This window comes from Mixophyes fleayi, chromosome 9, assembly GCF_038048845.1.
Source record: "Mixophyes fleayi isolate aMixFle1 chromosome 9, aMixFle1.hap1, whole genome shotgun sequence".
In the NCBI taxonomy this organism is placed as follows: Eukaryota; Metazoa; Chordata; class Amphibia; order Anura; family Limnodynastidae; genus Mixophyes; species Mixophyes fleayi.
The window spans coordinates 125858099-126002277 of NC_134410.1; the positions used below are offsets into that span (position 1 = coordinate 125858099).

Consider the following 144179-nt stretch of genomic DNA (forward strand, 5'->3'; position numbering starts at 1 on the left):
TAGTGGTTAGGGGTGATGACCCTCTAATAATGACAGGGAGACTTTCTGGAATCCTGGGTTTGAATCCCAGGGTGAGACATCAGGGATAGAAGCCGGGAATCTGAAAATGTCATTGATGGAAGAACTATACAATGTTACAGCTGTTGTATTAAAAAATCTTTATTTGGTAAATATAAAAGTTATTTATTTTTTTATAATTTTTGCAGTCCTGAAAAACAACGGGACCTGGATGTCCGAGGCAGCTCAGATAAGTGAGATTTTTCCTAATCCTGTCCAGAAGTATATTTTTTAGCTTTGGTTGGAATGAGTCTTGCAAAAAAAAAAAGAATTATATGAATTCTATAAAAGTGACACACCCACTAAGCCACACCCACTTTCCCCTCATTAACCTATAAAAATGTTGCGGGGAAACACGGGGATATAATATTACAGAATATGGAGGACAAAAATGACGATCCTGACTACAATTTAAAGCAGAATTTTCTTCCCTCCACAGAATACCCCCCTTCTGACCTCAGACAAATCACTTTGTCTTCCTGTATCCCATCTACTCTATATACGCCTTGTAAACCGTTGTTTTATAAAATTAGACTAACTGGCACAAGAGGCCACTTAAAATACAAATTCATACAAAATGAATGAACATCATCATCATCATTTATTTCTATAGCGCCAGCAAATTCCGTAGCGCTTTACAGTTGGGAACAAACAGTAATAAAACAATACTGGGTAATACATACAGACAGAGAGGTAAGAGAACCCTGCTCGCAAGCTTACAATCTATGGGGCAGTGGGAGTTTGAAACACACAAGTGCACGTGCTACATCATATTGCACACTGGACCAGCTAGAATGCAAAGGTTATAAAGTACTGAGTGGGTTGTGTATGTACCAATGTTGGTCAGAGGGTTGTTGTCTTGTGTTAGCTGTGTAGAGGGTGGTAATAGGGTAACCTATGAAGATTAAGAGGGTTGTTGAGGAATATTATAAGCTTTCCTGAAGAGGTAGGTTTTCAGAGAACGCTTGAAGGTTTGAACACTAGAGGAAAGTCTTACTGTGCGAGGGAGGGAATTCCACAAAGTGGATGCAGCCCGAAAAAAGTCCTGTAACCGAGAATGGGAGGATGTGATGAGAGTGAAAGAGAGACGTAGATCTTGTGCAGAACGGAGGTGTCGAGTTGGGAGATATTTTGAGACAAGTGAGGAGATGTATGTTGGTTCAGTTTTGCTGACGGCCTTGTATGTTAGTAGAAGAATTTTTATATTGAATTACTTTGAAATACAGTCAACCAATGTAGAGACTGACAGAGTTGCTCAGCAGAGGAAGAACGGTTTGCAAGGAAAATCAATTTAGCTGTTGCGTGCAAAATAGATTGTAGGGGTTCAAGTCTGACTTTGGGAAGACCAGTAAGGAGGGAATTGCAATAGTCGATGCGGGAGATGATGAGTGCATGAATTAAAGTTTTTGCGGTGTCTTGCGTGAGATATGTGCGTATTCTGGAAATGTTCTTTAGATGTATGTAACATGATTTAGATATGCAGTTGATGTGGGGAATAAACGACAGTTGTGAATCAAGGATAACACCCAGGCAGCGAGCTTGCGGGGTGGGATTTCTGATCATGTTATCAACAGAAATAGAAATGTCAGGCAGGAAGCTTCTGTTTTTGGGTGGGAATATTATTAATTCAGTTTTTAAAAGATTGAGTTTGAGTTGGCGAGAGGACATCCAAGATGAAATGGCAGAAAGACAGTCGGTAACACGAGACAACACAGATGGTGAGAGATCAGGAGAGAATAGATAGATTTGTGTATCATCCGCATAGAGATGATACTGAAATCCAAAGGAGCTTATTAGTTTTCCAAGAGAAGTGGTGTAGATAGAGAACAGCAGAGGACCTGGGACTGAGCCTTGTGGTACTCCAACTATGAATATATATGTAAAAGACCCCATATCTTGTCGTATGTGATCTTGTGGTCTACCTGTTAGCTATAACCATCAGTTATCAGATATTTTAGGCTCTGAAAGGCTCTCACATCCTCCTGCAATTAGCCAGCTTTATGGTAGGAAGTCTAATGTGCATAGGAGAAAAATGCACCCCATCCTGATCTCCCCTGGCTGCTTAAGTTTCCTCCGGCTGCCCAAAAACATAAAAGAAGGGTGATTGGCTTCTTATGACCTTAGTATGTGTGTTTGTGTGGTAGGGAAATTAGATTGTAAACTCCACTGAGACAGGGACAGATATGAATGCAAATAATCTCTGTACGGCACACTATGCTGTATAAATAAATGGTAATATTAAGCTTTGAGCAATGTGTGTATATATATATATATATATATATATATAATGTCAATATTATTAGTCGCTCTTTTGTACATAGTAAACTGTATTTAATCAGAACAGAAGGAAATGGTTGTGTTGGGCTGAAGATGGTGGGGAGTCTGTAGAAATGATAATGTGGAGGCACAATGAGCCAAGACTGCTTATAAACAATATGTTTATTACTCATCAAATATTCTAGATGAGAGGAATGAGCCCAGCAGGATTTTCCGGATCAAAAATTCATAATCCAGGGCTACGTAGGACCGGAGTGTGTGCGCCATCTGCTGGTCGTACTTGGTGCTGCACTCTCCAGGGAGTGTCTATACATGTGGGCGGTTATTGTTGTATTCAGCATTTCTAAGCCACATTTTATTCCCACATTGGAAACTGGAATCCATTAAGAAGCAAGTAGTGGAAACTAGAGTCACGTTCTCGTTTTTGTTTTATATTCTTTGTGGGTATAGAAAATATTTCTGTAAATTTGATAACTACAGTGTTTTTTTATTTTTTTATTTTAACCGTGTATGCAAATGGTTTTATTATCTGGCAACGATAATTACAAATATAAATTAGGTTTTATATAAAATAAAGAGCAAGTTAACATTAATATAAATCTAACCTGTGTATTACCGAGTTGAACATGGGGTGGGGTGGCCAGGGGCTACCAGCGCGTTTCGCAAAGTGCTGCCCCTTCTCACCAGCACCGTCCCGATTAAGGACATTAACAAGTTGGGAGGTGTATGTTCACCGAGCCCTCATACACTTCACCTCAGGGAGAGAGGAGCTTTTCTAAAAGAGCAGAGTGACTGACAGCCCGGGAGACTTGCTTCTCAGAAATGCACTGTATGGATTGGTTGATGCACACACAGGGGTGGGGCCAACTGCAAAACCTGCATTTTGAGCCTTAAGATGTGGGAGGAGCTTCAGCCGTCTATAATGGAGCGAGGATGCGATACTTCACAATGAGGTGTCAGAGTCACACTGAACGGTGGAGTCTACCTTCTTGGTTCATATCTGAACATTTCAATTGTGAGGTTTTGTGGTCAATTAACAATCTACGGCCTGATGGTCGTTATCCTTTTATGTGTGAAACCTCAGGTGCTGTAAATGTTGATTTAAGTCTGATAGAGCGAGGTGAATTCAATGTCTCTGATCAATAATTTGGACTCGCACAGGAAACGTGACCTTAAGTGGCAGCCTGGATGGCAGGGTATGTTGGGACTTGTAGTTCTACAACAACTTACATTATAGCAGCTGCTGGGACAACCGGACGTATGCTTTTATTTTCTGAAACGACTAGGACAATTGCAGAACTCGGTTGCTATCGTTACAGCAGCTTTTTCATCCGCACCAGATTCATCGAGGTCCCTCTTCATGTTTATCAACACGAACCAGTCTGGAATACTGTACTAATGTTCCTTTATTATCAGTCAGTGCCAGCAATATTGTGATAAATACAATTGTTATTTTAAGTGTATTATGTAAACAAAAAGTCAAAAGTAGATACAAGCGTCCTTGATTCTGCCAACAGCTCACTCAACTGCAAATTCTTCTCTTATGGATATAAAGGAGAAATTCAGCAGCATAATGGCTAGACTTGATGCCACTGACGTTAGGTGCTTTCTGCCGTTACTATAGATCTATAGTTTGTAATTATCTTTTCATTACACCGTCCAAAACTACCGAGGAACAGGCCAAGTGCAGTTTTATATTACCGGAATGTGCGATCAATCTGTCTCCACCTTCAGTTGCGTAGAATGAAGTCAGCATTAGAGGGAGACGATTATAAAGAATTTCTCTAATATCCTTTACATTTTAATGGGAAATAATAATATATATTTTTTTAATGTAGGTAAATAAGAGACCATTATATAATTTTAGAGGAGATGGAGTCATGTTGTTTATTACTATTTATACAGTCGAATCTGGAAAACGCAAGTTTATAACGACAGCTGGGACAAGACAGAACACAGCAACCTTTATTCTGTGTCCGTACCACAGAAAAAAACAGGGATCATTATATATACATAATCACATAACCACATAAATGAACACAGGAGGGGGTTTTTTTTCGGACGCGGGCTGGAAAATATCAAGACGGGTCACTCGAATTCCGATCACCGGATCTGTAAAGAGAGAGATAGGAAGGTGAGAATCCAGATCTCGGTGCTCAATTCAGCGATTCCATAACTTAACGTGTATCTGGTACAGAGACTGCGCAGCGCGTTAGAAACAGACAATTAGTAGAGAGTTTACTGGAGTACAAATCGTGTTGGTATAATCAGATGTTTTCATCTCACCAGTCACTACACTTAGGAGTATGAAGAAGCAGCTAAACTGAAGCAGTAGAAGTAAATGTTGGGGAACACAGTGCTAGAGATGGGATTAGCACTGACGGAGCTGAAGATATCCTGCACTATGTAAACACCGCTGGGCACCAGACACCCAAGCCGCATCCAGTAGCGATTACTAAAGCTTCAGACCTCAGTATGCTCAGTGTACTTACTGTGTATTTATCCCACTTCTTCTCTGGATCGTACGGCTCCCACCGACTGGCTGGGAAAATGTGTTTGTTTTTCTCATACCAGCTGCGGAGAACCACTTTCCCGGCGTGAGACTGCAAGGAAGAAAGACAATGGATTCATCAAGAGGCACATGGGCGATGCCAGTCCCGGCGGGCAGCGCTGCAGGCGAGATGGTCCAACGTCACAAGGAGGAACACCCCGGAGGAAACCAGGTGCATAGAGAAGGGAGGAGGGGGGGGTATTCAGGGACAAACCACAGAAAATTAGATGGATCAGAGCAAACCATGTCTAAAGACAGCGTAGGGGTGAAGCGGGTCGGGCTAAACCATAGCAGCAGGTGGACACAGACACAGTAAACTAGAAAGCACAGACACAGTAAACTAGAAAGCATAGGTCCAACAATACAAGACCAAAGGTTAACTGGGCCACTCGGTTCCCACCTCATCCTTCTCCACGGTGGCGTCACTCAGCAGACGGACGTCTTCGTGAACATCAAAGTTAAACAGAGGCCCTAAGAAGAACAGATGGGTTGAAGGAGAAAGTTACAGACACAACGTCCTATCAGAGGAATATAATATGTTACTGGGGGCCACAGCCACCGGCAGTCGTTAAAAAAACATCAGTTAGACCCAGATGTTTCATCCTGATAACTGAACAACTGTCTAATATGGGCGTAAACCTGGATAGGTCCAATTACTTGGCACTTGGTGGAGGAAGAGACCGATCGCTGGATCTCACACACAGAGATGGGCAGAGATTCCCCAGCAGAACCCACGGGAATGTGATCGATCCTACTGGTCCATCAGACCCACACAGTGAGATCAGGGCAAGGAGGACTCGTCTGGTCAACTTTTAAACACATTTCTGAATTTGGCTCCTCTTAAAACTCGACTCCCATTTATAACGAGTATAATAATACAGATACGACAACACAAGAGATATAATAGTTATTTACTCACCACTTTTGCCTCTGGCCTTCGTAACAATAAAATCATAAAAACTGTGATGCTGAAAGGAAGAAGCGGGCAGTAGTTAGCACGGGGCCGTGCGTCATTATAAAGTACAGAGAGGGACTGGATATTGGTCAGACACATAATACTGTTCCAGCCCCTCGTGGTCTGGTACTTCCTTCCTCTAATGCCTTAAGTGGTATTTAAACTCATTGTTTGTATTTACACTGAAGATCCTGCAACACTAAACCCATGTGAGCGCCCAGAGCCAATCAGGAGCTGGAGGACCTCCTACAACTTGATGATGTCACAGGATGTTCCTGAGGAGCTCACTGAGCGCGCTCCCGCCAGCACATGGGCTGGTCTCTGCTCATTGGTACTCGGAAGGTGTCTGACCTCATGCAGACGTGTAACACACAGTAAGTAACTAATAATGTCCCATTACAGACCATATAAACCAACTACATGTCGCATAAACTGCCACAGTAGATGTCATCAATGTACCTGGCTGGGTTATATCACATTGCAGAGAAGGGAGCAGAGATAGACTCAGCATCGCTGTCCTGTACTTACATGTGGAATGATCAGATCTTCCTTAATGTACATAAGCTGCTCAACTCCTGCTGACCTGTGGGATTATAGAACGTTACACATTAATCTATACAATAATCACGTTATATAATAGTCTACAGACAGAGTCCTGGAGAGCACAATCTATCACATCCTCTGATTGGCTGCAATTTATCCACAATGCTCAGATGGCAAAAGTTTCCTCACTTACTGCAATAATTATGGTATGTACTAAGATTTAGAGACTGAACCTACGTCTGACCTCACCTGTTCCGTAACCTATGCGTATAATCCATTCTCACCCGTCCATAAATCTATTAATATAATCCATCCTCACCCGTCCATGAATCTATTAATATAATCCATCCTCACCCGTCCATAAATCTATTAATATAATCCATTCTCACCCGTCCATAAATCTCTCTGTATATTCTCACCTCAGCTCACTGAAGTCCTTGCGCAGGATCTCCAGAGCTTTCTGCAGGAATTGCTGCATCGTATTCCCTTTCTTCATCTAGAACAATAAAGTAAAGTTTAGTTGGCGCTCACAGCCTCCGAGCGCATCATCTGCAGAGGACGACTCTCACCTTCACTGTCCTGCGGTGTCCGGAGCCGTCCCAATAACTGAACGTTATCTCTATCTCCTCGCCTGTGAGGACAATGACACGTTATTCTCTGCACTGACAACCACTAAGTCCTCCCAACAATCCTCAGATTCCTCACTTACTCTTGATCTTTTCCTGCTTACGCTCCCACTCCTGTCTCAGCTCTTCCCGAAGACGGTTCTCTTCCTCCTGTGTGCGGGAGGTACAAGGTAATTCACATGGGGTATGGTGGCACCACAAGCGGGATGGGAGGGGCCCGACCCCTGCTGGCGGTGCTTAACCCCAGTGGTAGTCTCTGTTTTGCCTTAGATGGTGGAATAGGACAACTTTCCCACTTTTACAGACAAGGGTTTTCTCACGCAGGACGAAAGCAGGAAAATAGCTGGAGAAATAACAACGCATAGAGGAAACGTAATCTCCACATTGTGCCGCCTACGGCGCCCACATAAACCGCAATGGTGAAAGTGATAGAGATTCATCTGGACACAAACGCCGACACATGAAACATATGTGACCGTAGGACCTCGCGGAAAGTGGGGACACAACCCTTATGTACTAACTGAAGTTTCTCTACCTCCCGATCTCTGTCCGGAAGGAAGCTGGTGTCTACATCCGGATTCTTTCCCAGCTTCTTCTTCTTCTTCGGAAGTTCTGTGACAGAGGATAATATTTGGGTAAATGGGGTCAGAAAAGCAACACAAAACGGTGAAGGATTATAATGACTCCAATCACTGTAACAGACTAGTAATTATAGACACGTATCGGAGAAGACAAGAACACTCACACAGGAAATGAAACACACAGCTTCCCAACCACTCAACGGGTGAGAACAATGAATGTTTTCAGGGAGACCACACACCGGCCGACACACATTTAGGCAGAAGTTTCTTGTTGTACAGGTTGGTGCGCAGACAAGAGATTACACATGTCTGCCAGGTGAAACTAGGTATTACCTTCCTTCTCCATCTCTTCCTCCTCCTCCTCCTCTTCGTCATCATCATCATCAACCTCCTCCTCCTCTTCTTCTTCTTCATCTTCTTCCTCGTCTTCATCCAGGTTAAATGACAAGCTGGCAATCTTCCTCTTCTGCTCATTCTTCCTCTCTCGCTCCCTCTGCTTCTCCAGCTTCCTGCGGATACAGGACAGATAACCAGATATGAACAGGTCTGGAGACGCTGGGTCAGTCCTGTGATTGGGACACCGGTCTCTATATACAGTACAGAGACTCCGACAGGTCAGATATCAGCAATCCACTCACAGCTGGAGATCCTTAAACTGCTCCTTCTTTGCAAGTTGCTTCTCTCTCTCCTTCACCAGAGCCTCCTGCTTGGCCTTCATATCATTCAGGGTCACCAAACCTTGGGGAAGAGAGGACGTATTTATTGGAGCTCCACTGACTCATTGTTGGATGAACAGTTTTTTGTGTGTGTGGAGGGGTTGCGCCAACTCGAGTCAAATGTCCTTAGTTCAAGTTATTGCGACGCCGGTTTATTTCATAGCTAGAAATCGCACATCCGCGATCTGTAATTTCTTGTGCTCTTTGTCCATACAAAGAGCGCAAGAAATTACACAATCTTTATGGGTGAATGTACAAAGACAAATAAACTTCTCATTGTTGGCTCTGCTTAGTAGACCTTCTCCAACAGAGGCAACTAATATAAATACGTTGTATGTAATTTTATCACTTGCCTTAGAGCAAGATATTGTGATCAGCCCTCTTAGGCTATGAATGGTTCTCTATAATGTACTTCAATAGATGTCCGACGTACATAAGACATTAAAAAGAATCCCCTATGTCACCAGCTTCCCGGTCATATCTGTAGTCACCAGTAACTCATTGATATATTGTAAGTTTAGTGGCCATTTAACACAGAACAAAATGCCAGTAACACGGGTGACCTTGGGACGTAGACCGTAGGTGACCGGGGCAGAGCAGGTCAATGGTTTGAGACTTGCAGCCTGGGTAAGTAGAGGCCTTGGAGCCCTGGTAAGTCTCCCCGGGGGTATTAGGTTGTCGGTCGCTAGTTTAGAATAAACATCAATACTTACCCACCGTGCTGGACTTCAGCTCCGCTTCCACAGCATCGTAATGTGCAGAGAATTTCTTGTTGATATTTGCCTTAACCACATTCTCCTACAAGAAGATATAATACAGCAGATCCTTATTGTAGAGTACAGTTGTGTTACTAGTAGAGTAAGTTGTGTTAGTGGTTGTGCTAGTGGTACAGTGCTACAGATGTTGTGGTGAAGTAAGTCTCATCACAGGGCAGGGCAATGGGGTGTTGTGGAGTGCCACAGGGCGGCACAGAGGTGGGGGTGTTACAGTATACAGGTGGGATGTTATGTAGTGTTACACAGGGGGAGTGTTATGTAGTGATATAGGCTAGTACACAGATGGAGTGTTACTGTGCACATGCAGTGTGTTATGTAGTGTCACACAGCTGCAGTGTTATGTGGTGACACAGGACAGCACACAGGGGCAGTGTTACTGTACACAGGTGGGGTGTTATGTAGTGACGCACATGTGGGGGTGTTACTGTGTTGCACAGGTGGAGCAGCCTATAGTGTCACACTGGGGGAGCGCTGTGTAGTATTATAGGACAGTATACAGGTGGAGTGTTATGTAGTGACACAGGACAGCACACAGGGGCAGTTACTATACACAGATGGGGTGTTATGTAGTGATACACATGGGACAGTGTTACTATACACCAGTGGGGTGTTATGTAGTGATACAGGTGGAGTGTCCTGTAGTGTCACATGGGGGGGGGGGGTTATATAGTGACACGGGACAGCACACAGGGGCAGTTACTATACACAGGTTGGTGTTATGTTATTATACACAGGTGGAGTGTTATTATACACAGGTGGAGTGTTATTATACACGGGTGGAGTGTTATGTTATTATACACAGGTGGAGTGTTATGTTATTATACACAGGTGGAGTGTTATTATACACAGGTGGAGTGTTATTATACACAGGTGGAGTGTTATTATACACAGGTGGAGTGTTATTATACACAGGTGGAGTGTTATTATACACAGGTGGAGTGTTATGTTATTATACACAGGTGGAGTGTTATTATACACAGGTGGAGTGTTATGTTATTATACACAGGTGGAGTGTTATGTTATTATACACAGGTGGAGTGTTATGTTATTATACACAGGTGGAGTGTTATGTTACTATACACAGGTGGAGTGTTATGTTACTATACACAGGTGGAGTGTTATGTTATTATACACGGGTGGAGTGTTATGTTACTATACACGGGTGGAGTGTTATGTTATTATACACAGGTGGAGTGTTATTATACACAGGTGGAGTGTTATGTTACTATACACAGGTGGAGTGTTATGTTATTATACACAGGTGGAGTGTTATGTTATTATACACAGGTGGAGTGTTATGTTATTATACACAGGTGGAGTGTTATGTTACTATACACAGGTGGAGTGTTATTATACACAGGTGGAGTGTTATGTTATTATACACAGGTGGAGTGTTATGTTACTATACACAGGTGGAGTGTTATGTTATTATACACAGGTGGAGTGTTATGTTACTATACACAGGTGGAGTGTTATTATACACAGGTGGAGTGTTATTATACACAGGTGGAGTGTTATGTTATTATACACAGGTGGAGTGTTATTATACACAGGTGGAGTGTTATGTTATTATACACAGGTGGAGTGTTATGTTACTATACACAGGTGGAGTGTTATGTTATTATACACAGGTGGAGTGTTATGTTATTATACACAGGTGGAGTGTTATGTTATTATACACAGGTGGAGTGTTATGTTACTATACACAGGTGGAGTGTTATTATACACAGGTGGAGTGTTATGTTATTATACACAGGTGGAGTGTTATTATACACAGGTGGAGTGTTATGTTACTATACACAGGTGGAGTGTTATGTTACTATACACAGGTGGAGTGTTATGTTATTATACACAGGTGGAGTGTTATGTTACTATACACAGGTGGAGTGTTATTATACACAGGTGGAGTGTTATGTTATTATACACAGGTGGAGTGTTATTATACACAGGTGGAGTGTTATGTTACTATACACAGGTGGAGTGTTATGTTATTATACACAGGTGGAGTGTTATGTTACTATACACAGGTGGAGTGTTATGTTATTATACACAGGTGGAGTGTTATTATACACAGGTGGAGTGTTATACAGGTCACATCCCGCAGCGTCACCTCCGCTATCTTGAGCTTCATCTGCTCCAGCTGTTCCCGCTGCTTCTCCCTCTTCTTCATCAGCTGCATGGCTCTCCCGGCCTCGCTGGCCGCCCCCTTGTACTGCGCCATCTCCGCTCCGGACCCTGCACTCACCGGGGAGACTCCGACTGCGGCTACAGCCCCAAACCAATGTGCGCATGCGTCATCACCGCGCTCCGTCCTCCCGGCCGCTAGAGGGAGCACCATGTGTCCATCCCGTGTCCGCACTGCGTGGGCTCCGGCGCCATCTTGTGTTAGCCCAAACATATACCATACCATGCTCCTATAGCTGGTGTAGAACTACAAGTCTCAGCCAGGCTGAGCCACATCTATCTCTTCAGTGCAGAGACCAATCTGCATCTTGTTTTACTAATTATGTCACAGTGTGTGTCTATTGCTGATGATTACACCCCCCTTGTCCTGGCTGCTGGACACAGTTCCCATTATATGGGCCATAATTAGGGTTGAGTTATTTTGTGGTCCAGACATGCATGCAAAATGCGGGCCATGAAATGACACTCGTACGGGTTAGAGTTGCACGTATCATATAAGTGTATGTTGATGTGGGCACATACTAGATACGTCATTATCCCATACTTGCCAACTCTCCCGGAACGTCCGGGAGACTCCCGCATTTTGCGAGAGTCTCCCGGACTCCCGAGAGAGTGTGGCAATCTCCCTGATCTGCCCAGAAGTGGGCAGAATACGGTTCAAACGCCGCGATTCACCGGGAATCGCGGCATTGGGCTAAAATTACGCAATTTTCGGGGCCCCGCCCCCTACTAGCAGCTCCCGGAAAAAAAAAATGAAATGTTGGCAAGTATGCATTATCCTCAAATTGACCATAAATTTTAAATCATACCTGCCAACTCTCTCGGAATATCAGGGAGTCTCCCTAAATTCAGGTCGGTCTCACGGACTCCCGGGAGAGCAGGCAAGTCTCCCGCATCCCACCCAAAATGACGCGATTCGCGGCGACTCACATCATTTTGGCCCCACCCCCTGCGACTAAACGGCATCTCTGTCGCGGGGGCGGGGCCAAAAAGACGCGTTTGGCTGCGCCCAGCCCCTTCCCCTGGACTGCACTTGCCGAAAGTAGGCAAGTATGTTTTAAATGTGACGTTAAAAATTACCAAATAAATTAAAAAGCCCCCCTTAGCCCCATCACCAAATGTAACATGCACCGACAGTCAGAGCCTGGTGTGGTTGCAGTTTATGCTGGGGGCAAACACTGTGGGATCCACCTGTATTAAAAATGCTAGATCAGCGTTTCCCAAACCAAGTCCTCAGGTAACTGTAACAGTGCAGGTTTTCCACATCTCCTTTCTGGAGCACAGGTGTACTCATTACTGGCTGACACATTGTAACAGATCCACAGGTGGTGTAATTATAATGATTAATACACCTGGCATTTAAGAACTCTGGCGCTCCTGTCTCGGGTTACTGATGATTTGGAAAACTTAATCGGTTCCCCTCTTTTCGCAGTCTGCAAATACACTTTTATGATGTCACAAAATCCCTTGCGGGGCACTTGTACTACACTTTATAAGTGTATCAGTGCTTACATCAAGTTTGCTTCTTATGTATAAATATCTATTTAAGAGTTTTTATTCTTTAATTGCAGATTAAAGCTATAGGCCCAACTTAAGTCAGTGTGTCAGTGCTCACAGCAGATTTCAATTCCAAATGTGACTATAGACTATATTTAAACTGGGTTTTTTTCTCTGCAGTACTTTGAAGATAAATGGTATATACAGACAATCTCTTTAGCGCTCCATCTGTAGACTGTAAATCATGGAAAGTCTACATGAAGGGTGAACTAAAAGTAAAGTCAAAATTTAAATTCTGAAGTGAAAACTAATTTTTATTTTGTCCTGTTCCATGCACAAATTGTATATGTAGTTGTAATGGCAAAGTTTGGTGAACAAAATTGATAGATTTTGATGGGTGTAATGAATATTTCAGCCAAATCTCAAGAGGTTTCTGGTTAGCTGGTGTCTGGTCAGTCCCTCTTGGTATCTTTTTAGGATGTATAAGGATGCACGACTGAAAGTAATTCGTACATAAAAGTACTAGCCCACAATGATGTCACTGAGTGACAAAATAAAAAGTAAAAATTTGCACTGCTTTATACATGTACCAATACGGAGACTGTACAACCGTTGCCCAATATTTTTCCTAGTGCAACAGGTGCCTACACAAAATTTTCTGATGCTTATGACCATAACTGCATGAGGTACTCATTACTGTGCAGAAAACAGTTGTTTAGTCCAAGATCCAGATTTTGCCCGATGCTGGTGACTTAAAGCTTCACAACAGATGAACAGCCAGTATTGGAGAGTTGTAAGCTACACTCTAATAATAATATGCAAATAGGCAACTCCTATTCGGAAGAAGTGACTTCTGGGAATCACGGAAGTCGTTTCTCTAGCATAAGAGTTGCTCTTTGGTCTACAAGGTCATTGTAATACAGCAAGCGACTGAATGGCTAGACCAATTATTTTCCTGACTCTGAGAAGTACCATTGAAATATTTGTGTTGTGTTTTTTTTTCCATTTTATAACATATTCAGTATTATGTACAAACTTAAGAAGTGTTGTTTTTAAAGACGAAATCACTCTAATAGAAAACGGGACACAGATTTTCCACAACATTTTTACTTGATATTGTTTTTGTCAAACACAGTAAATTAATAATATATCTACTAGTAAGAAGATCTTTTTATAAGGGGCAGACAATGCAAAGAAGCTGATACATAGTTTGAGGGTAAAAAAAAAACCAAAAGGTTCAAAAAGAAATAATACAGACTGCAAAATGGAATTAGCTGTATCTGGAAGAAGCCCACCACACAAAACAGGATCCATAATCTATATGGTGACCACCACAAATGCTAAGGTCCATACTCTACAATGATCACTACCAGAGACGACATTCATACTCAACAGTGACCACAAGAGACAAAGTCCATAGTCTACGCTGACCATCACGAAAGACGAGAGCCGAACTCTAGAGTGAACACCATATGGGACAAGATCCATACTCTACGTCGAACCTCTGTGGGACACGATCCATGTGCTACATTGACCACCACAGGAGAGAAAAGATCCATAGACTGTGGTGCCCACCAAACGAAAAGAGATCCAGGCTGTCTGGCAGGGTTCCTCAACCTTTTTCTTATTAAGTACTCCTTACATTCTCCGAAGACACCCCTTTATTTTGTAAATGAATATCAAAAACACCATTATGGTGTTAAATGTTTACCGAAGAACCTTTTGTTTTTCATAGAATACAAAGTACCAAATGTCTAATCTGTTATTTTGAGCTATGTTAAACTGAAGTGCCCCCGAGACAGTATTTGAGGTACTCCTGGGGGTACGTGTTACACAGGCTGAGAAACCCTGACTACAATGGAGAAAAAAGTCCATATACAATGATGGCCAACACAGGATACATACGGTATGGCATCAGGCACCAGAGTAGACAATATGTATATATATATTTATATATGACCAAAGTGAAAGTATCCATCCTCTATATAGTAATCTCCTTTGGATCACCTGTAATAGGATCACAAATTCAAAGGAGCATTTTGTAGAGATATTTTAAGTACAGGAATAATCACTGAGCTGGATCTAATCTCTGTGGGATTAAACTAAAAGGCAATGTCTCATTCCTGGAACGGATCATTTCTCTGCATTGTCCCTACTTTTGAAAGGAAATACACATCAATAAAAAAAAAAAACCAACACAGCCTTCTCTTAAGTTCTATTTTCAATAGTGTTGAAGGTTTTCCCCAAAACTTGTCTCATGTAGTGTTGTAAGCAAAGCCACGATGGATGTACTGAGGCCGTTCCTGTAATTACAGAAGTAAATCAGAGTAGTATAGGCAGCCATTTTGTGGCTGAACCAATGATCACTGGGATCCAGTCAGTTTACTGAGGCACAGTGGAGGCCATTTTGTGTGTTTAGTGTTCATGAGACTGCAGCCTATCAATGTACTACAAACCAATGATATCACCGAGGCCCATTCTCAATGAGAACCGGTTCAGTCCATAAAATGGCCGTCTCTATGACGACAGTTTTGTTCGATAGGCTTCCAGGAACGTTCGCCCCATAATGCACCTATGGAGTAGAGTACAACTCCCATCCCATAGGATTAAGCTCTGGCTTCACTCCAGAATCAGTATACTGGCCTACTAGGAACCTAAAAGGCTATTTTTTTTATTTTAGTGTATTTGCCCGTAAAACCCATATTTTTTGAAGTTCATGGCTTAAGACCTGTTCACTAATAAGTTAAATAAATTAGATTAGGGAAATAATAAGTCTAAGGTAACTTTTTAAGCCACTTCTTAAGAGAAACACTTGAGATGGAGGCAACACAGTTGTGTTGTAGTAAAGGAGATGACTTCTCAAATCTCTAAACCAGTCGGGTAACGCTTGGATTAGTTGAAAAACTTTTGATATAAAACACTTGTACCTGTGTAAGCCCATGGGGACCTCCATGTGAAGTATGTGGAGCTAGCTAACCTTCAGAAGCTTAGAATACAAGCAACTTCTAACATGGGCTTTAATATGACATATAACAAACTATGATACCCTAGGACATCCTTAGGACCATAACTAATTAACTAAAGGCTTGGAGATGGGACCTTTCTTTGGAGGAGCTATAGGTACTAAACACAACCCTCTATAAAACTTTCTATAGGAGTTTCTGCTGAAGGCACTCTACATGAAATATAAACCCAGCTTTAGAGCCTTCAAATAATAAAAGTACTCTGGCAGCTGGACCTTTAAGAGGAACATGTCAACAGTAGGTCATGGGGAGATGGTGCCATGTTTTAAATGCATGGAGCTCCCATGTGTCCGAGTTTTCCAAGGGCAATCTCAGTTTTTGCTACTGGAATCCTTAAAATCAAAATGGTTATTTTCCTAAAAAATACATGTTGATTGAAAAAAAAACAAAAAACAAAAAAAAAAACAACATGTCTAGAGTATCTTTGTATTCGATCTCATAATTATGGAAGCCCTGCAAAGAGTGATTTCTCTGTAGGACTCGAGTGACATGGAGCGAGCTGGCATGGAACTTTAAAGCCAACTGCTTTTAAGACCTCAATAGAATATGGAACCAGCTAGCTATGGAGCCTTCAAAGCCAACTGGTTTTAAGACCTCGATAGAACATGGAACCAGCTAGCTATGGAGCCTTCAAAGCCAACTGGTTTTAAGACCTCGATAGAACATGGAACCAGCTAGCTATGGAACCTTCAAAGCCAACTGGGTCTAAGACCTCAACATAACATGGAACCAGCTAACTATGGAGCCTTCAAAGCCAACTGGGGTTAAGACCTCGCTCGATAGAACACAGAACCAGCTAGCTATGGAACCTTCAAAGCCAACTGGTTTTAAGACTTCAACATAACATGGAACCAGCTAGCTATGGAGCCTTCAAAGCCAACTGGGTTTAAGACCTTGATAGAACATGGAACCAGCTAGCTATGGAACCTTTAAAGCCAACTGGTTTTAAGACTTCAACATAACATGGAACCAGCTAGCTATGAAACCTTTAAAGCCAACTGGACCTCTGTATTACAAAGCTTAGTGTAAGAACATCATGTCACTTGGGAAAATGCCCAATTTCCATCTTTCGTTGACTTCTATGAAATTATGTATAAATTCTAATGAGCCTAACAGTGATTGTGGGTGCTAAACATTTAGAAGATAATTACATTCCTGACAAAGAAAACTATCATGATGGTTTCTGATTTAAGACCATGCCCATCACTAAAGAAGACATGTATCTATTTTCCAAAGCTCCCCTGAACAATAGTAGATGAATAGATAGAAGATTAAATGACAAAACAATCAGTAAATGCCTTATCAATACATGTTCCTGCTCGGTGTTGAGATGGGGAATGCCCGGGCAAACCGTACTAATAATGTAAACTTTTTATCAACAAATATTTGGCTGTTTTTACAGCTGAGATACTTTGAGAACTGGACTCCACAACATCTAGAGGTTGAAGCTCCACCACAGTGTTAGCCCAAGGCTTAAAAAGTTAACATGGAATCATGAAGGACAAAAGTAGAATGGAAGCTTTAGCTATTTGTTCCCACATCCTATCCTAGACAACCTCCATTCCCAACGTCATCACATGACATGATCCCACACGCATGCTCGCTCTAAACGTTTCAACTGCACCTCCTTTCAAAAGAAAAAACCCTAGTTGTATTTCAGTTGCACCTTACTGCTAGCCCCCTCCCCCCTCCACATCCAACACCCCCACATTCACTGGTCTTCTTCCCCATAAACGTCATTCTGCTTGCGCTTCATGTTCTCGAAGTCAAAGTCTGTTCCGGTCATTCTCTTGTAGATATCCTTGATGTCGTTGCACGTGGTCTCGAAGTGTGTGGTGGCATCGTAAGAGCATGAGCAGAACACCTGAAAGTGGAAGAGCAGATGGTCAGTTGCGTCAGACAACCAAGGACCTCTCTCTGGGCTTGTTCGGAAGAATGTGTTATACAAATGTTTACACCTTTCCTGCATGTCACTTTCTGACTTTTCCTCTGACTCTCGTTTAGCGCGGACCTTTGTGTGAACAGCTCTTGCGTTTCGATACGGAGAGCAATGCAGCATTTCGTCAGCGCTCTACTTTCGGAAAGTAAAATTTCCACCAGTCGTTACAAGGAAACGTTTAAAAATCTTTCCAACGCTATTTACTTAAGCGGCCGTTATACTTCGGTTATACAGTATTTTCCATTTACAAACTGGTTTTACTGGCTGTACAAGCAAGAACCTGTTTGTGTCTCTCTTCTGTCAATACTCTGTTACTGATAATGGTTGACACCATCGTATTACTGGTTCCTAACAGTATGATTGACTGCAACCCAGTTTTCTCCCTAGATCTTAGTGATGATGATGTCATTTGATATTTGTGATGATGATGATGTCACTAGATATTTGTGATGATGATGTCACTAGATATTTGTGATGATGATGTCACTAGATATTTGTGATGATGATGTCACTAGACATTAGTGAATGAAGAGGCTTCATCCTGGGAGTCTCAGTGATGGTGAAAGGGGGTTGCTTTGTTCAAAAGTATTATTCTGTAAAGCCGATCAAGTATTCTACCATCTTCCATGATAATTGTGAGGAATTGACCACTAGAGTTGCTGTTCCAATGAAGTCAATGGATGATAATTTACTCATAACTATATTTCACAAAATTTGTGTTTTAAAATGAAATGAAATCCTCCTAATGAATAATATCTGTGTGACTATTATTATTATTAGGCTGTTTCGGGGGCATCTGATTACCTGGCTTTCTGTGCCGTCCTCAGTTGGTTCGTACAGGTCACTGATCGCCACAAATCTGTAGAGAGAAAACGTTCATCATTGTCAGATTTCATTCCAGACAAGAGTAAAAGAGAGAATGGAAGAAACTATCTTCAGGAACAGAGTTTTGTTGAACTGTTATAGGGACACTATATTACACTATTGTAAGAACATAGGGCCTGATTCATTAGTGATCTTATCTTGTGCAAAAGTTAACATGCTTATTTTTAAGAAGAAACAGGGAGATAAGAGTGAAGTTAAGATGGATTTTCATCTTAACTTATGAAATTCTTCACTTACGCAGTGAATTTTGCTTATCTCTCTTTTCCGAGCATGCACAGAGTGGATTTGCTTAAGATAAGCAAAAAACGGCAGATAAGATCACTAATGAATCAGGCTCATTATCCCTACATACTGACACTCTACTTACTTTAAAGAACGAGGGGCTCACTCACCAACAGAGCAAAGTTGTAAGTTTGCAGTAAACCGCCTTATACAACCATTAATGAGCTTTGGCTGATCTAGTGCAAGAGCTCTGTGGTCTGTTCTGTGCACCGATCACTGGCTATTAAGATCATTATTCACGCTTACTTTTATGGTACATTACAGACCAATGTAAACATATTGGGCCCGATAATATTGGCGGGGGATGATGCTTCCACCTTATAGTATAAACGTGCTCCTTCTCTAACACCAGCTACAACTGTTATTCCGCTAACACCTCTCAGATTGTAAGCTCCTTTGGCCATCTTTACCTTCTCTGTCATATCATTGTATGTTATTTATTTCTATCAATATCCCCTCCGTAGACAGTGTTGAGTAATCATCACCACCATTATCCCCATCATCACCACACAGAGTCTCACTTCTGGTCTATAGGGTCCAGAAGCTCCAGCGCCGGCTCAATCTCTTTCTCAGGCTCGGACGTCTCCACCGTGGTGCTGACGATGGCGATATACTTTCCTTGTGCGGCAACGTTGTGCGCGTATGAAATCATGCAGACGTAGATATCTGAAACAGGGGATAAGGACAGGATTAACTTTTCAGAAGACCATTAACGGTTCCCCTTCCAGTTTTGGTCACAATCTTCAGCCTCTTCTGCAGACAAGCTATTAAAATCTCCTATAACCTTCCCATCCTTCTTCACTTACACCCTTTCCCCCCATCTCACCTGATTTCCTGTTGACCTGGTTCTGTGGAATGATAATTTGGCAAGAGTTGGCATCATTGGTGTTCTTGATGGGATGTGACAAGATGCAGATGAGACGGATCACCTGACCGGCCTTGTGCACTCGTTCGGGGATATAGCTGGGGTCACAGATGAGCTGCTTGCAACGCGCCACCTGATCAGGGTCAGACAATGAGGGTTAGGTCTTGGTTCGAAGCATCAGTAGTGGAGATGTTTAACAAAGAAATCAAGTCAGCATTCATTTGCTCAGTTCCACTATTCTGGTAATCAGAAGACATTGTGGCACTGCTCAGGGGTCCGCCGGGCATCCAGGCACTGCTCGGGGGCCCGCCGGGCGCCCAGACACTGTTCTGAAGCCAAAATTCAATATCCACCCACACCAACAAAACACTGCTTACAAACTTACCTCTCCCTCTGACTTTACTCCAACCACTTTTCCTTTCTCAATTACAATCTCATCTACACTCTTGTTTAACATGTATGTCCCACCGTAAATAGCGCTAAGCCTGTACAGAGGGAAGAGAAGAAAAGAAGACGCTTTCAAACATAGCTGTATCTATATAACATTGTGTGATACTGCATTTACAGTGAAGAACTCGGAAAATGTATTTGCTATTTAAATAGTTTAGTTGAGCTCTGTGTAACCCAGCATCAAATGTGTCAAGGTACAACTTAGACTAAATCGTTTATTTAGGAAAAGGTGCAAATTACGAGATTTTATTTTGACTATGAATGCCTGATTATTTAAGACTCACTGCTCTTACTGTAAAGAATCCTTTCTGAAGATAGCGATTACATTTCTCATCTCCCAACCACAAAAAGTGGCCTTGTTACTGAGTGTCTATAATTAGATAACCTATCCATTACCTATACATTAGTCTATGGGGACCTTGTCCTTTACGGATATACCATATGGACGTAGAAATCCCATAAAATATGGACAGTGGGTTTCTTCCACTATTAGCAGTAAATGTGAGATTCCTTCACCTGGCAAATCCTTGTGGCAGTTCCCCCAGGCCGTACAGAGGGTACAGGTACGGGCTCTTCCCGTATCTTGCCAGAGACTCGCTGTACAGCTTGATGCGATTGATGGTTTCCAGACATGGTTGATCCAGATACCTGAAATAACACAGTATAATATGTAATGATTTAAACTACAAGCATATCCCCCAAATCCAGCCACAGTCCCATATAGCCATAACCACACCTCCGGTCCGAAAAGTCGAGACGCACTCCTCTTTGATTATTGAACGATCCAAAAACCTATGAAGCCCTCAGCCACTCCTCACCGACCTACATCTCCAACCTCTTCTTTCGTCCTCTCCATTCAGCCAGTGATTGATTTCGACTTCCAATAACCACACCCCACTCCCACTTCCCATACTTCTCCTGTGCTGCACCACACCTATGGAATACACTTCCCAAGCACACTCTCTACCAGCTTCCACTATCCTTAAAAAGCCAATTGTCGGTCAAAGCCTGCCAGTCTCTCACTGCCTACATTCGCCCTCTTGTCTCAGCCTGGTCTTTCCCCTTAGATTGGGCCTCTTTCCGCCTGTCTTCTTGTCCGTTCCCACACACGTGCAACACCCCCTTTTTATTAAGCTTTCAACGTACAAAGTACTTGGTGTACTTTCCACTTACTCATCGGTTCTGTAAAGGGCCAAAGCATGACCGGTGAAGTCAATGACATCTTGCCCTAAGTCGAATTTCTTGTATACATCTCGCATGTTGGTGCTCTTGGGATCCACCCCTTCGAACGTCTTCGGGTCGTTCTCATCGAAATTGGCCACAAAGACCAGAAACTTGCGGAAACGTCGTTTCTCGAACATGCCCATGAGGTCTGCAGGGAAGAGGTAATGAGTTCAGGAAACGTGGAGAGACGGTGAAAGTCCATCAATTTAAAATGTGAACCCGTTACACAGAAAAACTGGTGCAAAAAGAAAATAGGTGATGTGGCCCAAAGCAAAGTGTTGTTAATATTTTTACTACAGCATATCATTTAGGAGTCCAGGAGGTTCACTTACTGGAGGCCAAAGCCTCTGTCTCGGTAGACGGCACTTTGTAGATCTTCCCTCCTTTGTAGACAAAGCTTCCTTCTACCACTTTGAAGTCCAGGTAGCGGGTGACCTCGGTGTACAGCAGCATTTTCACCAACTGGCCTAGAAATTACAAGGGAAGACAGGTCGGGGTTAGTATAGCAGGTAGAGGAACATACAGAGACACTGTATACAGGCGGAGCAGTGTTTAGTGCACATTCTGAACCACAATGCAAATATCGCCGTTACACCAATTTTAAAGGTATGACAAACTCCTTTCAATTTAGTGAGCAAACTGCTACAACAACGCCTGCTCCACCTGCACAGTCTGACTTACAGAATCGGCAACTGGTAAGGACATCACTCTTGTACTTACTTAGCAGTACAAAAGCCAAATTAAAAGCCTAAAGAATCGCAGCATCAAAAAAATGTTTTATCAACATTACTGGAACAAAGTTCAAGAAACCATCAGTATAAGGTGTCTATTACAGCTCAATGTACCTGCAAAGAGCTGTGTTAACAGGCTCATGAATAGTAATAAGATCTAATCACAGGGAGCCGTATGCTAGCCAGGAAAAGTCCGTAGCGGATAATAATCTGTGCGAGCACTAGGACGGTGTTTATGATGCATACCAGTGAAGAAAAGAAGATTTAATCAGCGCAGCGCACCTGCATACACTCAGCTGCGCCTAATTTTATAGGTCTGCGCATACGTAAGTTCAGGACCACGCCGAGCGCATCTGATAGCCGCGGGCATTGCAGTTTGGAAGGTGGGATGCCGCAACATTTGTGCAAATGAAAGTGTCATCACCCCAGGGGTCACAGCCTAAATCAGCTATGGGGGGAGCCTTATCTGAAGTGAAAAATATGTTAATTTCCTTTTGTTAAAGAGCTTGACCGCATTTGGGTAACTTCTCCTGAAATGAGCCGCAGCCACACGGGAGCGATAGGAAGTGTAGGGGGGGTCAACGGAAACACTCTGCCCCATTACCTGAAGCCGTTTAGCACTGAATCGTGCCCTTGACTGTATTATGCGCTCATCATAAATCTTCAATAGAGCTTTATTACAGAGCTATGGATGAATCGAGTCCTACAGAGCTAACATCTGGTCTTCAGCTGCTGATGACGAAGGTCCCTCTCTGCCATACATTCCATTTATATTACACTACACAGGTTTACATCCACATATGCGCGTAAGGCGCTTGGGTAAAATGTCATTAAAAAAGTTCTGCCGTGTCCAAGGTGATGGAAGTATCTGGTCGTTTGGCGGGTTTGAAAAGCTCCACCTTGTGTGGAGCGCCCGAGAAGAATGTCCAGTCTCCACTCCAATCTATGAAGCTTTTAGTACTCCTCACTGTAGTTACAGTATCTACCCCCATCCCACGTTTTAGTACATTATTTTAGTGATATTTAGATTTTACTACATAGCATAATCACTTATGAGAAAATAAATTGGTTTCTGCCTTTAAAGTGTCTCTGCCCCGACTGCTCCACTTCTCCGTGATCAAGGGACAAAGCCATTCACAGTTTCCTCTGTACCTTGGGTCCTTTCCTCTATACACTGCATGGAAGTTGCTGTTCTATTAAATGAGTTTCCTCCAGTTCAGGAAGATGCAGGAAGCAGCTGGACGCAGTAAACACCGACCGTCTGTGCTGGGTCAAAGGTCAGAACTGGATCCGTACGTAGCTTACAGTCCCTTGGTTGTGCACTGGGGAACTTAGATGGTCTACTCAGAGTGTAATGAATTGCAGGCCTACTCTCCTTCTTTGTCTTATTACAATAATCTCACCCCACACAATGAAAGTGTTCTTGCTCTGAAAAACTCGGTAGAGATGGTGAACTTCTCCTTCTCCACATATGCCGGCATTCTGTTCAGCAAACATATGTGCTTTCATGGAAATCTAGTGACACCAAGGATGCCCAGTGAGTACAGAGTTTCTGTCGAAATTATGACATCACTGAGAGTGCAGCCTATCCATTCACTAGGAACCAGTGACATCACTGAGAATGCAGCCTATCCAATCACTAGGAGCCAGTGACATCACTGAGAATGCAGCCTATCCAGTCACTAGGAGCCAGTGACATCACTGAGAATGCAGCCTATCCCTTCAATAGGAACCAGTGACATCACTAAGACTGCAGCCTATCCAGTCACTAGGAGCCAGTGACATCACTGAGAATGCAGCCTATCCCTTCACTAGGAACCAGTGACATCACTAAGACTGCAGCCTATCCAGTCACTAGGAACCAGTGACATCACTGAGAATGCAGCCTATCCCTTCACTAGGAACCAGTGACATCACTGAGAATGCAGCCTATCCCTTCACTATGAACCAGTGACATCACTGAGAATGCAGCCTATGCAGTCACTAGGAGCCAGTGACATCACTGAGAATGCAGCCTATCCAGTCACTAGGAGCCAGTGACATCTCTGAGAATGCAGCCTATTCAGTCACTAGGAGCCAGTGACATCACTGAGAATGTAGCCTATCCAGTCATAAGGAGCCAGTGACATCACTGAGAATGCAGCCTATCCAGTCACTAGGAGCCAGTGACATCACTGAGAATGCAGCCTATTCATTCACTAACAACCAGTGACATCACTGATAATGCAGCCTATCCAGTCACTAGGAGCCAGTGACATCACTGAGAATGCAGCCTATCCAGTCACTAGGAGCCAGTGACATCACTGAGAATGCAGCCTATTCATTCACTAACAACCAGTGACATCACTGAGAATGCAGCCTATCCCTTCACTAGAAACCAGTGTCATCTCTGAGAATGTAGCCTATCCAGTCATTAGGAGCCAGTGACATCACTGAGAATGCAGCCTATCCAGTCACTAGGAGCCAGTGACATCACTGAGAATGCAGCCTATTCATTCACTAGGAACCAGTGACATCACTGAGAATGCAGCCTATCCCTTCACTAGGAACCAGTGACATCACTGAGAATGCAGCCTATCCAGTCACTAGGAGCCAGTGACATCACTGGGAATGCAGCCTATCCAGTCACTAGGAGCCAGTGACATCACTGAGAATGCAGCCTATTCATTCACTAGGAACCAGTGTCATCTCTGAGAATGCAGCCTATCCAGTCACTAGGAGCCAGTGACATCACTGAGAATGCAGCCTATCCCTTCACTAGGAACCAGTGACATCACTGAGAATGCAGCCTATCCAGTCACTAGGAGCCAGTGTCATCTCTGAGAATGCAGCCTATCCAGTCACTAGGAGCCAGTGACATCACCGAGAATGCAGCCTATCCAGTCACTAGGAGCCAGTGACATCACTGAAAATGCAGCCTATCCCTTCACTAGGAACCAGTGACATCACTGAGAATGCAGCCTATGCAGTCACTAGGAGCCAGTGAAATCTCTGAGAATGCAGCCTATCCAGTCACTAGGAACCAGTGACATCACTGAGAGTGCAGCCTATCCAGTCACTAGGAACCAGTGACATCACTGAGAATGCTGCCTATCCAGTCACTAGGAACCAGTGACATCACTGAGAGTGCAGCCTATCCATTCACTAGGAACCAGTGACATCACTGAGAATGCAGCCTATCCAATCACTAGGAGCCAGTGACATCACTGAGAATGCAGCCTATCCAGTCACTAGGAGCCAGTGACATCACTGAGAATGCAGCCTATCCCTTCACTAGGAACCAGTGACATCACTAAGACTGCAGCCTATCCAGTCACTAGGAGCCAGTGACATCACTGAGAATGCAGCCTATCCCTTCACTAGGAACCAGTGACATCACTAAGACTGCAGCCTATCCAGTCACTAGGAACCAGTGACATCACTGAGAATGCAGCCTATCCCTTCACTAGGAACCAGTGACATCACTGAGAATGCAGCCTATCCCTTCACTATGAACCAGTGACATCACTGAGAATGCAGCCTATGCAGTCACTAGGAGCCAGTGACATCACTGAGAATGCAGCCTATCCAGTCACTAGGAGCCAGTGACATCTCTGAGAATGCAGCCTATCCAGTCACTAGGAGCCAGTGACATCACTGAGAATGTAGCCTATCCAGTCATAAGGAGCCAGTGACATCACTGAGAATGCAGCCTATCCAGTCACTAGGAGCCAGTGACATCACTGAGAATGCAGCCTATTCATTCACTAACAACCAGTGACATCACTGATAATGCAGCCTATCCAGTCACTAGGAGCCAGTGACATCACTGAGAATGCAGCCTATCCAGTCACTAGGAGCCAGTGACATCACTGAGAATGCAGCCTATTCATTCACTAACAACCAGTGACATCACTGAGAATGCAGCCTATCCCTTCACTAGAAACCAGTGTCATCTCTGAGAATGTAGCCTATCCAGTCATTAGGAGCCAGTGACATCACTGAGAATGCAGCCTATCCAGTCACTAGGAGCCAGTGACATCACTGAGAATGCAGCCTATTCATTCACTAGGAACCAGTGACATCACTGAGAATGCAGCCTATCCCTTCACTAGGAACCAGTGACATCACTGAGAATGCAGCCTATCCAGTCACTAGGAGCCAGTGACATCACTGGGAATGCAGCCTATCCAGTCACTAGGAGCCAGTGACATCACTGAGAATGCAGCCTATTCATTCACTAGGAACCAGTGTCATCTCTGAGAATGCAGCCTATCCAGTCACTAGGAGCCAGTGACATCACTGAGAATGCAGCCTATCCCTTCACTAGGAACCAGTGACATCACTGAGAATGCAGCCTATCCAGTCACTAGGAGCCAGTGTCATCTCTGAGAATGCAGCCTATCCAGTCACTAGGAGCCAGTGACATCACCGAGAATGCAGCCTATCCAGTCACTAGGAGCCAGTGACATCACTGAAAATGCAGCCTATCCCTTCACTAGGAACCAGTGACATCACTGAGAATGCAGCCTATGCAGTCACTAGGAGCCAGTGAAATCTCTGAGAATGCAGCCTATCCAGTCACTAGGAACCAGTGACATCACTGAGAGTGCAGCCTATCCAGTCACTAGGAACCAGTGAAATCTCTGAGAATGCAGCCTATCCAGTCACTAGTAACCAGTGACATCACTGAGAATGCAGCCTATCCCTTCACTAGGAACCAGTGACATCACTGAGAATGCAGCCTATCCAGTCACTAGGAACCAGTGACATCACTGAGAATGTAGCCTATCCCTTCACTAGGAACCAGTGACATCACTGAAAATGCAGCCTATCCCTTCACTAGAAACCAGTGACATCACTGAAAATGCAGCCTATCCCTTCACTAGGAACCAGTGACATCACTGAGAATGCTGCCTATCCAGTCACTAGGAACCAGTGACATCACTGAGAATGCAGCCTATCCAGTCACTAGGAACCAGTGACATCACTGAGAATGCTGCCTATCCAGTCACTAGGAACCAGTGACATCACTGAGAATGCAGCCTATCCAGTCACTAGGAGCCAGTGACATCACTGAGAATGCAGCCTATCCAGTCACTAGGAGCCAGTGACATCACTGAGAATGCAGCCTATCCCTTCACTAGAAACCAGTGACATCACTGAAAATGCAGCCTATCCCTTCACTAGGAACCAGTGACATCACTGAGAATGCTGCCTATCCAGTCACTAGGAACCAGTGACATCACTGAGAATGCTGCCTATCCAGTCACTAGGAGCCAGTGACATCACTGAGAATGCAGCCTATCCAGTCACTAGGAACCAGTGACATCACTGAGAATGCAGCCTATCCAGTCACTAGGAGCCAGTGACATCACTGAGAATGCAGCCTATCCCTTCACTAGGAACCAGTGACTGAGGCAGAAAATTTTGTCGGAATATGGGCGTGGTTAGGCGGATCAGGGTGTGGTTTCAATGTATCAGGGATGGCCCTATTTTGTTCAGACTCTGCTTATTTAAATGTTGGGAAATTTTGATCATGTCCGAAACATTAGAAGTTTAAAAGGGAAATCCAGCTCTTTCTGGACTTCTGATTCCTTGTCACACATCAGTCATATAGCTTCTATAGAGAGATTTTCTCTCCATATCTCAATAAGGATACGGAGGGACATTTATGTAAAAATGGCGGTGTTGTCCATAGCAACCGACCTGATTCTGTCTTTGTAGACTTCAGCTAGACAGACACCTGGCTGCCATCTGGGGATTTCCTCTCCCAGTTCTGTGGTGTTTTCTGATTTTCCTTCCTGTTTTCTATAGGGGATGTTTTGTAATCTGTATTTATCTTTTCAGTTTCCCAACCTTGCTTTCGGTTCTGCGGGTAACTCTGAGATATCCTTAGACATCAGAATAAAGGCGTACCTCCCAACTGTCCTAATTTAGGCGGGACACTCCCGATTTATGCTGAATGCGGACTAGGCACGCGCGTGCGCCAAGGTTTACATCAACTTTCAAAAAACAAGATTTGATTTTGCGGGACGGGATTATTTAATTAAGCGAAAGTAATGAAATTTACAGATTTTTTTTCCCAGCCAAAAGACCTGAATCCTCCCCTGCCTCTGAGATAGTACCAGGTCTTGTCGCAAGACGCATTATAGAACCTTCAGGTTACAGTTGTGAAGGAAAATACATTTCTAGACGTACCGATGTAATAGAACAATTCAAGCACACAAAACTGTCACTTATTATTAATTTAAGCCATAAGTCGAGCAGCGTCTTAGAAGGAAAATTATAAAGTTGAAATTAATAAAGGGGGTGATACTGAAGTGTTAGGAGGGTGTAACTTGATGTGACGTTTTACAATGCACCTTGAAATGCGCTAGCTGAACAAGACAACCTCCCAGCAGGCCGAGTGGTAATAGTAGAGAGGAGACTAGCGAGGGATTGTTACAGCCATTTTGGACCCTGGCAGATAAGGTGAACGGCACAAACAATGTAAGTATAACCTCCGTTTTTATTTTAACGTGTTAAAACTCCACCCAAAACAATTTTTTTTTTCAGTTTTATGGGAATTTTTTAATGTACTTGGAAAGTATATATAATAGAGTATGTCATCCCGATTGGGATGTATTACATATAAATTATTTTAGAAAGATTCCCTTTAATAACAAATAAGCCAATTGATATCTGCTCTCGATATTTTCAGCCACATTCATGAATATGGTGACATTTTCATCTGATGATGACGACAATAGCCCGACGGCCACAGTCGACAAATAGCGCAACTATTACAGAAACATTCTTACCGTTAGCCATGAGGAATTTGGGGATTAGATCCACGTTCCAGTCACGTCCTCTCCCCATACTCTCCGCAGGTCCATCTGGGATCTCAAACCTTTTATAGAGCTGTAGGTACAACACACAGACCTTGGTGAGGGGGCGACTGCACAAACTCACAAACGTAATAAAGTGTACCCATCAGCTGCACACTGCGGGGGCGGCCATTTTGTGGGATGCACCAATAATTATAAGAATTTCACCAGTGATACCAAAGTGATGTCTTTGGTTCCAAATTAATTGATGTGCCAGAATTCTCATGAACATTAACGTGTTTTGTACTTATCGGTCCCACTTGCATGAACTTTACTTAATCATTAGGGTATTAATTCAATACGTCTTTGTGCACAATCAGGGCGAAGAGTTATTGAACGTTAGCTCTTTTGACAACGATTGTTCTGAAAAATCCGTGCATCTGTTTTCTCTCCATCGGGGTGGGCGGTGTATAATAAGTAATAACCTTAAAGAGGCCCTAGCCCAGGATGATTTTAATTTTACGAACATTAAATTAATACAAATATATCCTCCTGTGTAGAACAATTATGGGTTTTTCAAGCCTAAGGGCTGAACACAAGAGTTACTGTCACGCGTTGATCTCGAGCTCTACAGACCTGGTAAATACTACAGATTATAAACAGCATTTGCTTTGCATCAATTGTAATGTTGCCTGCAGCAATCAGCAGTGATAAGACTCAGTATAACAGTCCTACGGGATCGCCCGTATTGCTTTATCTGTGTATATAAACCCTACAAACACACATGCACAATGAAAGCTTAATATTCATCTATATTATGATATTGTACGGGGACTATACCTCCTCTAACGGGGTGATTGATGAACTCTCTCCGCCGTAGTAGGGGTTCCTGTCCATGTGCAACACTTTCTTCCCATTGACAGACATGATCCCAGACAAGATGCATTCCTGCAAGGAGGGAAACAGATGAACAGCATAAAGCACCAGTAACTTCCACATTTCGTCAGATTTTTCTTCCTCGCTTTGTGGTTTATTTGTTTTGTTATTGTCCCTTTCGTATTATTTTGCTTTTTACTTTTCTACAAATGAGGAGGGGAATGGAGGCAGCAGGAAGCCACAGACTGAGAGTTATATAGTGGAAGGAGCAGGGTCTCCCAGCAGCACAGAGTATATCAGGAGATGAGTGATGTGTTAGTGAGGACAAGGCTGCATGTGACAGGGGCAGTGACATGATGTAAGGAGAGGAATGGAGGCAGCAGGAAGCCACAGACTGAGAGTTATATAGTGGAAGGAGCAGGGTTCCCAGCAGCACATAGTATATCAGGAGATGAGTGATGTGTTAGTGAGGACAGGGCTGCATGTGACAGGGGCAGTGACATGATGTGAGGAGGGGAATGGAGGCATCAGGAAGCCACAGACTGAGAGTTATATAGTGGATGGAGCAGGGACCCCCAGCAGCACAGAGTATATCAGGAGATGAGTGATGTATTAGTGAGGACAGGGCTGCATGTGACAGGGGTAGTGACATGATGTGTGGAGGGGAATGGAAGCAGCAGGAAGCCACAGACTGAGAGTTATATAGTGGATGGAGCAGGGACCCCCAGCAGCACAGAGTATATCAGGAGATGAGTGATGTGTTAGTGAGGACAGGGCTGCATGTGACAGGGGCAGTGACATGATGAGGAGGGGAATGGAGGCAGCAGGAAGCCACAGACAGAGTTATATAGTGGATGGAGCAGGGTCCCCCAGCAGCACAGAGTATATCAGGAGATGAGTGATGTGTTAGTGAGGACAGGGCTGCATGTGACAGGGGCAGTGACATGATGTGAGGAGGGGAATGGAGGCAGCAGGAAGTCACAGACTGAGAGTTATATAGTGGAAGGAGCAGGGTCTCCCAGCAGCACAGAGTATATCAGGAGATGAGTGATGTGTTAGTGAGGACAGGGCTGCATGTGACAGGGGCAGTGACATGATGTGAGGAGGGGAATGGAGGCAGCAGGAAGCCACAGACTGAGAGTTATATAGTGGAAGGAGCAGGGTCCCCCAGCAGCACAGAGTATATCAGGAGATGAGTGATGTGTGGACAGGGCTGCATGTGACAGGGGCAGTGACATGATGTGAGGAGGGGAATGGAGGCAGCAGGAAGCCACAGACTGAGAGTTATATAGTGGATGGAGCAGGGACCCCCAGCAGCACAGAGTATATCAGGAGATGAGTGATGTGTTAGTGAGGACAGGGCTGCATGTGACAGGGGCAGTGACATGATGTGAGGAGGGGAATGGAGGCAGCAGAAAGCCACAGACTGAGAGTTATATAGTGGATGGAGCAGGGTCCCCCAGCAGCACAGAGTATATCAGGAGATGAGTGATGTGTTAGTGAGGACAGGGCTGCATGTGACAGGGGCAGTGACATGATGTGAGGAGGGGAATGGAGGCAGCAGGAAGTCACAGACTGAGAGTTATATAGTGGAAGGAGCAGGGTCCCCAGCAGCACAGAGTATATCAGGAGATGAGTGATGTACACAGACTGAAAGTTATATAGTAGAACAAACAAACAGCGCAAAATAATCAAGTAAGGCATCTGTCAAATTGATGCATGAAAACTGAGAAGTCCAAAACACCAATGCAGGGAGGTCACATGGCATATGCAGAGAAGTGAGTGCACAATGCGGGGAGGTCATGGGTATTACTGTGTGTCTTCTGATAATCAGGCTCACCTACAAAGCTACTAATGCTGATTTATGACATCACGCCCCAATTTCTGCACAATTGTTTCCTCTTTGTACAACTTCTACAGAATAGATGCATTCGTGCATTATATTGCGCCCAGTGGAGACTGTGCAATTCACTAACTCTTTTCTGCAAGAAAAACAACTTAATTTCTGCACATTCTCTGGGGTGATGGAGATCGAGCCTATACTTTCCATAGGTTGCTTCTCGCTCACCCCAGACTATGTGATTCCTAACACTGCCCTATAGAGACTGTCATGTTACTGTGTGATTCCTGACACTGTCCTATAGAGACCGTCATGTTACTGTGTGATTCCTGACACTGCCCTATAGACTGTCATGTTACTGTGTGATTCCTGACACTGTCCTATAGAGACCGTCATGTTACTGTGTGATTCCTGACACTGCCCTATAGACCATCATGTTACTGTGTGATTCCTGACACTGCCCTATAGAGACCGTCATGTTACTGTGTGATGCCTGACACTGCCCTATAGAGACCGTCATGTTACTGTGTGATTCCTGACACTGCCCTATAGACCATCATGTTACTGTGTGATTCCTGACACTGCCCTATAGAGACCGTCATGTTACTGTGTGATGCCTGACACTGCCCTATAGAGACCGTCATGTTACTGTGTGATGCCTGACACTGCCCTATAGAGACCGTCATGTTACTGTGTGATTCCTGACACTGCCCTATAGAGACCGTCATGTTACTGTGTGATGCCTGACACTGCCCTATAGAGACTGTCATGTTACTGTGTGATTCCTGACACTGCCCTATAGACTGTCATGTTACTGTGTGATTCCTGACACTGCCCTATAGAGACCGTCATGTTACTGTGCGATTCCTGACACTGCCCTATAGAGACCGTCATGTTACTGTGTGATTCCTGACTCTGCCCTATAGACCGTCATGTTACTGTGTGATTCCTGACACTGTCCTATAGAGACCGTCATGTTACTGTGTGATTCCTGACACTGCCCTATAGAGACCGTCATGTTACTGTGTGATTCCTGACACTGCCCTATAGACTGTCATGTTACTGTGTGATTCCTGACACTGCCCTATAGACTGTCATGTTACTGTGTGATTCCTGACACTGTCCTATAGACCATCATGTTACTGTGTGATTCCTGACACTGCCCTATAGAGACCGTCATGTTACTGTGTGATTCCTGACACTGCCCTATAGACACTGTCATGTTACTGTGTGATTCCTGACACTGTCCTATAGACCATCATGTTACTGTGTGATTCCTGACACTGCCCTATAGAGACCGTCATGTTACTGTCTGATTCCTGACACTGCCCTATAGAGACCGTCATGTTACTGTGTGATTCCTGACACTGTCGTATAGAGACCGTCATGTTACTGTGTGATTCCTGACACTGTCCTATAGACTGTCATGTTACTGTGATTCTTGACACTGCCCTATAGAGACCGTCATGTTACTGTGTGATTCCTGACACTGCCCTATAGAGACCGTCATGTTACTGTGTGATTCCTGACACTGTCCTATAGACAGTCATGTTACTGTGTGATTCCTAACACTGCCCTATAGAGACCGTCATGTTACTGTGTGATTCCTGACACTGCCCTATAGAGACTGTCATGTTACTGTGTGATTCCTGACACTGCCCTATAGACCGTCATGTTACTGTGTGATTCCTGACACTGCCCTATAGAGACCGTCATGTTACTGTGTGATTCCTGACACTGCCCTATAGAGACCGTCATGTTACTGTGTGATTCCTGACACTGCCCTATAGAGACCGTCATGTTACTGTGTGATTCCTGACACTGCCCTATAGAGACCGTCATGTTACTGTGTGATTCCTGACACTGCCCTATAGAGACCGTCATGTTACTGTGTGATTCCTGACACTGCCCTATAGACCGTCATGTTACTGTGTGATTCCTGACACTGCCCTATAGAGACCGTCATGTTACTGTGTGATTCCTGACACTGCCCTATAGAGACCGTCATGTTACTGTGTGATTCCTGACACTGCCCTATAGAGACCGTCATGTTACTGTGCGATTCCTGACACTGCCCTATAGACCGTCATGTTACTGTGTGATTCCTGACACTGTCCTATAGACAGACATGTTACTGTGTGATTCCTAACACTGCCCTATAGAGACCGTCATGTTACTGTCTGATTCCTGACACTGCCCTATAGACACTGTCATGTTACTGTGTGATTCCTGACACTGCCCTATAGAGACCGTCATGTTACTGTGTGATTCCTGACACTGCCCTATAGACTGTCATGTTACTGTGTGATTCCTGACACTGCCCTATAGACTGTCATGTTACTGTGTGATTCCTGACACTGTCCTATAGACCATCATGTTACTGTGTGATTCCTGACACTGCCCTATAGAGACCGTCATGTTACTGTCTGATTCCTGACACTGCCCTATAGAGACCGTCATGTTACTGTGTGATTCCTGACACTGCCCTATAGACACTGTCATGTTACTGTGTGATTCCTGACACTGTCCTATAGACCATCATGTTACTGTGTGATTCCTGACACTGCCCTATAGAGACTGTCATGTTACTGTGTGATTCCTGACACTGCTCTATATAGACCGTCATGTTACTGTGTGATTCCTGACACTGCCCTATAGAGACCGTCATGTTACTGTGTGATTCCTGACACTGTCGTATAGAGACCGTCATGTTACTGTGTGATTCCTGACACTGTCCTATAGACTGTCATGTTACTGTGTGATTCCTGACACTGTCCTATAGACCGTCATGTTACTGTGTGATTCCTGACTCTGCCCTATAGAGACTGTCATGTTACTGTGTGATTCCTGACACTGCTCTATATAGACCGTCATGTTACTGTGTGATTCCTGACACTGCCCTATAGAGACCGTCATGTTACTGTGTGATTCCTGACACTGTCGTATAGAGACCGTCATGTTACTGTGTGATTCCTGACACTGCCCTATAGAGACCGTCATGTTACTGTGTGATTCCTGACACTACCCTATATAGACTGTCATGTTACTGTGATTCTTGACACTGCCCTATAGAGACCGTCATGTTACTGTGTGATTCCTGACACTGCCCTATAGAGACCGTCATGTTACTGTGTGATTCCTGACACTGTCCTATAGACAGTCATGTTACTGTGTGATTCCTAACACTGCCCTATAGAGACCGTCATGTTACTGTGTGATTCCTGACACTGCCCTATAGAGACTGTCATGTTACTGTGTGATTCCTGACACTGCCCTATAGACCGTCATGTTACTGTGTGATTCCTGACACTGCCCTATAGAGACCGTCATGTTACTGTGTGATTCCTGACACTGCCCTATAGAGACCGTCATGTTACTGTATGATTCCTGACACTGCCCTATAGAGACCGTCATGTTACTGTGTGATTCCTGACACTGCCCTATAGAGACCGTCATGTTACTGTGTGATTCCTGACACTGCCCTATAGAGACCGTCATGTTACTGTGTGATTCCTGACACTGCCCTATAGACACTGTCATGTTACTGTGTGATTCCTGACACTGTCCTATAGACCATCATGTTACTGTGTGATTCCTGACACTGCCCTATAGAGACCGTCATGTTACTGTCTGATTCCTGACACTGCCCTATAGAGACCGTCATGTTACTGTGTGATTCCTGACACTGTCGTATAGAGACCGTCATGTTACTGTGTGATTCCTGACACTGTCCTATAGACTGTCATGTTACTGTGATTCTTGACACTGCCCTATAGAGACCGTCATGTTACTGTGTGATTCCTGACACTGCCCTATAGAGACCGTCATGTTACTGTGTGATTCCTGACACTGTCCTATAGACAGTCATGTTACTGTGTGATTCCTAACACTGCCCTATAGAGACCGTCATGTTACTGTGTGATTCCTGACACTGCCCTATAGAGACTGTCATGTTACTGTGTGATTCCTGACACTGCCCTATAGACCGTCATGTTACTGTGTGATTCCTGACACTGCCCTATAGAGACCGTCATGTTACTGTGTGATTCCTGACACTGCCCTATAGAGACCGTCATGTTACTGTGTGATTCCTGACACTGCCCTATAGAGACCGTCATGTTACTGTGTGATTCCTGACACTGCCCTATAGAGACCGTCATGTTACTGTGTGATTCCTGACACTGCCCTATAGACCGTCATGTTACTGTGTGATTCCTGACACTGCCCTATAGAGACCGTCATGTTACTGTGTGATTCCTGACACTGCCCTATAGAGACCGTCATGTTACTGTGTGATTCCTGACACTGCCCTATAGAGACCGTCATGTTACTGTGTGATTCCTGACACTACCCTATATAGACTGTCATGTTACTGTGATTCTTGACACTGCCCTATAGAGACCGTCATGTTACTGTGTGATTCCTGACACTGCCCTATAGAGACCGTCATGTTACTGTGTGATTCCTGACACTGTCCTATAGACAGTCATGTTACTGTGTGATTCCTAACACTGCCCTATAGAGACCGTCATGTTACTGTGTGATTCCTGACACTGCCCTATAGAGACTGTCATGTTACTGTGTGATTCCTGACACTGCCCTATAGACCGTCATGTTACTGTGTGATTCCTGACACTGCCCTATAGAGACCGTCATGTTACTGTGTGATTCCTGACACTGCCCTATAGAGACCGTCATGTTACTGTGTGATTCCTGACACTGCCCTATAGAGACCGTCATGTTACTGTGTGATTCCTGACACTGCCCTATAGAGACCGTCATGTTACTGTGTGATTCCTGACACTGCCCTATAGAGACCGTCATGTTACTGTGTGATTCCTGACACTGCCCTATAGACACTGTCATGTTACTGTGTGATTCCTGACACTGTCCTATAGACCATCATGTTACTGTGTGATTCCTGACACTGCCCTATAGAGACCGTCATGTTACTGTCTGATTCCTGACACTGCCCTATAGAGACCGTCATGTTACTGTGTGATTCCTGACACTGTCGTATAGAGACCGTCATGTTACTGTGTGATTCCTGACACTGTCCTATAGACTGTCATGTTACTGTGATTCTTGACACTGCCCTATAGAGACCGTCATGTTACTGTGTGATTCCTGACACTGCCCTATAGAGACCGTCATGTTACTGTGTGATTCCTGACACTGTCCTATAGACAGTCATGTTACTGTGTGATTCCTAACACTGCCCTATAGAGACCGTCATGTTACTGTGTGATTCCTGACACTGCCCTATAGAGACTGTCATGTTACTGTGTGATTCCTGACACTGCCCTATAGACCGTCATGTTACTGTGTGATTCCTGACACTGCCCTATAGAGACCGTCATGTTACTGTGTGATTCCTGACACTGCCCTATAGAGACCGTCATGTTACTGTGTGATTCCTGACACTGCCCTATAGAGACCGTCATGTTACTGTGTGATTCCTGACACTGCCCTATAGAGACCGTCATGTTACTGTGTGATTCCTGACACTGCCCTATAGACCGTCATGTTACTGTGTGATTCCTGACACTGCCCTATAGAGACCGTCATGTTACTGTGTGATTCCTGACACTGCCCTATAGAGACCGTCATGTTACTGTGTGATTCCTGACACTGCCCTATAGAGACCGTCATGTTACTGTGCGATTCCTGACACTGCCCTATAGACCGTCATGTTACTGTGTGATTCCTGACACTGTCCTATAGACAGTCATGTTACTGTGTGATTCCTAACACTGCCCTATAGAGACCGTCATGTTACTGTCTGATTCCTGACACTGCCCTATAGACACTGTCATGTTACTGTGTGATTCCTGACACTGCCCTATAGAGACCGTCATGTTACTGTGTGATTCCTGACACTGCCCTATAGAGACCGTCATGTTACTGTGTGATTCCTGACACTGCCCTATAGAGACCGTCATGTTACTGTGTGATTCCTGACACTGCCCTATAGAGACCGTCATGTTACTGTGTGATTCCTGACACTGCCCTATAGAGACCGTCATGTTACTGTGTGATTCCTGACACTGCCCTATAGACCGTCATGTTACTGTGTGATTCCTGACACTGCCCTATAGACCGTCATGTTACTGTGTGATTCCTGACACTGCCCTATAGACCGTCATGTTACTGTGTGATTCCTGACACTGCCCTATAGACCGTCATGTTACTGTGTGATTCCTGACACTGCCCTATAGACCGTCATGTTACTGTGTGATTCCTGACATTGCCCTATAGACTGTCATGTTACTGTGTAATTCCTGACACTGCCCTATAGACTGTCATGTTACTGTGTGATTCCAGACACTGCCCTATAGAGACTGTCATGTTACTGTGTGATTCCTGACACTGCCCTATAGAGACCGTCATGTTACTGTGTGATTCCTGACACTGCCCTATAGACTGTCATGTTACTGTGTGATTCCTGACACTGACCTATAGAGACCGTCATGTTACTGTGTGATTCCTGACACTGCCCTATAGAGACCGTCATGTTACTGTGTGATTCCTGACATTGCCCTATAGACACTGTCATGTTACTGTGTGATTCCTTACACTGCCCTATAGACCGTCATGTTACTGTGTGATTCCTGACACTGTCCTATAGACCGTCATGTTACTGTGTGATTCCTGACACTGCCCTATAGACCATCATGTTACTGTGTGATTCCTGACACTGCCCTATAGAGACCGTCATGTTACTGTGTGATTCCTGACACTGTCCTATAGACCGTCATGTTACTGTGTGATTCCTGACACTGCCCTATAGACCGTCGTGTTACTGTGTGATTCCTGACATTGCCCTATAGACTGTCATGTTACTGTGTGATTCCTGACACTGTCCTATAGACCGTCATGTTACTGTGTGATTCCTGACATTGCCCTATAGAGACTGTCATGTTACTGTGTGATTCCTGACACTGCCCTATAGAGACTGTCATGTTACTGTGTGATTCCTGACACTGCCCTATAGAGACCGTCATGTTACTGTGTGATTCCTGACACTGCCCTATAGAGACCGTCATGTTACTGTGTGATTCCTGACACTGCCCTATAGACTGTCATGTTACTGTGTGATTCCTGACACTGCCCTATAGAGACTGTCATTTTACTGTGTGATTCCTGACACTGCCCTATAGAGACTGTCATGTTACTGTGTGATTCCTGACACTGCCCTATAGAGACCGTCATGTTACTGTGTGATTCCTGACACTGCCCTATAGAGACCGTTCATGTTACTGTGTGATTCCTGACACTGCCCTATAGAGACCGTCATGTTACTGTGTGATTCCTGACACTGCCCTATAGAGACTGTCATGTTACTGTGTGATTCCTGACATTTCCCTATAGAGACTGTCATGTTACTGTGTGATTCCTGACATTTCCCTATAGAGACCGTCATGTTACTGTGTGATTCCTGACACTGCCCTATAGAGACTGTCATGTTACTGTGTGATTCCTGACACTGCCCTATAGACTGTCATGTTACTGTGTGATTCCTGACACTGCCCTATAGAGACTGTCATGTTACTGTGTGATTCCTGACACTGCCCTATAGAGACTGTCATGTTACTGTGTGATTCCTGACACTGCCCTATAGAGACCGTCATGTTACTGTCTGATTCCTGACACTGCCCTATAGAGACCGTTCATGTTACTGTGTGATTCCTGACACTGCCCTATAGAGACCGTCATGTTACTGTGTGATTCCTGACACTGCCCTATAGAGACCGTCATGTTACTGTGTGATTCCTGACATTTCCCTATAGAGACTGTCATGTTACTGTGTGATTCCTGACACTGCCCTATAGACTGTCATGTTACTGTGTGATTCCTGACACTGCCCTATAGAGACTGTCATGTTACTGTGTGATTCCTGACACTGCCCTATAGAGACTGTCATGTTACTGTGTGAGTCCTGACACTGCCCTATAGAGACTGTCATGTTACTGTGTGATTCCTTACACTGCCCTATAGACCGTCATGTTACTGTGTGATTCCTGACATTTCCCTATAGAGACTGTCATGTTACTGTGTGATTCCTGACACTGCCCTATAGACACTGTCATGTTACTGTGTGATTCCTGACATTTCCCTATAGAGACTGTCATGTTACTGTGTGATTCCTGACACTGCCCTATATAGACCGTCATGTTACTGTGTGATTCCTGACATTTCCCTATAGAGACTGTCATGTTACTGTGTGATTCCTGACATTTCCCTATAGAGACTGTCATGTTACTGTGTGATTCCTGACACTGCCCTATAGAGACCGTCATGTTACTGTGTGATGCCTGACACTGCCCTATAGAGACCGTCATGTTACTGTGTGATGCCTGACACTGCCCTATAGAGACCGTCATGTTACTGTGTGATTCCTGACACTGCCCTATAGAGACCGTCATGTTACTGTGTGATGCCTGACACTGCCCTATAGAGACTGTCATGTTACTGTGTGATTCCTGACACTGCCCTATAGACTGTCATGTTACTGTGTGATTCCTGACACTGCCCTATAGAGACCGTCATGTTACTGTGTGATGCCTGACACTGCCCTATAGACTGTCATGTTACTGTGTGATTCCTGACACTGCCCTATAAACCGTCATGTTACTGTGTGATTCCTGACACTGCCCTATAGACTGTCATGTTACTGTGTGATTCCTGACACTGCCCTATAGAGACCGTCATGTTACTGTGTGATTCCTGACACTGTCCTATAGACCGTCATGTTACTGTGTGATTCCTGACACTGCCCTATAGAGACCGTCATGTTACTGTGTGATTCCTGACACTGCCCTATAGAGACCGTCATGTTACTGTGTGATTCCTGACACTGCCCTATAGAGACCGTCATGTTACTGTGCGATTCCTGACACTGCCCTATAGACCGTCATGTTACTGTGTGATTCCTGACACTGTCCTATAGACAGTCATGTTACTGTGTGATTCCTAACACTGCCCTATAGAGACCGTCATGTTACTGTCTGATTCCTGACACTGCCCTATAGACACTGTCATGTTACTGTGTGATTCCTGACACTGCCCTATAGACACTGTCATGTTACTGTGTGATTCCTGACACTGCCCTATAGAGACCGTCATGTTACTGTGTGATTCCTGACACTGCCCTATAGACTGTCATGTTACTGTGTGATTCCTGACACTGCCCTATAGACTGTCATGTTACTGTGTGATTCCTGACACTGTCCTATTGACCATCATGTTACTGTGTGATTCCTGACACTGCCCTATAGAGACCGTCATGTTACTGTCTGATTCCTGACACTGCCCTATAGAGACCGTCATGTTACTGTGTGATTCCTGACACTGCCCTATAGACACTGTCATGTTACTGTGTGATTCCTGACACTGTCCTATAGACCATCATGTTACTGTGTGATTCCTGACACTGCCCTATAGAGACCGTCATGTTACTGTCTGATTCCTGACACTGCCCTATAGAGACCGTCATGTTACTGTGTGATTCCTGACACTGTCGTATAGAGACCGTCATGTTACTGTGTGATTCCTGACACTGTCCTATAGACTGTCATGTTACTGTGTGATTCCTGACACTGTCCTATAGACCGTCATGTTACTGTGTGATTCCTGACTCTGCCCTATAGAGACTGTCATGTTACTGTGTGATTCCTGACACTGCTCTATATAGACCGTCATGTTACTGTGTGATTCCTGACACTGCCCTATAGAGACCGTCATGTTACTGTGTGATTCCTGACACTGTCGTATAGAGACCGTCATGTTACTGTGTGATTCCTGACACTGCCCTATAGAGACCGTCATGTTACTGTGTGATTCCTGACACTACCCTATATAGACTGTCATGTTACTGTGATTCTTGACACTGCCCTATAGAGACCGTCATGTTACTGTGTGATTCCTGACACTGCCCTATAGAGACCGTCATGTTACTGTGTGATTCCTGACACTGTCCTATAGACAGTCATGTTACTGTGTGATTCCTAACACTGCCCTATAGAGACCGTCATGTTACTGTGTGATTCCTGACACTGCCCTATAGAGACCGTCATGTTACTGTGTGATTCCTGACACTGCCCTATAGAGACCGTCATGTTACTGTGTGATTCCTGACACTGCCCTATAGACCGTCATGTTACTGTGTGATTCCTGACACTGCCCTATAGACCGTCATGTTACTGTGTGATTCCTGACACTGCCCTATAGACCGTCATGTTACTGTGTGATTCCTGACACTGCCCTATAGACCGTCATGTTACTGTGTGATTCCTGACATTGCCCTATAGACTGTCATGTTACTGTGTAATTCCTGACACTGCCCTATAGACCGTCATGTTACTGTGTGATTCCTGACACTGCCCTATAGAGACTGTCATGTTACTGTGTGATTCCTGACACTGCCCTATAGAGACCGTCATGTTACTGTGTGATTCCTGACACTGCCCTATAGACTGTCATGTTACTGTGTGATTCCTGACACTGACCTATAGAGACCGTCATGTTACTGTGTGATTCCTGACACTGCCCTATAGAGACCGTCATGTTACTGTGTGATTCCTGACATTGCCCTATAGACACTGTCATGTTACTGTGTGATTCCTTACACTGCCCTATAGACCGTCATGTTACTGTGTGATTCCTGACACTGTCCTATAGACCGTCATGTTACTGTGTGATTCCTGACACTGCCCTATAGACCGTCATGTTACTGTGTGATTCCTGACACTGCCCTATAGACCGTCATGTTACTGTGTGATTCCTGACACTGCCCTATAGACCGTCATGTTACTGTGTGATTCCTGACACTGCCCTATAGAGACTGTCATGTTACTGTGTGATTCCTGACACTGTCCTATAGACCGTCATGTTACTGTGTGATTCCTGACACTGCCCTATAGACTGTCATGTTACTGTCTGATTCCTGACACTGCCCTATAGAGACTGTCATGTTACTGTGTGATTCCTGACACTGCCCTATAGAGACTGTCATGTTACTGTGTGATTCCTGACACTGCCCTATAGAGACCGTCATGTTACTGTCTGATTCCTGACACTGCCCTATAGAGACCGTCATGTTACTGTCTGATTCCTGACACTGCCCTATAGAGACTGTCATGTTACTGTGTGATTCCTGACATTTCCCTATAGAGACTGTCATGTTACTGTGTGATTCCTGACATTTCCCTATAGAGACCGTCATGTTACTGTCTGATTCCTGACACTGCCCTATAGACACTGTCATGTTACTGTGTGATTCCTGACACTGCCCTATAGAGACCGTCATGTTACTGTGTAATTCCTGACACTGCCCTATAGAGACTGTCATGTTACTGTGTGATTCCTGACATTTCCCTATAGAGACCGTCATGTTACTGTGTGATTCCTGACACTGCCCTATAGAGACTGTCATGTTACTGTGTGATTCCTGACATTTCCCTATAGAGACTGTCATGTTACTGTGTGATTCCTGACATTTCCCTATAGAGACCGTCATGTTACTGTGTGATTCCTGACACTGCCCTATAGAGACTGTCATGTTACTGTGTGATTCCTGACACTGCCCTATAGACTGTCATGTTACTGTGTGATTCCTGACACTGCCCTATAGAGACTGTCATGTTACTGTGTGATTCCTGACACTGCCCTATAGAGACTGTCATGTTACTGTGTGATTCCTGACACTGCCCTATAGAGACCGTCATGTTACTGTCTGATTCCTGACACTGCCCTATAGAGACCGTTCATGTTACTGTGTGATTCCTGACACTGCCCTATAGAGACCGTCATGTTACTGTGTGATTCCTGACACTGCCCTATAGAGACCGTCATGTTACTGTGTGATTCCTGACATTTCCCTATAGAGACTGTCATGTTACTGTGTGATTCCTGACACTGCCCTATAGACTGTCATGTTACTGTGTGATTCCTGACACTGCCCTATAGAGACTGTCATGTTACTGTGTGATTCCTGACACTGCCCTATAGAGACTGTCATGTTACTGTGTGAGTCCTGACACTGCCCTATAGAGACTGTCATGTTACTGTGTGATTCCTTACACTGCCCTATAGACCGTCATGTTACTGTGTGATTCCTGACATTTCCCTATAGAGACTGTCATGTTACTGTGTGATTCCTGACACTGCCCTATAGACACTGTCATGTTACTGTGTGATTCCTGACATTTCCCTATAGAGACTGTCATGTTACTGTGTGATTCCTGACACTGCCCTATATAGACCGTCATGTTACTGTGTGATTCCTGACATTTCCCTATAGAGACTGTCATGTTACTGTGTGATTCCTGACATTTCCCTATAGAGACTGTCATGTTACTGTGTGATTCCTGACACTGCCCTATAGAGACCGTCATGTTACTGTGTGATTCCTGACATTTCCCTATAGAGACTGTCATGTTACTGTGTGATTCCTGACATTTCCCTATAGAGACCGTCATGTTACTGTGTGATTCCTGACACTGCCCTATAGAGACTGTCATGTTACTGTGTGATTCCCGACACTGCCCTATAGACTGTCATGTTACTGTGTGATTCCTGACACTGCCCTATAGAGACCGTCATGTTACTGTGTGATTCCTGACACTGCCCTATAGAGACTGTCATGTTACTGTGTGATTCCTGACACTGCCCTATAGAGACCGTCATGTTACTGTGTGATTCCTGACACTGCCCTATAGAGACCGTTCATGTTACTGTGTGATTCCTGACACTGCCCTATAGAGACCGTCATGTTACTGTGTGATTCCTGACACTGCCCTATAGACTGTCATGTTACTGTGTGATTCCTGACACTACCCTATAGAGACCGTCATGTTACTGTGTGATTCCTGACACTGCCCTATAGACACTGTCATGTTACTGTGTGATTCCTGACACTACCCTATAGAGACCGTCATGTTACTGTGTGATTCCTGACATTTCCCTATAGAGACTGTCATGTTACTGTGTGATTCCTGACACTGCCCTATAGACTGTCATGTTACTGTGTGATTCCTGACACTGCCCTATAGAGACTGTCATGTTACTGTGTGATTCCTGACACTGCCCTATAGAGACTGTCATGTTACTGTGTGAGTCCTGACACTGCCCTATAGAGACCGTCATGTTACTGTGTGATTCCTGACACTGCCCTATAGAGACTGTCATGTTACTGTGTGAGTCCTGACACTGCCCTATAGAGACCGTCATGTTACTGTGTGATTCCTGACACTGCCCTATAGAGACCGTCATGTTACTGTGTGATTCCTGACACTGCCCTATAGAGACTGTCATGTTACTCAGTAACAATGTGTCAGGGAGATTTGCATGAATTGATGTGTACAGCTGGAATTCCAGGATGTGACATCCTCCCTGACGGAGAAACCTGATCAGTGGAAATGCAGAATGAGGGGCTGGGCTAAAGTCTTTCAGCCATAGACCAGACCAAAACACGAGCCCTTATTTCCACCTGTAATCTACAGAAGGGGCCACCTAATCAGGAAATACCTGTCACAACCCCACCTCAAACTGTTGCACCACTGAAACATCAATTCCTGAGTCTACAACCTGATCCCCATCTATTTCCAACCTCCAATATGACCCGTTCGGTAACAAAGCAGCCTCCACATCCCATGACAACTGCCATCTAAACCTTTGGGTGACTTTTGGGGTGTTAGAAAAAAGGGCGTGTGCACCTTACGTGCAATTAACCCGTTCAGCACCAAGGAGAGAGCACAATATCTTCTATTGTCATCAGCAACAGAGAACCTGCAGCTTACATCACTACAGGCCACACTACCGCCCCCACCTCATTGCATCTGACAATCCCTATAGAAACAATACGATGCCTCCCATGCTGGACCTGTCTATTGTCAACTAATCTGATTTTTTTTGTGCATGTCATTACAATTGACATTGAAATCCCTAAGTACTATGCACCCCATCTCACTCACCTGAACCCCAAAGTCTCCCTGCACTGACTAGTTATTACATTACACCATCCAGAACCCATTGTGTTGCAGAATCTCCCATTACATTGCACTAGATATACATTCAGACCATCATTACATTATATAATGGCTCCCTGAGCAGTGCACATAATAACAGTGTATTATATACACAACTGGACCATGTCATGATATTGCACATAATAACAGTGTATTATATACACAACTGGACCATGTCATGATATTGCACATAATAACAGTGTATTATATACACAACTGGACTATGTCATGATATTGCACATAATAACAGTGTATTATATACACAACTGGACCATGTCATGATATTGCACATAATAACAGTGTATTATATACACAACTGGACCATGTCATGATATTGCACATAATAACAGTGTATTATATACACAACTGGACCATGTCATGATATTGCACAATGAGAGGCAGCTGCCACACCACTATCTGCCCCTCCCTGGGGCTACTCACTGTTAGGCCGGTGCCCAGAACGATGACATCGTACTCCTCATCCATCCTGCAGGTGCCCGGGGTGCTGGCAGCTTCCTCTCTGCAACCACAACTCAGCAAAGCTGCGGGAATGAGATGGACCAAAGATGGCTGCACGGCAGCACCGCCCTGTCCGCCTCCGCGACGACAAGTAGTCCCTGGCTGTACCCAGGGGCCCCGGAGCACAGAGAGGGGGGGCAGGGAGCGGAGGGAGGGGAGGTGGACGGGTACAGCCTGGTGTGTACTGGGGGGCTCGGGGGGCTGTCACACTGAGTGTCTCCCGGGACACCCGGCTCCCTCATCTAAGGATGGACGGGGTGGATGACCTTGGTGATGGGGCTCTGAGTGTGGATCACTGCGCGCCTGCATCATCCTCTGTGGATGCTCTAATGTCATTTATCTAATACTGATAGTATCCTGTATATAATATATACTGCTAATATCCTGTGTATATAATATATACTGCTAATATCCTGTATATAATATATACTACTAATATCCTGTGTATATAATATATACTGATACTATCCTGTGTATATAATACTGCTAATATCCTGTATATAATATATACTGCTAATATCCTGTGTATATAATATATACTGCTAATATCCTGTATATAATATATACTGCTAATATCCTGTGTATATAATACTGCTAATATCCTGTATATAATATATACTACTAATATCCTGTGTATATAATATATACTGATACTATCCTGTGTATATAATACTGCTAATATCCTGTATATAATATATACTGCTAATATCCTGTGTATATAATATATACTGCTAATATCCTGTATATAATATATACTGCTAATATCCTGTGTATATAATATATACTGCTAATATCCTGTGTATATAATATATACTACTAATATCCTGTGTATATAATATATACTGATACTATCCTGTGTATATAATACTGCTAATATCCTGTATATAATATATACTGCTAATATCCTGTGTATATAATATATACTGCTAATATCCTGTATATAATATATACTACTAATATCCTGTGTATATAATATATACTGCTAATATCCTGTATATAATATATACTACTAATATCCTGTGTATATAATACTGCTAATATCCTGTATATAATATATACTGATACTATCCTGTGTATATAATACTGCTAATATCCTGTATATAATATATACTGCTAATATCCTGTGTATATAATATATACTGCTAATATCCTGTATATAATATATACTACTAATATCCTGTGTATATAATATATACTGATACTATCCTGTGTATATAATACTGATAATATCCTGTGTATATAATACTGCTAATATCCTGTGTATATAATACTGCTAATATCCTGTATATAATATATACTACTAATATCCTGTGTATATAATATATACTGCTAATATCCTGTGTATATAATATATACTGATACTATCCTGTGTATATAATACTGATAATATCCTGTATATAATATATACTGCTAATATCCTGTGTATATAATATATACTGATAATTTCCTGTGTATATAATACTGCTAATATCCTGTGTATATAATATATACTGATACTATCCTGTGTATATAATATATACTGCTAATATCCTGTGTATATAATATATACTGTATATATAATATATACTGCTAATATCCTGTGTATATAATATATACTGCTAATATCATATACTGTATATATAATATATGCTGCTAATATCATATACTGTATATATAATATATACTGCTAATATCCTGTGTATATAATACTGCTAATATCATATCCTGTGTATCTAATACTGCTAATATCATATACTGTGTATAATATATACTGCTAATATCCTGTGTATATAATATATACTGATAATATCCTGTGTATATAATACTGCTAATATCCTGTGTATATAATATATACTGATACTATCCTGTGTATATAATACTGCTAATATCCTGTGTATATAATATATACTACTAATACCCTGTGTCTATAATACTATTATCCTGTGTATATAATACTGCTAATATCCTGTGTATATAATATATACTGCTAATATCCTGTGTATCTAATACTGCTAATATCCTGTGTATATAATATATACTGCTGATATCCTGTGTATATAATATATACTGCTAATATCCTGTGTATCTAATACTGCTAATATCCTGTGTATATAATACTGCTAATATCCTGTGTATATAATATATACTGATACTATCCTGTGTATATAATACTGCTAATATCCTGTGTATATAATATATACTGCTAATATCCTGTGTATATAATATATACTGCTAATATCCTGTGTATATAATATATACTGTATATATAATATATACTGCTAATATCCTGTGTATATAATATATACTGCTAATATCATATACTGTATATATAATATATGCTGCTAATATCATATACTGTATATATAATATATACTGCTAATATCCTGTGTATATAATACTGCTAATATCATATCCTGTGTATCTAATACTGCTAATATCATATACTGTGTATAATATATACTGCTAATATCCTGTGTATATAATATATACTGATAATATCCTGTGTATATAATACTGCTAATATCCTGTGTATATAATATATACTGATACTATCCTGTGTATATAATACTGCTAATATCCTGTGTATATAATATATACTGCTAATACCCTGTGTCTATAATACTGCTATTATCCTGTGTATATAATACTGCTAATATCCTGTGTATATAATATATACTGCTAATATCCTGTGTATCTAATACTGCTAATATCCTGTGTATATAATATATACTGCTAATATCCTGTGTATCTAATACTGCTAATATCCTGTGTATCTGGCCAATAAATGTCCTATACAGATCTATTAACAGTCACATTTATTATTATTATTCTTTATTTGTTAGGCGCCACAAGGCTTCCGCAGCGCCGTACACAGTACAAACAGTACACATGCTGTGTAATATCCTATACATCAATTAACAGTTACATGCTGTGTAATCTAATAACAGTTACATGCTATGTAATATCCTATATATCTATCTAATACCAGTCACATGCTGTGTAAAATCCTATATATCTATCTAATAACAGTTATATACTGTGTAATATCCCATATATCTAATAACAGTTACATGCTGTGTAATATCCTATATATCTATCTAATAACAGTTACATGCTGTGTAATATCCTATATATCTATCTAATACCAGTTACATGCTGTGTAATATCCTATATATCTATCTAATAACAGTTATATGCTATGTAATATCATATCTATCTATTAACAGTTACATACTGTGTAATATCCTATATATCTATCTAATAACAGTTACATGCTGTGTAATATCCTATATATCTATCTAATAACAGTTATATACTGTGTAATATCCCATATATCTAATAACAGTTACATGCTGTGTAATATCCTATATATCTATCTAATAACAGTTACATGCTGTGTAATATCCTATATATCTATCTAATAACAGTTATATACTGTGTAATATCCTATATATATAATAACAGTTACATGCTGTGTAATATCCTATATATCTATCTAATAACAGTTATATGCTATGTAATATCTTATATATCTATTAACAGTTACATACTGTGTAATATCCTATATATCTATCTAATAGCAGTTACATGCTGTGTAATATCCTATATATCTATCTAATAACAGTTACATGCTGTGTAATATCATATCTATCTATCTAATAACAGTTATATACTGTGTAATATCCTATATATATAACAGTTACATGCTGTGTAATATCCTATATATCTAATAACAGTTATATACTATGTAATATCTTATATATCTATTAACAGTTAGATAATGGATAATATCCTACATATCTATCTAATAACAGTTACATACTGTGTAATATCCTATGTAACTATCTAATAACAGTTACATGCTGTGTAATATCCTATATATCTAGCTAATAACAGTTACATACTGTGTAATATCTTATATATCTATCTAATAACAGTTACATACTGTGTAATAGCCTATATCTATTAACAGTTACATACTGTGTAATATGCTATATATCTATCTGATAACAGTTACATGCTATGTAATATCCTATATATCTATTAACAGTTACATGCTGTGTAATTTCCTATATATCTATCTAATAACAGTTACATACTGTGTAATATCTTATATATCAATTAACAGTTACATACTGTGTAATAGCCTATATAGCTAACTAATAAATTTCATATGCCATGTAATATCATATATACCTAACTAATACCAGTCACATAATGTGTAATATGTTATATACCTATATAATAAATGTTATATGCCATGTAATATCCTATACACCTATCTGATAAATGTTATATGCCATGCAATATCCTATATTTCTAGCTAATGTCAAATTCTGTGTAATATCTTATATATCTATCTAATAATAGACACATACTGTGTAATATCCTATATATCTATCTAATAAATGTCATATGCCATGTAATATCCTATATATCTATCTAATAAATGTCATATGCCATGTAATATCCTATATACCTATCTAATACCAGTCACATACTGTGTGATATGCTATATATCTACCTAATAAATGTCATGTGCCATGCAATATCTTATATATACTCGTCACATACTATGTACTTTCCTATATATCTACTTAATAAATGTTGTATGCCATGTAATATACAGTATATCTATCTAATATCAGTCACATGCCATGTAATATCCTATATACCCATCTAATAACAGTCACATACTGTGTAGCATTCTTTATAATAAGTTACATGCTACTCTATGTGATATCATATCTATCTAATAAATGTCATATACCATGTAATATCCTATACACATATCTAATAACAGTTATATGCTATGTAATATCATATACTTTATATGTATATATACACCAATCATCCACATTAAAACCACCTGCCTAATATTGTGTAGGTCGCCCTCCTGCCGCCAAAACAGCTCTGACCTGTCGAGGCATGGACTCCACAAGACCTGTGATGGTGTCCTGTGGTATCTGCCACCAAGACATTAGCAGCAGACACTTGTAGGCTGAAAGGTGAGGCCTCTATGGCTCGGACTGTTTTTTTCCAGCACATCCCACAGATGCTCAATCGGATTGAGATCTGGGGAATTTGAAGCCAAGCCAACACCTTGAGCTCTTTGTCATGTTCTTCAAACCATTCCTGAACAGTTTTTCCAGTGTGGCAGGACGCATTATCTTGCTGAAAGAGGCCACTGCCATCAGGGAATACCGCAGCCATGAAGGGGTGTACTTGGTCTGCAGTAATGTTTAGGTAGGTGGAACGTGTCAAAGTAACATCTATATAAGGGGTGTCCAACCTTTTAGCTTCCCTGGGCCACATTGGAAGACGACGAGTTGGTTTGGGCCGCACATAAGATACACTAACAATAACGATAGCTGATCATCCAAAAAACCATTGAAAACATAGTTAACATATATATATATATATATCACTTTTTTTCAAATCCCCCTATACTTACCTTTCAATCGCCCTGTTCAAAAAATCCTCTCTAATTATTATACTATAATCACTTTTTGTATTGTTTCGATGCAATATCAAATCAATAAAGTGCATTTAAGCCAGGCATTGTATATCAGGGTGCCCTGACCAGGCCTGCGGTACCTGACATATACACCACTGTGACCCCAAATTGTCACCTGTTTTGATAATTACACCACTATGTTAGTTAAGGGATAACAACTTATAATGGGCCAAAGAGAATAATATATAATGCCCCATTAGTATTACAAGTAGAAATATGTAGCAGGGAGATAAGGTCCATGATGCTCCAGGACCAGGTGACTTTTATTCACTTGTCAGCGTCCCTTGAAATAATAAAAAAAATCCCCCTTAACTTACCTAATAATCGGCTTGTTCTTCTGTCCGCTTCTCTTCTTCTCTCCAATTCTGTGCTGCTGATTGTTCTTCTTGCGCGGGTGTCTCCTCTGTGCTGCGATCCGCAATGGATGTTGGGCGTGATGACATCACGCCCGCCATTCACTGCGAGCACCGCACGGAGGAGGAGACAAGGGAGGGAGCCAGAGTACCAGCTGACGTGACCGCGTGACCGCAAGGTAAGTATTTTCTTTTCTTTTCTTTTTTTGCAGGATTTTTTTTTTCCATTAACAGCGCTGCCCCCTTGCCACAACCAAAACTCCTTCTGGGCCACATTTACAGGCGTGCTGGGCCGCATGCGGCCCGTGGGTTGGACAACCCTGATCTATATGAATGCCAGGATCCAAGGTTTCCCAGCAGAACATTGCCCAGATCATCACACTGCTTCCGCCTGCTTGCCTTCTTCCCATAGTGCATCCTGGTGCCATCTCTTGCCCAGGCACACTGCCATTATTATAATGTAAAATAAAACGTGATTCATCAGACCAGGCCACCTTCTTTCACCATGGTCCAGTTCTGGTGCTCACCTGCCCATTGTAGGAGCTTTCGACAGTGGACAGGGGTCAGCATGGGATCTCTGCGCAGACTGCGGCTACACAGCCCCATACTCAGAAGCTGCGATGCACTGTGTGTTCTGACACCTGTCTATCATATATGAAACAAGACGAGACACAAGTGCTGGTTATAAATGGTCCTTATCTTTTATTTGAAATCATCGATGTATTTGACATGTTGTCCCTGTTGTTACATTAAAATTGTAACTTTTATTTGTAAATACAATAAAAACATTTTTGGTTAAAACAGTGAAATGTTTGTGCAATAAAGTCATTTAAAATTGCTGTGTATGCTTCACTATCTCTTCTTTGGTTTAGATCGCTCATAAATTTAGATCAGGAATTGAGTATTAATAATTATTTCCCAAAGTTCGTTTAATATATACTATAATGCCTAACGACAACACACCACATGAAGTTTCTAATAGACGTATTCTGCCCTTCCTGGTTTTGAAGCCTTTACCCTGTTATTAGCTTACAGTACCTTCTGGATAATACCCACAATTCCAAATTCCTGATCTTCAATATTCAGGAGTAATGTTATAATAAATTAGATCAATAGTGTACAAAGCAAGACATGAACGCGCGTTTCGCTGGGATTGCTTCTCCCAGGGCTGCAAGAACTGTGGGTATTATCTTGCAAGCCCTTTAGGCTAATAACAGTGTGCCCAAACCCAAAGTATTAGTGCCTAGTTAGGTAGTCAGCAATTCAGTTCAAGAGATCATGAAGCATACACAGCAATTTTAAATCACTTTATTGCACAAATATTTCGCTGCTTTGACCAACAATTTTTTTTATTGTATTTACAAATAAAAGATAAATTTTAGGACAACATGTCAAACACAATAATGATTTCAAAGAAAAGATAAGGACTGCATGTGCATGCCTTCGCTCCCCATGCGCATCAATGAGCCTTGGGCACCCACCACCCTGTCACTGGTTGTTCTTACTTGGACCACTTTTGGTAGGTACTAACCACTGCATACCAGGAACACCCCACAAGACCTGACGTTTGGAGATGCTCTGACCCAGTCGTCTAGACATCACAATTTGGCCTTTGTCAAAATCACTCAGATCCTTACACTTGGCCATTTTTCCTGCTTCCAACACATCAACTTCAAGAACTGACTGTTCACTTTCTGAGTAATATATCCAACCCCCCTGACAGGTGCCAATGTAACAAGATAATCAATGTTATTCACTTCACTTGTCAGTGGTTTTAATGTTGTGCCCGTTTGCTGTAGATATATATATATTGGACTTTTTTGTCATAGAACGCTCAGAACAGCGTTCCGGCACCTTTTTTTCCATGGGTTTTCAAAGTTTAATTAACTTTTTAACACCGCATCTTAGTGTGTGTCCTGCTTCCGGCTCCGGCAGCGTCAGGACGGCAGAACGCTGCCAGTGAGAGGAGCCGCGTTCAAGCAGAGAAGCGAGAAAAGGAGCATAGAAGGTAAGTACAGACTACAGAAAGCGGGGGAGGGGGCAGAAAGAGAGGGCTACAGAAAAACGAGGGGGGCAGAAAGAGTGGGCTACAGAAAAACGAGGGGGCAGAAAGAGTGGGCTACAGAAAAACGAGGGGTCAGAAAGAGAGGGCTACAGAAAAACGAGGGGGCAGAAAGAGATGGCTACAGAAAAATGAGGGGGGCAGAAAGAGAGGGCTACAGAAAAATGAGGGGGGCAGAAAGAGAGGGCTACAGAAAAACGAGGGGGGCAGAAAGAGAGGGCTAGAAAAAAACGGGGCAGGAAGAGAGGGCTACAGGAAAACGAGGGGGGGGGCAGAAAGAGAGGGCTACAGAAAAACGAGGGGTCAGAAAGAGAGGGCTACAGAAAAACGAGGGGGGCAGAAAGAGAGGGCTACAGGAAAACGAGGGGGGGGGCAGAAAGAGAGGGCTACAGAAAAACGAGGGGTCAGAAAGAGAGGGCTACAGAAAAACGAGGGGGCAGAAAGAGAGGGCTACAGAAAAACGATGGGGCAGAAAGAGTGGGCTACAGAAAAACGAGGGGTCAGAAAGAGAGGGCTACAGAAAAATGAGGGGGGCAGAAAGAGAGGGCTACAGAAAAACGAGGGGGGCAGAAAGAGAGGGCTAGAAAAAAACGGGGCAGGAAGAGAGGGCTACAGGAAAACGAGGGGGGGGCAGAAAGAGAGGGCTACAGAAAAACGAGGGGTCAGAAAGAGAGGGCTACAGAAAAACGAGGGGGGCAGAAAGAGAGGGCTAGAAAAAAACGGGGCAGGAAGAGAGGGCTACAGGAAAACGAGGGGGGGCAGAAAGAGAGGGCTACAGAAAAATGAGGGGGGCAGAAAGAGAGGGCTACAGAAAAACGAGGGGGGCAGAAAGAGAGGGCTAGAAAAAAACGGGGCAGGAAGAGAGGGCTACAGGAAAACGAGGGGGGGGGCAGAAAGAGAGGGCTACAGAAAAATGAGGGGGGCAGAAAGAGAGGGCTAGAAAAAAACGGGGCAGAAAGAGAGGGCTACAGGAAAACGAGGGGGGGCAGAAAGAGAGGGCTACAGAAAAATGAGGGGGCAGAAAGGTGAGTTCTGGCACCTTTTTTCTTACAAAAAAGCACTATATATAGATATATATATATATATATATATACATACACACACACACACACACATATACATACACATAAGTCCTGTAAATACTATCCGTATAATCAGTGCGTTCAATGGACATTGCATGGGTGGATTAGGGTTTAGTTTGGGATGATCGGGACCTAGTCTAATTTGTCCCAATTTCCTAATAGGCACCTATGCTTCATATTAAAAGAAACCAAATAAAGACAATTTTAAATGGGCTGAGTAAGGTTTAATAATGTACTTCTGTTTTATTTTCCAGGACCCATGTTAACACCAAACCATCTACTCAGCAGGGGCGGATCTAGAAAACTGTTGTACCCCGGGCGATTTAGGCCCCGCCCCCTTTCTGACACCTAAGGCTGCCGGCGGCTGCACAGTATGTGCAGGTCTGTTCAGCAGGGACAGTGTGCTGTCCGGCATCTCTGTGTTTAAAACACAATCAGAGCAGCCTGACAGCAGTTTCCCTGCCTGTCACTGCTGAACGGACCTGCACATACTGTGCAGCCGTCGGCAGCAAGTCTCTGCTAGGGGGGGCGATTGCCCCCCCACTGGATCCGCCACTGCTACTCAGAGAGTTGCATGAACATAGTAAATGAATGAATCTGCACGTGTGGAGTGGAGCACCAGACCTATACAGCACGGAGTTTGCATTTCCTTGTGACAACAAACTGGCCCTTGTTCTACAACAGACCAGATCCGGCGTAGAGCAAACACAAGGTGCCGCTATTAAGAACAGTCAGTAGGTTTTATATACAGCATTTCTGCTGCTCTAATTTGGAAGTTTCATGCTCAAACTTTATAAATCACACTCACTGAATAGGTCATAACCATTAAATCTATTACTTAGGTATACAGCTTAAAAAATACAATGTAAATTATTTTTAAACTAAAATTAAACGCCTGTAGTGCTCAAAATTCCCCATCTATCAACCGTATACATTTACGCTCAAATATCATTTTAAATAGTAAGCTACAATCATTCTCATGTGACACCCGTACCACCCTCAGCCAGGCTGCCCTTCTTGCACTAAAACTTAAGCCATGCAAATCCCCAATTCCAAAGTGTATTGTGTGACCCTAAAGGGTCAAATTGCCTTATGGCACAGTCCGCGTCCTGCATACTGTCACTTAGGCCAGAGCAGATGTTCTGTTATATAGCCGGTGGTCTCGGGGGACCATTAGTTAGAGCAAGAAAATTACATTTACAATTTTTATTGTAAAGGATAAACAACATACTTACAAAACATAGTTTGTGTTTTTTATTCAAATTATTCTTCTGTAAACGTGTAGTGAAATCAATGGTAATGACATAGGCGTTTCTGCTGGTCTGTTCTATGGACACCATGGAGGCAGCCATTTTGTGGGCGGAGTCACTGGTCACACGCATGCAGCCATGATGTAGTTCCTGCACTGAAGCAGCAAATTTGGGAGTTCCTTCTATATGTAGGAGGACGCAGCCCATCAATTCAGTCAGAACCAATGATATTACTCAGGGATGAGGCCAATGGGGCAGATCAATTAGTAAATATGGGGCTAAAGAAGCAGAAAAACTGAGGACGTTTTTAAATCACTTTTATAGAAGCACCCAACAGATATCTGATTAATGTCCAGAGCACCCAGTTTCCTCGAGCTGATTCTCTATCCAGATTGTGAATGATGTCAGCTTACAGGTAACCCCAAATTATTATTATTATAGATTTGGAAAGTGCCACAGTGCTCCATAGCATCGTAGAGTGGGGAAAACAGGACGTATAAAACAGGGACATAGAAGGTAGATAAATTAATGCAGACATGAAAACAAAGGGTATGGAGGACCCTGCTCATTAGAGAGCTTACATTCTAAGGGGAAGAGTACAGCTGAAACAAGAGGAGCGAGTGTGACTCAGAGTGGAGATTGGGACAGCTGTGAGGGAGTATTATAGGTGTGAGTAGGGTAGGTGTGAGGGTGCATTAGTGTGGGTAATGCAGGTGGGAGTAGTGGTTAGCAATTCTGCCTCACAGCACTGGGGTCATGAGTTCAATTCCTGACCATGGCTTTATCTGTGTGGAGCTTGTATGTTCTCCCTGTGCTCTGGTTTCCTCCCACACTCCAAAAACATACTAGTAGGTTAATTGGCTGCTAACAAAATTGACCCTAGTCTCTGTCTGTATGAGTCTGTCTGCGAGTGTGTGTCTATATTAGGGAATTTAGACTGTAAGCTCCAATGGGGCAGGGACAGATGTGAGCGAGTTCTCTGTACAGCGCTGCAGAATCAGTGGCGCTATATAAATAAATGGTGATGATGATGATGATGATGAGGGTACATTAGTTTGAGCAGTGCAGGTGGGAGTAGGTTTGGTGTGAGGGTGCATTAGTGCGAGTAGTGCAGGTGGGAGTAGGGTAAGTGTGAGGGTGCATTAGTGTGAGCAGTGCAGGTGGGAATAGGCTAGGTGGTTTCAGAGAACGTCTAAAGATTTGAGGGCTGTGGGAATGCCAGATTGGGTGTGGTAGGAAATTCCATAAGTGGGGAGCAGCACAGGAGAAGTTTTGCATGCGGGAGTGAGAGGTGGTTACCAGAGACGAAACAAGGCGCAGGTCAGAGGTAGATCTAAGAGGGCGGGAGATATAAGATCTGAGATGTATGCAGGGGTGGTGTTGTTGAGGGCTTTGTAGGTAAGGGTGAGTAATTTGAATTGGATTCTGGAGGACACAGGGGGGTCAGTGTAGGGATTTGCAGAGTGGTGCAGCAGATGTGGAGCGGTGAGAGAGGAAGATCAGTCTTGCTGAAGCATTTAAGATGGATTGAAACGAGGATAGATGAGTGTCAGGAATACTAGATAGAAGGTTGCAGTAGTCAAGACGGGAAATGAGAGAGTGGGTAAGAAAAGGGCATATTCTGGCAATAATTTTATGGTGGAGGTGACAGGACTGGGATATTGGATGTAAGGAATAAGGCAGAAGGTGGAGTCAAGTGTGACACCAAGGCAGCAGCTTGTGGCGTTAGTGGTCAAATTTAATCGATTTAATTTAGTCGATTTAATACTGTTCCATTTTACAGCAGGGGATACATCTATCTAAGAGCAGAGATCGGATATGGATAGAGCTGTAACTACACAATTACCGTAAAGTAACACGTTAGTCTCAACAGACCAGGAATCACAGCATTATAAACACGACCACAGCAACATTTTATTTCTTATAACTTATACAGTGAATAGTTACAGAGGAAATCGCATTTCACATCAGAGATACTGACAGACAGCGGCAGAACAGTGCACTTTATCCACCAAAGATCCACATCACGAGAGCTTTACCAATGAACTACAAGTCCCAGCACGCCAACCGCGGCCGCACGGTCACTGGCTGCCTAAGCCAGCATTAAACAAACAGAAATAAATAGCGTTTCTTCATTTGAGATTATGTACACATCTAGGGGGTTTGTACAACAGGTTGGTGCCCTCTGCTGAGCAGGGTGGGAATGACAACGTTATTTTCTCTTTGTAAGGGCAGGGTGTAAGGATTTCTTTGTCCAAGCACAGGTATATGCAGGAAGCAGGAAAGTAAACTTTAAGAAAGTTATACTGCCGAGTAAAATTTCCAGAGCTCCCCAATATCTGTATTCTGATCTTTGCACTGATTCTATGTTTGTTAAAGTTTAACGGTCTGATTCGAGCACGGGAGGCAGACATTTTTTGGGGGCAGAACCAATGCCAATCATTCACAAAACACTAGTGATGTCAGAGGCGTGAGACAGTTCGCTCCTCTGATGTCACCAATCCCTAGTGAACTAAAACACCTTAAGCTCTCTTTTGTTTATTGCCGGATGTATATTTTATATACACTAATGTATAAAAGGTATACACATGAAACTAAACCAACCGAAACACAAAAGTTAGGCACCTACGTACACTAATCTGGGACTTACTTTTTTTTTTTTTTTTTTTTAATGTACCAAATAAAAATGAGTTTGGAATGTAGCTAGAACTTGGGGCCGCAGAGGTGTAAGGAAAATCACATGACATTTCTGTTCTAATGGATGGAACGTAAGGACAGCCGATTAGGAGATCAGTCCGTCTGGGGAACAGCTATAGAGGGACCCTTGGGGTCGTCAAATCGATCCATGGTCTTCAGATTCATCACCATGTGCAGTCCGTAGGTCAGGATGAAGACGAAGAGCAGAGTGGTGATGAGACCCATCCAGATGCCGGGGGAGAAGAACGAGGCGCAGTCGCTGGCGTAAGAGAACTTCAGCCCGGTGACATTGAAACCCTGGATCTGGGGGGAGGAAGAGAGGAGAAGGACTAAAGATCTCCACCTGCAGACAGGTTTAAGTATTGCAGCTACATTATTGAATGGACATAACACACACCTATGCCAGCTATGCTGGGTAAATTACACATCATGCTCATACAGTTTTAATAGTACTTAAAGATGTTGTGCAATTTTAACAGCTGGACACCAGGGGGCGCCATCAAACCTTCTACATGCAACATTGACCTTTCCATACATACAAATAAATCAAATTCAGCCGGTAAATCTGGCGAATGTTCTACTTTAACTGCCCGGGATTCTTTGTGGTCAGTGCAACTTACCTGGAAATCAGCGATGTGAAGCTGCCAGTTGGAACCGGTGCTGTTGTTGATCAGGAGAGACCCGAAGACCGGCAGACTGCTGACGTACTGGCAGTGGAAGGAGTAGTTGCTGGGAGCGCTCACTTGGGGGGCCAGGAAAGTGGCGTTATGGGTGGAGTTAAAGACCTGCACGCGGTTCAAAGTGAACCAACGGCGCCCCGACACGTTGTAGAAACGGCTCTCGAGATGGAATCTGCAGAGAGGATCGGAAGAGACAGGAGAGGAGATGGAAGTGTCTGCGGTTTTTGGTGACTAGACGCAACACTGTCCGTGGACAGGAATGATCTGCTGACTGCATTTAAAGATCGGGAGTACACATGCAGCAACACCTGCAAAGATTTGTACTGCACTAACTTTTCTAATTAATTAAATTAGCAATAAAGCTACATGACACATTGCTGCCAGTATCATTTGATAATTCTATTTTACAAAAAAATACCGAACCCATCAAAATATCCCAGTTGTCTGACCAATGGTCTTACTAAAGCCGGCCACACCCACTGCGTCATTTACAGAGCACGTGAACCCGCAATACTGTCATAACCCGTCCGTTACTTACATCACTCGCAAATTGTCCGCATAATTGAGCACCAGGCTGGGAGACAAAAATAAATAGAATTATTGAAACATTAATACACATCATTCTAGACATACATCAGGCCTATAAGGCAGGATGAAGGAAATAAAATAATCCCATATTATGATTTAATTAAGTTGAGGCTCCTTTTGTTGAGTCAGCACGTAGACCAGTGATGGCCAACCAGATACACTTTAACCACATGGCCGTCCCTCTAACCTTCACAAAGGCTGCATGTTATCTTTAATCTCAGTAATAAGTAAAAATACATTGAATCCAAGAAAGGGATGACTATCTGTAATAACATATCAGCAGGTATTCTACACCAGTGTTACACGATATAACAAACATCTGACAAAGGAAGCAGGAGCTGGGGGAGTCTATTGTCCATCATTGATGCAGAGTATGGGGTGGAGGGGGAGAGAGTTTTGCCCCTACATTGTGGCAAACCCTCGCCCACATCACACAGACAATGAATAGGCAGAAATACAGCTTTGCGCTGCTTAAGAGGCGAGGTGTTACTAACCGGCAGGACACACTATAATAACATTTCAACTCACACTGCGCTACTATTACTGCAACTGGACCCATCGATCAATTCGGCGGTGTCCGTCTTATTAAATGTATCGTTAGTCAGCTGTATAAGGCTCTTCTCCATAACGACGGAGATGTTGGTGGCCCAGAACAGGATACAGGGATTGTTCTGGGTCCCGTTGAAATAGACAGGAGGATAGGTGGGAGTAGGTGTGGGCGTGGCCAATAGCTGACGGCCGAGACCGCCAACGGCAAAGTCAGACTCTCTGTTCACCTAAAGGAAACACAATTGAAATTCAAATCAGTTAAAGAGTAACTGAAGAACGAAGAAAATGCAATAATTTTTATTTATTTTCTTTGAAAACCAATAAGAAATGCTTTGTTTATTTGCATAGCACCAGCATTATCCGGAGGACTGGGTGTTACAGACAGCGAGGCAAGAGGGTGCTGCAAGCTTATACTCTATAGGAAATATCCTACAGCAAGATATGCATCAATGACTGCTCTACTTATATCATTCTGTAGATCAGGCTTAGGCAATATGTGGTTGCTGAGCTGTTGGCAACTACAAGTCCAACAGAATATCTGAATCTTCTGTACCTTCATAAGTTTGTCGATTAGCTAGAAAATTTTTATAAATTTTTTTTAAAAACATGACCATTCAGAATAGTTAGCACAGACTCTTCTCCTGCAGACATCGCGGTCTCCCAGCTACGCCCTCTCTGCTAACCATACACTTCAGAGGACAGGGAGACACCTGCAACAAGAACATTGTTACCCTAGACCACTCCGAGCTGGGAGATAGAGGAAGAGCTACTGCTGCGTTTTGCATTTGTGAGGGCAGCTATGCTGCTTAAGAAACAGTTTAGTTGACAGACATTTAAACACCACAAGGCGTGATCAGGCCCGGCTCAATATTGTGACTCAACATACCCGGGAGGGTCTCAGAGCGGTGAGAAGAGCTGTGTAAGGGACACCCTCCGACTTCAGTGTGCTCAGGACCTGCCCGATAACTTCATCTGCAAAGAGATACAGAAGTTACTCGCCAACATTACATCACATTGCAACGTAACTGAACTTAGCTCCTTTAGCACACATGGGTGGAAGCCTTCTAAGCAATTTGCTTTATCTGTCTTATTCTTGTTTAGGCATACCTGTACCTCCTACTGTGTTAAACAAGTAGCGTAAATTAACATTCTGTATAGCACACCCATCACCTACACAAAGCAGAGTAGTCATTTTTGTAGCCTGAACATCACTAAGCACTTTGTATCTCATGTCTACAGGTCCATGACCGGTTCCTAAATAATAGATAGGCTTTAACGGCATGAAAACGGGATCGGCGCACACAACGGCTGCTTTCACCGCGTGTAATTCCAATAATGCTGAAGATACCATTAGCCTCCCAATGTATATTAATGATAGGTCTTCATGAAATCTATAGCAGGGGAAAATACAAAAATAGCAGGTCTTAATCTTACACTTACCGTTAGCTCTGAGAACATCTTTGGCAACCATTAAACCAGCACTAGGAAAAAATAAATAAACATTGGCCATTTGCACATTAAAAGGATAAATTATTGTGAAAATGACAATTTTAAAGCAGGGTGTGTCCTTCAACACTTATCTAAAGAAAACATTTCCAACCCATGTATGAAAGATGCTTAATTAAAAAAAAATCAGCCTTGATAACACCTGAACATTGAGCCATTTTTCCATATTTGGCCACCGGGGGACTGTTGATTCTTCTATTACAATCACTATGTCAGACACCTCTCATGCCACTTACTGCGTAGAAGCAGAGAACTGGGCTCCTCTATAAAACCAGGGCTATATATAAAATAAACGTAAACCACATATAATGCAGATGTTCTTTCCTTTATACAGTACAGGATATGAATTAGTCACCTGTTGGCGTAGGGCAGCCTCACCACCAGCAGTGATGGGATGGTCTCGTTCAGTCGCAGCTCTAACAGCGTGGACTGGTCCACGTGGAGGGGGCTCACGCCCAGTTTCTCCTTCAAGTACGTGGGCAGGATGTTGGCAGCGTACCAGTCTACAGCGGGCAGCACCAGGGAAGAGGGCGATGACTCCATAATGCTCTGTAATAAGAAAACACAACACATTCTCTGTTATCAGATGAACTATGCTTTAATAAACCTACCAAATTACATTGGAACGCTCTCATGTAGGCTCGCTGTGACAGGATGGTCCGCCTATGCCACCCTGTCTGTTGCTGCTGGGAACCGGCTGGGCTTACTTTGCAACCGTTCCCTTACGTTATCTCAAGTGCTCCCTCTTGCCGCAGTAGGAGGGGCTTACAATGCTGCCACCACTGGACTCCTTAACCAGCATAGTGTTTCTTCTGGGTAACTGTCACTGCAAAGCTAACAATATTTACACTTTTATGTGATATCTTAAAACCTTGCTGATATCCAGCATCTTACAGTGGACAGCAAGTCTAATTACATCTTCCTATGACCCTCACACATCAAAAGGTCTCATTAGCATGAGATTAGCATGAGTCCTTTCTTCCAACAGCTGCAGAATTCACATTTCTTCCAAACAAAAGAATTCCCCAGGAAAAGTTGTAAACCCCAAACAAGACATTTCCTTACACCAAGATATACAAAAGACTTTCAAACAAAGGCTTATTGTATCAGATATATACATCAGAAATAAGACATTTCCTCTAGAAAGGTTAAAACAGAAAAAAACAAAACAATTTTCTCCCCCTGGTTTTAGAAATTAAAGATTTCAGTTACCAAAATAGACACAATATCAAAAAGAAGTGCATGTGCAATTATATAAATAAGCACTCTGCGCTATTTCCTTTATATAAATTTATACCATGACTTATTTATACAACAGTGACTCCGGTAATATACACATGACTACAACAGATAACCGAGCGCAGTCACAACTTACCTCTAGGTTTGGGAAAGCGCTGTCTTGTTTGTTTCCATAGACTCCTCCGAACGCTGTGAAGTCTTCAATGCTCAGCTGATAGAATAACGGGAACAGCAAATGGCAATTATACACTTTGTAAATGTGAAATAATTCGCAAAAATTATACCTACAATAAACCAACTTTCAATATTCCTATAACAGATGTGTTCAGCCTATTACTAGTCATATATTCTAAAGCCAGAAGGCTTTTACCGGACAGATCATGTATAAAGTCTCTTTTCTTAATCACTATACCACTGCGGTTTATAGGAGATAACAGCGTATTTGTTACAACGTGAGCTGAACCACCAAAGTGGATCCGTCACCTACACACAATTAAGGCTTGTTGGCCGCCGGGATAGACGGCTCTTTCCAGCTGTCAATCCAGTCAGTCAAACTTGCAGATATCTATATCATAAGCTCCGTTCGCGGTTTTCTCTTTCCAGGAGCTTATAATATAGATTTCTGCAAGTTTCAGTGTATATTCCGATGGCCACTGCGGAGTAACTATATCTTGTATATGTGTTATATATTAAATCACGTCTGAATCTAAAAAACTCGACTAGTAGCAACAATTGTGGAACAGAGACAGCCGAGAACCATCATTTGACACGAGCCTCTAACGTGCCTTCACCGGTAACCGGCTACTATAACTATTGGTGACGAGTCCGGATTTATTCATATACACAGAGAAAATTTATTTATAATCCAATACGGAATCCCTTCATATTCTACAAATGCCAAGTCACTGAGTAATTGTTCCTGGTGGTATAACTTATATAGTATTTTCGCTCCTAAATTAAGTTATTTTAGGTCTCATATTAAACATAGATTATTCTTTATACACACTTTTAAAAATGCTTTGTCATCATTTTACGAATACAATGTTCATGTTTTATTTACTCTAACAATAAATCTATTTATATTAATGAACCGCTTCTTGAACGTGATCTTTCTGCCGTAATCATGTTTACTCCCAAGTATTAAATTGTGGTGTCCAGCGCCGTTTGTTTTAAGTTCGATTTATTGAAAATTTTAAACCCCTCTACCCAATACATAAATGCGGGTAAATAATTATCACAGATTTCAACGTTTTTGTTTCATACAATTATAATTGTCCAAAGTAATCAAAGGCTGAATGTCAAACAGGCAGATACCAGACAGTTTAAGAAATACCTTCTCTTGGAGGAAAAGCAGGACGTTCCTAGGGCCGGTGGTGAGCGCAGGGTCCAAGTACTGACCCAGCTGGAGGTCGGTAGTCACGTGACCGCCATGTGCGCTGGGCAGGGCGCTCCATAGGGAACTGTCAGGAGACATACATTGTATAAGCACATTTTAAATAAAACCAGTATAAATCAAGAGAGACAATAGACATACAGGTGCAAACGCAGGATTTGTAGAGGGGGGTTTCCACGCTACGCCGCAAGTGGGCGTGACCAGCATGCATGGGGGCGTGGCTATTATTTTAGACAATGCTTGGCTGCTCTCCAACTCTTCCTATCCCCATCATATACACAGACAATTCCTATCCCCATCATATACATGGGGCAAGCGACCTCAAGCATTCAGTGCCCCATGCTGGGAGGGGGTTTTCCAGACACTAGGAAACCCCCCTTCGGTTTGCCTATGCATGCAGACACATAGAAAAAGAGGAAATTCTGTGAATAACCTTGATAATAGCAGGGATAGGAGCGACTCATGTGGTTTTCCTCCTATGTATAATTACATCCCTAAAACCACATGATCACAAGTCACATGACTCAACTGATTAGTGTACAATGGAAACATTTATAAATACTAATGGAATGTTAATATGTAGCCTTCAGGTAACTTATTTCCTTAAAAAAGTAAAGATATAGGAAGACAATTGTTAAAGTGGGTCTGATTCTTAAAAGAAAAACAGAATTTTTTTTATTTAGAATATAATATTTCACATAATTGAACACTGCAAATTATTTAGTTAGGAATCCCGACGAGATTATATTTAGTGCTATGAACGTATATTTATCCCACTGTCATATGGCATTTTACATTGAGAGGAGCAAGACAGACCAAGGGATATCTACTGAACCGCTGATTCCTGGCGCTTTAAAGCCATTTTATTTTTTTTTAAAGTGCACTTTTATTAAAGACAGAGCCCATCGGTTTTGTCTTTTCTAAAATTGCCCTTTGAGGAAAATAACTTCAAAGTGTTGGGAATCACGGCTCTACGGAACCGTCGTATATTAGATATACCCCTAAGTCTTTTATTCAGTTGTTGTACCAGCAGTAAGACATAGCAGGTTCTAAGCAAAAAACACAGAATCTAAATATGTCGAATAAGTTTGGTGCAAGTTGGATTATGCACTTCCTCACAGGTCCTTAAAACAGTCATTATTGGGGGGCAATTAGCGGCCAGCATTTGGCTGGGGCGGGGTATCTACTGCATGCAGAAGATGCAGACAGGCATTAGCTGCCTCATGCGTCAGATGCACCAGACCCAGGGGACAAACGAGGGCCCCTGGGGGTATTCCCCACAATGTCCAAAACTGGACAACCCATCTAAGGTGGGAACACATAGCTGCTTTAGAATGCAGTATTTTACCAGCCAAAATAACAAACAAAAAAAACAGCGTTCTGAAGCTTGTGTGGCAAACACCACAAAATTAAAAATTATTAACATTTATTTATATAGCGCCAGCAAATTCCGTAGCACTTTACAATTGGGAACAAAACAGTAACAAAACAATACTGGGCAATAGAGACAGACAGAGAAGTAAGAGGGACCTGCTCACAAGCTTACACTCTATAGTGAGTGAGTTTCATGCAGGAGGGTGAGTGCTATATATTGGTTCAGCCAGACGGCAAAAGTAAAACGTGCTTAGTGGGCTATAGGATCCAGCCACACAGCAATGTTGGCCAGAGGGCTGTTTTCGAGTACAGAGAGAGAATACATCTAAGTTTTGTGTGAACTGTATAGAGGTAGGTAATCAGGTAGAACAGCCTCAGGAGGTTAGTAGGGTGGTTCAGGAATTTAAAAGCCTGTCTGAGAAATGCTGTTTCCTTAAGCATTTGAGCTTTGAAAACACCTCACGGTGCATTTTTACAGCTGCAACAGTCAAAAAGCATTTCCTATGGTAAGGTACAACAATCGCTAGTACTCCAGTTGGGTCATTGTGAATTCAACAATATCCTGCGCAGAAGATTTGTGAAGCAAAAATCGAGACCCCCTTCCTACATGCTACATCGTGGTGGCTGGGTGTAGGGGCTCCGATGCATACAGGAGAAGGGGGTTAGTCTACAGTGGAAATGTACATCACATTACTGATTAGTAGGTTCTTGTCACTGTGTCCAGAACACTTCCTGTTTCCAGGAACAAATTTGAGGAAGTGGAAATGAGAACTGTTGTAACTGACTTGTCGAGTATGCAGCTCTACAATGTGTCATAGAATAAAGCACAGCTAGAAGTAATAGGGGAACCTTCTCATTGCATACAAACAAGATTAATTAAGCTATGGAACTGTAACCCATAGCAACCATTCAGATATTAGCACTAATTAGTCTACTAGTTTAATGTCATATGTAATATCACGGTACCACCAGCACTGCTACAAATACATGCACGGTCGGTTAAGAATAAGCCAGGGGCCAGGTTCTGTATGGGAACGGACCGAGTACACTGCAATCTTCCTTTAGCATCATACGCAGAACTGTCCATTATAGACGTATTCACGTGACCTCCCTTATACATTGTGCTGAGTGTGAGGCCACTGACTCTGCATTAAGTTAGTAGGGTTATTGTAAGATACATATAAATATCAGCCAGGCTGGAACATAATGGAGATTGCTGGACAGCAAAATGGAATCCCACCCAGGGCACATACTAGAAAGAGGCTAAATCCCCCTCACCAGGACTCATTAACCCCCAGTGACCCCTACATCTGGGATACACCCCACATTCAGCAGCCCTGCCTTCAGCACCCCAACCTGTGCTCCTTCAAACGGGCACTCAAAACTCATCTCTTCCGCATAGCCTACCAGCTTTCCACCTAACCCTCTCTCCATGGTCTCTCTCCTCTCTTCGCTCCTCCTCAGTAGAGGGGAGCGCTTGCTCCCCTCCTCCGACACCCTCTGTGCCGGTCGTCTGTCACCCCTCCCCTTAGGATGTAAGCTCGTATGAGCAGGGCCCTTCTCCCTCCTGTCACTCTACCTTCTATTCTGCTCCAACCTCCATATATTTGCCTTGCCTGGAGCCTCTGAAGTCTTGGCACTACTCATTTATTGTTTTGTACTGTTATTCCCTGTACTGTCCATTGTTTGTATTGTGTACGGCGCTGCGGAAACCTTGTGGCGCCTTATAAATAAATGATAATAATAATAAATAATAATTCAGCAGCCCTGCCTGCAGCACCCCAAGACCCACATGTTCTGGGCCTCAAATCTTGACAGCCACATCACAGCCCCCCATGGCCACAGCGACATCGCAGCCACATCACAGCCCCCCATGGCCACAGCGACATCGCAGCCACATCACAGCCCCCCATGGCCACAGCGACATCGCAGCCACATCACAGCCCCACACGGCCACAGCGACATGGCAGCCCCCCCATGGCCACAGCAACATCGCAGCCCCCCCCATGGCCACAGCAACATTGCAGCCACATCGCAGCCCCCCCATGGCCACAGCAACATCGCAGCCCCCCCATGGCCACAGCCACATCGCAGCCCCCCATGGCCACAGCCACATCGCAGCCCCATATGGCCACAGCGACATTGCAGCCCCCCCATGGCCACAGCAACATTGCAGCCACATCGCAGACTCCCATCCCACGGTAACCTCTCTTTTGTCGTCAACGGCACCACCATCTCCTCTGTCACCCAACTCCGCTGTCTGGGTGTCACCCTTGACTCCTCTCTCTCTTTTGCCCCCCATATTCACTCCCTTGCCCAAGCCTGTCGCTTCCAACATCGCCCACATCCGTCCCTTTCTCTCTCAGGATGCTGCCAAGACTATCATCCATGCACTCATCATCTCCCGCCTGGATTACTGCAACTTCCTCCTCATTGGCCTCCCCCACTCACATCTCTCCCCCCTCCGATCTGTACTCAATGCGGCCGCAACTCATCTTCCTCTCACGCCGCTCCTCCTCTGCCTCGCCCTACACTGGCTCCCCTTCCCCTATAGAATCCTCTTCAAACTCCTCACCACCACATACAAGGCTCTCTCCCACCCTACTGCCCCCTACATCTCTAACCTCCTCTCCATACACACTCCTACCCGCTCCCTGCACTCAGCCAATGATCGCCGCCTCTCCTCCTCTCTTATCACTTCTTCACACTCCAGAATCCAAGACTTTTCCCGTGCAGCCCCCCTTCACTGGAACGACCTCCCTCGTTCCATCCGTCTCTCTCCTACTCTGTGCTCCTTCAAACGTGCGTTGAAAACCCACCTCTTCCTTAAAGCCTACCAACCATCCGCATAACCCCTTCATCTCCTCCACTCGCTCTCTCCCTTGCCTCATCTGGCTCCCCCTGTGCCTGTTCTGTTTTCCCTCCCTTAGGATGTAAGCTCACTTGAGCAGGGCCCTCTTTCCTCCTGTCTCCTCACCTGTTCTTCGGCTCCGTGTTTATTGCTTTAACCTGCCTGGAGTTTCGAAGTACTGGTATCTCTGTTTATTGTTTTGTACTGTTTCACCCTGTATAGTCTACTGTTTGTATGGTGTACAGCGCTGCGGAAACCTTGTGGCGCCTAACAAATAAAGGATGATAATAATAATAATAATAATAATAATAATAATCGCAGCCCCCCCATGGCCACAGCAACATCACAGCCACATCGCAGCCCCCCATGGCCACAGCCACATCGCAGCCCCCCATGGCCACAGCCACATCGCAGCCCCCCATGGCCACAGCCACATCGCAGCCCCCCATGGCCACAGCAACATCACAGCCACATCGCAGCCCCCCATGGCCACAGCAACATCACAGCCCCCCCATGGCCACAGCGACATCGCAGCCCCCCCATGGCCACAGCGACATCGCAGCCCCCCCATGGCCACAGCCACATCGCAGCCCCCCATGGCCACAGCCACATCGCAGCCCCCCATGGCCACAGTGACATCGCAGCCACATCGCAGCCCCCCATGGCCACAGGGACATCGCAGCCACATCGCAGCCCCCCATGGCCACAGCGACATCACAGCCCCCCATGGCCACAGCGACATCACAGCCCCCCATGGCCACAGTGACATCGCAGCCACATCGCAGCCCCCCATGGCCACAGCGACATTGCAGCCCCCCATGGCCACAGCGACATCGCAGCCCCCCATGGCCACAGCGACATCGCAGCCCCCCATGGCCACAGCGACATCGCAGCCCCACAGGGTGACATCAATGCCTCCAGCCCAACACTAATCATGAAGACCATCACATGACGCAGTGACGTCACACAGTCACACTCCCCCACCACCACTCTCAGGATAAAGGTGATGTCTATGACAGATGGACACCGCTCTCACCTCTCGCTAGACCACAGGAGGACGGGCACCTGCTGGGATGGGGTCACAGGCCACGGCACCCCCAGTACAAGTAAGACAGCAAAAGGTAACAAGACCGTCCCCACCGCCATCTTCCTGCCACTAACACAGGGAGCAGAATCACATGACTCGCGGCGATCAGGTGACCAGGGCGGAGCTCATAGGACGCCGCGGCTTTCAATCATACAGGGGCAGGGAGCGGCACGGGGGCGGGGTACAGAGACTGTAACGTGATTGGTCGATGACAATATCTGTCATTGCCGTACAGGGCACCGAAATGCGCATGCGCAATATAACCCAGCTTCCTCAATCTACCATTACAGACATGCGCAGTAGCGCGCAGCCTGGTTATCTGCTATAATGTAATATTACTATAATATAATTTACTGACAGGTGCAGACCACTGTCTATATCAACACTACAAACCTCTCACATGAATGATTCCTATTCATAGGATGGTGACATATTACTCAGTATTACATGGTGTCCTGTGTGATTCCCATTTACTGTAACTGATAATTACCATAACCCTGAAGTGGAGTTTTATTTCTCTGTTGCAGAGAATCTCGTTTCTTTCTTATTTTTAATTCCTTTATGTATTAGGAATCATTGGTATATGTAGTGCAGTTTATAGTAAAAGACCTGAAACACTAAAAGAGAATCTATCAGGATAAACTATTTTAATCATACTTGGCTTCAGGGAGATCCGGGTGGGTGGGGGGGGGGGGGGCGGGTTTTGATGAACCGCATCATTTTGGCCCCACCCCCTAAACGATTGTCACAATTTTGACCCATTACAGCAGGGGGCGGCGCTAATATGACAATGTTTGCGTCATTAAGGCCCCCCTTCCCCCTACCCAACTTATCTATTGCTGGGGCGAGAACCGGGAGGTTGTCCTGCTCTCCCGGGAGCCCAGGAGGTCTCCCGGACATTCTGTGAGAGTAGACAATTATGCGTTAAAGAAAAGCAGCTAATGAATCTCTAGAGACTGAAGTGTCTTTTACATTTCTGTCTCCATTACTGAAGTCATGTTGTCTTACCTGTCAGTCTTTGATTACATCTTGGTCTCCATGAAAATGGCCGCCTCCATAGGCATCAATACATGGACATAGGACACAATTTCTGAACTGTGTCATCATGCCACAGATGGCGAAGCCAACCACGTCTTGTACTGGCTCAGCATCAGGGAGAATGCCAGACTCTTCAGGGGGTGAGGGAGATCACCCCTATTTCAGGGAGTCTCCCTGACATTCAGGGAAAGTTGGCAGGTATGCTGTTGATTTACTAAAATGTCCGTAGATTTTTCGTCGCCAGTTGTAGTTAACTCCAGATTGGGGCTTAGTTGGGTCAGACAGGGTCTGAACTTGCCTTCTTAGGGCGGCGTATGATTTGAATGCTGTGAATCCAAGATGTTGTTAGAAGACATTGGAAACTAGATAAACTGAATATTAATAGATTTTGCAAGGAGAGGACTGTAATAATATTTATATGGATCAGTTAGGTCCACTGCAAATGTATGTGTTGTCTGTAAGGTGTAATAATATCCTAAATTCCCACTTCAATGAACGACTTCCTATAATTAGAGATACATATCCTAAGGACTAAGGAGTATATTTACCAAGCTGCGGGTTTGAAAAAGTGGAGATGTTGCCTATAACAACCAATCAGATTCTAGTTATCATTTATTTAGTACATTCTACAAAATGACAGCTAGATTCTGATTGGTTGCTATAGGCAACACCTCCACTTTTACAAACCCGCGGTTTAGTAAATATACCCCATAGACTCTGAAATGGTGAAGAAAGAGAAATAGGTTGGGGGCATCGCTTTAGTGTACACTAGTGCCCTTCTGTTATCTATGTGTTGTCTGTAGTTATAATTAGAACTTGAATTTCCATATTCAAGAATGACTCCCCAAAACATATGATATATATTCCAAATGTAGACACACTAACCTAAACATGTATCTCCCACACCCTACTGCTACAAGGTAATGCTCCTTACACTGTACACAACTCCACGTATGCTGGCAGATTACTGCTCACCCACCCATATATTATCTACGTATACATCAGTCGGCATTAATGCGGACACATCTCTCCGGATCACATAACGGCTCAGTAATGACACTGCAAGTTGTTCTCATTTCACAGCTTGTAAGACAGTCGTCCGCAACACACCAGAATGCAAATAACTTAGATCTTTATTGAAAAGATAGTTACAGAAAATCAGCAGTATAAAAACAGGCATTTACCCAATGTTAAAAAACAAAACAAAATACAAATAATGCCCAAAACACAGGTCTGACCCATTTCATCACAATAAATAAAAAAAATGTCTGAGGGTTGGAAGGAGCAGTGCGAGAAGTGGAGACCTCTGTCCAGCCCGGGAATATGTAATTGAGACTTCATTCAGAATACACCTACATTCATCATTACAAGCAAATCCAGATTAAAAGTGATTAAAATGATCAAGACAGAATCACAGGTCCATGGACATTGGGCTTAATAAACCAAATTTCCTCACTGTGTGATTATGGAGCGGCCCTGGTGTCTGGACAGAGCAGCCGCAATAACGTGTCCCCTGTACAGAACTTTCACGGTTTCCTTCATGTAAAATAATCGTCATGTCATTAGCAGCAGTATCGGCACAATGACCGGTGTAATGTAACTGGGTGAGGTCCTTTGGCAGGAGATCTGAATGGATAAGGAATCCGGTAGGAAGGCATCTGGTGTGTGGATAAATGTTGGCATTAGTGGGTCTACAGCATGGCTACCGCCTCCTGGTGTCACCTCTGCTCCTGGAAAGCCTGGTGAAGACTTTCTGCCTGAGACTTCAGCTTGTGGAACTCCTCTTGGACATAGTCGGTGACTGCTTTTCTCATCTCCACCTGCAGTCCAAGAATCACATATTTAATGCCTACCAGTAACAGGGCACTAACCCAACCCCAGGACACACTCAAACACACATCCGCACGCTGATACACGGTGCATAGTGTGTGTTTGAGAAACCACATTCAGGTGCTAGAGATTTGTACGAGTGGTGTCAATGTTACTTGAAACATCACACTCATTATTTTTAGGCTTGCTTCTTCTCGCCCCCCATTTTGAACACCCTCAAAAGCCACAGTAAATATAGAGTAGAGTTAACTATGCGACGACTGCTTTGGCCTTTGATCCTTGACTCCCCAAGACCCTTATTTACTGGCTCATAAAATACAATGGATTTCTGTTAGGACGCTTGTTAAGCAATAAACCTAGATAGATCCCGATGATGGACAGTAGGTTCTTACCGGCGTCTTGTCCTCAGCTCTCAGCTTCTCCACCACAGAAGCAACGCTGAACGGTCTCCCCACCAGTACAGTGATCTTCTGCATATAGAGAGGAGACTACATCAGTAAAATCACTTCTCCAGCCTTGTTCCTAGAACTCATTACATCAAACCCATCATTCAGTGCCGATCAAGGGACATTAATAAGATAAGACAATCACTTAAGAAATTAGGAGATCCTCATTTCAACCTGGAGTATTAGAACATATTAAAATAGGACACATTAAGGGGACTGTCAGTAATCCAATTATAGAACACCGCAGCCAGACAACAGCAACATAAATATTTATGTGGGGGTTTTTTTGGCTTTAAATTATTGGTTGAAGTATGGCTGTGAATGTTACATTGTATACATAATATTAAATATCTGAAATACTCACCTGTCCCCATCGTGGCACATAGGGTGGATCGTTTGGAAGCACATCGTTCATTCCTAAATTAAAAGGGGTGAAATTAGAGTAGAGTATTTTCTTACTAATGCACACATTTTCCTATATTTACCCATCTGGATATTGTAACCTTGCTAAATAAAATCATGGTACAACCAGCTCACTAACACCGTAATTTATCAAAATCACCTAAACAAAATTACAGATATAAAACAGCCAATATCAACAACAGAAGCCCAGTACTACATTATATCGAGAGCAGTAAGTACGAGTGATCACTCACCCACGTGCCAGAGAGGAAGAATGATGGGATTCAGGTTGCACTCCGATATTAAACGTCCAATGCCTAGAGAGAGGGGGCGGGAATAAAGGTTTATTCAGCGTTTATCACCCCTCCCCCATTTAGTGGACATTTCCAGTTACACCAAACACTCACCCCACTTCAGCCTCACAAAGTCTTGGGTCATGTTAACTTTTCCTAGGGGGAAACAAGAGCGTTATAAGAAGACAGTAACCGTCATGTATGTGACTCATATCACACATTGAAACTCTATTTGTCTGCTAGACATTGGTCCGTCCTTCACACCCATAAAACTGGGGAGCAGACGCCAACAAGCATTAGCCTCAAATAATTAACCTGCTGCCATTATGACCAAAAGTAAGTCCACTTTATTCAAATATTAACTACTTTTTTTATAATGCTAACTGCATAATGCAAAAAGACGATGCATAGTAAAACAATATACTAGCATGAGAACACCTGGTGACATTTTCTTAAACAAATATTTAATATTCCATTACACTGTATTTAACCTATGAGGCTACCTCCTGGCGAGCTGGACACAAAAGACACGGACTCCACATGGGGCATTGAGGCTCAATTATGTGCACGAGACATAGGAACGGACACAGTACACAGATAGAGGAGATTAAGTGGTCTTTACAACCTGATGCTACTGTCCACAAGGTAAAACGCAGGGGCCAAAGGTCACCTGGATGGACCCCAGAAAATATCTTCAGTTTGTCGTCAGTCCCAACTAAGTCCTCAAGTACCTCTAACAGTCCAGGTTTTAAGGAAATTCCTGCTTGAGCACAGATGGCTGAATCAACATCACTGAGGCACTAATTAAGTCACCTATACACAAGCATGGATATCCCTAAAACCTGGAATGTTAGGGGGTTGGGGAGCGGAGTTGGGAAACACGGCACTAGCCTATGATGACGTGGAGACCTGCGAAGCGATTATATGGTAATGTACGCTGGACCAGTTGTGAAGCCCAGACCTGCATCAGTGTCATTACCTTCAGGAAACACGTGTACCCATTCTCCATTATTCAACTTCTCCAAGATAAAGTCCATACCTTTCTGATACACACCGTCCCCTGTACAAACAAACAGTGACAGTAATATATATATATACACATGTTATGTCACACAATGCAGAGTCTTGCTTTTAGGAAATGTTTTGATTTACGGAGCAAAAGGCTGTAATTCCAGAACTTCAGGATTATTTAGTAGGGGATATAGTAAAATTACCCCACTACTGCGAACTGGAAGCGGCCAGGACAACAACTTAATTCATGACCAAATGCAACTTTTGAGTGTTTAAACTGAACAGAGCTCTTGTGCATAATTCCGTCCGTTTCTGGGTAAGCGCAGTGTGGAATCGCGCAAAATACGGTACGCAAGTGGACATCTGTCCAAACATGAGTCAGGCTCATTGAGTTTAAAACATGGTGGGTACAAATAAGTATAAAAGGCATTTAGCATCATTGTCCGTTCATTTTATTTATTGCACTTTGAACATCGAATGCATATATAAAAATAAAACAGATCTTTTATGAAAGCTTGTGGTACTCACCTCGGCACACAGGCACACACTTCCCTAAGCTGAAAAACCAGGAATAATACTCTTTTGTAAAACAGATGTCAGCCGCTGTGGGGGTCCTAGGAGAGAAACACACCCAAGGGTCAGAGTCCTCACAATACTCAGGACTCAACAGAGAGAACAGCTCCCCCAACTGGCTGTAAATGTAATATCCCTCATGTGTATAACCCTCCTGTCTGATTGCTAATACTCACCACCTCATCTTGCCTAAGTTCCACAGGTGCCTTAATTTCAGGATACCTGAAAGATGGGAAAGAACCAGGGTAAAAAGGTGCAGAGGAGCTGTATATCCAAATAGGTGAAACACATTTGTACAGGCAGCGGGTTTATAAGGGGTGCTGGTTGAGGGTCTGAGAACATTTTTGTTATCAATCTTCATCTACGTTTTGCAACATACAAAATAGATGGAATATTTTTTGGCAACGACAACTATTCCTCAAGTGGCCAGCAGGGGAGGCTGTTACAGGAGACTGTTGTACATAGAGATGAGGGTCTCTTACCCCAAAGGTGAGGGTCATCCATACAGGACTGGTGGTTAGAGATGGTGATTAGTGGAGTGTCTGGCTGCCGTTTCTCAATCAGGTCATATAAAATCTCTTTGTTGTGCACACTTAGATTATTCATGTACTCTGCAATAACAAGTAATAATTATAATAAATTCACGCAGTCTCTTCTCTCTTCTATGGACACACACACGGCATCCAAGGCACAGTGGAGGCAGACGATCAATTTGGTAGTGACTAGTGACATCACTTGGGGAAATGGTTCCTAGACCAAAAAATGTCTGCCTCCACTGTGTGTAGGTAACTGGTCCCTTTAAAGGGTCACTAAATATTAGAGAACAGCTGGTCGAATATAATAAGCAATCACGCACTGCTTACAATTATATGTAGAAAAGTTACCATACCAGGACATAACATAAGATAATTACATGTATGTACCCTCTCATTAGCAGAGTATATATGATTTTCTCCTATAATATTCCACAAAAGTATTGCAGCTGTGTCCTTCAGTCTTACTATACTACTTAAGCTGGGTACACACTACAGAAATTTCCACTGACTTTTTATGCAGAGCGATTTTACATGCGATCGATGATCGGAATGCTCAGTCCATGGACTGCATACACACTAGCCTTGTTTAGGACGATAAAAGGAAGAGCGGATGTCCCTTTAGCGACTTTTCACAGCCATGTTGTCGTGAGCAATGACTGTTTTTTCGTACTCACTGTTGTGGATCGGTCAGAAGTTTATACACACTACACAACAGAAACGAGATCGTATGTTGGCTGTTTGAGCCGATTATTGGATGAAAACAGTGTAGTGTGCACCCAGCTTTACTGAACAAACAAATAGTGCATGAAAAAAAAAAAATACACTTCTGCAAACAATGGAAAAGATCTGTGGAAATTGGAGCCACAGAAAAGTAGTTATAGAAAGAGCACAAAAAAAAAATTAATGCATTTTAGGGAAAACATTTATGATCAAAAAGGTTACATTTTTGGGTCTGAGTGATACATCCCATAAGTCATATGCAATTGCTTCTAAACCGTGGCTGCGGAGACGGAAACACTTACTGGTCCACACCCAGCTGTAAGTACCAACGAGCCCTGTAATAACGGTACTGGTAACATGCCTACGTAAGTAAGACTTGGCAGGGAACGGCCAATTTACCACAAGAGGCATCTTTCCACCATAGGTTAGCAGTTATCTGAAAAGCAAAGGTATAAAATTATAATAAAGGATACTGTAAATACATTCATATTATCATGACCTAACAACACTAACATAAAGAACATATTAAGTTAACTCAGAATTAATAGGAGTTGCAGTATAATGCAATTTTCATCCGCACAGTATCTTGTGCAATAAGTACATTAGCAGTTTATACATATTGTTATTATAATAGACAAATGTAGCTAATAATTTAGAGATAGACTTTTTTTTCCACACTTTTAAAGTAATGTAAACATCAGAATGTATGATATAATTGATCAGAGCCCAAACTTTCCAAACAAATCTAAAACCATTACAACACATGAACAAAAACTATTATAAATAATAAATAATAATAATAATAATAATATACAATAGGGATGATAATATGCATTTAGTAAACTAATAATAAATAATATTATACAATAGGGATAATATACATTTAGTAAACAAATAATAATAAAAAATAATAATAATATTATACAATAGGGATGATAATATACATTTAGTAAACAAATAATAATAAATAATAATAATAATAATATTATACAATAGGGATGATAATATACATTTAGTAACTAAACAGACACTTCTGTGAGCCCCTAGAGGTCTTTACATCAGTTCCCCAAAGAAAGATGGATATGTGGATTTGCATTTAAAAGATAAATTATGCAAAATGATTAAAATATTATTTACAATATTAAGGCATGTTAAATGAGCTGCAAAAGTTACAGTAACTGTATTAATGCAATTAATAATCTGCATTAGGTACAATGTCTACTGGTACTTTCATCTCATTGCACCAGCAATATTGATAAACCTAAAACTGAGAGTAAATATTACATATATACAGAGGTGCAGAGTAATTACATCAGACTTCATAGGCTGGAGTACTAGGGGTCTCTCTGTGCGGCCCAGTGACCAGTCATCCCACGTCACCCCAGCTCCCGGGGAGATATGTAGGAAAGTCCGAGGCTTCGGCCTAGTCCTGGGTGAGACGCACGTTTTCCCCCGGACACACCCAGCTTTTGTCACCTCAGCCGGCAGCCTGGGGGGGCTGTCACTGCTGGGGGTATGGGAAGGGGGGTGGTGGGGGTCCCGGGGGGCGCCATCTTGGATGGTACCCCACTTACCTGTATGGGGGCTGCAGCAGATGATGGCAGTCCGCTCACTCCTTCATTCACCGGGTGTCACACATCAATCCCTGGTGTCTGTCCTCTGCTAGTGTCTTATGTCACTGTGTACCCTCCTTTCTGCTCACTAGATGGAGCTCAATCACACAACATGGCTGCCTCCACCTCCCTCAGCTGAGGACCCCCAGGGTTTGCTTACAGGGAGGATGGACCAAAATGTCAAGCAGTAAAGTATTCCTGGAGAGTGCATTAAGAAATGCTGACTGCATTTATCTAACAGTCCTTTACAGTGTGGTCTGATTCTGCTTTTCCCACTGTATATATATATATATATATATATATATATATATATATATATATATATATATATATAGCATTACATTTAGCTGCTCTAATTGTTATTGCATGGTGAAACAATGGTTAATAAGTTATAATTTTGCAATGTTTGTTGGACCTTAGGTTTTAAACCAGCTAGCTTAAATGTTAGCGTAGTTATCATAATAACACTATGTATGAACTGCTAATTTGTTTATTAAGTTACTGTAATGACAATAATGGCATGAACAACTGTAACTTCTATTAAATCTGAGCTAACTTAATATGTTATTATATTTGTCTTGTTAGGTGATGATATTAGGAATATATTGACAGTATCCGTAATTATAATTTGATACCATTCAGATAACTGCTACCCTGTGGTCTAAAGATGCCTCTTGTGATAAATTGGCCGTCCCCTGCCAAGTCTTACTGACGTAGGCATATTACCAGTACCGTTATTACAGGGCTTGTTGATATATCAGATGGGTGTGGACCAGTAAGTGTTTATTTCTCAGCAGCCACGGTTTAGAATTAATTGCATATGACTTATGGGATGTATCACTCAGACACAAGTGTTCCTGGAAAGTGCATTAAGAAATGCAGACAGCAACCTGCCAGGTTTACAACATCTTACAGTGTGGTAATAGTCTGCTCTTCCCACTTATTTTACAACTTGAATGAAATTAAATATATATATATATATATATATATATATATATATATATATATATATAAATTACATTACATTTAACTCATATAATTATCATTGCATTGTGACACAGTAGTTAGTATGTTACAGCTCTGCAATGTTTGGACCTTGGATTTTGAACCAGCGAGCTGCATGTAGTTCATATGTTCTCCCCATTTTCACGTGTTTTTTTTTTTGTTTCGGGTGCACCAGATTCTTCCCATTGTCCAAAGCCGAACTGGTAGGTTAAATGGTTTGTCTATAAATTGACCCTGGCCTGTGTGTGTGTTGTCTTCCTGTGACAGGCAAATTAGATTGTAAGCCCCCATTCTGGCATTGACTGATCGGTCTGAATTACGTTCACTGATTGTACAGCACCTTGGAATGTGTTGGTGCTATATATATTAACCATACTTGCCAACTCTCCCGGATTGTCCGGGAGACTCCCGCATTTTGCGAGAGTCTCCCGGACGAGTGTGGCAATCTCCCTGATAGGAAGGGGGAAAAATTTAGTTTAAACGCCGCGATTCACCCGGAATCGCGGCGTTTAGCCCCGCCCCCACTGTAAAATGACGTGATTTACGTCATTCCGTCACGGGGGCAGGGCCAAAATGACGCGATTTCGCAGCCCCGCCCCCTGCACGCCCACGTCCCAGCCGGCATCTCCCGGAAAAAGAAAAAAAAATGTTGGCAAGTATGATATTAACGATGATAATAATAAATGTGAAGCGTAGACTATTCGGAAATCCTCATACCGTGAAAAGGAGTTACTTTGACGGGTGTGCAGTTAAATTTCACATACTTTATTTCCATTGTACCTCTTCAGTCGTGTTTGTGTCAAAAAAGGCATGCAAAAATGTATATACACGGTATAGATATGCTGTTCATATGCTATATATCAATGCTTAATATGTACTGTGCATGTTTTCCTATTCATTTCCGTTTGCCATCACAGGGGTCTCAGTATAAGACCCCTGCCATTAAACAAATACATTGTAAACAATTAATAAATATACACATTTGTCAAAAAATAGTTTAATTAAATTACATTCCTAGATGTCCTCATTCACCACTTTACTACATTGCAATAATCCGATGTCCTTAATTTGTAATCCAAAAGGGAAAGTCAAACCTGCTTATGCTAACCCCATAGAACAATACATTTTTTTTCGAGTACCGTAACATGCTTTGAACACAAGATAAACGTCCGCACATAGCTGTAACTAGATAAATCCTTATTTGAGATTACAATGAATGCAGCAATAGAAAATCATTGTTATCGCTCACACTGATAACCAGGGGCCATAGTCATTTAGACAATTCCATATCTGATGTTTTAAATACATTATTTAGTAAAACTTTTCTGTGTAAACACGTAATCAGGTGTTTGCACAAGGAAAAAAAACAGATTCCCATTGGTTGCTGCACTTTACAGTACATTTGCATAAGACATTATTTTATTAAACAAAAGTATCAACTTCATAATACATTTGTACAGAATAATACTTTAATATGAATTAGCAGGGGAAAACTTAATTTGTTAGATGCAACTGATGGAGGTTCAGTGAATCGCTAACGTGTTCTGAAAGGTGAAAATGTGGATGCAGCATTATTAAGGCTCTTCTGTGTCCCAGTTTTCTGTTTCACAGTTTTCTGTAACAAGTCATTTTTTCTCCCAGATTTCAGAATCCCTGGGCCTGATTCATTAAAGAAAGGAAATGCTGATGTTTGTCATATTTTGGCCAGCATGGTGGCTCAGTGGTTAGCACTTCTGCCTCACAGCGCTGGGGTCATGAGTTCAATTCCCGACCATGGCCTTATCTGTGTGGAGTTTGTATGTTCTCCCCGTGTTTGCGTGGGTTTCCTCCAGGTGCTCCGGTTTCCTCCCACACTCCAAAAACATACTAGTAGGTTAATTGGCTGCTATCAAAATTGACCCTAGTCTGTGTGTGTGTGTGTTAGGGAATTTAGACTGTAAGCCCCAATGGGGCAGGGACCGATGTGAATGAGTTCTCTGTACAGCGCTGCGGAATCAGTGGCGCTATATAAATAAATGGTGATGATAATGATGATATTCTGCATAAAAATTGCTCAGTAATGGACAAAACGCCAGAGAACGCAGGTGCTTAGATTTCACCTTTGAATGCAAGGCCGCCTGTGTATATAGATTACTGGAGGCAGTAAGAATGGAATCCTGTAACTTACTTGGCTGAGTCAACCCCTAGCCCTAATATGTCACAATGTCTTCAGGTTTACGGTGTGAAGCTGGGGATTCCACAGCCAGTCCTAGAGTCCAACTTCACTTGAACAATGTCCGGGTATCAGGAGTCTGGGATCAGCCAGTTTAAGAATTTCATGGATATCTCAAAACCCAGAAAACAGGCCTAGAACAAGAGGACAATTGTGAGGGACTAGGATGAGATCTGGGTAAAGAACACATTATTTGTGGTAAGCGGACAAGCTCACATCAGATTGGCGTAGTACAATTATTTTCATTGAATTGTTTAAAAAAACTCATTGCGTGTGTTTGAAAAATGATTTCATGCAAACAATAGAAGATGGCAAAATTGATAATAAATCGATTGTAGTGGGTAGAAAGATATTAACCTGCAAAGAATCAGATTTAAGCTGGTGTGTATTTCATAGTGCATGATCCAGATCAGAGCTAGGCAACCTGTGGATTGCCAACCGTCGTGGAACTACAAGTCCCAGTATACGAAACAGTAAATGTTGCAGAAGGAAGAGAGATGTGGTTCTCCTAATATACCATTTATGGTTCTGAAGGAATGCTTTGTTCATAGACATGTTCAAGAAACACTACACAAATATATAGTTATGGAGTTAGATCCACAGGTTTGGGTGATACAATAGTCTCTACGCGTTTCGAGGTTACTAGACGTCTTTGTTAGGAGAATAATACTCTGTAGGAGCCCGGTTTTCCCGAAACGCGTTGAGTCATACAAAATAACTGGAGAGCCACAGGTTGCCTGAATGCACTAGCCCAAAATTTTTATGTGCACAAGGTGATTGCTTGTTTATTGATGAAGGGTCAGACTGCAAAACTATCAGGTTGCTAAAAAATGTCATTGTTTTGTTAACGGGTGTCATTATTCAGCAGTGAACTTGTTGGCGCCATTGAGCGAGCAAATCTATATCTATTGAGTAATATGAGTCTATAACCCCATTGTGTCTCTTTCTCAGATCCAGCGACTCACCGCGTTGGCCGGGAAGGCTCGTAACATGGCTGCTGTGAATCCCCTATACAGACCACGTGGGCCCTCGTCTCTCAGGACTTCCCTCAAAACATCCAGCAGACCCCGGTAGCGGTTACTAGGAGCTGGAAGAAGACACCAAGGACCAGTCAGTGAAGGGTACAGGTGAACAGAGTTGGGTTGTTGTGACAGAGATGTGTGTGTTCTGGGGGAACAATTTCAGGACTGGCGCCGTGTGGGGTCAGCACAGAAATAACAAAGAGGCTTATCTTTTCAAATGGTGCAATATGGCTAAATGTGCTGTAACTCATAGCGACCAATCAGATTCTGTCTTTTTTTCTTCTTGTGCAGTGTAGAAAATGAAAGCCATCATTTGATTGGTTGCTATGGGCACAGCACACCTAGGGCTGTGTTATTCAGTAATCCCAGGGTGTTTTTTGCTGGTGTTGTGTAGAACACTGTAGCAGTGATATTGCTGAATATATGAGTGATCAGGGAAATGGTAGCAGAGGATGGCAGAGTGGGGTGCGCTTATAAACCTGTCTGGAAACGGGACTTCATCACGTCCATAGGAATGGCCACCAGCCAATTGCACACGCCGGCAACGCCACCAGCGAACAGAATCCGTGGAACACTGAGATCACTGACACTGTGAGAGAAGATGGTGAGAAGCAGCAGAGTACAAATCACTAAGGGGTATATTTACTAAAGCACCTAAAAAGGAAAAGTGCAGTTGTTGCCAGTAGCGACCAATCAGATTCTAGCTATCATTTATCTAGTACACTCTACAAAATGATAGCTAGAATCTGATTGGTTGCTAACACATAAACAACTGCTAGAGTGCTCTATGATGAGTACACCTATACACACAGTCACAGTACAGGATATAAAGATTTATATACACACAAGAGGAAACTATATTGTATCAACAATGTTACAACTCACCTTTTTCCCTGTGACATCATCTCTTTCGTCCACTCATAGCTCATAAAATACATGCCGGTGGCCGGAATATCTAATGGTCAAAGTGACACAAGATTTGTTAAAGGGAGTAAAGGTACAGTAATGAAAATAATATGTAGGTGATGCCGACAGGTCATGGGACAAAGCGTTTACCTCTTAGAAGAGTAAGTATTGTGCCGCGGTACAGGCTCCGGATGCCCTGCTTCCTGTACAGCTGGCGGGCGCAATCCACAGGCCCCGAAAATGGTTTCAATAAGCTGTTAGCCTGAGCCTGGAGGAAGGAGAGTGAGGGAGGCATTGTCAGTGTGTGATGAATTCAAAATTATGAATACACCTCAGTGGGAGCTCTGTAGAGTATGTAGACTTTGGAGGCCGACATTTTCTGGGTGACCGGTCCACTTTGAGGCAAGCATACTTACCTGTACAGTTAGTATTAGCGTACTTGCCTAATTTAAACCAGGAGATCCTGGTGGGGGAGGTCAAGGGAAAAGTGGAGGGGGGCATGTCGCCCCTTTGGTGAAATACTGCAATTGCGTCATCAGGCTGTGGGGAACGGGGTCAAAATGATGAGATTCGTGGCGAAACGCGTCATTGAGTTCCCTGATTTGCCTAGTTTGCTAGAAAGTGGGTGGGTCGGGAGAAAGGCCTGTCCCGGGGGGCCGGGAGAACTACCCGAAATTCTTGAGGCTCCCCCACAATCTTGGGAGAGTAAGCAAATATAAGCCTTAGTAGGTTTAAAATGGGGAAACACGTTTGCTTAGGATAGCACAAGTTTTGTCCATTGAAGCTTGTTTTCAGTATATTGAATAGCAGAAGCTTTATTTCAAAAGGGAACTAACTTAAAGTTCTCAAATTCTCCTCTCTGTTCCATTTCCCCTCATACAGTCATCTTTCCTATGATGGATCATTGCCAATACAAGACATGATACTTTGCAGAAGTAAAAAGCAGAAGTACAGTTTTTAGGACACTTCACATATTTGAATTCTATAATTTTATTACAAATAAAATAATGGCGGCAGGTAGTACATCAGAATCCCATTGCAATTAAATCTGTGTTCTTACCTGTAGCAGACACTTGATCCTCTCAGACGGAATCACCACAACGGCGCTGCAGAGGCCGGACAGCATTCCCGCTGCAAACACCTGGTGCGGTCTGGCGCGTTGTAAGTTAAAGAATACTCATTATCACGTGGAGATAATAAATCTTTTTTTTTTTTTTTCTTGTAAAAGCGGACCCATCAGCTACACAATGAAGGCGGCCATTTTGTGGAACGAACCAGTAATCTGTTTACTGGGAATTAAAAACATAGTTTTGTGCCTTGGTTCTGTCGCTAGTTCCTAGTAAGTTAATAGGCTGCATTCTCATGAATAATGAAAAATTGCTGCTTCCAGCGTCTGTAGATGACAGGTCCACTTTATGTTGGATGTCTTGTACGAAACTAAAACGATAAATGTCTGCTAAGAACATCAGATAATTACATAATGCAAATTCTAAAACAAACCTCTAGGGTTATATTTACTAAACTGCGGGTTTGAAAAAGTGGAGGTGTTGCCTATAGCAACCAATCAGATTCTAGTTATCAGTTTATAGAATGCACTAAATATATGACATCTAGATTCTGATTGGTTGCTATAGGCAACATCTCCACTTTTTCAAACCCGCAGTTTAGTAAATATACCCCCTAGTCTTGTATCCATCAAAATAACAATTATCCCTTTAAGTCTGGACGTGAATTGAATTTCCACAAAAGAGGGGCCATTTCTTCGTGTTATTTTCCTGTTGTCCAGTCCCCTGATCTTGGGAGAAGATTTAGGCAGTGATAAGTCTTACAAAGTCTGCTGAAGTATATATGAAGTATTTATTGCATTTACCTGATGTGAACGCAGTAAAGGTGTCATATTTACTTTATTTACTTCAGAAAAACTCTGTGAGACTTTACGCCTTATCAGCAGATGATGATAGTAAATAGTCAGGGACTCGTTAGTTTGATTGGCGATGCAAAATGATGGACTTTGAAGACCACATAACATATAAGTAAAGAATATCAGTAGGGACATAAATTTATACTAATTTACTTTACTATAGGAGGACATTTGTAGCTCGGTTTTGTAGCTCGGATCTCACCTCAGCGCTTCTTTCGGATGATACTGCTGAAGCTTCTTCCCCAGGCTAAAGCCAAAAAACGTGATTGCCATTATGGGTGTCACGCCCGCCAGAGGAGCCCCCATCCCTTTATATAGGCCCCATAGCCCCTGACCGAGAGAAGAAAAAGAGACGGTTCATTATGAGTTAAGTCCTCAGCGCTGACATTGATGGTTAATTGGTGTTTTTCATTAGTACCACAAATATTTTACCTCAAGTTTGATAAATTACCATATGAATTCATGTTCTCTTTCTAGTTATTACCAGGAATGAGATATTACCTCAGGTTTTGGAGATATTACCACAAGTGAGATATATTAATACATATATTGCATTTTCACATCACTTCTAGTTCTTTTTGCTCAGTAAATTTTGCAAATTAAAAAAGCACTAATAAAAGAAAAAATAACAAATAAAATTATTATTATTTTATCTTTCTATATTGTTATGTTACAGGTAATGGTTGTTATTAATGATACCATGACTTTGCCTTAGAGGATAAACATTGCTTATTATACCTTTATATTGGGTGAGAGTGATTTATATTAAGCACTAGTAATTATAACATTTGAGGGGCGATCAGGAGCCTGAGGCAGCAGCTGAAATGACGCCCTTCTCACCCCGTAGACAAATGTTTATGGTAGTTTGTAGATGAGTGTTGTGCATTTTAAAAGATACATATTGTAATATTAAGTATCATTAGTGATATTGAGATAAATTCCATAAATAATGAGGTTAGCGGTAAGAAAATTGTAACTTTTAAGTTCTTTCTTTTTGCTGACCCACAAAAACAGCCCAGGAGGCGATATAGTTTCAGAGGGAATAACAAATTACTACCCTACATATCGTTTCCCCGCGCCTGTTTAAAATAAGAATGTTTGTCAGAAGGATTTTAGACTTTTCTTCTTCTGATTCAGAGGAGAATTTCCTATTAGACAGAGATTCCCTCTCCACTTCCTGTCCAGGGGCCAGGAGAAATGGACAAGTCGGGCTTTCCATAACAGAAAGATATTAAGGAATTCCAGTATACAGGGTCAGATGCGGAGAAACCCCTGATACTAGTCCTAGACAGAGCAGGAAGAGAAGGGATGATCTGTCCTTCCTTGGTTTCTCTAGTAGCATCAAGATGGCGGTCAACAGAGTCATCGTGATTGTAGGTTAGTCATTTCATAGCGTGACCAATACCTGCAGATGACTCCTTAAAGCTGGCTTGGCAGGCCCAGCCTGTAAGTCGTAAGACTCCCTGGTCCGTCCCAGAATTCGTAGAGGAGAGAAAAACACGTCATAAGGCTATGAGGTCCTTCGCAGACCTTTAGGCCCTAACGTGTGCCCCCAAGATGGAATAACCTTTTCTTCTCTTGTTTTTTTCAACAACAGGTTGACAAAGCCGGGGTGTAGTATATTCAGGACAAATGGACTTTAAAAATTAATCCTTCTGGTCTCAGTTTGTCCTTCAAACATTCCCCAAGACAAGTGTTTTTCTGTTTCAGAACTTGTTCTTCCAAGTTGACTTGGACCCTGACCTAACCCTTATACAACGGAAATTAGAGGAGGTGGATACATAGACCAAGGGTTGGGTGAGCCATTTACTTTGCATGAAGAAATAACGGTTCTTGCAGGCCAATCGTGAACGTAAAATCCTTAAACAAATCCCTCACTACCAGACACTTCCGCATCAGTGTCAGATTTACCGCCCCAGTTGGAGAACAGCAGTGAAGATAGACCTAAAAGATGCTTTTCATAATGTGTCCATCAAACAAAGTCCAGGCAGTTCAGAAGATTCCAATGGAACGTTGCCACTCTAGAGAGCCTGGTTCTGGGCAAATTTATTTGGTCTACTCCAGTTCCTACTCTAGAAGTCGCAAACAAATGAATAGATTGGTTAGTTCTTCCCATGCTGGTCTGGCAATGGTCTTGCCTGGGAAAATTCAACGGAACAACAGACTGACTCTCTCACCATAAGATTCCCCTGAGCACCCACATCTTGAACTCTACATGGTTCTAGAGAAAGGTCCAAACATTTGGGTACTCTAATGTAGTCTTGGTAGGTCGATTTGGGATTGGTTTACTCTTCACCCCAGCACCTAGAAAGTGCCTTATATTTTCTGACATCTAAATTTTAGGAAGGCCTTGTGACCTTCACTGTTAAGTCCATGGGCTTGGTCTTTTCACCCATAGTTCCAGACCTTACTGATAGCAGATTACACCTGAGCCTGATTAAGGGATCAGCACTGTCAACCATTCAACCAACATAGGCACCCACTTGGTACATAAAACCTTGCTTTGGGTACCTTGGCTCTCTACAAGGTGTGACTTCAGTAATTTGGTAACGTCACTGTTATCTTCAGCCTTGGCAGCCAGGGGAGTAGTATGTAACATGGTATATGGTTCACATTTCACTTGCCACGGTTTATCACTTGCCGAAGGCCTTACCGGGCAGCAGGAGCCAATTCTGTTAGGGATTGGATAGTATCTTTATAATTGAAGGAACATTCCATCTGAGGTGCTGCAGTGGTAGGCATTCCCTTAACCTGTATCATCCGAGAAGCATATTGGTCCTCACCTTGGATGCTTGTGAAAGATTTTTGGAGACCATGTGATCTTCCCAATATCCAATTTCTCAGGGCTACCTCCGGGCGTACGGTATTTTACCCACTTGCTGCTGCTAGGTGGCAAGCTTCCCAAATAAGAAAAAAAAGTTTGCAAGAATCTATGATCGGAAAATTGTATTTGTTCTAGAGAATTAGGACTACAACCTAATAACAGTGGACTCCTTTGCCCCCCCCCCCTCCCATTATAGTTATAGGGCTACTCTCTTTCTTATTTAGGATTAAGGGAGAATTTTTATTTGTCCCCTAGTCAGTCCCTTGGTACTATTTAGGGAGGCAATCTTAATTCTTTAGAGCGAATCAATTGTGAGAGAAGAAGTGCCCCTTGGGACAAGCAGAAGGTGGTATTTGGTGGGTTTATAAAAGCTGTCAGGGCAGTGACTATAACTGTAGGTCATATTTATCTCTTTCATTTATTCTTTGCTTATATTATATTTCTGTGGAACAGTTTTATATTTGCAGCCTATTTTTAGTGACAAGAGTCACTGATCAGCATCTGTTGGTTGTATAATAAGCGCCAGAGATGTTTGCTGAGAGATCATGATCTAAGTTTAGATATCGGCTATAAGGATTTGTCAACTGATGAAAGACAAACAGAGTAAAATACGTGTGAAGCGATGAAAAGGTTTCTGCTAAGTAAAACATAATAAATCAGATCATAAAGGTAAGAAACCGTTACATGTAAAATGATAAAACACAAGTTTTATACTATAGTTTTTTAGACTGCTTTTAGGCACATCTGTGTATTCGTAGGCGGTGAGAGGTCTGTGTCCTGATGTCTGTGTATTAGGAGGAGGGGGGAGCTCTGTGTATTAGGAGGAAGACCCAAGTCTGTGTGTGTGTGTGTGTTAGGGAATTTAGACTGTAAGCCCCAATGGGGCAGGGACTGATGTGAGTGAGTTCTCTGTACAGCGCTGTGGAATTAGTGGCGCTATATAAATAAATGATGATGATGATGAGGAGAGCGCTCTGTGTATTAGGAGGAGGGGGGAGCTCTGTGTATTATGAAGAGGAGAGAACTCTGTATTAGGAGGAGGGGAGAGCTCTGTGTATTAGGAGGAGGGGAGAGCTCTGTGTATTAGGAGGAGGAGAGCGCTCTGTGTATTAGGAGGAGGGGAGAGCTCTGTGTATTAGGAGGAGGGGGAGCTCTGTGTATTAGGAGGAGGAGAGCGCTCTGTGTATTAGGAGGAGGGGAGAGCTCTGTGTATTAGGAGGAGGGGAGAGCTCTGTATTAGGAGGAGGAGAGCGCTCTGTGTATTAGGAGGAGAGGAGAGCTCTGTGTATTAGGAGGATGGGAGAGCTCTGTGTATTAGGAAGAGGAGAGCACTCTGTGTATTAGGAGGAGGGGGGAGCTCTGTGTATTAGGAGGATGGGAGAGCTCTGTGTATTAGGAGGAGGGGGAGCTCTGTGTATTAGGAGGAGGAGAGCGCTCTGTGTATTAGGAGGATGGGAGAGCTCTGTGTATTAGGAAGAGGAGAGCACTCTGTGTATTAGGAGGAGGGGGGAGCTCTGTGTATTAGGAGGATGGGAGAGCTCTGTGTATTAGGAGGAGGGGGAGCTCTGTGTATTAGGAGGAGGAGAGCGCTCTGTGTATTAGGAGGAGGGGGGGAGCTCTGTGTATTAGGAGGATGGGAGAGCTCTGTGTATTAGGAGGAGGGGGAACTCTGTGTATTAGGAGGAGGAGAGCGCTCTGTGTATTAGGAGGAGAGGAGAGCTCTGTGTATTAGGAGGATGGGAGAGCTCTGTGTATTAGGAGGATGGGAGAGCTCTGTGTATTAGGAGGATGGGAGAGCTCTGTGTATTAGGAGGAGAGGAGAGCTCTGTGTATTAGGAGGATGGGAGAGCTCTGTGTATTAGGAAGAGGAGAGCACTCTGTGTATTAGGAGGATGGGAGAGCTCTGTGTATTAGGAAGAGGAGAGCACTCTGTGTATTAGGAGGGGGGGAGCTCTGTGTATTATGAAGAGGAGAGAACTCTGTGTATTAGGAAGCATTGTGTATTATGTATTGATTCCATTGTACTCATATGGATAAGTTTAGATGGAAACTGACTTCCTGCCATCTCCTCATTGGTCTCAGCTCCGCCCTGTCAGACAGCTGTGTGTTACTGTCTGCAGACACCTCAGTTTAGGACGAGGGATTACATGTTCCTGTTTTGTGCCTGACAGTCAGTGAGTCACACACGGAACCAGCAGAGGCAGCGGGAGAAGGCGATGAGGCCCCGAGAGTACTGAGGTAGAGGCAGGAGACGTCTCGCTGTGTATCCTCCTGTGTACACGGTGCTGTACTCTGTGATCAGTGTATACTGCTCTGTGTCACTGTGTACCTGGTGCTGTACTCTGTGATCAGCGTATACTGCTCTGTGTCACTCTGTACCTACTCTGTGATCAGTGTATACTGCTCTGTGTCACTGTGTACCTGGTGCTGTACTCTGTGATCAGTGTATACTACTCTGTGTCACTGTGTACCTGGTGCTGTACTCTGTGATCAGTGCACACTGCTCTGTGTCACTCTGTACCTAGTACTGTACTCTGTGATCAGTGTATACTGCTCTGTGTCACTGTGTACCTGGTGCTGTACACTCAGTTATCAGTGTATACTGCTCTGTGTCACTGTGTACTATGTGCTGTACACTCACTGATCAGTGTACACTGCTCTGCGTCACTGTGTACTATGTGCTGTACACTCAGTGATCAGTGTACACTGCTCTGTGTCACTGTGTACTATGTGCTGTACACTCAGTGATCAGTGTACACTGCTCTGTGTCGCTGTGTACTATGTGCTGTACACTCAGTGATCAGTGTACACTGCTCTGTGTCACTGTGTACTATGTGCTGTACACTCAGTGATCAGTGTACACTGCTCTGTGTCACTGTGTACTATGTGCTGTACACTCAGTGATCAGTGTATACTGCTCTGTGTCACTGTGTACTATGTGCTGTACACTCAGTGATCAGTGTACACTGCTCTGTGTCGCTGTGTACTATGTGCTGTACACTCAGTGATCAGTGTATACTGTTCTGTGTCGCTGTGTACCTGGTGCTGTACAGTCAGTGATCAGTGTATACTGCTCTGTGTCACTGTGTACTATGTGCTGTACACTCAGTGATCAGTGTATACTGCTCTGTGTCACTGTGTACTATGTGCTGTACACTCAGTGATCAGTGTATACTGCTCTGTGTCACTGTGTACTATGTGCTGTACACTCAGTGATCAGTGTACACTGCTCTGCTTCTCCGATTGTGTTTGCTGGATGTAATTCTCAATATCTGTTCTTTTTCTATGCTCTGTATAAGTCCATGAAATATAATACCCTATGTCTGTCTAGAGCAGAGCTGTATAACCTGGGAGTAGAGACCCCACAAGTGTCCCCAGAATCTGTTTTTTGGGACCCCTGTTTGTCACATGTGTCATTGTGTCTTTGTTCTGAGACCCCCAAGTATCAGTGCGCAATTATGTCCAGTAACACCTTAGTATTGTACGTTTTCCTCATTGTATCCAGGTGTGAGACTGTATATGAATGCATTAGGTGATTATTATCCATCGGACAGTTACTGCCTTAATCACCTGTTGTGAGACGATCTTCCGGAAACAGTCCAGAGTATTGTTATATCGAGGGCTCTGTCCTAGCAGGGGTCGGGCCTGGATTTGCAGATTTACCTGGAGACACATACAAGACACAGATACAATGTTACACAGTTGTTTACAATATGAGTAAATTGATGTATTATATCCAAGTGATCCATCGGAGGGTTTCAGTCTGATGTAATGACAATGCAGTCACAGATCGGAAGATAATTGCAAGTGTTTTTGTTTTACTATTTAATAAATTAAATTGGGCTTTTTTTGAGGTGGAAATTTAGTAGCCTTTATCTGGATCAGCAGAAGTGATGAAGAGGATATTGGCGTACGTCTGTATATTGGAACTATTAGGACGTGACTTGGAGGTCTAGCATCAGTGAATAGACCGTACTTAGTGTGTGACATTAGATGATCACAGTAGTGACCTGCTCAGCACTGATAAGGACATTTGTCTTTAGGTCAGAAGACACACCCTGATCTGAGAGTGGAGATAGTCCACGGGGGAGATTGTTCTGTGTCTGCTGTACCCCCTCCGTCTTATAACTGCTGAGTGGCCGGACGGTAACGGCGGTAAGATGGTAAGCGCTATCTAAAAACGTAGCACTATTTATATAACATAGGTGTTGGTGTTAGAAGTGGGATGTCTCACAAGTTTGAACCTGTATCTTATAAATGTTACTATTTTGTATACAATTTGCAAGGAACATAATTGTCAAAGTTTATCCTGAGCGATGCAGTTAGTGGTAAGAAGTATTACATGAAAAAAAGAAAACCTTGTGTCTGGTCTCCCTGGGCATCATACCATAATCAACCCCTGCTTCAATTCTAGCTGAGCCCGATCTTTAATGGAACTATCAGATTCAAAAGCTCTTTCTTGTTAAAAGCGGGAACTCCTTTTTCCTTTCCCCAGTCCTCCCAACCCTCTCTTCCTTCCCTATAATACCTTGTACCACTCCTTTCCCCTTCTCTTTCTTCTCCCCTTTGTTTATACAGATCAACAAAAAAACAACAACATCTTCATGGTACTATATTAGTATGTGGTTAAATTAATACTGTGAAAACACTGTGAGAGAGTGTCATACATACTGTTTAATTTATATGTGCATACGCTATCCAACCAATGTACCTTTCAAGAATTCTTTTTTTATTCTGTAATACTGTTCAAGACAAGATGTTATTAATAAAACGTATTTAAAAAACAAAAACAAAAAGAAAAAACCTTCTGTCCTGCAGAGCTTACAATCTATTTACTTGCTGAAGAATTTAAGTTCTTCATATTAAAATAGTTTCTCTCACTCTTAGCACAACACCTCTGACATCTGTTGGTCACCTCTATGTTGGGAGACCATAGTGTAAGAGTGCGCTCACCTTGATGGTGTCCAGGGGCTGCCCGGCCAGCGTGAGACACACTCCTCCCGCCCCTCCAGAGATGAAATGTTTGACATACGCCAGGAGATGAGCCCCATCCTCGGCAGACATGTGTCCGGGTCTGTGTGTCAGTGCCGGCACTGGGGGTGGGAGATTATGGAGGGTGTAAGTTAAGTGCACAAGTGGAAGATGCTGATAGTGCTACAAGTGTGCAACCGGCCCAGCCCCCAGTTACTGCCTGGCAGCCTGCTAGTGATAGCAGAAAGTGGTGATCGAGGCCCAGTGAGAACTGAGTGTGTAAGAGGTCAGTGTATGCTGAGTACGTGTGTCAGTGGTAGAGACCTGTCATTGTATAGTGCATGGTAGTGTAAAGTGGTAATGTGCCAGTCTGTATAGTGTACAAGTGGTGAGAATGTTGCAGTGGTGTAAGTGTATAGTGTACAATGGTAGTGTCTAATGGTGTAAGACATGTGAGTGTGTCAGAGAGTCCACGGGGCACAGCATTGTGACAGCGATGTCAGCCGCTTGCAGCTATTTTCTTTGGCAATTTAGGACAATGTCGTTGCCAGACAGGTCAAACTACATCGTTGCTGAAATGTCCTGATAAGTGCTTTATGTATAACCTGACCAAACCATAGCTCTCCATGTGTTGTGAAACTACAAGTCCCAGCATGCCCCGATAGCTATTGACTGTCTGTCTACTGGCAAAGCATGCTGGGGCTTGTAGTTTCACAGCACCTGGAGAGCTGAGGTTTGGCCAGTCCTGATCTAGTGGCTTCTTACCTAACTATTCATTATATCTATACTACAGCCGAGCGTGATCTCACTAAGTGCACTAATCACACTCTCTCTGTATAAATGGCTACAACAAAGTGTCCCCACTCACACGCAGCAGACACACTTATTACATGAGATATGACCGCACTAGAGCTCCAGTATTTTTCAGCATAGAACCTGGACCCACTAAGGTATAAAGACCCTAGTCTGTGTGTGTCTCTGTGTCTGTGTGTGTGTGTGTGTGTCTGTGTGTGTGTTAGGGAATTTAGACTGTAAATCCCAATGGGGCAGGGACTGATGTGAGCGAGTTCTCTGTACAGCGCTGCGGAATTGGTGGCGCTATATAAATAAATGGTAATAATAATAATATTAAAATTGTGGTCAGTCTATAACCCCCCCCCCCTCCCCTTAGCCCCTGATGATTCCTTGTAGCACCAGGAATCAGTCTCCACTGACCGCGTTAATCCAGGTGTTCCAGCGCCCTCAATACTTCTGGGAAAAAATCCTGGACTGGTTTGGGAAAGACCGGGACATGCATTAATGTCATGACAGCCGTGACCCTATATAATATTATACTGCACTTGTTCACAGATAAGTGACAGATCCATCTGGAATGTCAACTTCAGCGGATTTATTAAAAATAAAGTTAAACTTTAAACTGTCAGAAGATAGAAGTAATCCGTGAATCCTTTGTCCTAGAGAGCCGCACTCTACTTTATACCTCTCTATCGCTCTGCGCTGGTCTGTTTATATGGCGGCCACCGCAGAATAAGTGTCTCTCAGCTGGAAGCGTTTGAGACCATACTTAGCGATTCCCCAATCGGACGCTCGGTCGTGATGAGATGAATTAAAGACGTGTACGGCTCACAATCTGACATCTGTTCTTTACAGGGCGCATAGAGACGCAGGAAGATGTCCCGCTGGCTCCTCCTCCTCCTCTTCCACTTCCTGTGGCCCTGCGTGTGGCCCTTCCGGATCTGCGCCTTCAACGCCCAGCGATTTGGGGAGAAGAAAGTCGCCAACGACGAAGTCCTAAACGTTTTGGTGAAGGTGAGAAAGGGTAAAAGGGAAAACTACGAGATTATTTGAGAGGCGCGGGGGCGGAGTGGAGGATATTCTCAAACGTGGAGCACAGAGAACTCATTCACATCAGTCCCTGCCTCATTGGGACTTACAGTCTAAATTCCCTAATATAGACACACACGCACACAGACACAGACTAGGGTCAATTTTGTTAGCAGCCAATTAACCTACCAGTATGTTTTTGGAGTGTGGGAGGAAACCGGAGCACCCGGAGGATACCCAGGCAAACACAGGGAGAACATACAAACTCCACACAGATAAGGCCATGGTCAGGAGTTGAACTCATGGCCTCAGTGCTGTGAGGCAGAAGTGCTAACCACTAAGCCACTGTGCTGCTAGTTAAATCAGTTAGTTGTCCTAATTTTATTTACTTTTAAAGAACCCTCTGTCTCTCTCCAGATTGTGAAGCGATGTGACATCTGTCTTCTGCAAGAGGTGCAAGATCCTAAGGGGCTCGCTTTATCCAAACTCTTGGGGGTCTTGAACAGGTGAGGGGAGGGGGGGCTTTGAGGGATGGATAGAGGTTCAAGAAGTGTCATTCTCTTGTTCATCCTGTCTTTCTCCTCATAGGCAGCAGGACCTGTTCTTAGCTGTGAGCAGTCCGCCCATTGGCCGGAAGACTTACACTGAACAATACGTGTTTTTATACAAGTGAGTCTCCCAATCCGCTGCTAGCGGTCTCCCTGCCGTCACATACACCAGTCTGGTACACTGACAGTATACTCGTCAGATATTCCCAACAACCATTCACTGTTAGTATACTCAGTATCCGTACTTTTCGAACCAGTAAGTGTATGCTGTATTTACCACATTCTGTGAAACGCCGGCGAACATGAAGACCGCAAGAGTCATGCACCTTTCCCTGCGCTAACCCGCAATGTGATGCACAATTGCGCAAATATAGATACGCTGCGCCAGTTATTAAATCACCTTCATTAACATCAAATGCACCCGCTGAGTGCACTGACAGTAACCCATTAACAGCAAACGCTCCTCTGTATCTTTATTGCACAGATATGTATTTATAAGGAGTCTCTTCTAGATTACTTTAAACAGAATAATTTATTAACCCTGAAACACAACAGATGTGTTCTATACAATATCCTCATTCCCCCCTCAGATCAGAGAAGATCTCCGTGAAGGATCAGTACAAGTATGAAGATAATAACCCGTCCAGGCCAGATGTGTTTGCCAGGGAGCCTTACGTGGTCTCTTTCACTGTGCAGTCAGCAGGTCAGTGGCTGAAGATTGAATATAGTAAATATTATACATGCAGTGCATGTTGAAACTTGCAGGTGTCACTGTTGCTAAAATCTATTTGTATCAGATGTATCTGATTTGGAACGTGTAAATGTGGCACAATAGTGACACCTGCTGGTTACTGATATATTAGCATGCTTGAATGGCCAGTGTTTTTTTTTTTTAAAGGCATATTGTCTATGCATGTCCTATTCCTGGAAACGTAAATATATATATATATATATATATATATATATATATATATATATATATATATATATTAAAGCATCTTATATCAATGAAAAAATAACATACTTGTATTGCCTGTCTTGTTATGTTGATCTTTATGCATATGTAGTGCAGTGATTCTGAAGACAGAGAGTCAAAATAGTAGAAACCTACCCCATATAAGAGGTATATATATCTGTTTTTAATATAGATTAAGATAAAAAAAAGTGCCAGCGGTTTTTGGACAGCTGACATTTCTAGTCTAGTCTAGATATGTAAGAGATAATATCTGTCTGGGAGGAAGTGAGCGCTGTGACTTATAGAGGGACATTTATTACACAACTAAACCTCATCATGTGTGTGAGTGTGATGTGTACTATAAACTGTACAAACCTTCAGTTGTTTCCTGACAGCTCAGCTCTTCAAGCATCCAATCAGATTCCGTAACCTCCTCTTATCCTCCCTATATGCTTCACCTGTAACGTGTCTCTCTACCCCCAGCCCTGCAGGACCTGGTGCTGATTCCGCAGCACACTGAGCCGGACAAAGCTGCGCTGGAAATTGAGGCCCTTTACGATGTATTTGTGGATGTCAGAAGCCGCTGGAGTTGCAAAGTAAGTAAAGCTTAATGTCCGCCCTGTCTGCTTCCTGTACTGATAGTCCTTCCCCTGAGAGAGTCTCTACAGGTGCCCACACTATCTGTCCATCTAGATTTGTGTCTAAATTGAAGGATATCCGCCCATATGTGGCCAGCTTCAGGCATGTATGGCACCAAAGGTTATTAGCAGCGGTCCTGGCGATATGTGAGCGCAGGGAACCTGCTGTGTAGCCAGAATGGTGGGGGTCATAGAAGAAGGATCACTCCCAGTGTGCTATTATCTAAACTGGAAACTCCTTAGGTTTCATAGAATAATTGTTATTTGTGTTGGTGAAATGTCACTCTCAAAAGCTCACTCAGCATTTATGTGTCATTCATGATGCAAATGGCCTATTTTACAAATGCTTCGTAACATCATTGAGAATGCAGCCTATCCCTTCACTAGGAGCCAGTGACATCACTGAGAATGCAGCCTATCCCTTCACTAGGAGCCAGTGACATCACTGAGAATGCAGCCTATCCCTTCACTAGGAACCAGTGACATCACTGAGAATGCAGCCTATCCCTTCACTAGGAACCAGTGACATCACTGAGAATGCAGCCTATCCCTTCACTAGGAACCAGTGACATCACTGAGAATGCAGCCTATCCAGTCACTAGGAACCAGTGACATCACTGAGAATGCAGCCTATCCATTCACTAGGAACCAGTGACATCACTGAGAATGCAGCCTATCCCTTCACTAGGAACCAGTGACATCACTGAGAATGCAGCCTATCCAGTCACTAGGAACCAGTGACATCACTGAGAATGCAGCCTATCCAGTCACTAGGAACCAGTGACATCACTGAGAATGCAGCCTATCCAGTCACTAGGAACCAGTGACATCACTGAGAATGCAGCCTATGCCTTCACTAGGAGCCAGTGACATCACTGAGAATGCAGCCTATCCCTTCACTAACTCTGATTTGTATATTTCACTACTTATCTTTCCCTGTCATTTACAGAATGTGATTATTATGGGGGATTTTAATGCTGGCTGCAGTTACCTCTCCAAAAAGAAAAGGAAATCTCTTCGCTTATACACAGACCCAGATTTTCATTGGCTGATCAGCGACAGCACCGACACGACGGTGAGAGAGAGCACAAACTGCCCGTATGACAGGTGAGAAGTGTAAATTATAATAGTTCCGTCATGCTGACTGTAACAGTTTATGTAATTTGAGAGTGTTACTTTATTTTTATTACATTTAGTTTCGTTCTGATACTTTCCTTTTATCATGTTGTGAACTTGTCTGCGCAGAAGCTGTTGGTACCCAGCAAATCCACTTCATAGACAGCTGTAGAAACAGTGACACCTGCAGGTTGTAAAAAGCAGTGCAGCGAAAGTACTTAAAAGGAAGACTGTCATTAAAAGCCATTACTTGTTCTTATAAAGGTGCATGATGTTGTAATACAATAAATGGCAACGACATTACTACACTGTAATGTTGAAGAAAATATTGAATAGGTTTTTTTTTAAGAACATTTTCTGGGACTTTTGTATATATTGTGTATAAATTACTTGGAGAAGCTGTAGGCAGATTAGGCAAATGACTAGGGTCCAATCCGTCCTGGGCGCAAGTTGTGGCCTCTGAGATTAATTTAATACAAGGACTTAAAAGTATGGTAACATCACGGGGGGATAAATTCCATGGTCCAAAGTAATATCTTTCTGGTTACATTTCTTCTTCAGGATCGTGGTTTACGGTCAGGAACTAACAGATTTGGTGACGTTTGCTGGAATTTACAACTTTACGAAGGAGCTGAGGCTAAGTGAAGAGCAGGTACGTCCAGACGACAATGGGGAGGTCATAATGACTCATCTATAAATATAAATAAATAGTCTATTTCCTGATGAATCGGTCACCTACACATATTAGAGGTGGCCATATTTATGGGATGAGTCTAAGTTCATTAGAATGCAGCCTATCAATTCAGTAGGGATCAGTGAGCTAACGTAGGCCGTTTGTATGACTCACAATTGTCAGCGAGTTTTTTTTTAGACCGCGTTAAGTCATTATAACGCTGATTTTTATAATTTTCGAGCAGGTTAACTTTACCCGCGATTCAAATCCATTTTTAAGGCTCAGTTTTTTTTCCATGAAACGGTCCTCTCACGCTCCAGTACACGGTCTATTGAAAGTACAGGGTGTGCGGGAAGCAGCCTCGTTAAAAGCTATTCAATTGTTTTTTAACGCTGCGCGTTAAACAGATCAATATGCTGTTTTATCTCTCACCTCTTTGGGGTGTGATAAAAATAAAAAACCTCTTAAAAGTATTTGAAATCATGTAATAATGTGGAAAAAAAGTTAAACTTATGTTTATCACTAATGCCTAAATTGTGTAAGTTGAGTTTCTTGTGAAAAAATAATGAAATAAAATAAACATGAAAAAATAAATAAAATAAAATCACTAATTAATTATATTTATGTATGTTTTTGGTACAAATATGAATGTAGTAATGTGTTTTGACATGGTATAGATGATTGTATGGTAAAAAATAGTTCAATTAAAAAATATGCTAAAGAAAGTACTGTAATGTAGATATTAACAATGTGTAATGCAATCTAATGTATGTAAAACCTTTTTTTTGTGTTATACATGATATGAATTGCACTAGTTTTCCCGCTGCACTAACTCGAACAGTCGCTATTGGCGTCAAAAACCCATTTTTTTTTTTTAACGCTGCGGGGAAAGAAAAAAACTCGCTGACAATTGAATACCCCCACAGTGTGGGTTAAACCAATATTCAAACGCTGCTACGCAAAGTAACTGGTTCCTATTAAGTTGATGTTCTACATTTTTAGTAATGTTAGTTTAGCCTCTACTGTGTGTACAAAACGAGTAATTTAATTCTACAGTAATATATACTCATCCTCTTTAATAGACCCGTTCTTATATTCCTGTAGGCCCTGAAAGTCAGTGACCATTACCCGGTGGAGATGAATCTGGACGTGACGCTGGGTGGCTCTAAGACTCTCCTTCCGTCACTTGTTTGCATTGTACTGAGTCTCTTAATTGCCGGCGGGACAAGAAATTTCATTTAGGGTGAAACAAAATGAGACTGAAATAGAAGCCACTTTATAACCGGCTTGGATCCATACTCAGGACCTGTTTGTTCTGCCCAATGGTCCACGTTGCTGAGAATCTGGAACTGTAGGAATCTGTGAGTCTTCTCCATCCCATGGCCAGTAGTACAACAAGCACTACGTCTGTCAGTACAGCGCCATGTCCTCTGACCGTCTATCCTGTCGCGTATATCTGTTTTCTTGACCCCTGACCTGTATAGAATATAATTTAGTATTTACAGTTTAATTCATCTCCAGGAAACTTTAGTACTGATTCCAACATCTCTACCTCCGTCACAGCTGCCTCAGAACTCTCAGGGCTGTCTATCATCATCATCATCACAATTTATTTATATAGCGCCACTTATTCCGCAGCGCTGTACAGAGAACTCACTCACATCAGTCCCTGCCCCATTGGAGCTTACAGTCTAAATACACACACACACACACACACACACATACTTAACCTACCAGTATGTGTTTGGAGTGTTGGAGGAAACCGGAGCACCCGGAGGAAACCCATACAAACTCCTCACAGCTAAAGCCATGGTCGGGAATTGAACCCATGACCCCAGTGCTGTTGTGCAGAAGTGCTAACCACTCAGCCACCGTGCTGCCCTGCTGTGTATGCCGACTAGCGGTAAACCTGTAACTGATATATACGCTGATATCTCCAGTCATTAATGCCATCTCTGACCAGGCAGGTTAGCTCTGCCATTACTCATCAAGCCCTAGACTATTAGTATTATGGTGCATTTATAGAGGATATAAAGCATAGTATAAAGACATAAAGGACAAACGGTCAAAATACAGAACAAGCAAAAAGTAAAACACAGGACATTCAAGTAGCATGACTGCAAGAAACGAACCATAATACTGAACCTAAGACATCATAAGTGAGGTGTATAACAAACAAGTGTCATTCAGAACGTGCAAGAGGCGTGATACAAGGACGCAGCGGTGGACCAGGCGCGGCTCCTCAGAGCTTACAATCTATGTCCCCGACATAATGCACAGTGCTTCCATTGTGTTGTGCCGTGTAAATTGCTATTTCACTCTTGTCTGTACAAGATCCGGGCCCAGTGCTCACAACAATCACAATAAACAACAATAAACCTTTTTTTTAACATACATTTTATACAGCAGACGGGCCATTGTTTGTGTGTTTATTTTATTCAATTTGATTGATTGATATGTTCTAAGAGAAGTGAGTGTGCTCGTGTGGTGGAGGAAGCTGGCAATATTTAGGGGCAAGGCCCTGTATCTGGCACAAGATCTGGTACCATTGCTTGCCCAATTGATTATTTCCTCTTAGAATATTGTAGCTTGAAGCAGAGTTTTCTTCTCAGCCCCCTGGGTCCAATAGCCCCTCAATCCCTGCGAAACGTGATATCTTTTACCTTTCATTTTTCTATTCGCTCCTTATATCAGTTATGCACCTACAGTGCAATAAGCACACACACAGTAATTAAAATAAACGTTAAAAAATAATAACTCCCCCACACACCCTCATTAACCATTGTATTGGTTTTATTCTTGCTGCTTGGCAATCCTTCGCTTAAAAAACAAACATTGGGAGAAGGACACTTGTGCTTATAGGAGCAGCATTGAGAATGACATTAAAACTTTTTCCATGGGCCCCATCCCTTATGGAATCCAGTCCCATGCTGGGGCTGATTGACACCATGACAGGGCACCCCCCCCGCTGCGCCTTGTCACCCACCCAACTTGTCATAGCCTAGTGCTGGTAGCTAAGATATTAGCAAGGTCCATGGTAATGATCATCATTATTAGAACAGATCTTGAACCAGGGGTAGACCAGGCACAACAGATACCTCCTGGCTGCTTCTACCTCTACATTTTACGCTACCATACTGTACTTGGGCTAAGCCCACCCTTCTTGGACCACTTTTGGTAGGTACTAACCACTGCATACTAGGAACACCCCACAAGACATGTTGCTCTGACCCAGTCGTCTAGCATCGCAGTTTGTCCCCTGTCGCAGTCGCTCAGATCCATACACTGCCCATTTCTCCTGCTTCCAACACATCAACTTCAATAACTGACTGTTCCTTTGCTGACTAACATATCCCACCACGTGACAGCTGACATTGTAACGAGATCATCAATGTTATCCATTTCACTTATCAGTGGTTTTAATGCTGTGACTGATTGGTGTATGTATCAGTCAATACACACCCTGTACTCTATGTAGAGCTCAAACTGTGATCTAGGGAAAAGGAGCCTAACTTAACCTTATAAATAAACGATAATAATAATAATTAACTGATTTAAGATGCCAATTGAAGGTAAATCCATAACAGTGATTAAAAATGATAGTGTAAAATCCCCCTCTGAATCTGATGACCTAGGGCAAAGTCCTCTCCCCTCCAACCTTATTTTAGATTCATGGAAAGAAGCTTTACAGTTTGTTGGACTTTTGCAGCAGGAGCTCCTACCTACCCTACCTGTAGCCAGGGATTAATGATAAGCTAGTTGGCGGGCACCAGGTCGTCATGGGATAGAAGCTGTAGAAGCAGTATAAAAACTGTGGGGACATTGTTCCCCCAGCCAGGCACCGGCTGCATGCACGGTCTATTCTCCTCTGTTCCAGAGACAGCTCCCTGCTGACTGTGCACCTGACACAGCAGCCAAATCTCTTCCCACAGTTGTGTGTGTGTGATATAACACTCTAGTTCCCCTGAACATAGAAAGTGTCAACTGTTCTGGTTCATCATCCAGTGACCCAGAATCTCATCCTGTCTAATCATCTGGTCCACCTGAACATTCATAACATCTCCAGTGCTGGTTCAACATCCATTTACCAAGAGTTCTACGTTCCTTGGACCTTCTGGGATCTCACAACATCTACTGCGCTGGTCCTTCATCCACAGACCCCTATCCTGATCTGTTTGTGATCACTCGTAACATCTACTGTGCCCAACCTTCAAAGCCCTGGAGACCAATTTGATTTGTAGCTCCTGTGTTAGCTGCTCAATTCGGGGTCCGGACATCTCTCGTCTGGTCCTGCGGAGAACTATCATTTATTGAAATAACTCTGACATCTCTTCCTCTATTTCTTCAACTCGATGAGTGCTTTGTGATGGATCTTCAAGAACTTCAAACTGTTTTGATGGCAAGCTCCTGAACAGGAAGGAAGGAAACAATTTTGTAATTCCGCTAGGTGATCATTCAAGCAAATGAGTTTATACAGAACAAACCGGTAAGTGCTGTTCATTAAGGGTACCCACAAAGTAAATATATGTTTTGAACGTATAGATTAGATTGCAAGCTCTGCTGTTTCCACAGCTGCGCGATGAAAATCCCTGCCCTGCTGGTATTAATGCTGGGCCTGCAAGTGTCTGCGGCCACCTTCAAAATCTGTGCTTTTAACATCAAGAGTTTTGGAGAGGCTAAAGCATCCAACAAGAAGATTATGGGTGCATTAGTGAAGGTGGGTGACCCTAATTTATTCATCAGCCCTTACGGGGTGTTATGTGTTGCAAATTAGAAAGAACTGGCGTTACTGGAGCTCTTATGAGAAATATTTGGCAGTATTGGGGTTCCCTTAAGACTTATTGATGTTTAAGAAGCAAAGTAGATACATAAATTGAGCTTGGTGGATATTTTTGAATTCTTATTAGATTATGCAAAATGTATCAATATGTATCTTTCTTTGGAGCAGAGCAATGTTCCGTAGATCTATAGAGTGGCTAACGAGCTAATAAATTGCAAATTGTTAATAGAACATGTGGAGGTTCAGATGCTACAAGTTTAAGTGAAAAGATTTCTTTGCAGAGTTAGCATTGGCCTTAATCTCGGCTTAACAAATTGTACCTGTTGCCCTCACACAACGGAGGCAGACACAATGTCAGCCGATTACATCCCAGAACTGACAGCATTCAGTCTCTTCAACCCTCCATTATGTGTAGACAGGAGGTCTTTAAATAGAAATAATTCCTAGGACGTCTGGCTTTCCATGGTCTGGTCCAGGCCTGTCCAACCTGCGGCCCTCCAGATGTTCTGAAACGACAAGTCCCAGCATGCCCTTCCAGCTATCAACAGGTTGTCTACTGGCAAAGCATGCTGGGGCTTGTAGTTTCACAACACCTGGAGGGCCGCAGGTTGGACAGGCCTGGTCTAGTCATTGGCTCTGAGAACTAAACTCTGCTCCTTACAGATTATTTCACGCTGTGACATCAGCGTCATCCAAGAAGTCCGGGACTCGAAAGGGGAAGCGGTTCAGTCTCTCGTAACGGAGATCAACAGGTAAAAGCAAACTTAGACCCAAGTGCATGCTGGGGATCACTGTTATCACAATCTTCTACTAAATAACAACATTCTATTATCAGACTTGCATGTTTCATGAGACACGGGAGGGAATAAACACTGAAAAGGAAAAGAGGAACTAAGGCCCTGATTAAGAGATGCACATAAGTGCATTTATCCGTGCAAAATCGATGCACTGAGTGTGCGCACAACTGGTGTCTGTATTTTTAGAGTCACACATATGTTGCTCTTGCAACCCTTTGCACTAAGACTCAGAGAGCCAGATCAGGGCCTGGTGTACAGTACGGGGGTGCGGAACAAGTTAAGCAAGCCCCTTTCATATGCATCTTACAATATGATTTTCTGTCATATCACTTGCACCAGCTACATCTGATGTTCCTTTGTTCCTCATTCATTTCGTCCTTCTGCTCTTCTGTAGATACGACAGTGGCCATCTCTACCAGCACCTGGAGAGTAAAAGGCTGGGGAAGAATAGCTACAAGGAACAATTTGTCTTTATCTACAGGTACAACGGGGGTAGACGTCATCTGAACCCAACTAAACCATAACCTTTAATGGCAGCTCCGAGCCATTAGTTCTGTGACTGAATATTAATGTGTGATTTATTTTAAGTAGCTAGTGGACAGTGGCTCCAGTTGTGGGAGCCGTATGGTCGGTCAATCTATGGTTAGTTTACCATGGAGCCATATCAGAGAAAGAGGCGAGATACAGAGCAGATTAGTCAGACCACTCAAGTGTGTGATGCTTATTCTGGCTTTTTGGAGTGTCAGCTCCTACGAAGCAGAGCTTGAAATGGACGCATGGAATCCATAGTGCAGATAGAGACATTTGAGGACCTCATAATCATGTCGACAGACGTCTTCGGACTTCTATTGACCTGACAAGTCTTTGAGTCAGTGCTTTGCCCATCGTATGACCCCACTGAAATTGCCTGTACCCAACAGGACCCCGTGTTGTTGACATTGAGGTGTAATTGTGGCTTTTGTTCCATGGTAGAACCGACACGGTGAAAGTGATCGACTGGTATCAGTACGTGGAAGATAATCCAGATCACCCAGAAGCCTTTGCAAGAGAACCGTTCATGGTCCGATTCCATTCACCAAGGACAGGTTAACAGCTTTCGTTAAATTTTTTTTTTTAAAACCATAAGATTGCACATTATGTAAAAAATAATCACACAAGGACCAGGTTACATACATGCAGGTCAGTTTTTCTAGATGCCAATGTAGCAAATGAGTAGGACCACCGCAACATTTTAGTCGTTCACATGAGAAAGATCTACCTGCTATATATAGAAATTGTATATACGAGGTGACGTATTTCCTTGTATGCTATATCCACAAAATAATGTGCTTTGGGGAGCAATTTCATGCAAAAATATTCCATTACTAAACCAAAGAATAACATCAAGAAGTTAAAGACTTTGAGTTCCATGAGTTTATTTGTCAGAGTTGACGCTGTGGCCAATCAGAGAGAGCCAAGGTTGTCATCAGTTGTTCTACGTTTACCCAGATGGCTTTTATTCTTAATATACTCAGCCAATGATGATGGGGAAGTCTAACATGCAGGAGTCCTATCAACCTTGTCCACTAGAAGACTGGCAGGACTATGCCAGGCTGTAACCAATCAGAGCATTAGAATGTCCACAGGAACAGCCTATAGCCAATCGGAGCATTAGAACACCATGGAGCCAGGCAGATCATTAAACCATTCACAGTATTAGATCAACCTGTAGCCAATCAGAACATTCACAGGACTAGATCAACCAGTAGCCATAAAATCATCATTTATTTATATAGCGCCACCAATTCTGCAGAGCTGTCCCTGACCCATTGGAGCTTACAGTCTAAATTCTCTAACACACATAAAGACTAATTTTGTCAGTGGCCAATTAACTTACCAGTGTTTGTGAGGCAGAAGTGTTAACCACTGAGCCACCGTGCCCAAGATTAGAATTTTAGAACACTCACATTATTAAACCAACCTGTAGTTACAAGAGTACTGGGACAAAGCTAAGCATCACATCCATCTTCTTTAAACCTTGCAGCAATCAAAGACTTTGTACTGATGTCTCACCACACCTGTCCCAGGGAAGCAGCGAAGGAGATTAACAGACTCCTGGAAGTAATGCTGGAGATGAAAAAGCGCTGGAGGACTGAGGTTGGCTTTTAAACACTACTGGGGGCATTTATGAAAACTACCACAAAGCAGAAAGGTGATGTGTCCTAAAACAGCCAATCAGATGTGTACGTTCGCCTTTTTCAAATTGCACTAGAATGTCAGAATCTGATTGGTTGTTATGGGACACATCTTTTTTCCTTTGCACCCATGTTTTAAATGTGATTATTCTAATTGTCTACAGTTGCAGACCATGGATATTCAGTTTAACCCTATCATGAGTCCTGTGATAAGTGGGCAGGGCTTATTTTTTGAATATTAATCACAGAGAGTAAGTCTATTAATTTGCACCAATGGCTCTGTGTTGAATTTCTCATTTATTTCATATTAACTACTTTATTATTGGCTAGAAGTTATTTTTTAGTAAAACATTTTTTTTTTGCATGCGTGCATAAATTTATAACTTGTAGTTTTGAGTTTCTAATGCGCAAGAATTATAGGAAGCTTGAAAAATATTTTTCCTTGTTACACTGGATCATCACCTACACAAAGAGGATGCAGCCATCCGGGATGAGGAAATAATTTTGCAATTCAGTTCTGCAGGAGCCGTTCCTCAGAAGCACTGGTCACAATTTGCCTGCGATGTCTCTGGTTCCTAACCAATTGATGACCTACGATTTAATAAATATCAGATGGCTGCTTCCAATTTGTGGATAGATGACAGATACAATTAAAAAGCAAGCTCTTTCACTGTGACATATGAAGGGTATCTATTGCTCTGGGTAACACAGAATAGGACTGATGCACAAGTATATATATTTTGTGTTATATTAGAGCATCATGCTACTCGGAGACCTGAACGCAGCATGCGGCTATGTGACGCAACAAGAATGGCGGAATATTCAGCTCCGCAGCAGCAACACTTTCCACTGGCTGATAGGGGACAAGGACGACACAACTGTGACCCAGAAAACGCACTGCGCCTATGATCGGTAACTACAGGGGAGGGACAAGAGTAACGTTATCATTTTGTGTTGCTTTGTACATTAACCCTTCTGTTTCCTCCATATGCGACTTGCCAAGGATTGTGGTACACGGAGAAGAGTTTCTCAAAGGGATTGTGCCAGGTTCTGCCAAACCTTTCAATTTCAAGAAGAAGTTTGGATTATCTGAGGAGGAGGTAAGGACAGGTGGAGGGAACTGGAGATGTTTTTTTGCATAAGTGGGTAAACCGTAAAACATACTGGTTTCCAGAGCAGCTGTTCAATCAGATGTTGCTTGCTGCCATATAACTAATAAACTGCCTGTACAGTTAATCTACTTTAGAGTTCCCAGCTGTTTTAGTTGGTTAATACATTAGTTCCCAAACTTTTTCAGTTTGCGGCACCCTTAGAGTCTCCATAATTCTTTCAAGGCACCCCTCCAAAATAATTACCAAGCAGTCCCGTTTTATAAGTAGTTGGGTCAAAACATTAGTATTTAGGTCAGGACAGAAATACTTAGTAAGTGGTTTGCAAAAATAATACACATAAATCCAAGGGGGGAAAAAAAAAAGTATATTTTTTTAATTATATTTCTGTCAAAGAATAATTTACAGCTAATACTAATATGAATAAGATCAAATAAAATGTACAAAAATCACCACTGTGCCCCTCTTCATCCTCCCTCCATCGCTGTTTCCCATCACCATTTGCCCTCCCCTTTCTTTAATACCATAATTGGCCTTATTTCTTCTGTCTTCTTACCAATCCGGCAGTGCCCGGGACCAGCATCCTCCTTTCTCCCACCACTTCTCACTGAATGTTGGGCGTGATGACGTCAACCCCGACAGTGAGAAACGAGAAGGATGCTGGGTCCCAGGTGCTGCAGGATTGGCAAGGGTTTTTGTTTTCTTCCTGGCTGCGGCACCCGTGACTGCGCTGCAGTACACACTTTGGGAACTGCTGCATTAGTTTTAGACTGTTACTTGAGTTGTAAAAAAAGTATTTACTGTGATGTCCACTTTGAAGCACTTTCCTCTTTTTTTGTTTTAAAAATACCCCACCCTAGGACAGTCCTTGATAAAACAGGTACCCAACATGCAGAACACTCTAGGAGAGCACACTATCACACTGATGTAATGAAGCAGGTCAGAGTGGGCCTGGCCAACCTGTCTCTTCAGGTGCTGTAACACTGTCCCAGAATTCCATGCCAGCTAGTAGCTGGTGCAGCATGCTGGGGATTGTAGTTTCACAACTGGCGAGCCACAGGGTGTGATCTCAGTGCCAGGGCTTTGAAATCTCACATTGACGAAAATCAGTCCCTGGGGGCCAGACCTACGTCTCCCTGTGGTTCTGTTTGGAGGCCCAATTTCTTCACACCCCCTCCTGGTGCAAATTATTTTTTACATTTGGAAAAATCCATTAAACAAAATGATTGCACTGGAATCAATCAAGTCACCGATGAAACCACTGAATCCGTTGCACCATGCTGGAGAGTTTAGATACCATTAATATAACGTCCTGTTTCCCCATTCAGGCCCTGGAGGTCAGTGACCATTTCCCAGTGGAAGTAAATCTCCGAGCAGACCCCGTACTGGACCGAGAACTATGAAATACTGCGCTGATTCTTTCATACTGTGTCACCAATAAAGTGTTTATATACTGAGCTGGTCTAATCATTAACATAAGAGGTCAAATTTAGCATTCATCTAACGTCAGCCTCAAATAGAAAACTGGGACATATTTTAATCTACAAGACTACTACTCGTGGCAACCAAAAGCGGCAGCTAAGTGTCCATTGCGGATCATCCAGATACAGCTACTGTACAACAGCAGCCACTTCCAGCCAATCACCTTCCTAGTCAGTGAATAGAGGTAACTAAATGTCTAGGCTGCTCCGATACTGTTAAGGTCAAAAGGTAATTACAATGTTGAGCCAACAGCGGTCCTGTCCTGCAACCATCTACCCCATGACACATGCATCCTGTACAAGGACAAGCTGCTATGACAGCGGTACCTAATGGAGCCACCATCCAAATTAGGATTACTACGTTACCCCTTCCAGTGCTAGAGGTATAAACGTCAAGATACATCATGAGCATATGGCCACAAGAACTACATAACAGCCTCTTACCAACCCATTCACAGACCCATACCCAGCATTGACATTCACCTGAATTATAAAACAGTGATATTCAGTGATTTACTGAAGCTACTTATGCGTTGATTTTCCCACCACATGTATGATTTTTTCATGTAGAACCAAGTCACCGGCTGCAAGACTGGTGCAGGGTACATATGACCTACGTTTACCATGTGCAGAAAACATTAATACAACGGACACCTAGAAACAGGATGGACATAGAACTTTATTGACACAAGATCTCAAAAGAACAAGGGCCAGTTAAAAGGTGTCTTGGTTCCTCATACGGTGTGCAGTGCCCTCCAGCTATCCAGGGGACCTCGGTTAGGGATGTACTTCACTCCGCAGCCGTCGGGGATCAGGCGCTTCTCAGCGACCATGTCCTCAAAGTCTTCTGCATTGAACTTTGTAAAACCCCACTTCTTAGAAATGTGGATCTGGGGAGAGAACACATTACCCGCGTCAGCATTGTAGACAAAGAAAAATAAATATATCCGCACTAGGTAAATCCAAGACCATACCAACTTATGAGCTATTTTAAGACTCATTATTCAGGGTATTTAAATATGGATAAAACCCCTGAGGGTGCACCCAAGAACCAGAATTACAATATTGTAAGGAGAAAGGTGACTGAAAGGGGCACTCAGGAAATGATGGACGGAGGTGTATCAGCTTATAAAGCTACATTTTATTAGTATTCATTAAAAATAGTGAATCATCCCATCCTAAGATCCAAAAAGCTAGCGAAATATTAAACACTATGTAGGAAACGCTTTTGTTACTTTCCGCATAATAAGAAAATCCTATGATCAATTACATCATGTACTATTAACTACAGACTATTTTTACCAACACAGACCACCAAAGTGCAAATCAGACTTCAAAATTTCAAGAACCCGGTTAATAGTTCTAGATCTTCATGCCAGTAAGATCTTCATGCCAGTAAGATCTTCATGCCAGTAAGATCTTCATGCCAGTAAGATCTTCATGCCAGTAAGATCTTCATGCCAGTAAGATCTTCATGCCAGTAAGATCTTCATGCCAGTAAGATCTTCATGCCAGTAAGATCTTCATGCCAGTAAGATCTTCATGCCAGTAAGATCTTCATGCCAGTAAGATCTTCATGCCAGTAAGATCTTCATGCCAGTAAGATCTTCATGCCAGTAAGATCTTCATGCCAGTAAGATCTTCATGCCAGTAAGATCTTCATGCCAGTAAGATCTTCATGCCAGTAAGATCTTCATGCCAGTAAGATCTTCATGCCAGTAAGATCTTCATGCCAGTAAGATCTTCATGCCAGTAAGATCTTCATGCCAGTAAGATCTTCATGCCAGTCATTTTGGCTGCAAGTTACAAATCTGATGTCTACTGAATGACACAAGGGACGGATTGGAGGCTGCCCAACTGTGGGTTAGTTACCATTAGTAAGCAGGGGATTTGGGTTTAAATAAAGCCTGTATTCCCAAAGCACTAAGGAGGAAATGATTGAACACGTTACCTTCTGACGGCCTGGGAACTTGAACTTGGCTCTGCGGAGAGCCTCGACCACGTGCTCCTTGTTCTGAGCCTTGGTGCGGATGGACATGATGACCTGGCCGATGTTGACTCTAGCCACTGTGCCCTGAGGTTTCCCAAAGGCACCGCGCATACCAGTCTGGAGCCTGTGAGGGGGCAATGAGCATTAGAGAACTCCTAACGGGTGGTGTTGTACAGTTGTCTCCGAGGCCCCTTCGAGCACTCTGCACGGAGCGCAGAGCACATACACAGCCAGGGAAGTCGCTGTATGCAGACATTGCACACCGGCTTCTGATGACGGCAGAAGACGGTCGGCTTATTTGACTGCAAACCCAAAATTGGGATATTTAAAGAAACCACATGAGAATTTTATGGAGTAGAAGCCAAGCAATAATGTACTAAAAACAGAAAGTGTACTAAGTCTACGGGTCACAGTCACCCTTACTTAATGCAAAGCAGAGAGGCCAACATAGACATTAGGATGACAAACAGATTTAGTTTAAGAACTAGACCCATGTAAAGACTTCCATCAGAGACCAGGCCTTTGAAGGCAAAAGTCACCTTAAATACTACACAAGTTGTCACTATTTGGGGCACATCTTGGAGACCAGTGAGTATTACCTATCAGCTCCAGCACAGGATAACATTTTGTTGATGCGGATGACGTGGAACGGGTGGAGACGTACTCTGATGTGGAAGCCGTCCTTACCGCAGCTCTTCACCATGTACTTATTGGCACAGATACGGGCAGCCTCAAGCGCTGAAGAGAGAACAGTTACATATTAGTACAGAGAATAAATCCGACTAACAGTTTGGGGCAAGTGGCAGCGCTGTCTCCGAGGTCCCTTAGAGCACTTTGTACGAGGTGACAAAGCACATACACAACCAGGGATATTACTGTATGCAGCCATTGCACACCACCTTCTGATCACAACAAAAGCTGGTCGGCTTAAGTAACTGCAAGTACATTATATATCTAAGCTGTTCAATACACCGGTGCCCAGTGCCAAGGGGCAGTTTAACCATTTTTGTGAGACCGTAGGGGCCATTTATAAGAGTTTACAAAGTTATTAGCAGTCATGGGGTAGAGCAGGATACAAATAAAGCAACACAAACATCTTCTGCTGAAATCTAATGCTCTTAAGACCTTCCCCGCGCCAGAGAACAGTAAGATGCCAATCAGGGCTCTGAACACTGTATAGTTGTCAGGCATTGTTTCACACTCGCTGCTGTTTTTACAGACTGAGTTTATAAAGGTTGCTCAGTATTATAGGCATTATATGAGTGTAGGGGAATATATTTAATACTCTTAAGGCTCATTCCATTGAAACTGCAGTTTGCAGGAACACAGTACCCCATGGGGCAAAGGTTAATTTTAATACACTTTCCAGCAGGAGGCATTTTGTACTGAAACTATGGAACGAGCCATGTACAAGATGTTAACCCTTCAGGCAATCCAATACCTGCATGAAGTACATGAGGTTTCAATGCATGTCAGACAGGAGCTCCTAATGGTAATTACACATATGGAAACTGGTCAACACCCAAGTTCAGATTTGTTACATTTTAAGAATGGACTTCCAAGAAAGTTGTACATTGCACACAACCCTGCGCATATAACAAAGACATTCTCTTTCCTACCTTCTGATGATAGCTGCTCGTACTCATCGGAGACCATGTGTCCACATAGTGGGAACTCGTCTACCTTTGCCTTCTTACGACCCAAGTCGAAGATCCTGATTTTAGGATCTAGAATAAAAGATGTGCCTTAGTGTCCATTCATCTGCCAAAACACTTAAAAGGCTAATCAATCTCCTTGATATATATGTAAAAATTCCCTACCATTATTTAATGGCTAGATATTACTGTAGCCTACAGCAGCTTGTTTCAAAAACAAACCATTTGAATTAAGACGTACTTCTTAGTTAGGACCTGCCGTTAAATGTTCTGACAATAGGGGGGGGAAACGACTAAACTGTGACAGGGTTACCCACAATTCAAATGGTTTCTAATGAAATTCTAAAATGATTCTAAACTCTTCCTGGTTTATGTATTTTAAGGATAAATATCTCAGTACACTGATAGTATTAAAGGATGTCTGGAATTTAAGTCTGTAGTACTGTCAGCTCATTGTAGCAGACACCCCATTACAGTCAGTTTGTTATTCCCAACATGTTTAATGGACCACTTAATATTTAAAGGAAGATTAGTCACTTGTCGGATATTGAATTAAAAGATTTTAATAAGAGGAACATTAATAGGTTGTTAAAGCAGCTTACCTGGGACACCCCTACAGAAACGGGACTTTGGGTAGGGTTTGTTTTTGCAGTATCTGTAACTAAAAAAAGAGAATTACCCATTTACAAGACAGTACCGAATACAGAAATAAACTAAATAAACTTAGCAGTTCTCAGCCTGTTCTAGGACACAATGCTTTAAAAGCATTAAGGAAACAGGTAAAATGCTCAAAATCTTCAAAAGGAGTTAAACTTTTGGCTTAGCTTGTTTTACAATTATTCTTTCTACTTCATATTCTATGACTATATTGTCATTATCACAGCTTCCACTTGTAGCAACAAAATTCATAGAATACAAATGATGATAGTTGAGATTTTTTGACATCCCTTCAACTTAAACACTACAAACAGGGATAGTTACCCCATAGGCAGAAAATCCACCAGTCACCATTAGAAATAAACCCAACCACAAAAAGGACGGACAAACAAACCCCACATTTTAACATGCTAAAAATCAACAGATTAGAGCAGTGGTTCCCAAACTGTGTGCCACGGCTCCCTGGGGTGCCTCAGCAATCTCACACGGGTGCCACGGACAGGGCTGGTGGTAAACAAGGAGAGTGACTACTTGGTATTTATTTTGACTTAAGGGTGCCTCAAACTGAGAAAGTTTGGGACCACTGGATTACAGTGTTAATTTGCTGTCATCCCATCTAAGGAGAAAACAAGATTCCTTGAACACTCAATAAAATGTATTACAACTATGAATGTATTACAACTATGGTCAAACTAAATTAGATATATATGACTGATATATATATATATTGATTGCAGTGTTAATAGGATACCCACAACATCACAAAGGTTGGATACGACTTAAGATCTAATTAATTCAGGGCTGGTCAAAGTATTGTTTTTGGCTGCTTTAGAGTAACAATGTGCCTGGAAAAAGGCCACATGGGCTAAAGATGCTCTGCAGTGTGGAACTACAAATCCCACAGTGCCCTGAGATGCTGGGCTGTGTAGTCCCAAAACAGCATGCAATACACAAGATGCTCTGGTCTTCTGGGACTTGTAGTACCACAGCAGCCAGTAAAGTACATTATACCTTGATATGCTGGGACCTGTAGTGCCACAGCAGCCAGTAAAGTACATTATACCTTGAAATGCTGGGACCTGTAGTGCCACAGCAGCCAGTACAGTACATTATACCTTGATATGCTGGGACCTGTAGTGCCACAGCAGCCAGTACAGTACATTATACCTTGATATGCTGGGACCTGTAGTGCCACAGCAGCCAGCAGCCTTAATGTGATCAGGATCTGTACACTAGTCCACGGCAGCCCCCTGCCCTCACACCTCCCCCCTCCCCAGATGTCGGATCCCGGCCGGCCTGGGCCGCACTACAGGCCGGGGACACGTGACGAGGCCTCTCCAGGCCACACGGCGGAGATCACTCACCAGCGGGCGGGTCTACGGCCCATGATGGCGGCTTGTAGTACCTGCGGGAGACAGAGAAGAGAGAGAGCGGTAAGAGCGCTGCCCGTCAGCCCCCGGCCGGGAGGAGCCACCACCCCGCACCGCCGCCGCCATCACTCACCTCGCCGACGCCAAAGAGGAAGCCAGGGCGCGTGCGCACCCCCTTATATACTCGCCCCGCCCCCTCCCTCCACCAGCGCGGCGTGATGTGCACTCCCGCCGGAAGGACGTCGCGATACTAATGTCCCCGGCGTCTGCCGGAGGGATGACAGCGGCGGCCATTTTGTCGGAGATCAAGTAACCTTTCAACCGCGCAGCAATCCGTCTACAGAAACATGTCGCTGACGTCGAGACAGTTAGTTTGTTGGAAGCAATTGATGGTGTAAAATAACCCTGTCATCATGAAGTGACAGATTATCGTTAAATATTTCAAAGTTTGCCTGGTAATCATGATAGGACATCGTTGTATGTTATACATAAAGTGCCCAGTGACAATGACTGTAAATATATTACAATATCTCTATGGGGTCTATGCATCAAACAGATCAGACGCTTAAATCATCCAGAAACAACTGTTCCCAAGTTTTGTCGCTATTTATTAACTGCCTAATGGAGGAGATTTCACAGAAATCTCAATTTATCCAAATATCTTGCAGCATCACAGTCCCTATAGATTGTGGGGGCTGCAATGTTCTGCGGTGCATGAAGCTTTGTGTTGTGCAGAAGGATAACGTCATCTGTCTTTTCCTATAGGATCCTGGTGAGGCCTCTCTGGCTTCACAGAATCCGTTACAGCAGCTCTAGGCCGCTGGTAATTAGGAACATTAGATTGCAGCACAGGGTTTACTTCACTGGGGCACCCAGACCAGCCCGGTATGGTGCATTTCAACGGTGCATAAATATATGCAGCGATGCATATTTAGTTGCACCACATCTTATTGATGCATAGACCCCTATATATTATACTTGTCCACTTTCCCAAATTGCGAGCAGGCAGTTCTCCTGCAGTGAATTGCGTCAGTTTGGCCCTGTCCACTGCAACAAAAGGGCATTTTTTTTTATTGGGGTGGGGCCAAGATGACAGGATTCGCGGCACCCCACCCACTTCTGCCCTCCCACTACACTACAACAATAGAAAGTTGGCAACTATTCTATATATATATATATATATATATATATGATGTCTGTTAATTATGCAGCTGGGTTATCTTCTTATTCTGATAAAGGGCGATGTGGTTTACCGGAGGCTGAGTGGAGTTTGCAAGCAGTGAATTTGCTGTGGTTGATGATCCGGATATAATATATCTTCACAAGCAGTTTACACATCGGTTCCTGACCCACTTGGCTGTTTGGAGACTACGTTCAGATAATTCTGACACAGATAAGCTGTTTATTTATATCTATTTGGTACGCTGCCACCTATTTTTTACTGTACATCACGGGTGCCTTTGACACCACATCTTTTGCTTTTCTCTGTCTGCATTTCGGTATATAGTTGGAGTATCTGGAAGCTGTTGAATAATGACTGTACCAGCTTGCTAAGATTTATACTCTGCATATCAATAATCATTGACTGTCTGGGTGATTGTTACCAGCTAACACTACCTATATTGGCGCCATTTCATCCTCCTATCTGTGTATATATTGATTTATTTATTATCGGAGTACCATCCGTAATCTGGGAGGGAGACTGCCTTATCTTATGAAGAAAGTGTTTTCCTATATTGGATATTTATTAATTTCTACTCACATATTCTGTGTTTGAGCGCCACGTTTTAATCTATCTGCTGCTATATATATATATATATATATATATATATATATACACTGTATACCTGCCTTTTATATATCTCTGTGTGTAAGTGTGTGTGATCACAGGTGGATGTAATGCCTCAGTGCGCTCATTAACAGTCAGTGCCGGGATAGCTCTGTAACTTGTTTATAGTCTGAACATCTAACCAGACGAAACGCGTTGAGAGGTGTCTAAGGACCTTTCCATCATCTGTTTGGATATCGTGGTACTAGTGTGGTGGGAGCGCTGCAGAGATCTATATATGAGCTGATTGATATCTATGCATACATCTCTGATTACATCCCAGATGAGTACCTAAAGATACCAATATATGTTTGTTACCTTGTGTTTTTATGTAAGTGTGATACTTACTATTTTATTAGTAAAATCTGAGTTTTACAATATTACACTATATGAGTTTTTTTTTATATTGCTCCTATGATGCTGAAGTTACAGTCCTAACAGAATTATACACTTGGATGAGTGACGTTACTGGTAACAGCTGCTCAGATTTGGAGTTTTCCATTGAACTGATTCATACATCTTCTGGTTCTATTATCTGGTACGCAGTTTTATGTTTATTGGTGATTACATTGGTGGCATTGAACACAGTGTGCTGTCACTTTTGTATATATCTATTCACCCTTTCGGTTTCATTAGCCCTACCGGAGAGAAGTTATTATCCTTGAGTACACATCTGACTCATCCACTTTACTCTCTCTTATTACATTAATATATTGTGGTAATACACTATGTGGCGCCGTGTTTCCTTTATTCCTTTATAGATTTTCCAGACTCACCACCTGTATTGGAACTGGCTGCCTCCTGTACATTGGACTTTGGGTGTAATTATCCCGCCTAGTGACTGTATACTGAATAGGGTTATGCGCCCCCTTTTATGTGGTATCTGTTATCTGCACAAATATATATATATATTTATACATACACACACACACGCACTTATATATACAGAAAAACTGGTTCAGAATTCCACTTTCTGCCTTCAGGTCAGACTAAGTAGTAGGTTAGGAAGCTTCATATTGTCTGTATTGATTTAGCTCTCTCGGAACGTCCGGGAGACTCCTGAATTCCGGGTAGGTCTCCTGGACTACCGGGGAGAGTAGGACATCCCCCTGCATCTGCCCAGTTCCTAATGGATGTAATACCGCGATCCGCCAAGCACAGCCCCCTACGTCCATACTCCCCCCAAAAGTCGGCAAGTATGATTTAGCTTAAGCACCCATTTCTATTTGTCAATTACAAGCTATGTTTTAGTTTATTAGATACTTCCCAACTTTCTGTAGGTGGCCTCCGGGAGGTCCTGGAGCGGGGGTGTGGTGGGAGGGCGAAAGGGGAATCAGGTCTTGGGGTGGTCTATTTATCATGACTCTGTGGTACTGAACATTTCCTGGCGCTGCCTATCACAGCGTTGTAAAATCTGTAGTGCCCGTGGACATGATGGCCCGCACATGTGCACTAATGTCAGGGATTGATAAATAAAAATTACATTTCCCAGCAGGCCAAGGGAAAAGAGAGAGGTGTGAGAGGAATGACTTTAAACTGGCAGTTGCAGTGTGGCAGTGGGTTCCTGTCAGCGGAAAAACCTGTCAGCCAGTCAGGAAAGTACCCTGTCATGTCGTTAGCAGAAAAGCCCTGTGAGTCCCCTAAGAAAATCAGCCCATCAGGAAACAGCCGGGAGGGACAGAAGAGTCTCAGGAGGTCGAGCCCGGTCAGACTTGTCAACCCTATCCTGTGAGAGAAACAGCTGAAACTTCCTGTGAGAGGTCTGAGGAAAAAACAGAATCTAAATGGATAAGTAACCCCTGTCTATTTATTGTTTGATGGGACTGTGTATTGTGAATCTTGTTATTAGGTAGTTAGGGACTTGGTGGGGAGTCCCGAAGATAATTTGTACACCCTTTTGCAGGACTGTGATAAACTATCAGGGGTAGTGATAGGGGAAGACCTTTAGGGATCAGAGACTGAGATATATTGTGAAAATCTGCAGTAAACAACATTTACCTGAGACCAGTGACATTCATTACAGTGAAGTACAGAAGAGAGATGGCTCACTGCAGGACTGGGCCTGTGTAATAGAATGAAACATGGAGGAGTGTGTACACATCTAAATTCTTCAAGTTATATTCTGCCGAGAAAAAGACAGAATAGAGATTGTGCTTATTAGAAAAGTGAGGGATACTACAGAGTGTCACCATTAAAAGATATTTACGTTTGACAAAGCTAAGGAAAACTGACACCAGTGACTTTATTCTGGAGCCTTTTCTATCACAGTCTATTGTTTCTGGGATAGAGAAGTGGAGAGACATTTACTTGTCATTAATTTTCTCATAAGACCACTTAATTGCATTTTATTGCTAAATATGCAAATATTGATGTATAACATGTTAAGTTAGTGGATATGTGTTGAATTTAGAATGTACTATTGCTAGACATTAGTGCATTTGGAGAATAATTAATAAGCACGGTGCTTAGTGGTTAGCACTTCTGCCTCACAGCACTGGAGTCATGAGTTCAATTGGGATGAAACGGACAGAGATTGCTAGCCAGGCCTTCTCGTCCAGCATCAGGGCCTGACCTCATAAATGTTCTACAGAATGAATGGGCACAAATTCCCACAGAAACACTCCAACATCGTGTGGAAAACCTTCCAAGAAGAGTGGAAGCTGTTATCACTGCAAAAGGGGGACCAACTCCATGTTAAAGTATATGTATTTGAATACAATGTCATTACACTCCCTGTTGGTGTAATGGTTAGGTGTTGAATCCTTTGGTCCATATAGTGTATGTACATGTATGACAGAGATCCGGCTCTCGGGCCAAGTGGCTATTCTTTAATACAACAATAACCTTTATTTTATTACATTTAGCATGCCATGTTACCCCCTGAATCTGGTTCTCTAGAGGATACACTTACCACAGGTTGAGAACCCCTGTAACAAACAATGGACACATGTCGGACTTAATGTCCTGATGAAACTTGATATATATTAGTAATACACTCCTGTGATGGTATCAGTACTGGAGCGGTGGACAGAAGGGGCACTCGTACACAAGTCTGTACCATATAGACTAAGCAGACACTTGCCTAGGGTACCACAGTTCAAGGGGACAGCAGAAAATAGAGTCATGTTGTCTTATGCTTTTTTTTTCTACTTAAGCTTTTGTTTTAGGTGGCTGATCAGTTGCTGGGTTAGTGAATTTAGTTATTAGAGCTACCCCTAGGCTGAATTAAATGTGGTCTAATCTCAGACTGCAGTAATGAAGATAGAGGAGAGAGGAATGAAGCACAGAAGCTGTAGGTATTGTATAAACATAGAGTATGAATAGCTGTGAAGTAGTGTTATCTCTGTCATAAGTATAACATGACAACATTACTAGTCACAGAACACAAAACATATTTCTACTTGATTGTACAATTGTCCTGATTTAGTGTAGGATGCAAGTGAATTTGCGCGTAGAACCTTTGCATTTCACGTACAATGTGATGGACTGTGCATGTGTACACCTTGCGCCAGTATTTTGGTCTGCGCGTACCTAACAATTGTGGCCTTTTTAGCTTGGAGAGAGAGAAATCGGGGGCGTTCACGTGTAAGTGGCAGACGCACATTATGCACGCCCCATTGAGAAGCGTCATATTTCAAGTTGATGATTATTACCGTATATATATATATATATCTGCTGTTTACACACCTATACGCTAAGTTTTTTTTTAAACTCAAAATTTTATTGCATAATAAAGAATGAATGACATAAACTTTGGACAACAAGCATTTTGATTGAAATAATCACAGAGCAGAGTAGAAATCCAGCAATGTCACTCACAAAACAGTAGAATATATTGCAATATAACAAAGTGGTAATGGGTAAGGGGCGGGAGAGGGAGGGGGTGGGCATTGAAGGAGGTGTAGGGTAGGTAAGGGAGGGGGGCGGGGGTGATGGCCGTCTCACATGGAGTATACTAAGAAAAGTATGTTCATCTTCAGAAGGGAGCGCTATCAGGTCTGCATGGGAGTATTTTAAAGAAGCAAGGGGGTCGATGTTATCTGGAGTTGTGTAGGGAGAGACTATTTGGAGGAAGAGAAAACTGCGGAAATCCTAGGCCCTATACACTAAGTTTAAGGTTGCATGTATATTAAGATGTTCGTAACTCAAAACACAAATGTTGAAACGTAAATGTGACGAGAAAATATATTTCTGGGGGTGATCAGCAGACCAATTACTGTTGGAGACGTATCCTTTACCTGCTCCTACTGGGGGTCTCTCTGGGGTAGTTGCTTAGCTGTCCAGCTTTGTATTGCTAGTTAGTGATGGAAAATCTAGTTCATTTTGGAGATTAGTTCATTATGATCTAGGGGGAAAATGTATGAAGCTCCGGGTTTTTCAACACCCGCGAGTTCGGCGTCTTCAGCGCTTAAATTTAAAGCGGCGCTGCCTTGTAAAGGGAAACTTCCCTTTACAAGGCAGCGCCGCTTTAACTTTAAGGGAAACTTCCCTTTACAAGGCAGCGCCGCTTTAACTTTAAGGGAAACTTCCCTTTACAAGGCAGCGCCGCTTTAACTTTAAGCGCTGAAGACGCCGAACTCGCGGGTGTTGAAGAACCCGGAGCTTCATACATTTACCCCCTAGTTTACTCAAAAGATTACTTAATTTAGTTCAGTGTTTCCCAATCCCAGTCCTCAGGTACCCCTGACAGTGCAGGTTTTCCATATCTCCTGGCTGGAGCACAGGTGTACTCATTACTGACTGACACACTATAATTACACCACCTGTGGATGTGTTACAATGTATCAGTCAGTAATGATTACACCTGTGCTCCAGCCAGGAGATAAGGGAAATTTGCACTGTTAGGGGTAGCTGAGGACTGAGTTTGGGAAACACTGATTTAGTTCACTGGTTCTGGAACAACTGCTGAGTGAAGTGATTGGAAACATAGATCTAGGGGTAAATGTATCAAGCTGAGAGTTTTCTGGCGGGTTTGAAAAACCAATCAGATTCTAGCTGTCATTTATTTAGTACATTTTACAAAATGATAGCTAAAATCTGAATGGTTGCTATAGGCAACATCTCCACTTTTCATACCCGCCAGAAAATTCCCAGCTTGATACATTTACCCCCTAGTCCATTACACATGCAGTAGGCATGTCTACTGCTAACTCATTGGATGAGTTATAGTCCTGTTAAATTAATCAGATATGCTTAATATGTCTGATCATTTTTAATATTTTAAAAAGGGCAATCACTTATGTAACAAACTAGGAGTGACATGTTGAGCTCTGCAAAGTTAATAACATTTCCATTATTATTATTATTTTTTACTTCCATAATATGCAAATGAGAAAGAATGAATAATGGGCAGCACGGTGGCTCAGTGGTTAGCACTTTCTGTCTCACACCACTGGGGTGATAAGTTTGATTCCTGACCATGGCCTTATCTGTGTGGAGTTTGTATGTTCCCCTCATGTTTGCGTGGGTTTCCTCCATTTGCTCCTGTTTGCTCCCACACTCCATAAACATACTGGTAGGTTAATTGGCTGCTATTAAATTGACTCTAGTGTCTCTCAGTCTGTGTGTGTGTGTGTGTGTGTGTGTTAGGGGATTTACACTGTAAGCTCCAATGGGGCAGGGACTGATGTGAATGAGTTCTCTGTACAGCGCTGCAGAATTAGTGGCGCTATATAACTAGCTGATGATGACCCAAATTGAGAGTATTATAAAGTGTCATTTTTTTGCTTTTAAAATACAGTAGAAAAAACCCCATAACTTTTTCACTGTATCTCTCTTGAATGACTAATACATCTCCCCCTATATATGGTGGAACAGAACTACAATACATAGCATGCAGCAATCAGCTAGCTCTGTGTCTCGAGCTGACAGGAAAAGTATCCTGTGACTTGTGAGCTAAATGATCTAAATGAACCAGTGAACTAAATGAACCACTGAGCCAGGAGAATGACTCTTGACAATATAGTTCAGTGATCAGCTCCGCAGAGTCCCACACAATGTCTGAGCACAGCAGCGCCATCTGTAGTACTTTAGCGGTACTGACTCATGAGTATTACATGAGCGATCTGAATAGCAGTGCTGCTGTTGTAGCACCTACAAACCCAGTAGCATATTTAGTACAGATGAGGAGTATAGGGAGAGGGGAGTTCAGGGCCCAGTACAAAAGCCAGAATCAAGACTAAAAGGACAGTGATTTTAACACAAAAAAGGTGAGTAGAAAAAAGGCGAGAAAATGGAGCTGCTGTGCTTTATCTCTGTCTAACTCCTTCCACTTGTTTTAGCTCTTGATGAACTAATCTTTGCCAGAGTTGTGAACTAAATGAGTTAGTTCACTTTGAAGATGAGTTCATTTTGAACTGATCATTCATGAACTACCCTTCACTATTGCTAGTGATAGTGTTTACTTGCTAGCTTCCTGGTTGCTGTCTGCTCCTGATCCCTGGCTGTGCATTATGGTGACATCTAGCGCTGCGTCTCTGTTGGTACTGATTCCTGACTCAGGCTTTTGAGTACAGTGATTTCTGGCACAGACCGCCTGGATTGGTTTTCGGGCACCTCCTCTATCTGCAACATGCTACTCACAGGTAGCTCTACGACAGTTGCATACAACGGTACTTACTCTTGGTTCAGAATTTCTTCCATCCACATTGAGGGTCTCCAGTCAGTGGTGCTGCTGTTTTTTCTGAGTGCCCAACTGTTTGTGCTTTTTGGACCATATTACCATCATCAACCTGTCGCATATCTGCCTCAACTGAACACCATTTATATTAAAGACTGTTTGCAATTGTGAATCAGTGTCAGAGACACTTCTGCATTACCATTGACTCTCCACTGCCAGAGATTTCCTGCTACACCGTGTATCCCCATATTATCTTACATATAATTATTGCCTGCACAGTACGGTGACTCTGTCGTTATTTCGTCTGTTGTTGATTTTCAATAAATCCTCACAACACAACCTCTTTCTTCCTGTAGCTCTATTCCTAACAATACCTGTAGAAAACACCCAAAACATACTTCTGCAAATATTTATTAAACTCTTTGAGCTTTTCCATTAATCATTTACTTGTTTTGCCCGCTCCCTGTTTTCGTGCACATATATAATATTACACCAATAATTATTTTGATACTCAGATTTGGCAATGCTTCTGGGGCACAGAGAAAAGCAGGTAGCTTTTAGCTGATGTTCAAAGAATGGCCTTAAACGTTTTATAGACTTGCTGATCGGGAATAACGTTGATATTTGCTGAGCAACCAAATGTATTTTGCGATATTTGATATAATGTCTAAATGTCTCCTAATGATTAATGTCTTATCATAGTATAGCATATTGCAATCCGTTATAGTTGACAGATAAGTGCAGTAAACTTGGAACCTGGAAATTCCCTAAAATATTTTGCATATATAAATCTTACGACGCCTTATAGTTGGGTGTCAGGAGCTGTCCACGTTAATCAGCGGTTGCTGACAGCACCGATTGTGTTAACTAGGTAACATGGGCTATTTTTGTAGAAAAGTAAGTTAGTCTGAGAGTCGAAGGAACAAGGAAAAAAAAAGTTGGGACTGTTTAGTTCAAATACAAGCCATTCATATAGTGTGTCTGTTGATTTCATGTACGTTCATGAAATCAACTTACATTTACTAAATGTTTTGCGTCGTCATATTTACACTGGATATCCAATTTTTTTCTTTCATTATATGGCTTAAGCTTGTGGACGAAACTTAATTTCTGTGGACTTTAGAGAATTAAAGTTGCCCCTGAAACTATACCAGATGATCCCTTTGCCCTTCATTTCGTGTTCCCCCTTCAGGTACTCCCCATTCAGGTTGGAGAAATGACAGGATTCAAACCACCAGCCGCCTTTGAAATATTCCGCGCAGCTTTGTCCAGATTTATCAGACTTGTCGTTGTTTTGGTCTATGGTGGAAAATGCTTGGTCCTTTTGTGTCCCCAGTGAATCGCCTAGGCAGAGAAAAATAAATCTAATCAAACCGTAAAAGTGTCAGAAATGTGAGTATTGAATCTCTAAAAGGAGCTCACGAGTCTATTTGGGGATGGGGGGGGGGGGGTTCAGTTGCCCGCGGAGTGCCTCTGGAACGGTTGATGCAGCATTGTGGATCTCTGTTCCCACCTCGTAGAGGTGCACCGGCAAATCCACAATGTTGGGGTACCGCAGTACCCGTGAATGTAGACAGCTGTGATGTTTGTGGGCACATCCCGCACATTTGAATAACCCCCCCCCTTAGAATGAAATGGTGAAAGAACTCAAGATGCTTATTCATATGTTTATTGTGTAGAATGTTTTGTAGTATGAAAGTATTAATAAAGTTTTAAAAAAAAAGAGAGAGAGAGGACCGGATACTGGAAACTGACATTTGACAGAGATCTGTGTTGCTGTAAGTTTTGCTATTTAGTAAAAGAATTTTCTTAACCTTTATTACACCTGGGCAATGCCCTGATTTATCTGCTAGTAACAGAGTCTCCTGGATGAGGGGATGTGATTGTAAGTGAAAATTTGCAAATGTTGTTTTAACTGGTTTTGTCCAGCTCTTAATCCTTGTGTTCCACCTATCGTAGGGTTTACTCCAATGGCGGTCCCACAACTAGAAGCCAATCATTGTAAATCCTGGCACACACAAACACTATATTCTCACACGCTTCCATTATCTGCTTGACTACTATAAATGAAATGCTCTATGGCGCTGACTTCAATCTCTAGTGCAGGGTTGTCCATGCGGCCCAGCACGCCTGTAAATGTGGCCCAGAAGGAGTTTTGGTTGTGGCAAGGGGGCAGTGCTGTTAATGGGAAAAAAAAATCCTGCAAAAAACCCCAAAAAACTTACCTTGCGGTCACGTCAGCTGGTACTCCGGCTCCCTCCCTTGTCTCCTCCTCCGTGCGGCGCTCGCAGTGAATGTCGGACGTGATGTCATCACGCCCAACATCCATTGCGGAGCGCAGCACAGAGGAGTCACCCGCACGAGAAGAACAATCAGCAGCACAGAATTGGAGAAAAGAAGAGAAGAGGACAGGAGAACAAGCCGATTAAAAGGTAAGTTAAGGGGGATTTTTTTTATTATTTCAAGGGATGCTGACAAGTGAATAAAAGTCACCTGGTCCTGGAGCATCATGGACCTTATCTCCCTGCTACATACTTCTACTTGTAATACTAATGGGGCATTATATATTCTTCTCTTTGGCCCATTATAAGTTGTTATCCCTTAACTAACATAGTGGTGTAATTATCAAAACAGGTGACAATTTGGGGTCACAGTGGTGTATATGTCAGGTACCGCAGGCCTGGTCAGGGCACCCTGATATACAATGCCTGGCTTAAATGCACTTTATTGATATTGCATCGAAACAATACAAAAAGTGATTATAGTATTATAACTAGAGAGGATTTTTTGAACAGGGCGATTGAAAGGTAAGTATAGGGGGATTTGAAAAAAAAGTGATTATATATATATATATATATATATATATATATATAACTTTTTTTCTCATATTATATATGTTAACTATGTTTTCTATGGTTTTTTTGGATGATCAGCTATCATTATTGTTAGTGTATCTTATGTGCGGCTCAAACCAACTCGTCGTCTTCCAATGTGGCCCAGGGAAGCTAAAAGGTTGGACACCCCTGCTCTAGTGCAAAAGATTTACCGTAATTAGAAATGCTAACGACACAGATCTCTTGTTAAATTCTGCAAAGATGTATAGGGGGATATGGTGAAAAGGATGCATCCCTGTTACCTGCAGTACCCCCGGTGCACGCTCCATAGCGCAGGATGTATTGATCAGCCTCTGCCTCAACTCGGAAATCGCTGTACGTGGCATAGGTTCGATTCCCCTCAAAGTCCTCTAAATCGAATCGAAGTTGGTAGGACCCTGCAAAAATAAGGATTATGTACTAGTTACTAAAAAGTGGTGATAGAGCAGGTTGTCTGTTGCCGCTTATCGCAGTTCGTGCTTGAGTCCTGACCTTTTACAAGAACATGTTAATATATATATATATATATATATTATATATATTATTTTGTTTTGAATAAATAAATTCTGAATGAAATATGTTATGCAATACTGAAAGGAAGATTACTTAAGCGAAACTTAAGGGCTGAAGGTATGCAGGCAGGTAGCGGGCGGCTGCTGCGCCCCCTTGGCCTTGCGCCCTGGGCGATGGCACCGCCTGCACCACCCTCGTTACGGCCCTGGAGCAGGGTCACTGGCTATCACTTCAATTAAATTCAGTGCTAAGGATGTGTAATGAACTTTCACAGAAATATTGCAAGTGCAGTGAGCAATTACATATTCATTTTCTGATGAATTAGAGCTGTTGACTCTTCCCTACTCAGATGTCTAGGTGATACTGTCCCAAAGTGTCAAGAGCTAAATTACCACTTGTCAATGGCCAGTCTCGTAGGATCTGAACATGCGTGACCCATTTACACTTTCTGCTGCTATTTAGGCAATGTCGCGAAAGTGTAATTTTTCCGGCAGGGGGTGGGGCCAAATTGCGCAATTCTTCGCAAATGGCATCATGGAGGCTCCCATCCTAGAATGTTGGAGAATGGCCTGCCCGGAATTCGTGAGTCTCCCGGACATTCGGGGAGAGTGGTTAGGTATGAATAACATGGTTAAAAACTACGCGCTGTCATCAGCCCTCTTTCTGCGACCATTGCGATTAGCAATGACTTACCCGAGGATGTGAGACGATGAAGGTGCTCATTCCCAAGCCAAAATTCACCCAGCTGGCTGCCAAACCCATTCTGGTAGCTCGCCCAGTCACGGTTAAAATTCCCCGAACCGTCCAATCGCCTCTGAAACACCTGTGTGTGCGGAGATCAGATATCAATTAGCTAAAGTGATACATTGGTCTTCACTGTGTTCTCTGCCGATCTTGTTAATTGCAATTATTGTTGAAAGTTTTGGTGGTCCTGTAATTTGTATATAGATGTCATCACGGAATATCCCTGCCCACAGTACAGGCAGGTAAGTGCCCTTGCAGGAGAATTGCCTACTTTCCTGTGTGTCTGGACATTCGGGGGTAAATGTATCAAGCTGAGAGTTTTCCGGCGAGTTTGAAAAGTGGAGATGTTGCCTATAGCAACCAATCAGATTCTAGCTGTCATTTTGTAGAATGTACTAAACAAATGATAGCTAGAATCTGATTGGTTTTTCAAACCCGCCGGAAAACTCTCAGCTTGATACATTTACCCCTCGGGCTCATTTCTCTTCATGTGTAGCCTACAGATAAAGGGGCTGAAGAAGGGTGAGCTCCAACGATGAACGATTATCGTTCCAGAGCACATCGTATCGTTTCATTTAATTTTTAAACCAAACTGAAAATCTTGTTCAACGATGGATCGATATCGCTCCAATCTTGCAGTGTGTACGCACTTGGGACCGGCAGTGTCCATAGATCTCTATGGAGTGTGCAGAGTCACCATCTTTTCAGCCGATGGTTATGACAGATGAAGAGCACAGATCTGACGGTAAATCCTGTAAAACGTGTATAGTGTGTACACAGGAATTGGCTGCTGATCAAGACATTTTTTTTCTCCCAATGGTAAAATGGTTATTGATCTGACATTTGGAGAAATCTTCTGTAGAGTGTTCCCAGTCTTAATTGTACACTGATGTGGTTGCACAGACATACAATTATTTGTTCGCATTAATTGAATACTAGAAAAATGAACATAGAAGGTAAAATATTTAGTATGTACTTAGTATGTGGATCATTTATTGGGGGCTTCCTGATGACTTACAATCCAGCCTCCGCCGTCGGTGTCCATATCGCACAGGACCGACAAAGGTCGCCCATCGGGGTATATGGTATACCACCCGTTGAGATGTAAACCTTTGTCTTTCAGTTGCTCACAGTTCCTGGCACCTATAGATAAAGCGCAAACGTACAATGGGATCATTTACCTGAGTAATAAATGCTATCACTGTATTATTCACATGATTGTAAAGGTGTTACAGAATAAATGGTTGTCATTATAGAAAAGATAGCAGCAGATGTGCTTGTGAATAAATTTCTGAATGAGACATCTGGGGTCCTATTTACATATGCATATTATTTTCATTGAACACGTAACCTCAAAAGTGATCCAGAATACATATGGAATAATGATGAGAGTTTCTGGCCCAACATTAAGTGTATGACCCTATGAATTCTGCAACACCCAGGGTCTGTGCTAGTCTAGATGTGTCCCTGAATGTGGGGTATATATAAATGTGAGGACTTATAGGAGCTCTGGATAAGCTATTTTTACTTTTATATTCAGTGCGTGGTCAGTCACCCACTGTGGGCCGCATTTAGAGTTTTGAGGATAGCAAAAGAAAAAAAAAAGGTGCAAATTTGCATCTGATGAACCATGTTGCAATCCGGGGGGGGGGGGGGGAGGGGAGCAATGCATGTCTGTATTTTTGCATGGCTGCTTTTCCTTGTAGCACACAAATACCAGGCAGCTTTATTTTTGACACAGCAATTTAGAGCTCAGAGGATGTGCCCACTCCCAACTCTAAATTTGTCTGCGACATGGTACTGCCAAAGTGCAAATTTGCTCCATTATTTTGCTTTGCTACTAACTATAAATAATACTTACTTGTGTCACCATGTGTGAGTCATCTACATTATTACACAGATGCATCACCGGAGAAACGTCAGGAGGACATATAACACAGCTTTTTGCCTTTATCCACAACCCTAAATTAATTTGTTCCTTTACTTGTAATCTCTGCTCTTTCAGTTTAGTTTGCGGTTTATTTCCCCCCATGGAATTTTGAGTATTGATTAGTGCAATGTATCTACCTTTTCTATATATACGCTATTGTTAACGTTGTAAGCATTGCTGGATAATTTTTATGGTTGCAATTTTCTGTTTCCGTTCATACACATAGCAGGAGAGTCTGCTAATTAGTTTAATGATCACCTGTGTGTCAACCATGCACAGCCGGACCGCAGAGACTATTTAAAGACATCACCCTGAGGAAGTCATGTGACTGTGACGAAACGCGTTTGTACATGTCCGTCAAATACCGGACTTGTATCTTCGCTCCATTAACCATCTAAAAAACCACACTTGTTTTAGGCACAGATGGGGAGGCTAACTGAACGGAGTCTGCATAAGAGAGATCCATTCATGCTCTCTCTTTCTATCATGATTGTGAGTGATTACATTTTTGTGTGCAACACAGAATTCTATACTTCAACATTGTTCTCTCCTATCTATATCAACAATGACCTCAGAGAGGAACTGAGATACAGCGAACATCAAGCCTAAGAATACCTTATATGCTTTCACTGATCTAAATAAAAGCGGGTGTAAAAATACTGTTTTTAATGAATAAATTGTGTGTTAATGTCTCTTTGATCTTTCCCTCTCCCTAAACATAGAATCCTTACATCTTTAACAAGATAGCCGTGACCTGATTTGGAAGCACACCAGAGGCTCTGATCAAAAAAAAAAAAAGGAGTACATTTTCTCCTGGGCAAACCATGTTACAATACAAGGGGTGCAAATTAGTTTATTATTTCGCACGTAAAGAAAATACTGGCTGTTTTTTCATGTAACACACAATAACTTGATAGGTTTATTTTTACACTAAAATTTAAAGTTGATCTAGGACATGCCCGACCTCAACTATAAATCTATCTCACATTTTATATTTACCTCCCCCATCCAATGCCACATGGTTTTGCCAAGGTGCAAATTGACTCCTCTTTTTTTTGCTTGCCTTAATGAATAAGTCCCTTTGACTTTATTATCGCTCTCATTTATCCTGCCTTATGGCCTTTTCATGTCCAATTATTTACATAGAATTCATTTTCCTCTGTTGCTACACTACTGAAGTGATTGTAGCGCTTGATTAATATATCTATGCTTCTCCCTTCTGCATTAGATGAGGGCCTGTATAGCTCTTAAATCAAGCAGCACTTACCTTGGTACACTCACCCGAGCCAAAATAGTCTTGAGTGCAAATCACCCCTCTTTTACCTATAGAAGGCAGTTGCTCTGATAAAAAGAGAGTACAAATCTTTCTCCATTTTCTGTGAAGTCTTTGGGAGAACTATTTTCAACCTAATAACATGTTTCACTATTTAATTGGGTCTAAAAGATGCCATCTGTGACTGTTCTAACTAACTAACTAACAAACTCTTGCCTTTATAAATTTGAGTGGCTCTGGGAGGCTACAGAAATCATCCGGCTCCATATGATCCAGGCCCTGTAGAGATAGAGGAGTGGCAGAGGCGGGGCTTAATGACCAAATATTGCATCATCTTAGCCCAAATGATGCAATTCGTCAAGACCCGCCCCCACACACCCACCTCCCCCGGGATCTCCCTGGAGACTACGAGGAAAAGTTGGCAAGAATAATTGAGGTATTGCCCATAGCAACCAATCAGACTCTAGCTATCATTTTCTAGAATGTGCTAGATAAATGATTGATTGGTTGCTATGGGCAACACCTCCACTTTTCCATTTTAGAAGTTTTGATAAATCTACACCTGAGTGATGTGACTTTTCTCTGGAATCCTTACGCCAATGTAGGGCGGGTTGACCTAAAGCAAAATTAAGACCCAAAAATAAACGCATCACTGACACAGTAGTGGCACCCAATTTGTGGGACGTATCACTATGCACGAGAAGGCAGCCTGTTCACCAGGAACTAGTGACATCACTACTGTATACTTACCACTAAATTCTTTTGGGCACACAAATCCTTTGTCACCTTTGTCACCTGCGAGAAGTGAAAAATAAGTTACTAATAAATATGCAGTTTTTGTAGATATTACATCAAGTGTTATATTTTCTAAACAATTTCATTTTCTAAACAATAGTACATTGTTTTCTAAACAATTTTACGAAATGCAGTGACCAACATTGTGACCAAAGCATTATTCTGTAATAATAAAAGTTCTCAAAAACTGAACATAGCAGTAGTATCTACCAGAAAATATTCATGCTCCTAAAAAGTCCTCAAACCCTTGTGGTGTTTCCAAGAACACAACACTACTCTGGCGGCTCTCTACACTTTGAGAACACAACACTCCTCTGGTGGCTCTCTGTACTGTGAGAACACAACACTCCTCTGGTGTATCTCTGCACTGTGAGAACACAACACTCCTCTGGTGGCTCTCTGCACTGTGAGAACACAACACTCCTCTGGTGGCTCTCTGCACCGTGAGAACACAACACTCCTCTGGTGGTTCTCTGTACCGTGAGAACACAACACTCCTCTGGTGTATCTCTGCACTGTGAGAACACAACACTCCTCTGGTGGCTCTCTGCACCGTGAGAACACAACACTCCTCTGGTGGCTCTCTGCACTGTGAGAACACAACACTCCTCTGGTGGCTCTCTGCACCGTGAGAACACAACACTCCTCTGGTGTATCTCTGCACCGTGAGAACACAACACTCCTCTGGTGGCTCTCTGCACCGTGAGTACACAACACTCCTCTGGTGGCTCTCTGTACTGTGAGAACACAACACTCCTTTGGTGTATCTCTACACTTTGAGAACACAACACTCCTCTGGTGGCTCTCTGCACTGTGAGAACACAACACTCCTCTGGTGGCTCTCTGTACTGTGAGAACACAACACTCCTCTGGTGTATCTCTGCACTGTGAGAACACAACACTCCTCTGGTGTATCTCTGCACTGTGAGAACACAACACTCCTCTGGTGTATCTCTGTACCGTGAGAACACAACACTCCTCTGATGGCTCTCTGCACCGTGAGTACACAACACTCCTCTGGTGGCTCTCTGTACTGTGAGAACACAACACTCCTTTGGTGTATCTCTACACTTTGAGAACACAACACTCCTCTGGTGGCTCTCTGCACTGTGAGAACACAACACTCCTCTGGTGGCTCTCTGCACCGTGAGAACACAACACTCCTCTGGTGTATCTCTGCACTGTGAGAACACAACACTCCTCTGGTGTATCTCTGCACTGTGAGAACACAACACTCCTCTGGTGTATCTCTGTACCGTGAGAACACAACACTCCTCTGATGTATCTCTGCACTGTGAGAACACAACACTCCTCTGGTGGCTCTCTGCACCGTGAGAACACAACACTCCTCTGGTGGCTCTCTGCACTGTGAGAACACAACACTCCTCTGGTGGCTCTCTGCACTGTGAGAACACAACACTCCTCTGGTGGCTCTCTGTACTGTGAGAACACAACACTCCTCTGGTGGCTCTCTGCACCGTGAGAACACAACACTCCTCTGGTGTATCTCTGCACTGTGAAAACACAACACTCCTCTGGTGTATCTCTGCACTGTGAGAACACAACACTCCTCTGGTGTATCTCTGCACTGTGAGAACACAACACTACTCTGGCGTCTCTCTACACTTTGAGAACACAACACTCCTCTGGTGGCTCTCTGCACTGTGAGAACACAACACTCCTCTGGTGGCTCTCTGTACTGTGAGAACACAACACTCCTCTGATGGCTCTCTGCACTGTGAGAACACAACACTCCTCTGGTGGCTCTCTGCACTGTGAGAACACAACACTCCTCTGGTGTATCTCTGCACTGTGAGAACACAACACTCCTCTGGTGTATCTCTGCACTGTGAGAACACAACACTCCTCTGGTGGCTCTCTGCACTCTGAGAACACAACACAACACTCCTATGGTGGCTCTCTGCACTGTGAGAATACAACACTCCTCTGGTGGCTCTCTGTACTGTGAGTACACAACACTCCTCTGGTGTATCTCTGCACTGTGAGTACACAACACTCCTCTGGTGTAGCTCTGCACTGTGAGAACACAACACTCCTCTGGTATATCTCTGCACTGTGAGAACACAACACTTCTCTGGTGGCTCTCTGCACCGTGAGAACACAACACTCCTCTGGTATATCTCTGCACTGTGAGAACACAACACTCCTATGGTGGCTCTCTGCACTGTGAGAATACAACACTCCTCTGGTGGCTCTCTGTACTGTGAGTACACAACACTCCTCTGGTGTATCTCTGCACTGTGAGTACACAACACTCCTCTGGTGTAGCTCTGCACTGTGAGAACACAACACTCCTCTGGTGTATCTCTGCACTGTGAGAACACAACACTCCTCTGGTATATCTCTGCACTGTGAGAACACAACACTCCTCTGGTGGCTCTCTGCACTGTGAGTACACAACACTCCTCTGGTGGCTCTCTGCACTCTGAGAACACAACACTCCTCTGGTGGCTCTCTGCACTGTGAGAATACAACACTCCTCTGGTGACTCTCTGTACTGTGAGTACACAACACTCCTCTGGTGGCTCTCTGCACTGTGAGAACACAACACTCCTCTGGTGACTCTCTGTACTGTGAGAACACAACACTCCTCTGGTGGCTCTCTGCACTGTGAGAATACAACACTCCTCTGGTGGCTCTCTGCACTGTGAGAATACAACACTCCTCTGGTGGCTCTCTGCACTGTGAGAACACAACACTCCACTGGTGGCTCTCTGCACCGTGAGAACACAAGACTCCTCTGGTGGCTCTCTCCACCGTGAGTACACAACACTCCTCTGGTGGCTCTCTCCACCGTGAGTACACAACACTCCTCTGGTGTATCTCTCCACAGTGAGTACACAACACTCCTCTGGTGGCTCTCTCCACCGTGAGTGCCCAACACTCCTCTGGTGGCTCTCTTCACCGTGAGTACACAACACTTCTTTGGTGTATCTCTGCACTGTGAGAACACAACACTCCTCTGGTGGCTCTCTACACTGTGAGAACACAACACTCCTCTGGTGTATATCTGCACTGTGAGAACACAACACTCCTTCGGTGGCTCTCTGCACTGTGAGAATACAACACTCCTCTGGTGTATATCTCCACTTTGAGAACAAACAACACATCTATTTATTTTAGGGACCATATAACTTCCCAACATTTTTGTTGGTCAGTTAAAAAAATAATAATTTGTATTGCCGCACAAGTCCTTCCCCTGGTACATTTGGCTGATCTGTAGCTTATTATGTTTGCACAAATTGTTTGTAAAATATATGTTTACCTTTTGCTCCTCCATATCCTGGAAATCCTGGAGCTCCTGTAAAAAGAGAGGAAAGTAGAAGATATGTATAAAAGTATATAAAGGCAAATTATATAATAGACACATCCTGTGAAATACAGGGCTGTTACGTGACACTTGAAATCGACACCCTCTGTGTGCGATCCATGTTAGGCTAGGCTTTGGGGATGGGTCAGGTTAAGGTTGGGGGCCAGCAGGTTAGGGCAGGATCAGGGTTGGGGCTACTTAAGCCTTTCCAAGCTTTAAATGAATAGCAACATAGATTTAGGATGTCGTACAGTGCTCCCGATGACGGGAGGTTCAGGGAAGATGAAGAAGAAGGCTGGGGTGCAGGAAGTCCAGTCGTGATGCCGTCTAAGGCGAAGTCCTCCCGCCTTATGGCAGGAACGGCCAAGTATATAGTATATGTGTGTGTATGTATATATGTAATAATAGTGAAACAGGAAAATTGCACATATAATGTAAGGGACTGGAATGTGATAGTGTTACAATGAAGGCAATAGGAGAAGTAGCGGTGTGATGTACCACCGTATACCTCCCACTTCCACCACTGCACATAAATATATCTAGTGATGGTACAGCAGTCATCCAGAAAAAGGAACACAAATTCCCCACCACCTTCACCTGGCTAAACATTACTTCCCTGTCTGCAAGCCGGCCACTTACTGGCATCGGTCCCACCCACACATACAGACAGTGTTTTTATCCTCCACCCCAAGCTAGTGCTTGGGGTGGAGGATAACAAATCAACAAATCAAAGCAAACTAATTCCACCCATGTGGAACACCTTTGTGTGTGTGTGTGTGTGTGTGTGTGTGCTAAAAGAGGATCCTAGGGAACCTTTAACCCAGACTAGCTGTGTTTTTAACAGTTCCCTTATAGGGGAACTGTGGCAAATATGCCTCTTTGCCACTATATATATATATATATATATATATATATATATATATATATATATACTTTTTTTATAATGTGCATTACCAGTACCCTAAACAGCACAACAAATAACGTCAGAATATGAGACCATTAGCTCTAACTGGGTACAATTCTGCAGTTTATAATTGTACGTAGGGTTGCAGAGATTTTAGTCACCTGGTACTCCAGTTGGTCCTGGAGGCCCCCTTATACCTTCACTTCCTTTTTCACCTAAAATAAAAGTATATTTAATTTGAGCTAAACATAAAACTGAAAATAACTTAAAATAACAACTACTATATGGAATGATGTAGCTCTTACTGTAATTTATAAGGATATGAGAAGGCACCGCGGTGTTCTATGACTATATAAAGGCTGCAGATTTTCCTAATGAACACTGAAGTGATCATCATCACCATTTATTTATATAGCGCCACTAATTTCCGCCGAAGTGATGACATCAGAGCGCTCATACATCAGAACTCGTTTATGCAAACATTATTTACAGGCGATTATACATATATTAACATTGCTTGTGTATTTTTAATGGATAATATATACTGAGTTACATTTACTCAGCAATATCACTATTTTGGCTTGAGCCTGTTATTTCTCGTAGTGGGAGGGGTACAAAGATGTTTCCATGACAGCGGCAAAAAGATAAAACTGGCGTGACACAGAGCTCGTTCTGAGTTACTGAAACATCCATTCAGCTGGTGGATAAAATGAAAAATTATTTTTTTTGTGCCCAGCTTTTCTCACTTGTCTGTACGTTTTAATATGAAGTGGTCCTATCCCTTACAGACGGCGAAGCAGACATTTTGTTGCAGTATACTTGAGACAGTAGCCTAACAATTCACTGGGAGTTAGTGACTTTACTGAGACCTGATGCACCTTGACAAAATATTGGTTCTTGGTATTTGGCTGCATTCTCATGAGTAGTCAACAAAATGGCTACCTCCTCTCTATTAACATACACGGTATACAATTTCCATGATAACAGTATGCCTGGCATTTTTACGAAAAATACAACACGTGTCGAGATTTACGTTCCTTAATGAATTAAGTCCTTTATGCGCTTAGAGATAGCACCTGATTGGCATAAACTATGGGTTCATTTCTGATATGAATAGGTCTCTTCTTTAATAATTACCTATGAAACCTGGATTTTGGCGGTCTTTTCATCATTTATGTAAACTGTTGCCGGGGGTGTTGTCAACCTTGCAAGAGGCCCGCATATAATTGCCCCTCGTAGAATAATAGCACTTAGATCATGGGAAGCACACAAAATGGGCTGAAAAGGGGATTTTTTTCAGTTTTTTTCAATTTACTTGGATGTAGACAAAAACAAATTTTCTTTCAGATACGTTATATTGCAGGGAGAGTACATGACATCACTAATTAGAGCTGTCATTAGTTACATTATTGTTTTCCATTATTTTCCTGTTTTACCTGTGTTTCCTTTATCCCCAGGTATGCCTTGTTTCCCAGCATCTCCTTTTAGATGAAAAAAGAGAATCAAAGTAAAATTAAATCATTTGGAAACATATTGTAATTCTACATTAGAAACAGTTTTCAAATTGGTTGATAAATCCCAGATAATTTGCCATAAAAGCCCCCTCACCTAGTAAAAATCCCAACTCTGGCACCAATCAGCCCTCCGTGCAGTGTTATGTCTGAAGTAGCTGATAACAGAGAACAGAAGCTCCCATGAAACTGTACAGAATGTTGAACATCTCAAGTTCTCTGAAAGTCTCTGTTATATATATATATATATATATATATATATGTGTGAATAATATTAGTTACTTTTTTATAAGGCAATTTGTATTTTATGTATGATCCTGATTTCAAACAACACTTTAACTCAGCATTTTTCCTTCAATTTTAAAGGGTACGATCTGGGTAATATTTGCTAATGTTAGGTTACCTTTGCTACCCATTTGTCCAGGAAGTCCTTGCAGTCCCTGATCGCCAGGGGGTCCGCGACATCCTTGCAGGACCGTAAGTCTATTTGAATCGCCGACTTCAAGGACCTTTACTTCTAATGTAAGACAGAATGTTTACTGCTGTGTTATAACTGTATAAATCATAATCATCATCCATTATTTTTATGGCGCCACCAATTTCGCAGCGCTGTACAGAGAATATTTGTCATTCCCATCGCTCCCTGCCCCATTGGAGCTTACAATCTAAATTCCCTAACGCACACACACACGATAGTTTATTTTGTCAGCAGTCAATTAACTAATTAGTATGTTCTTGGATTGTGGGGAGGGTAACAAAATAAAAATGCCTAGTATCACATATATTCAACGTCAGCAAGAGAGGCCAGAAATCTTATATAATTATATCATATATTATTTTAGATTATTTTGGCAAGGGAAGTATTTTTATTTTATTATATTGTTATAACTGGTATTTCTAAAACAAACAAGCTGCAGAACATGCTAATAAATGAAAGTTATCTAATTTGGAAAATCAAATATAATAAAAGCTAAAAGAAAAATGGTGTCTCTTTGCTAATGATAATGATAATAATACTGATAAATATAACCATATATATATATAATATATATACACTATATATTATATAATCATATAATGTATTTAACTTTTAGGACTACTACAAGAATTCCAAGATATGCCAATTATGAATATTTCAAATTTTCATGAATATTTTTGTTGTGTTTTGAGCAGTTTATAAGTGCAACTTGTATAATTGAAAACAGACTGTAGATGTATGCCTGTATTGTGTGTCTCTGCATTGTATCACAACTTTTAGACTTGTCTGACAACTTTCAGACTCTAGATACCATATTATTTTTGCTAAAAAAATAATAATATAGTATCTAAAAATAAAGGCACTCTCCTTGTGCGAAGCATGTACAACACTGGTATAGGAGGATATGTGAACATACCCAAAATAGCCCAAATGTGCCTTTAACTCACTATAAAAAAACCTGAAGACATTTGGTAGAATTATCAAACCTTCTAAAATAGGAAAAGTGGAGGTGTTGCCCATAGCAACCAGTCAGATTGTAGTTATCATCCTCTAGAATGTACAAGATAGCTAGAATCTAATTGGTTGCTATGGGCAACACCACCACTTTTCCTTTTTTAGAAAGTTTGATAAATCTACCACATCGACTTTGATGACCTAAATGCACATTCGACTAATGGAATCAAGTGCTATATTCCACAGAACAATTCCTACTATCTGATTTACATTTTTAAACAAATCTACAAATCTTTGGCCGGTAGTGAATGAAAGTCAGTCGTCTTTTCTACGAAATCGATGACTGTATGAGGCACATGCAGTCTTATTGCTAATATTGCTATACCTTTGAATGCTGAAAACTTACACAGATATAGCCGAAATTGTAATAAATATATTGCAGATAAGACATTGCAAATAAATACCTCATCTGATGCACTAACTAAACCTATATATTAGTTAATTCTAACTGTATATCACATTACTCCTCTTTTTCTTGGTATTTCAAAATGAGAAAAAACGGATTATACGTTGCTTCCTTTCCAACCCCCCTCGTCCAGCAAAACGCAAAAAGACTCAATCGTAATTTACCTAACCCACCTTGTCATATATTTTATACTCTAGCATATGAATCAATTAGATCTTCACTTGTACTCAAAAGAATATTTGTTGCTGGGTAACACAGTGTATAAATCTGTTTTTCTAGCAAAAAAAAATTACATAATAAAATAAAAAATATATATATATATTTTATATTCCTAGACAGGAGTTGTGTGTCCCTTAGGGGTGACACAGACAGAGTGAAGGGGTATTTTTAGATTAAGAAATTAGCAAATAATTATAATAATAGCCAACATAAACAGACCTTTGTACATATATCTATAGACTTGAGGGGTCCTGTTAACCAATTAACAGCCATAACGGGGCACTTGGTTACAGTTAGCAATTTAGCATTTGTTAAACTTTTACAGACACAACAGAATTCTTTGCTAAACTTTTAGAAAAACAGGACGTACGTGGTAAATATAAAGCTCGGTGAAATGTGTAGAACAGGGGAGGGCTGGAAAATTGTATCCCGAGGGTTAAGATTCGACTTTACAGCCTACAGTATAGGGAACATTTTAAAGGACTAAAAAATGCAGCTGGCCCAGTGATCCAGCCCATGGTAGTCCACTATGGGATCGGTCCTGGGGGGCAATCCCCTCTGCCCCACCAGCCCAGCCTGTCCCTGGTGTACAATATATTATTTTACTATTCAGAAATGTTTGTGGCCAACTTACCTGGACAGGTATCTGCCAGGCACAACGCTGTGACTATCGCGATGCAGACGTACAACATACACGGTGACAGTGGCTTCATGGCTGTGTCTGTTCTGTTCTCTGCAATGCGCAGCCTTGTATTAATCCCTAACCTTACAGCAAACACGTCGTGTGTCTCAATATTTGTCTACACAGTTTCCCAGTAATTGCACAGTGGGAGCTGTGACCTCTCTTAATAATCAATGATAAAGGGTGGTAAATATACTATTGCATGGCAATGATATTATATTTATCTACCCAAGGGTCAAGGTAACGTTATGCCAGTTTAGGTTCCTAATTTTGTATTCAAGTCAAGTTAGTTCGGCTACTATTATATACTCTAATTTTTAAGTTTTATTAACATGAACTGAGGATTTTCCCTTTGAAGCGGACATAAGGAAACCGACAATCTATGGGCACAATTCTAGCGAGGAATTCCGTTAGCAGCGGGGTTCCATGTGAGCCTCTGACGACGAGATTCACCAACGAAGTCTGGCTTGAAATCTCATAGAAGTGCAAATAAAAATGAGCGAGATTCCTCTACCGTACTAACCGTAAGTGACTGCAGGAGATCATACGGGAAAGTGCATTTATCGCAACGTAAAAAAACAAAACATTCAAACACCCAAAAGTGACATACGTGACTGACCCTCACTCTGGAGACTCTATTTCAAGAGAAACAGAGAAAAGTTTAAATGGATGAAGGGTTAGTCCTAATGTGGCGGCACGCTGGTCTTTGAAGTGACATTTTTGCTAAATGCAATGCTGCATCCTTATGACAGGGGCAGTTCTAAAATAACGGACATGGTCCTTGTCATGTTAGCCGCGTACAGCTGCCTCTGAATTGCGGCAAATACAGTGTAATAAAAATGGGTGGGGTCCGATTTTTCGATACTTATAATCACAACACTGCATTTCCATGTAGTTGGCATTGTTGTAATTGGAATTGTTTTGTCGGGATACAATGTGTCGTGATTATAAGTGTCACTAACATGACTACCACCGATAAAAATGGCAGCTTCTTTATCTTTGGATTAAAAGTCATTGTCATCATCATCATAATAATTTATTTATATTGTGCCAGCAAATTCCGTAGCGCTTTACAATTGGGAACAAACATTAATAAGACAATACTGGGCAATACATACAGACAGAGAGGTAAGAGGGCCCTGCTCACAAGCTTACAATCTATGGGGCAATGGGAGTTTGAAACACAAGGGCATGTGCTACATCATATTGCACACTGAACCAGCTAGAATGCAAAGGTAAAAGTACTGAGTGGGCTGTGTATGTACCAATGTTGGTCAGAGGGTTTTTGTCTTGTGTTAGCTGTGTAGAGGGTGGTAATAGGGGAGATTAAGATAGTGGTTGAGGAATATCATAAGCTTGTCTGAAGAGGTGAGTTTTCAGAGAACTCTTGAAGGTTTGGAGACTAGAGGAAAGTCTTACTGTGCGAGGGAGGGAATTCCACAAAGTGGGTGCAGCCCGGAAAAAGTCCTGTAACCGGGAATGGAAGGATGTGATGAGAGTAGAAGAGAGACGCAGATCTTGTGCAGAATGGAGGTGTCGAGTAGGGAGATATTTTGAGACAAGTAAGGAGATGTATGTCGGTGCAATTTTGTTGATGGCCTTGTATGTTAGTAGAAGAATTTTATATTGGATTCGTTGAAATACAGGCAACCAATGTAGAGTCTGACAGAGTGGCTCAGCAAAGGAAGAATGTTTTGAAAGGAAAATCAATCTAGCCGCTGCGTGCATAATAGATTGTAGGGGTTCAAGTCTGACTTTGGGAAGACCAGTAAGGAGGGAATTGCAATAGTCGATGCGGGAGATGATGAGTGCATGAATTAAGTTTTTTGCGGTGTCTTGTGTGAGATATGTGCGTATTCTGGAAATGTTCTTTAGATGTGTGTAACATTATTTAGATATGGAGTCTATGTGGGGAATAAATGATAGTTGTGAGTCAAGGATAACACCTAGGCAGCGAGCCTGTGTGGTGAGATTTATGGTGATGTTATCAGCAGAAATAGAAATGTCAGGCAGGAAGCTTCTGTTTTTGGGAGGGAATATTATTAATTCAGTTTTTGAAAGATTGAGTTTGAGTTGGCGAGAAGACATCCAAGATGAAATGGCAGAAAGACAGTCAGTTACGCGAGACAACACAGATGGTGAAAGATCAGGAGAGGATAGATAGATTTGTGTATCATCCGCATAGAGATGATACTGAAATCCAAAGGAGCTTATTAGTTTTCCAAGAGAAGTGGTGTAGATAGAGAATAGCAGAGGACCTAGGACTGAGCCTTGTGGTCTCCAACTGATAAAGGAAGCGGAGCAGAGGTGGATCCAGAGAAATTAACACTGAAAGAGTGATTAGATAGGTAAGATGAGAACCAAGATAGGACAGTGCCTTCAAGACCTATTTGTCACTCACCAGACTGTGAGTGCTTCTTTCCGTATGTTTAGGAACCGTGGCCGTCCACCATCCTGAGGGTCTGCGCATGTGCAGCCCTTTCAAACCTTCAGTATCTGTTCCTTTGAGTTAATTGGCTGATCAGGCAACACTCCCTATTTAAAGCACCTGCTGTCTATGCCTCGTTGCCTGATCTTGGAGTCTCATTCCCCATGAGCCTCTGAAGGTGTTCCTGTGTTTCCTCGTGTATTCAGCCCAGCTGATTCCTGTGGTTTCCAGACCACTTCAACTCCCTTGTGGTTTCCAGACCACTTCAACTCCCTTGTGGTTTCCAGACCACTTCAACTCCCTGTGGTTTCCAGACCACTTCAACTCCCTGTGGTTTCCAGACCACTTCAACTCTCCTTTGTTTCATCGTGACTACTCCAGCTGATTCCTATCCGCTGCCTCCGTGCACTACAGTTATCAGCTCACTTCAACTCTCCTTTGTTTCATCGTGACTACTCCAGCTGATTCCTATCCGCTGCCTCCGTGCACTACAGTTATCAGCCCACTTCACTCTCCCGTGTTTCATCGTGACTGCGCTAGCTGATTCCTATCCGCTGCCTCCGTGCACTACAGTTACCAGCTCACTTTAACTCTCCCGTGTTTCATCGAGACTGCACCAGATGATTCCTATCCGCTGTCTCCGTGTTCAACAGTTCCAGCTTACCTCAACTCTCTCGTGTTTCATCGTGACTGCACCTGCTGATTCCTATCCGCTACCTCCGTGTATCTGCAGTGTCCTGCTTATCGCTACTCTCCAGTACTCCTCGTGCCTGCAGCCAGCTGATCCGCTCTCCGTGCTTCTACAGTGTTCCTGCCTGTGTTAACTCGCCTGTCTGCATTGATCAACGCTCCGCTGCTGTCTTCTCTGCCTTTCCATTTCTACTCTTCAGTGATCTCCAGGCGACCAGTCCTATATACTACTGCTTCCTGAGTATTGTTTCCATCGTTGCTGGTCTACCTACCTGTGCGCTGCACCTACTTGGATTCCGCTTCCATTTCCCTGGGACTTCGCATCCTGCCGGCCTCCTGCCGCTCAGGTGTCCCTGCACTCCTTTCTGACAGCCTGCTCTTCTGAACCACGGTATGCATACTTATCATTGACTGTGCTCGTGTATTGCATA

At 42.7% G+C, this 144179-nt stretch overlaps 9 protein-coding genes and 2 non-coding genes across 15 annotated transcripts; 2 read left to right on the top strand and 9 right to left on the bottom strand.

The window, feature by feature from the left end:
- Positions 1-4195: 4195 nt before the first annotated feature.
- On the bottom strand, positions 4196-11387 carry FAM50A (family with sequence similarity 50 member A). The gene is made up of 13 exons (XM_075185628.1): positions 11193-11387; positions 9020-9104; positions 8229-8328; positions 7924-8099; positions 7545-7621; positions 7093-7159; positions 6953-7014; positions 6803-6879; positions 6369-6423; positions 5805-5853; positions 5286-5356; positions 4827-4937; positions 4196-4446 (listed from the first exon to the last, which is right to left on the bottom strand). Exons 1-13 carry the CDS (start codon positions 11301-11303, stop codon positions 4438-4440), a joined length of 1050 nt encoding a protein of 349 aa, XP_075041729.1. The 5' UTR covers positions 11304-11387; the 3' UTR covers positions 4196-4437.
- Positions 11388-13854: 2467 nt separating this feature from the next.
- On the bottom strand, positions 13855-46450 carry GDI1 (GDP dissociation inhibitor 1). The gene is made up of 11 exons (XM_075185629.1): positions 46135-46450; positions 29791-29898; positions 28945-29044; positions 21764-21898; positions 21381-21579; positions 20724-20855; positions 20143-20242; positions 19719-19890; positions 19414-19558; positions 18530-18584; positions 13855-17650 (listed from the first exon to the last, which is right to left on the bottom strand). Exons 1-11 carry the CDS (start codon positions 46177-46179, stop codon positions 17498-17500), a joined length of 1344 nt encoding a protein of 447 aa, XP_075041730.1. The 5' UTR covers positions 46180-46450; the 3' UTR covers positions 13855-17497.
- An 11895-nt stretch (positions 46451-58345) lies between these two features.
- ATP6AP1 (ATPase H+ transporting accessory protein 1) lies at positions 58346-70517 on the bottom strand. Its single transcript, XM_075185630.1, has 10 exons — positions 70370-70517; positions 65049-65175; positions 63852-63926; positions 62832-63025; positions 62411-62451; positions 61857-61942; positions 60950-61197; positions 60372-60407; positions 59774-60005; positions 58346-59456 (listed from the first exon to the last, which is right to left on the bottom strand). The coding sequence occupies exons 1-10, from the start codon at positions 70477-70479 to the stop codon at positions 59247-59249; spliced, it is 1359 nt and encodes a 452-aa protein (XP_075041731.1). The 5' UTR covers positions 70480-70517; the 3' UTR covers positions 58346-59246.
- Positions 70518-72573: 2056 nt separating this feature from the next.
- TAFAZZIN (tafazzin, phospholipid-lysophospholipid transacylase) lies at positions 72574-79055 on the bottom strand. Its single transcript, XM_075185631.1, has 11 exons — positions 78844-79055; positions 77572-77705; positions 76496-76624; positions 76190-76235; positions 75969-76054; positions 75409-75489; positions 74544-74585; positions 74391-74453; positions 74099-74151; positions 73681-73758; positions 72574-73278 (listed from the first exon to the last, which is right to left on the bottom strand). The coding sequence occupies exons 2-11, from the start codon at positions 77678-77680 to the stop codon at positions 73177-73179; spliced, it is 789 nt and encodes a 262-aa protein (XP_075041732.1). The 5' UTR covers positions 77681-77705; positions 78844-79055; the 3' UTR covers positions 72574-73176.
- A 1813-nt stretch (positions 79056-80868) lies between these two features.
- LOC142101280 (mitochondrial carnitine/acylcarnitine carrier protein-like) lies at positions 80869-94251 on the bottom strand. Its single transcript, XM_075185638.1, has 9 exons — positions 93726-94251; positions 92343-92435; positions 86151-86278; positions 85088-85178; positions 84178-84295; positions 84007-84076; positions 83601-83710; positions 83065-83186; positions 80869-82233 (listed from the first exon to the last, which is right to left on the bottom strand). Exons 1-9 carry the CDS (start codon positions 93834-93836, stop codon positions 82171-82173), a joined length of 906 nt encoding a protein of 301 aa, XP_075041739.1. The 5' UTR covers positions 93837-94251; the 3' UTR covers positions 80869-82170.
- Positions 83103-101905, top strand: LOC142101279 (deoxyribonuclease-1-like 1). Of its 5 annotated transcripts, XM_075185633.1 has the most exons (11): positions 83103-83220; positions 85094-85188; positions 92816-92935; positions 95394-95552; positions 95985-96073; positions 96156-96236; positions 96706-96842; positions 97554-97666; positions 98658-98815; positions 99386-99476; positions 100602-101905. In XM_075185633.1, exons 4-11 carry the CDS (start codon positions 95415-95417, stop codon positions 100737-100739), a joined length of 945 nt encoding a protein of 314 aa, XP_075041734.1. In that variant the 5' UTR covers positions 83103-83220; positions 85094-85188; positions 92816-92935; positions 95394-95414; the 3' UTR covers positions 100740-101905. The 5 variants fall into 5 exon arrangements, with proteins under 5 accessions (XP_075041734.1, XP_075041735.1, XP_075041737.1 ...); XM_075185634.1 differs by lacking the exons at positions 83103-83220; positions 85094-85188 and adding an exon at positions 89422-89441; XM_075185636.1 differs by lacking the exons at positions 83103-83220; positions 85094-85188 and adding an exon at positions 90854-91010 and having other exon boundaries at positions 96706-96818.
- Positions 101906-103732: 1827 nt separating this feature from the next.
- LOC142101281 (deoxyribonuclease-1-like) lies at positions 103733-109814 on the top strand. Its single transcript, XM_075185639.1, has 9 exons — positions 103733-103983; positions 104070-104214; positions 104941-105029; positions 105469-105555; positions 106047-106159; positions 107098-107210; positions 108003-108160; positions 108252-108348; positions 109686-109814. Exons 1-9 carry the CDS (start codon positions 103961-103963, stop codon positions 109758-109760), a joined length of 900 nt encoding a protein of 299 aa, XP_075041740.1. The 5' UTR covers positions 103733-103960; the 3' UTR covers positions 109761-109814.
- A 683-nt stretch (positions 109815-110497) lies between these two features.
- On the bottom strand, positions 110498-115668 carry RPL10 (ribosomal protein L10). Its single transcript, XM_075185645.1, has 7 exons — positions 115644-115668; positions 115505-115545; positions 114086-114144; positions 113448-113555; positions 112428-112566; positions 111790-111952; positions 110498-110728 (listed from the first exon to the last, which is right to left on the bottom strand). The coding sequence occupies exons 2-7, from the start codon at positions 115525-115527 to the stop codon at positions 110573-110575; spliced, it is 648 nt and encodes a 215-aa protein (XP_075041746.1). The 5' UTR covers positions 115528-115545; positions 115644-115668; the 3' UTR covers positions 110498-110572.
- On the bottom strand, positions 112003-112136 carry LOC142102644 (small nucleolar RNA SNORA70). Its single transcript, XR_012679299.1, has one exon. It is a non-coding gene; the product is annotated as a small nucleolar RNA SNORA70 (small nucleolar RNA).
- Positions 112635-112769, bottom strand: LOC142102643 (small nucleolar RNA SNORA70). Its single transcript, XR_012679298.1, has one exon. It is a non-coding gene; the product is annotated as a small nucleolar RNA SNORA70 (small nucleolar RNA).
- An 8684-nt stretch (positions 115669-124352) lies between the features above and the next one.
- On the bottom strand, positions 124353-140746 carry LOC142101282 (ficolin-1-B-like). Its single transcript, XM_075185640.1, has 10 exons — positions 140583-140746; positions 138235-138348; positions 137757-137801; positions 136482-136535; positions 135372-135407; positions 132041-132085; positions 129106-129230; positions 128037-128166; positions 127094-127228; positions 124353-125301 (listed from the first exon to the last, which is right to left on the bottom strand). The coding sequence occupies exons 1-10, from the start codon at positions 140659-140661 to the stop codon at positions 125042-125044; spliced, it is 1023 nt and encodes a 340-aa protein (XP_075041741.1). The 5' UTR covers positions 140662-140746; the 3' UTR covers positions 124353-125041.
- Positions 140747-144179: the final 3433 nt, after the last annotated feature.

Coding starts and splice junctions, on each gene's coding strand:
- FAM50A (XM_075185628.1), bottom strand. CDS start 11,303: ATGGCGCAGTACAAGGGGGCGGCCAGCGAGGCCGGGAGAGCCATGCAG. Junction 5,854..6,368: donor AAGATCTGATCATTCCACAT/GTAAGTACAGGA, acceptor TCTTCCTTTCAG/CATCACAGTTTTTATGATTT. Junction 4,938..5,285: donor CCACCGTGGAGAAGGATGAG/GTGGGAACCGAG, acceptor TCTTCCTTGCAG/TCTCACGCCGGGAAAGTGGT.
- GDI1 (XM_075185629.1), bottom strand. CDS start 46,179: ATGGATGAGGAGTACGATGTCATCGTTCTGGGCACCGGCCTAACA. Junction 19,559..19,718: donor CCAGGTCAACAGGAAATCAG/GTGAGATGGGGG, acceptor CCCCTGTTTCAG/ATATCTACGTCTGCATGATT. Junction 18,585..19,413: donor CTGGACCCTATAGACCAGAA/GTGAGACTCTGT, acceptor TTCTCTCTACAG/ATTTGTGGCGATCAGTGACC.
- ATP6AP1 (XM_075185630.1), bottom strand. CDS start 70,479: ATGGCGGTGGGGACGGTCTTGTTACCTTTTGCTGTCTTACTTGTACTG. Junction 62,452..62,831: donor AGGCTGCCCTACGCCAACAG/GTGACTAATTCA, acceptor ATTTTTTCCTAG/TGCTGGTTTAATGGTTGCCA. Junction 59,457..59,773: donor TTCACATCGCTGATTTCCAG/GTAAGTTGCACT, acceptor TCCTCCCCCCAG/ATCCAGGGTTTCAATGTCAC.
- TAFAZZIN (XM_075185631.1), bottom strand. CDS start 77,680: ATGCCTCTTGTGGTAAATTGGCCGTTCCCTGCCAAGTCTTACTTACGT. Junction 76,625..77,571: donor TTACAGCTGGGTGTGGACCA/GTAAGTGTTTCC, acceptor TTGTTATTGCAG/AGTACATGAATAATCTAAGT. Junction 76,236..76,495: donor GGATGACCCTCACCTTTGGG/GTAAGAGACCCT, acceptor CCCATCTTTCAG/GTATCCTGAAATTAAGGCAC.
- LOC142101280 (XM_075185638.1), bottom strand. CDS start 93,836: ATGTCTGCCGAGGATGGGGCTCATCTCCTGGCGTATGTCAAACATTTC. Junction 92,436..93,725: donor AGCCCCTGGACACCATCAAG/GTGAGCGCACTC, acceptor ATGTGTCTCCAG/GTAAATCTGCAAATCCAGGC. Junction 82,234..83,064: donor GAGCCTTCCCGGCCAACGCG/GTGAGTCGCTGG, acceptor CTCTTGTTCTAG/GCCTGTTTTCTGGGTTTTGA.
- LOC142101279 (XM_075185633.1), top strand. CDS start 95,415: ATGTCCCGCTGGCTCCTCCTCCTCCTCTTCCACTTCCTGTGGCCCTGC. Junction 96,237..96,705: donor CAATACGTGTTTTTATACAA/GTGAGTCTCCCA, acceptor TTCCCCCCTCAG/ATCAGAGAAGATCTCCGTGA. Junction 98,816..99,385: donor ACAAACTGCCCGTATGACAG/GTGAGAAGTGTA, acceptor TTTCTTCTTCAG/GATCGTGGTTTACGGTCAGG.
- LOC142101281 (XM_075185639.1), top strand. CDS start 103,961: ATGAGTTTATACAGAACAAACCG. Junction 105,556..106,046: donor CAATTTGTCTTTATCTACAG/GTACAACGGGGG, acceptor GTTCCATGGTAG/AACCGACACGGTGAAAGTGA. Junction 106,160..107,097: donor ATTCCATTCACCAAGGACAG/GTTAACAGCTTT, acceptor TAAACCTTGCAG/CAATCAAAGACTTTGTACTG.
- RPL10 (XM_075185645.1), bottom strand. CDS start 115,527: ATGGGCCGTAGACCCGCCCGCTG. Junction 113,556..114,085: donor TTTCTGTAGGGGTGTCCCAG/GTAAGCTGCTTT, acceptor CTTTTATTCTAG/ATCCTAAAATCAGGATCTTC. Junction 111,953..112,427: donor TCCTGTGCTGGAGCTGATAG/GTAATACTCACT, acceptor GCCCCCTCACAG/GCTCCAGACTGGTATGCGCG.
- LOC142101282 (XM_075185640.1), bottom strand. CDS start 140,661: ATGAAGCCACTGTCACCGTGTATGTTGTACGTCTGCATCGCGATAGTC. Junction 137,802..138,234: donor TGGACAAATGGGTAGCAAAG/GTAACCTAACAT, acceptor TTCATCTAAAAG/GAGATGCTGGGAAACAAGGC. Junction 125,302..127,093: donor GTGCACCGGGGGTACTGCAG/GTAACAGGGATG, acceptor TTCTCTGCCTAG/GCGATTCACTGGGGACACAA.